We start from the raw sequence: 144,179 nt of genomic DNA on the forward strand, positions 1-144,179 counted from the left end.
AGCTAAACCTTGAGTCTAGCCGTCCATGTGGGACCCCAGAGAAGTCCCTGTCTCCTCAAAGCAGGAATTTGTACCTAATAGCTTCTTGGGCTTTTGGTGATGATTGGCTGGAGACTGGGGAAGCTACATCATGAGAAAGGGGCTTTTCCCAGCCGTATTGGGTATCAGAGGCTGATAGCTCTTTTGCTACTTTGCAAAGAGTTAGGTGCTAACATGCAAGGGTACAAACGAAAGGAGCCCACTGCAAAAGAAGGCCACAGGGCTTCACGCAAGGAAGCAAGTCAGCATGGCCCCCTAATCCTACTTATCCTGCCCCACAACCATGTGAAAGAAGAAAGGAGCAAAAAACAGGAACATGTAGATATACCTTTTTATTAAAAGGTGCTCAGCATAACTTACAATTAAATAAATGGAAATTCCAACAATGAGACAATAAAAGTGTAAAAATCAGTAATTCACACCGTAAGCACATAGGAAACGTGCTGCTGATGAGAGGAGAGTGGCTGTGATTTCTTTCAGGGGACTCGTGGCATTAACTCTCCAAAATAAAAATGCACGCACCTGTGGATCCAGCAGTTATTCCTCTACTAAGGATTTACCCTACAGATATCCTTGAGGGCAAAATTTGATGAACGTTACTAAAGTATTGTTTAGAATAGCATGAGACTAGGACCAGGTGCAGTGGCTCACACCTGTAATCCCAGCACTTTGGGAGGCCAAGATGGGAGGATTGCTTGAGGCAAGGAGTTCGAGACCAGCCTGGGCAACAGAGCAAGACCCATCTCTTAAAAAAAAAAAAAAAAGCCTGAAATTAGAAACAATTCAAATAAACTTTCAACAAGAGACTGGCCAAGTATGTTCCAGAATGGGGATTAATATACTTTTTCTTGATGGGCCAATAATAAGTATTTTAGGTTTTGTGGCCAAGAAACAAGATAAAGGTTACATAGGTACTGCTTAAAATGTAACACTTTAAAAATTATAAAACCACTTTCAGCTGAGGTACAAAAACAGGAAATGGGCCAGCTTTGTTCTGTGGGCTGTAGAATGAAGACCAATCTAGAACATCCACATAATAGAGTGCTATCCAGGGCACAATGAAGTATCTCAAAATATTGATTGTAAGGGAAAATCCCAATATATACGTTTTTAAAAGCAAAGGATAGAGCAGGATACAAAATCAACATGCACAAATCAGTTGTGTTTCTATACATTAACAATGAAAAAGTGTCAGAACACAGTGGCTCACACCTGTAATTCCAGCACTTTGGGAGGCCGAGGCAGGTGGATTGAGGTCAGGACTTCAAGACCAGCCTGGCCAACATGGTGAAACCTCGTCTTTATTAAAGATACAAAAAAAAGTTAGCCAGGCGTGGTGGTGCATGCCTGTAGTCTCAGCTTGGGACTACTCGAGAGCTAAGTAGTAGCTTCAGGGGGCTGAGGCATGAGAATCGCTTAAACGTAAGAGGCAGAGGTTGCAGTAAGCCCAGATCGTGCCACTGCGCTCCAGCCTGTGCAACAGAATGAGAATTTGTCTCAAAGGAAAAACAAAACAAAACAAAACAAAAACCCAAAAAACCAACAATCTGAAAAGGAAATTTAGAAAACAATTTCATTTATAGCAGTATCAAAAAATAATAATAAAATGCTTAGGAATTAACCTAATACAGGAGGTGAAAGACTGGTACAATGAAGACTACAAAATATTGTTGGAAGAAATTAAAGAAGACATAAATCAATAGAAAGACAACCCAGCTTCATAGACTGGAAAATTTAATATTGTGAAGACATCAGTACTTCCAAAAGCAGTCTACAGATTCAATGCAATCCCTGTTGAAATCCCAATGATAGTTTTTTGCAGAAATAGAAAAACTCCATCTTTAATTCATATGGAATTTCAAGGGATGTCTAATAGCCAAAATAATCTTCAAAAAAAAAGGATGAAAGCTGGTTTTAAAACTTACTACAAAGCTATAGTAGTGTGAACAGTATGGTACCAGCATGAAGACAGATATACAAACCTATAAACCAATGGACTGGAAAGCCCAGATTTAAACCCTCACATATATGGTCAAACAATTTTTCACATGGATGCCAAGGGCATTCAATGGAGAGATGCCAGGAAAACCAGATATCTACATGCAAAAGAATGAAATTAGATCTTTTTCTTACACCATATACAGGCATACCTCATTTTACTGCATTTCGCTTTACTGCACTTTGCATATATGGCATTCTTTGCAGACTGGAGATTTGTGGCAACTCTACATTGAGCAAATCTATCAGGGATGTGTTCCAACAGCATGGGTTCACTTCGTGTCTCTGTGTCACATTTTGGCAATTCTTGCAATATTTCAAACTTTTTCATTATTGTTATATCTGTTAATGGTGATTTATGATCAATGATGTTTGATGTTACCATTGTTAATTGTTTTGAGGCACCTGATTACTCACCCGATAGGCCATTTCCCATCCCTCTGTACTCACCTCAGGCTTCCTTATTCCCTAAGACACAACAATACTGAAATCAGGCCATTCTGGATGCCATTTAGAACATCTGTGATTCTGGCTGGGCACAGCGGCTCACGCCTGTAATCCCAGCATTTTGGGCAGCAAGGCGGGTGGATCACTCAATGTCAAGAGTTCGAGACCAGCTTGGCCAACATGGTGAAACCCCGTCTCTACTAAAAATACAAAAATTAGCCGGGTGTGGTGGTGGGTGCCTGTAATCCCAGCTATGAGGGAGGCTGAGGCATGAGAATCCCTTGAACCCAGAAGGCGGAGGCTGCAGTGAGCTGAGATTGCACCACTGCACTCCAGCCTAGGTGAGAGCGAGACTCAAAAAAAAAAAAAAAAAAAATCTGTGATTCATGGGAGGATGTCAAAATATCAACATTTACAGGAGTTTGGAAGAAGTTGATTCCAAGCATCGTGAATGATTTTGAGGGGTTCAAGGCTTCAGTGGAGGAAGCCACTGTGCATGTGGTGGAAACAGCAAGAGAACTAGAATTAGAAGAGGAGCCTGAAGATGTGACTGGGTTGCTGTAATTTCATGATAAAATTTGAATAAACGAAGAGTTGCTTCTTATGGATGAGCAAAGAAAGTGGTTTTTCTTGAGATAGGATCTACTCCTGGTGAAGATGCCATGAAAATTGTTGAAATAACAAAGGATTTGGAATCTTACATAAGCTTACTTGGCAAAACAGCAACAAGGTTTGAGAGGACTGATTCCAATGTCGAAAGAAGTTTTACTGTGGGTAAAATGTCGCCAAATGCATCGCATGCTACAGAGAAATCTTTTGTGAAAGCAAGAGCCAATCAATGTGGCAAACTTCACTGTTGTCTTATTTTAAGAGATTGCACAGACACCCCAGCCTTCAGCAACCACCACCCTAATCAGTCAGCAGCCATGAACATTGAAGCAAGACCACCAGCAAAAATAGTACAACTCACTGAAGGCCAAGACAATCATTAGCATTTTTTAGCAATAAGGTATTTTTTCATTAAGGTATTACATTTTCATTGTAATGCTATTGCACACTTAATAGACTACAGGGTAGTGTAAACATAACTTTTATATACACTGGGAAACCGAAAACTTTTTGTCCCTGGCTTTATTGTAATATTCGCTTTATTAGAGTGGTCTGGAACCAAATCTGCTATATCTCTGAGGTGTACCTGTACAAAAATTAAATCAAATTGATCAAAGGCCTGAATTTAAGAGCTAAAACTCTTAGAATAAAACATAGGGAGAAAGCTTGATGACATTAGATTTGGTAATTATTTAGTTGTTTGTGCTTCTGGACATGACATCAGGCTTGAGCCTGGGAGGCAGAAGTTGTAGTGAGCTGAGATCACACCACTGCACTCCAGCCTGGACAACAGAGTGAGACCCTTTCTGTCTCAAGAAAGAAAAAAAGGAAGGAAGGAAGGAGAAAGAAAGAAAGAAAAGAAATGGAAGCAAGAAAGAGAAAGAAAGGAAGGAAAGAAGGAAGGAAGGAAGAAAGGTAGGAAGGAAGGAAAGAAGGAAAAGAAAAAGCAGACAAAATTAAAAACTTCTTTTTTTATTTTTTTAAATTCTTTTTTATTTCTTTTTATAGAGATGGGCATCTTGCTATGTTGATCAAGCTGGTCTTGAACTCCTGACCTCCCATCTCAGCCACCTAAAGTGCTGGGATTACAGGCATAAGCCACTACACCTGGCCCAAAATTTAAAACTTCTGTGCATGAAAGTATACTATCAACAGAGTAAAAAGACAACTGACAGAATGGGAGAAAATATTTGTAAACCATATATCTGATACGGGATTCATATCCAGAATATATAATAGACTCCTAAAACTCAAAAGCCAACCCAAGTAAAAAATGGATAAAAGATTTTAGTAAACATGTCTCTGAAGAGGATACACAAATAGCCACAATTAATACCTGAAATGATGCTTGACATTGCTAATCATTAGAGAAATTCAAATAAAAACCACAAAGAAATATTACTTCACACCGATCAGGATGACTACTAACAAAAAACAAGTGTTGGTGAAGATGTGAGCAAATTAGATTTGTTCATTGTTGGTTGGTAGAAATGTAAAATGGTGCAGATGCTGTGGAAAACAGTATGGTGGCTCCTGAAAAAATTAAAGCTGGAATTACCATATGATTTCTGGATATGTACCCCAAAATTTGAAACCAGGAACTTGAATAGATATTCATACACCCCTGTTCACAGCACCATTATTCACAATAGCCACAAAGTATAAGCAGCTCAAGTGTTGATTGACAGGTGAATGGATAAGTGAAATGTGTTATATACATGCAATAGAATATTATTTAGCCTGAAAAAAAAAGAAATTCTGATACATCCCACAACATGAATGAACCTCGAAGACATTATGCTAAGTGAAATAAGACAGATACAAAAGGACAAATGTTGTGTGATTCTACTTATATGAGGTATGTAGTGGCAGAAAGTAAATTCTGCTACTAATTCATAAAGACAGAAAGAAAAACAGTGGTGGATGGAGTGGAGGGATTAGGAGTTATTGTTTAATGGGTACAGAGTTTCAGTTTGGAATGAAGGAGTTCTGGAGATAGACAGTGAGGAGAGTTTCACAAATGATGTAAATGTCCTTAATGCTATTGCACTGTACACTTTAAAAATTGTTAAAATGTTGCATTTTATGTTATGTATATTTTACCACAATAATAAAAACTTGAAGTTTTAAAAAAAAAAGGGATAAAATAGCAAACTTCCATTTGCATAAATGAATATGTGTGTGGCTGTGGCTGTGTGTGTGTACACAAATATATATTTGTATGTATTCAGGAAATTTCTGAAGAATATGTGAGTAGTGACAGTAGGCTTCTGGGATGGCAGAGAGTATGAATTTTTCCATGAAAACACTAGATTTAGAAAGGAATATTTTTCATAATATGGTAAAGAATTTCAAATAGATCACCACAATGTCTTTTGCTGCACTGAACTTGTATCTCTCTCTCAATTTGCTGATCCAGTCCATTACACATACACTACACCTACGAGTAGAGCTAACACTCAGTCAGCACCTTTGTGTAACTAGAAAAAGACATACATTCCTCTGGGTAGTTACAGCCCCACAGGCATGCAGTGTGGGGAGCAGAGAGGAAGACAGATGTCAGCCCCTACTTGTCCCTCAGCTGGGTGCATTTTGCAGTATGCACAAGTGTCGATGGTGACCCTGGCTGGAGCCACATTTTCCCTATACAATAAGGGTTATTATTCATAGACCAAGAAAGAACACATAGCACATGTTGTTAAAAATACAGCATTCTTTTTCTTCTTTTTTTTCTTTTTGAGACAGAGTGTCACTCCATCACCCAGGCTGGAGTGCAGTAGCACGATCTTGGCTCACTGCAACCTCCGCCTCCTTGGTTCGAGTGATTCTCATGCCTCAGCCTTCCAAGTAGCTGGGATTCCAAGCATGCACCACCACGCCCAGCTAATTTTTGTATTTTTAAGTAGAGACAGGGTTTCACCATGTTGGCCAGGTTGGTCTTGAACGCCTGGTCTCAAGTGATCTGCCTGCCTCGGCCTCCCAAAGTGCTAGGATTACAAACATGAGCCACTGTGCCTGGTTAAGAAATATAGCAATTTTTTTTTTTTTTTTTTTTGAGACAGAGTCTCGCTCTGTCACCCAGGCTAGAGTGCAGTGGTGCAATCTCAGATCACTGCAACCTCCACCTCCCGGGTTCAAGTGATTCTCCTGCCTCAGCTTCCCTAATAGCTAGGACTACAGGCACATGCCACCACACCTGGCTAATTTTTGTATTTTTAGTAGAGATGGGGTTTCACCATGTTAGCTAGGATGGTCTTGAACTCTTGACCTTGGCTTCCCAAAGTGCTGGGATTACAGGCATGAGCCACTGCGCCTGGCCAGAAATACAGCATTCTTAAAAATAAAGGTTTATTTGAACTGTGGTATATATATGTGATGGAATTACTACTCAGCCATAAAAAGGAATGAATTAATGGCATTCCCGGCAACTTTGATGGGATTGGAGACTATTATTCTAAGTGAAGTAACTCAGGAATGGAAAACCAAACATCGTATGTTCTCACTCATAAATGGGAGCTAAGCTATGAGGATGCAAATGCATAATAAGATACAATAGACAGTGGGGACTCCGGGGGGAAAGAGTGGGAAAGGGGTGAGGGATAAAAGACTACAAATTGGGTTCCGTGTACACTGCTCGGGTGGTGGGTGCACCAAAATCTCAGAAATCACCATGAAAGAACTTACTCATGGAACCAAACACCACCTGTTCCCCCCCCAAAAAAACCTATGGAAATACAAAATTTAAAAAAAAAAAAAAAAAAGACTAAAAGGCCGGGCATGGTGGCACGCACTTGTAGTCCCAGCTACTCGGGAGGCTGAAGCAGGGAGAATCACTTGAACTCAAGAGGCAGAGCTTGTAGTGAGCCAAGATTGTGTCACTGCACTCCAGCCTGGGCGACAGAGCAAGACACAGTCTCCAAAGAAAAAAAAACAACTGAGAAAAAGGTTTCTTTGAGAAGTACGCAGACAGTAGAAGTAGGAAATGTTTAACTCTTTTCAGTAGTTACATGGATACAATAGAAATGGCATCATCTACATTTCTGCTTAACCGTTGGTTGCTGTGATTTTCATAATCACAGTGACCTTTCTGGTTACCTGAGATTTGATCCTTTCTCTCAGAAGGTCCTAAGAGTTTATTTAGTAGAAAGAAATCTCTTGTTTCTTTTTTATTCCCACCAATTTGGTGCCAGTAATGAAAGCCTAGTATTATGGGAAGTGGCCTCTCTGGACCTGGTCTGAGGACATCAATACGTCAATGTTAGGCCAGAAGAAGTTATGTGATCAACATGACATCTGATTTGAGGTAAACAAAATTCACACCAACTGACTGGTTTTTGTATTACTTTGTTTTTCAGAACAAAATACTGTATAAGCCACATTACCCCCATACAAAGAACTGTAATCATTTGTAATACTTATGAACTAGGTATTCATTTGTGCAAATCTGGAAAGCCAAGATGACCTGGTAATGCTGAGTCAGAAAGGGGCAAAGCAAGGACAAAGGCTCAGTTACCTTGACAGCCAGTTTAGCCTTCCACAGACACATGGGTTTACTCTCTTAAATACACCAAGTTCGTGATAAACACATGGTTTATAAAACCAGATCATTCTGAATCTTTATTTTTTATTTTTTTTCCTGAGACAGAGTCTCTCTCTGTCGCCCAGGCTGGAGTGCAATGGCGCGATCTCTGCTCACTGCAACCTCCGCCTCCCAGGTTCAAGTGATTATCCTGCCTCAGCCTTCCAAGTAGCTGAGATTACAGGTGTGTGCCACCATGCCTGGCTAATTTTTGTATTTTCAGTAGAGACGAGGTTTCACTATGTTAGCCAGGCTGGTCTCGAACTCCTGACCTCAGGTATCTGCCACCTCGGCCTCCCGAAATGCTGGGATTACAGGTGTGAGCTACCATGCCCAGCCCATTCTGAATCTTTTTTTTTTTTGAAGCGGAGTCTCGCTCTGTCGCCCAGGCTGGAGTGCAGTGGTGCGATCTCCGCTCACTGAAAGCTCCGCCTCCCGCGTTCAAGCCATTCTCCTGCCTCAGCCTCCTGAGTAGCTGGAACTACAGGCGCCCACCACTGCGCCCGGCTAATTTTTTATATTTTTAGTAGAGACGGGGTTTCACCGTGCTAGCCAGGATGGTCTCAATCTCCTGACCTCGTGATCCACCCGCCTCGGCCTCCCAAAGTGCTGGGATTATAGGAGTGAGCCACCGCGCCTGGCCATTCTGAATCTTTATTTTTTTTTTGAGACGGAGTCTCGCTCAGTCGCCCAGGCTGGAGTGCAGTGGCACAATCTCTGCTCACTGCAACCTCCGCCTCCTGGGTTCACGCCATTCTCCTGCCTCAGTCTCCCGAGTAGCTGGGACTACAGGCACCCGCCACCACACCCGGCTAATTTTTTGTACTATTAGTAGAGATGAGGTTTCACCATGTTAGCCAGGATGGTCTCAATCTCCTGACCTCGTGATCTACCCACCTCGGCCTCCCAAAGTGCTGAGATTACAGGTGTGAGCCACCACGCCTGGCCATTCTGAATCTTTAAAGGTAAATCTTTTTCTATGGAATCTAAAATAGACCTGATTTCAAATGTATTCTCTTTTTTGGCGGGGGACGGAGTCTCACTGTGTCGCCCAGGCTGGAGTGCAGTATGCCACTGCACTGGCTTTCCAGATTTGTACAAATGAATACCTAGTTCACGAGTATTACAAATAATTACAGTTCTTTGTATGGGGTAATGTGGCTTATACGGTATTTTGTTCTGAAAAAACAAAGTTAAGTGCACAGTGCACAGTGATCTCGGCTCACTGCAACCTCCGTCTCCTGGGTTCAAGGGATTCCCTGCCTCAGTCTCCAGAGTAGCTAGGACTACAGGTGCCTGCCACCATGTCCAGCTGGTTTTTATATTTTTAGTAGAGACAGGGTTTCATTATGTTGGCTAGGCTCCTGACCTTAGGTGATCTGCCTCCCTCGGCCTCCCAAACTGCTGGGATTACAGGTGTGAGACACTGCACTGAGCGTCAAATGTATTCTTGCTTTTAAAAAGAACAGTTTTAGGCTCACAGAAAAGTTGCAAAGATAGTAGAGTTCTCCTTTACCCCCAATATCAACATTTGGCATAACCACATGAAAATTAAGAAATGTACATTCTTGTTTGATTATTTACTATTGAGCTATAAAAAATTTTTTTCTAGGCCAGGCGCAGTGGCTCACGCCTGTAATCCCAGCACTTTTGGAGACCAAGGCAGGCGGATCACGAGGTCAGGAGATCCAGACCATCCTGGCTAACACAGTGAAACCCTGTCTCTACTAAAAATACAAAAAAATTAGCCAGGCGTGGTGGCGGGTGCCTGTAGTCCCGGCTGATGGGGTGCGGGGCAGGGGCTATGGAAGGAGAATGGCGTGAACCTGGGAGGCGGTGCTTGCAGTGAGCCGAGATGGCCCCACTGCACTCCAGCCTGGGCGACAGAGAGAGGCTTAAGTCTCAAAAAAAAAAAAAAAAAAAATTTCTAAATGGGCATAGGTACTATACTATTAACATAGCTGCAGACTTTATTTGGGCTTCAACAGTTTTCCCACTATTACATATAGATGTCATGTCTTCTTAATCTCCTACAACCCGTGACAGTCCCCCCGTCTTTCCTTGTCATTCATGACTTTGCCACTATTGAAAAGTACTGGTCACTGATTTCGTAGAATATCCCTCAATGTGGTTTGTCTCGGGGTTAGATGGAGGCTATTCATTCTGGGCAGGAAACCACAGGTGGCATTGTTCCTTCTTCCTGCATCCTACTGAGGGTACATCGTGTTGATGTGTCTTCTTACTGGTGATGGTATTGTGTCCGGAATTGGTGGGTTCTTGGTCTCACTGACTTCAAGAATGAAGCCGCGGACCCTGGCGGTGAGTGTTACAGTTCTTTTTTTTTTTTTTGAGACGGAGTCTTTCTCTGTCCCCCAGGCTGGAGTGCAGTGGCGCGATCTCGGCTCACCGCAACCTCCACCTCCTGGGTTCACGCCATTCTCCTGCCTCAGCCTCCCGAGTAGCTGGGAATACAGGCGCCCACCAACACGCCCAGCTAATTTTTTGTGTTTTTAGTAGAGACGGGGTTTCACCGTGTTAGCCAGGATGGTCTCGATCTCCTGACCTCGTGATCCGCCCGCCTCAGCCTCCCAAAGTGCTGGGATTACAGGCTTGAGCCACCGCGCCCGGCTGAGTGTTACAGTTCTTAAAGGCAGCATGTCCGGAGTTTGTTCCTTCTGATGTTCAGATGTGTTCGTAGTTTCTTCCTTCTGGTAGGTTCGTGGTCTCGCTGGCTCAGGAGTGAACCTGCAGACCTTCGCGGTGAGTGTTACAGCTCTTAAGGTCTCGCGTCTGTAGTTGTTCGTCCCCCCAGTGGGTTTGCGGTCTCACTGGCTTCAGGAGTGAAGCTGCAGACCTTCCCGGCGACTGTTACAGCTCATAAAGGCATTGTGGACCCAAAGAGTGAGCAGCAGCTGGATTTGCAAAGAGCGAAAGAACAAAGATTCCACAGTGTGGAAGGGGACCCGAGCAGATTGCCACTGCTAGCTCTGGCAGCCTGCTTTTATTCTCTTATCTGGCCCCACCCACATCCTGCTGATTGGTCCGTTTTACAGAGAGCTGAGTGGTCTGTTTTGACAGGGTGCTGATTGGTGCGTTTACAATCCCTGAGCTAGTCATAAAGGTTCTCCACATCCCGACTAGATTAGGTAGATACAGAGTGTCCATACAAAGGTTCTCCAAGTCCCCACCAGAGTAGCTAGATACAGAGTGTCGATTGGTGCATTCACAAACCCTGAGCTAGACACAGGGTGCTGATTGGTGCATTCACAAACCTTGAGCTAGATACAGAGTGCTGATTGAGCTAAATACAGAGTATTTACAATCCCTTAGCTAGACATTAAGGTTCTCGAAGTTCCCACCAGACTCAGGAGCCCAGCTGGCTTCACCCAGTGGATCTTGCACTGGGGCTGCAGGTGGAGCTGCCTGCCAGTCCTGCGCCATGCGCCCGCACTCCTCAGCCCTTGGGTGGTTGATGGGACTGGGCGCCATAGAGCAGGGGGCGGCGCTCGTCGGGGAGGCTTGGGCCGCACAGGAGCCCACGGAGGAGGGGGAGGCTCAGGCATGGCAGGCTGCAGGTCCCGAGCCCTCCCCATGGGGAGGCAGCTAAGGCCCCGGGAGAAATTGAGCGCAGCGCCGGTGGGCCAGCACTGCTGAGGGACCCAGCACACCCTCTGCAGCTGCTGGCCCGGGTGCTAAGCCCCTCATTGCCCCGGCCAGCAGGGCCGGCCAGCCGCTCCGAGTGCGGCCCGCCAAGCCCACACCCACCCGGAACTCCAGCTGGCCTGCAAGCGTGGAGCGCAGCCCGGGTTCCAGCTCGCGTCTCTCCCTCCACACCTCCCTACAAGCTGACGGAGCCGGCTCCAGCCTTGGCCAGCCCAGAAAGGGGCTCCCACAGTGCAGCCACGGGCTGAAGGGCTCCTCAAGCACGGCCAGAGTGGGCACCAAGGCCGAGGAGGCGCCCAGAGCGAGCGAGGGCTGTAAGGGCTGCCAGCACGCTGTCACCTCCCAGTATCTTTGATCACCTAGTTAAGGTGGTATCTCTTGAATTTGCCTGCTCTGAAATTACTATATTTCTCTTTGTAATTAACAAACATTTTGAGGGACATACTTGAGTCTGCAAATATCCTGTTTGTCCTCAAACTTTTGCTGAATACTTTTAGAATTCGTTGGTGAGTCCAACAATTATTATTGTGCTTTTCTCAGTGATTTTCTATTTTCCTCATTCCTTCTACACATATTAATTATAATTCTTCCATAAGCAAAAGCTGCTCTTTCTTCCTTATTTATTTATTTATTGATTTTTAAAAACTTACTGGTATCAGTATGGACTCATGGATGTTTATTTTATTCTATGGGTTATAATCCAAAATTACTTTTTTTAAGTCTTAAATTGCTTCAGCTTTGGCCATTAGGAGCTCTTTCAGGTTGATTCCTGTGCCCTTTGACTGTCCTCACCCTTTTTTTCCTGGCACTTCCCTCCTTACTGGCACCATAAGATGCTTCAGCTCTGGAACAGAAGCATCAATGATATTGCTGTTTAATTAATCATGAACAAAACAAATTATCACTATTGATCTCTACATGACAGAGCTAAAATAATGTCCCAGGCCTCTATGTCACCAACATTTAGAAACTCTGTAATTAGTTTAGATACTATGGTTTTATTTTGCTCTTTTGTCCATTTAAGTAACACCTAGAACAGTACATCACACGTGCTCAATACATATTTGTGAAATGAATGACTGCTTTGTGCCAAACACTGTCTGAGCCCAGTACAGGAAAAGCCCAGCACAGAGCTTGGCAAAGGAAAAACACCCTTCTGAGAATGCATGTTTCCTTCTGAAAATGCATAATCCATGCGAGCATTTTTCTTTCTTGGCCAGAGAAGAATTATCCATGTTTCTCTTCTTTTAGGATACTGGAGAAAACAGTTGGAGTACACACCTGCTAACGTCAGGTCCTACGTTTATAGCAGCTCTCAATTCCAGACCTTAGTGCAGACCCCAGAACGGGAAAGGTAAGTAAAAGAATGGCAGGACATGGGGGATTATGCTGAGAGTCAAATGTCACCACCTCTGAAGAGCTGCTGTGCCTGCTGGCCTAGCCAGAGCACCTTGCCTGCTGATTTTCCAGATGGCGGTTGCTGCTGTTTGTCCCTAGATCTACTCAGTCTTAGCCTTGGCACTCTTTAAATCTTGATGAAAAAGACAGCAAGAAAACAAACTTAGGGCTTTCTTCTTTCCCCCCGCCCCCAACCAGTGTTCCCTGGATAGTTTGGCCCTGGCATTCAGCCAAGAAAAACATATATGATTCAAGAATCATGACACAGCCAGGACCTGCCACCCTGCAGCTCAGAGGCTTTCTTTTCTTGCAGACAAGGGTGAAGAAGTTAGAGGTCAGTATACTCTCAGTCCTCAGGGTCTCCAGCCTGCAGCTCTGTATTGTCAGCTCGTCAGAGATGTGGGACAGGGCACTGCCAGTCACACTCCCTGTGGGAGCCGGCAGGAAAACCAGGCTGTGCTCAACAACAAGAGAAACAAAGAAAGCATGAGAGCTGAACTGAGAGAACCCTGCCATGAGTCAGCCTGGGGCTCTGAGGGGGCATAAGGCCAGGCTGATACACAGACACCGCCTACCCTCTGAGTCCCTGAAATGGATTTTTTTTGGTCCTATTAGCCAATAGGAAGTTGCATACCAAGAACAAAAATTCCTGGGATCACCCACCAAATCAAGTCAAGCCTGGGCTTTTGGTATACTGTCTTCCCAGCCACTGAGAGAGATTTCTGTAAAGAAAGCATTGTTTTGTTGTTTTGCTTATTTATTTAGAGACATGGTCTCTGGTGGGCAGCTGCTATGGGTTGAATTGTATTCCTCAAAAAACATATGTTGAAATCCTATCTCTAGTATCTCAGATTGTGAGCTTACTTGGAAATAGAATCTTTGCAGATTTAGCTAAGTTAAGATGGGGTCAGGCCGGGCGCGGTGGCTCACGCTTGTAATCCCAGCACTTTGGGAGGCGGAGGCGGGCGGATCATGAGGTCAGGAGATCGAGACCACGGTGAAACCCCGTCTCTACTAAAAATACAAAAAATTAGCCGGGCGTGGTGGCGGGCGCCTGTAGTCCCAGCTACTCGGAGAGGCTGAGGCAGGAGAATGGCGTGAACCCGGGAGGCGGAGCTTGCAGTGAGCCGAGATTGCGCCACTGCACTCCAGCCTGGGCGACAGAGCAAGACTCCGTCTCAAAAAAAAAAAAAAAGATGGGGTCACTGGTGCCCTTATAAAAAAGGCAAATTTGAACATACATGCAGAGGGCAATGGTGTGTAGACACAGGGAGAACACAGTGTGATTACAGAGGATCGCGTGAAGCAGCTACTTCCCCAGAAAGACTAAGGCTTCCAGAAGCCGGGAGAGAGGCCTGGAACAGTTCCTTCCCTAGCACCCTCAGAGGGAGCACAGCTGCACCAACACCTTGGGTTTTGGACTCCTGGCCTCCAGAACTGTGAGACAACAAATTTCCATTGTTTTAGGCCACCCAGTTTGTTGTTTGATATTTTGTTATGGCAGCTCTAGAAAATGAATACAGCAGCAATGGACATAGGTTCACTATAGTTTGTTGTAAAATTATATTGAGAAGACAATTTTCAGGGTCTCTGAGGGTTTCATAAAGGTTTTCTATTTCCCAAGCAAGTCCTCAGGAAACAGCCAGGGAGCCAGACACATGTGTGTACAAATCTCAGCTTCACCATTTATTATCTACTTGACTTTGGGCAAGAACCTAAGTCTCTCTAGAGCATTCTTCATCCTTCAGCGAAGGCTATGAAACTCTTCCTAAGGCCGTCTGAAGAGTGAATGAGGTCGTGTTTTCTAAATTGTTTATTGTGTGGCCTCACACATGGCGGCCTGTCAAGATGTTAGATTTCTTTCTTAACAAACATGAAGGAAGACCCTGCCCTGTAGCAGGCAAGCTGGGTGTTAGCTGACAGTCTCCAGCCTAACGTCTATTCAGCATAATAAATATTAATAAGTGCAGTAGACACTGCCAGGGCTCTGGCCAGCCCGCTGCAGATCCCTTTAACTGTTTTGTCTGTACTCCCTTGAGTGTGCACCCCACGACTCACACCAGAGACTCTTCTTGGAGGTCTTTTCTCAGGCTACTGGAGCCACTTTTTCCACACTCAGGTTGCTAGAAGTGCCTGTGAGTTTATATCTTCCATCTGGGGCAGTCCACGGCCAAGGTCTGAAGGATGCAGGAGTGTGACAGCCCAGTTCCTTTGCCTGGAGTCTGGGAAACTCTGAGGCATAACTCACACTCCTGAGTTCCCCTGTAGGATCACGCTGGAGCCACAGGACTTTGCCTGAAAGCATACATTTGCTTTGCCCATCCCTACTTCCACATCAGCCTTCCTGTGAGCATGTCCTTAATGAGGTGCTTACATTCAACTCCTCAATTAAGAGTCTGCTTCTGGGGCACCTGACCCAAGGCAATAAGCTACTGAACATCTGCTGAGATGTCACATGACATTGAAGTTCTGATAATTAAAGCTAAAAAAAAACCTGACCAGGTTGTGCATTCCAATCATTCACTATTTTAACAGCCATAATAATCATACTAGTAACCTCTCATTCATGTGTCCAATACGTGCATTATGTTCAATTCTAATCCTCATAACCAATGTATACATAGGTAGTTTTATCCTTGTAACAGTTTTTTTCAGTGGCCACAAATTTTTTGGTTCTCCTCCCATGAAGAGGTAAAGTGTAGGTCCCCTTCCCTTGAATCCCTTTACTTTTACAGAAATCTGCTCAATTTTGATAATGTGTCCCTTAGTTCCCAAGATATGGCCATTCTAGGATATTCTTTCCCAAGTAACGACATTCAGCCGTGTGGGTTGGTTAACCTTAAATTGCATCTCTAATAGACAGTATATAGTTGGCTCTTACTTTTATAACTAGTTTGATAATCTCTGCCTTTTGACTATTTAGTCCATTTATATTTGATGTGATTATTAATACAGCTTGAGTTGCTGCTATTTTGCTATTTGCTTTTTTTTGTTTCATTTGATTTTTGCTCCTCAGTATCCCCTTTTTTTGCATTCTTATGGTTTCATAAAATATTTGATTAAATTTAGAATTTAGAATCTCAGATTTTCTAGGCAATTGCTCAGGTCAGTGAGCTCCAAACCCAGGATTGTGAAAACGCTTTAATTTCTGTAATAGCGTGTTTTCTCTACTATCCAGGATGATGTTTATGAAGTCAATATCAGGCTGAATTATATTCAATTGTCAGGTAAATAAGATCTTTAGAAGTTATTAATTTGGAGTTTACTGAAACAGGAATTTATGATTCTTCACTGTATAGAGATGTCTCCATATAATCTAGGTAAAGGAGAAGTTACACAGCATAAAATAAAACATTGGCTAAACCTTAGAGAAGCCAGCCTGCAGGCAAGAAGAAATTCAGTAAGAATGGGAATTATCACTCACCTCACTGGTATACTATATTTTTTGGGCTTATAAGTGTCCCCTACAATCAGATGGCACATCTGTGAAACATCTGATTTGGGGAAAAACAGATAAAAATGTTTGCTGATATTTCTTTAACCTATTTGTTTTTTATAAAATAAACTAAACTTTGTAGCCATGTCTCCCTGATCTGCTCTATTATATGGTGGCTGGGGCATTGCAAACCTGTAAGTGTCTAACAAATATTAATTGATTTATATTTACAGCCTTTGTTTCATCGCACAAAGTATCACAGGCAAAAGTTTAATTAATGTAGCTTGGCAATTGAAGACATGGGAAAGAAGACAAGAAAAATAAGAGTAATTAACATTTATTTTTTCCTGGCTATGTTCCCAGCAAGGTCCAATGAATGTCTATGAGATGGGGATAGATACATGGGGCCTCACAGGGAGGTTGAGAATATCAAATGGGAAAGTGCATATGAAAACTTTTTGAAAACTCTGAGTGGGGTAAATGCTCTGTCTTCAGTGGGGCCACCCAGAGCAGAGCCTGTCAAATAAATCAGATGCACAGGATAGACTGAGGAGATGCATTCAGGAGAAACAGGAGGAGGGATGTTCTGTGTCTTCATTTCCTAACTTGCATTTTGAGGGAAAGTATCAAAAGTTATTATGCATTCAACAAACATTTTTTTTGTTTTGTTTTGGCTTTTGAGGTTTTTTTTTTTACACAGAGTCTCTCTCTGTCATTCAGGCTGGAATGCAGTGGTGCATTCACAGCTCACTGCAGCTTTGAATTCCTGGGCTCAAGCCATCCTCCCACCTTAGCCTCCTGAGTACGTGGGAGTACAGATGCACACCACTACTACACCTGGCTAATTTTATTTATTTTTTTAACCACAAATACATTTATTCCCCTAAAAACAGTATACCATCTTTCCAATTTCAAAATGTTATTATCAATTGCCTGCAGATTACTTACTCTCATTAAGCTGATTTTTTTAAAACCCAGAGCAGAGCAATTTACCAGCACCATCAGAGCAATTTACCAGTAGCATCATTAAGCAAGCTGCAAATCTATCCTTTGCCAGAGCAAGGAAACACTGAAGATCAGCTCAAGAGAATAATAGCTTCAAGTGTTTACCGAAGGGGTACTCACATGCATTTGTCACACATTCCAGGGCCTCATCACCCTCTTTTTTTGTTTTTGTTTTTGTTCTTTTGTCTTTTGTTTTTTGTTTTTGAGACAGAGTCTTACTCTGCCGCACAGGCTGGAGTGCAGTAGTACCATCTCGGCTCACTGCAACCTCTGCCTCAAGCGATTTTCCTGCTTCAGCCTCCTGAGTAGCTGGGATTACAGGCATGTGCCACCACACCCGACTAATTTTTGTATTTTTTGTAGAGATGGAGTTTCACCATGTTGGCCAGGTTGGTCTCGAACTGCTAACCTCAAGTGATCCACCCACCTCAGCCTCCCAAAGTGCTGGGTAATCACCCTCTTTTATAACATTGCCTAACTCCTAAACCAGTTTCTTTTTATAGTCTGAAAACAAGAATCACCCACGTGCGATATTTCTTCAGAGCACTGTTGAAGATGGATCAAACATGGAGATCCTCCAGATCCCTGTTTTCAAGTGGTATTTTATATTAGTACATAGAATATCCTTAGATATATTCTGTTATGTTCTAATGAGTTTGTGATTCCTTTTTGATGATGTCTTCAATTTCTTCTGAGACCTTTCCTGTACAGTCATTTGGTCCCACGGCTTTTAACTTCTTTTTGTACTCCAGTGGCAAACCATTTTCTTTTGCACCTATGCAAATAACCTTTTTATACTGTGGGGATGGGAACCACTCTTGTAATTTGTCATCAGATAACGTCGACAGGTTATTTCTCTTCCTTCTTGAGTTGAAACATTAACTTCCATGACAACATAAATTCCAGCACTTCTTGCCTGCAGGCGGGCCATGCAGAAGAACGCCACCGAGGGCTTTTGGAGGTGGATCTCTCAGTCAGCAGGTTGCAGTCATAGGGGAAGCACAGAAAACTCTCCTCACCTGGGCCCAGATGTCCTTGCAGCCTGAGTTTGCCATGTCCCACTAGACACTTGCACGGGAGTCTGGAGCAGGGCTGTGAGGAGCCACCACAGAGCGCAGTGCTGTGCCCGTGATCCTGGCCAGTGACTGCCATGCCACCGCCTCGGTGTTAGGGCAATTTTAAACTTTTTGTAGAGATGGGGTTCCACTATGTTGCCCACACTGGTCTCAAACTCCTGGCCTCAAGTGATCCTCCCACCTTGACCTCTCAAAGTGGGGGGATTACAGGCATGAGCCACTGTGCTCAGCCTCAACAACAATCATTTTTTTGAGACAGGTCTCTCATTCTGTGGCCCAGGCTGGAGTGCGATGGGTCAATCTGGGTTCACTGGAACCTCTGCCTCCCAGGTTCAAGCAATTATCATGCCTCAGCCTCCGGAGTAGCTGGGACTATAGGTGTACACCATCACGCTTGGCTAATTTTCGTATTTTTAGTAGAGATGGGGTTTCACCATGTTGGACAGGCTGGTGTCGAACTCCTGACCTGAGGTGATCTACCCTCCTTGGCCTCCCAAAGTGCTGGGATTACAGATGTGAGCCACCTGCCCAGCCTCAGCAATCATTTTTTAACACAATACATGTCAAGCATGGTGCTAGGTGCTGGGGATAAAACCAACATAGGCCTCCCTGCCTGCGTGGAGCTGACATTCTTGTGGATTCTATTACTTCAGTGTCCTTTTCCATACCTTCTGGGGGTTTGCTGGTTAAAGTACCTTGTTCTAAGGCACTCACCCTAGAGTGGGGAGAAGACAGGGACATGGCGTGGACCAAACATCTGAGAGACCCGGAGTCTCTGCCTGACCTATGTCATTCTCATGGCTTCCCAGGGAGCCAGGGAGAGGGCAGGTACTATTCCACTTTACAAACAGAAATGGTGGTCCTATGTCCACCCCACAGTCATCCTAGCATCCAGGAGCAGAAACATACTAAAAGTAATGTTTCCTGTTTTCTGGACAGCTTCCTTCAGTCTTCCAGCAACCAGCATTTGAAATAAAGAAGAATTTAGATTTAATGTAAAGATTGGCTCGTCAAAATTCTTCTATGACACTTCAGATCCCAGTGTAATCCTTGTAGAAATATAACCGTGAAATATACTGTCCCAGTCTTGGTGAAGCCACCAATTCTATCTTGTCTTATCACTCCTTGTGGGCCCTATCCGGGGCTGGGGTCAAGCTAGCCCCTTAGAGAGTCAGAGGAGCACACAGAGAGGGTGATGGAGAGTGACAGGCTGACACACGTGGCTACAGCACTCTGTGTGCCCCCTAAACTTTTTGTTTGGTCTAGAAATCAGCTACCTGATGTAATGATTTTTTTTTTTTTTTTTTTTGAGATAGTCTTGCTCTGTTGCCCAGGCTGGAGTGCAGTGGTGCGATCACAGCTCACTGCAGGCTTGATCTCCTGGGCTCAAGAGAGCCTCCTGCCTCGGCCTCCTGAGTAGCTGGGACTACAGGTGCATGCCATCACATCTGGCTAATTATTTTTTACTTTTAGTAGAGATGATGTCTCACTATCTTGTGCAGGCTGATCTCCAATGCCTGAGTTCAAGCAATGCCCCACAAAGTGCTGGGATTACAAGTGTGAGCCACCTCACCAGGCCATGATGTATCAGTTTTTTATTTTTTTTTATTTTATTTTTTTTTTTTGAGACGGAGTCTCGCTCTGTCACCCAGGCTGGAGTGCGGTGGCGCGATCTCGGCTCACTGCAAGCTCCGCCTCCCGGGTTCACGCCATTCTCCGGCCTCAGCCTCTCCGAGTAGCTGGGACTACAGGCGCCCTCCACCACGCCCGGCTAATTTTTTGTATTTTTAGTAGAGACGGGGTTTCACCGTGGTCTCGATCTCCTGACCTCGTGATCCACCTGCCTCGGCCTCCCAAAGTGCTGGGATTACAAGTGTGAGCCACCGCACCCGGCCAGTTTTTTAAAGCTCCATTAGGAATTGCAATTGAGCTACTGAAACAAAACATGTAGTATATACATTACATGATAATTATCTGAAACCCAGTCTTTCTTATGATCAGAAAGAACAGTTTATGGCATCATTTGGCCGATACTGTTTCTGTAATTCTGATGGCTTGATAGCTAAATCCCTGGACAAATTACCACTTGTCAAATTTCAAAAAGTTAGTGGTAGTTGGCTCCTCAAGTATAGGAAGAACTTGGACGAGCTTTTCCTTCTGAACAAAAAGTTGGGTTTAGAGGTTCACTTGCTCTTCAGCATAACCAAGCTGACATGTGGACCCATAGGTTGATATTGAATGCATTATATGAATTATAAGAAGTGTGCAAAATAAGTTGTAGAACTGAGTGCTTTGCCTACAAATATTCATGACACTACTGTGGGGTTTGAGCTTTCAGATATTTCTGGATTTTTCTAAGGTTGCATTGCATCCCTGTCGTTAATAATGTAAAACAACGTCAGTATGGTGACTTCCCCAGGTCAGGGCTTTGGAGACCAGCAAGATTTACATTCGATGTGAATGTTTGTGCTGCAAACTGTTGGAGACCACACACATGTGCACATACACACTCCCATGCACACATGTGCACACATACACACACTCACATTCGCCTGCCCGTGGCTCAGAATTTACCCAGAGAGGACGCATTTGCTTTATGTGAATATTTTAAGGCGGGGGTAATGACCACATTCCGTAGCCCTGCAGCCTGAAAACAGACTCCTGCTGAGGGAAGTTGGACTGCCAGGGGCAGGGAGTCTCTGTGATTGAGCAGCTGCTGGATGAAATAAGTGTAACCAAAAGAGCAAGTCTCTCTGAGGAGCTCAGCCAGGTGCTTTGCCTCGGTCTCTTTCTGGTGAAAGTTTTGTTCAATGCTGTGAAAATTACACTGCCCTTGAATGAAAAACTGTTTGGGAATGGAGTGAATGGCTAGTCAAAGGCTCCCTATTACCCGAGTGGGTCGGGGTGGTCATGAGGAGTGACTGTGAATCTGCTAGTGGTTCATGGAGGGAAGAAAATGTTCTGAAATTGAATGACGGTGATGGTTGCATGACTCCATAAATACACTTGAAACCATTGACTTCTACACTTAAAATGGGTAAACTTTGTGGCTCGTAAATTGTATCTCAGTAAAGCTATTGGGAAAAAAGCTTTATGTTGATTGCCACAAATTGCTACTTTTCATAGCAGGAACAATAGGCAGAGAAGTGCACATGAGCCAAGTAACATGACTTAACCACTTGGGCCCATTTCAATTTTAAAAAGAGGCTTCTAATTTCTGAATCTGGATTAAAAAAACAAAACCAAAAAAATACGGTTGCTGTGCCTAGTTTAGAGCTTTTATAAATGATGATATTTTGTTAACTCAGGGCTTTACACTGTTGTGGGCCTCCCAAATCCATAGGCCTTGGGATGATAAGAAATGTTTTAATCATGATCTGAATGGTTAAGATCAGTACTAAGGAAGAGGAGCCCCAGTGTAATCCTTGTAGAAATATAACCATGAAATATCCTGTACCAGTCTTGGTCCCCTCCTGCCCCATGAGCTTCTCTCCCAGCCTTATGATTCCACTGTTCTCTTGGATTTTACTCTGAAAATCTAGGGTGGAATGTTCTGGAGTATGAGTTGTTCATGTTAACTGCTGTATTAGTCCTTTCTCACACTGCTGATAAAGACATACTCGAGCCCAGGTAATTTATAAAGGAAAGAAGTTTAACTGACTCACAGTTCCACATGGGTGGGGAGGCTTTACAATCATGGCAGAAGATGAAGGAGGAGCAAAGTCACGTCTTACATGGAGGCAGGCAAAGAGAGAGCTTGTGTAAGGGAACTCCTCTTTATAAAACCATCAGATCTCGTGAGACTTATTCACTATCACAAGAACAGCATGGGAAAGACCTGCCCTCGTGATTTAATTACCTCCCACCAGGTCCCTTCCATGACACATGGGAATTGTCAGAGCTACAATTCAAAATGAGATTTGGGTGGAGATATGGCCAAAGCACCTCAACAGCTTATATCCTACTGACTACGTTGTTGAAATTGAAGTTTCTAGTGATATCTACCACGGGTACGTAACTCTACTGCTTCCTGAATTCTTACCAAGACAGACACATACGAGGTCTCCACTACAAGATGGACACAGAGAGGTAATGTTTGCTTGTGGAAAAGAGCTGCCCTTCCTTACTTCACTGGCAGTTTCAAATGTCAGATGAGGAAAATGCAACCCTCAGTCTACCTCTTGGAGGCTCAGCTGTGGATCTTCTTTTTTTTTTTTTTTTAGACAGAGTCTCACTCTGTCACCAGGCTGGGCTACAGTGGCATGATCTCGGCTCAGTGCAACCTGCGCCTCCCGGATTCAAGCAATTCTCCTGCCTCAGCCTCCCCAGTAGCTGGGACTACAGGCACACGCCACTACACCCTCTAATATTTGTATTTTTAGTAGAGACGTGGTTTCACCATGTTGGCCAGGGTGGTCTTGATCTCCTGACCTCGTGATCCACCCACCCTGGCCTCCCAAAGTGCTGGGATTATAGGTGTGAGTCACCACAGCTGGCTTCTCTGGATTATTTTATTAGGTAACTCAAGGTGTACTAGGAGAGAATGTACCTTAATCTACCATGATGCTTAGCTCTGAACAGGCAGTCTGGGCCGTTTCTACATCTACCAGGAATCTTCCAAATTCAAGAATCATGCAAGACCAGAGTGTGGCCACTGTACAAAGCTTGCTTTGGAAAGCCCAATTACAAGCCTGCTCAAATAAACAACTTCAGGTGTGACAATTCTGGTCTGGAGGCACAAGTGTTCTTCTGGGAAACTGTTTCACCTCGTGCCACATCATAGTTGGGTGAGGTCATCTAAGGAGCCCAGTATGCCCTTGGATGTTTAGGGAAACCTGATGTCACAAATAAAAGTCCTTACAGAAATCAAGTCATTGAGGAAATCAGTTGAGACCATTAAGTTTGAAGAGTGGAGGCTCTGCTTGAGGAGTAGGGAGGGATGGGGAAGGGACAGTCTTTGGCCTCAGGCTATCTTCTCATCAGGAGAAGGGGCAGTCTCTGGTCTCAGGCTGTCTCTTCACAAGGAGAAGGGACAGTGTGTTAATTCCTTAGGACAATTTTCTCTGGGAGAGATGAACAGAAGTGATCGGAAGTTATCAGGAGAAAGGTGACTTCTGAAGATGATCATTTGAATTTTTGCCAAAAGAAGGGGGAAGAGACTCTTATGTGGCAACAGGGAACAATTTGGAGGCAGGAGAAAGAAAAATTTGGCGGAAATAATCATGCCTTTATTTTCATACTGATTAAAGAGTGTGGGGTATTCTTTTAATGCACCTAGGCAAGGAAGATGGGCTGGATCAGTGTTTCTCAGAGTTTAGTGTGCACATGAATCACTACATCTTATTAAAGTACAGATTCTGATTCAGAAGGACTGGAGTAGGGCTGATACCCTGCATATCTAAAAAGCCCTCAGGCTATGACCACACTTTGAATAGTGAAGATCTGGAGATTGGCCTTACTGCATATTGAGCTTTAAAAGAAAACTCAACATGGCCCTTGGTAAGGAGCAGCCTCCTAATGCTATTGGACAAGGAGGATTTTTCCCCGTACTTGGCAAGTCAGTTATTAAAATAACAGTAAGGGCTTATTAAAATAACAGTGAGGGCTTATGCCTGTAATCCCAGCAGTTTGGGAGGCCAAGGCAGGCGGATCAAGAGATCAGAAGTTTGAGAGCAGCCTGGCCAATATGGTGAAACCCCGTCTCTACTAAAAGTACAAAAATTACCCAGGTGTGGTGGCATGGGCCTGCAGTCCCAGATACTCAGGAGACTGAGGCAGGAGAATCGCTTGAATCCAGGAGGCAGAGGTCACAGTGAACTGAGACCATGCCACTGCACTCCAGACTGGGCAACAGAGAGAAACTCCGTCTCAACAAAAACAAACAAAATAACAGTAAGGCTGATTGCCTAGAGATTAGCTGCTTGAGGAGAACCTCCTGCTACATATATATATATATGTCAGGCCTCTGAGCCCAAGCTAAGCCATCATATCCCCAGTGACCTACACGTATACATCCAGATGGCCTGAAGCAACTGAAGATCCACAGAAGTGAAAATAGCCTTAACTGATGACATTCCACCATTGTGATTTGTTTCTGCCCCACCCTAACTGATTAATGTTCTTTATAATCACCCCCACCCTTAAGAAGTTTCTTTGTAATTCTCCCCACCCTTGAGAATGTACTTTGTGAGAGCCACCCTCTCCCCCAAAACATTGCCTGTAAGAACCAATGATAATCCCACCACCCTTTGCTGACTCTTTTCGGACTCAGCCCGCCTGCACCCAGGTGAAATAAACAGCCGTGTTGCTCACACAAAGCTTGTTTGGTGGTCTCTTCACATGGGCATGCGTGAGACTATATATATACATATGCTTCCTACTGCTACTGTGATAAATTGCCACAAACCTAAAGGCTTGACATAACACAAATTCATTATCTCACAGTCTGGAGGCCTGAAGTCTGAAATGGGGCTGAGTGAGCTCAAATCAAGGTGTGGTCAGGAAGGCTGCGCTCCTTCTGGAGACTGCAGGAAGGAACTTCCCTTTCCAGCCTCTGGAGGCTGCCTGCATTCCTCAGCTCTTGGCTGTCATCCTCCATCTTCAAAGCCAGCAATGGCGGGTGGAATCTTTCTGGGGCTGCCTCCCTCTTTCACTCTATAATGGGCCTTCTGATAACCCCAGCTAACCTCTGCATCTCAAGTCAGCTAACAAACTTAATACCTACTTGCCATCCATATAATGTAACAGCCACAGGTGCTGGGGATCATGGGGGGCATTATTCGCATGTATAATAAAATATATAATATAATATAATACCCCTGCCCTCTTTTAACATAAATGGTAGCAAACCACACACTGTTCTGAATCTTGTTCTTTTGGCTTAATACATGGTATAGGTGGTTCCAATTAAGTACATAAATACTGAGCTTTTTCCCCTTTACATTGAACTCATCAATACTACTCTTTTTTTTGAGATGGAGTCTCGCTCTGTCGCCCAGGCTGGAGTGCAGTGGCGCAATCTCTCTCTGCTCACTGCAAGCTCCACCTCCTGGGTTCATGCCATTCTCTTGCCTCAGCCTCCCAAGTAGCTGGGACTACAGGCACCCGCCACCACGCCAGGCTAATTTTTATATTTTTAGTAGAGACGGGGTTTCACCGTGTTAGCCAGGATGGTCTTCATCTCCTGACCTCGTGATCCGCCCACCTCAGCCTCCCAAAGTGCTGGGATTACAGGCGTGAGCCATCGCTCCTGGCCAAACTCATCAATACTTCTATTTGTTATGGTCTATTTCCCAGTAAACCTCAGCCTGCTAAGACCAGCTCTAGATTTAAATAATAATTGGATCTCATCATCGTGTCTCTGGCGCCTTCCTGAGAAATCTTCAACAGCAAGCTTGGTGAAAAGTGCTAGATGAAATGGCAGGCTTACCGGGGCCTGGCCCTGAGGCCAATACTTAGTAAACCACTTCAAACAGGACTGTTTTGTGACCGTGCCCAGCTGCGTGGCAGGGAGGGATCAGGCATCAGGCAGCTTCTCTCTGTGTGGGCCTTGAATTCCCAGAGGGCCTGTCTGCTCTCGTCTTACCTGTCCCTGCTGTTAAAGATCAGAAGCTCAAACCCATGCCGCCTCCTCCAAGCAAAGGACAACCAAAGACTGGGCCCACAGGGATCACCGTGAAGGCCAAGGAAATCTATGGGAGTCAAGGGTGTTTTCACACAGAGAGGAGACTAGTCCAGGCATTTAAACACACAACATCCACAGAGACCATTTTTCCCCAGGTCAGGGCAGTTTGCATTAAAGGTACAGCATAGCCATGTGGATAGAGGCTTTAGAGAACTCAGGGCAGGGCAGGGGGCAGCACATGTATTCTAGAAAGGGCCAGACAGGGAATATTTTAGGCTTTGCGGGCCATGTGGTCACTATTGCTACTACTCAACTCTGTCACTGTAGCATGAAAGGAATCATAGATGATACGTACACCAATGGATGTGGCTGTGTCCCAATAAAACTTTATTTACAAAAATAGGAGGCAGCAAAGTAAATTACAAAAATGGCCACAGAGTTTTTCTCTTCTTTTTTTTGAGACAGAGTCTTGCCCTGTCACCCAGGCTGGAGTGCACTGGCACCCTCTTGGCTCACTGCAACCTCCACCTCCCAGGTTCAAGAGGTTCTTGTACTTCAGCCTCCCAAGTAGTTGGGATTACAGGCACCCGCCACCATGCCTGGCTAAATTGTGTATTTTTAGTAGAGACGGGGTTTCACCGTCTTGGCCAGGCTGGTCCCGAACTTGAGACCTCAGGCGATCTGCCCTCCTCAGCCTCCCAAAGTGCTGGGATTACAGGCGTGAGCCAGAGCACCCGACCACTTTCCTTTGTATTCATGCCCTTTGCAGTGTGACTTTTCAGCTCCTCTCAAGATGTGGGCTCTTTTTTCCTACTCCTTAAATCTGGGCTGACCTTCTGACTTGTTCTGGCCAAAAGAATGTGGCAAAGTAATATTGTGCCAGTTTTGAGGCAGACCTCCACAAGCCTTGGCCTTTCTATTGCCTTTCTCTCTGTTCCACCTGTCTCCCACTCTCAACACCACCTCCATCCTCCTACATGTAAATAAGCCCAGGCTAGCCTGTTGGAGGCTGAGAGACCACATAGATCAAAAATTCCCGGCCGGGCGCGGTGGCTCACGCTTGTAATCCCAGCACTTTGGGAGGCTGAGGCGGGCGGATCACGAGGTCAGGAGATCGAGACCACAGTGAAACCCCGTCTCTACTAAAAATACAAAAAAATTAGCCGGGCGTGGTGGCGGGCGCCTGTAGTCCCAGCTACTCGGAGAGGCTGAGGCAGGAGAACGGCGTGAACCTGGGAGGCGGAGCTTGCAGTGAGCCGAGACTGCGCCACTGCACTCCAGCCTGGGCGACAGAGTGAGACTCCGTCTCAAAAAAAAAAAAAAAAAAAAATTCCCATCTCCCTAGCCAACAGCCAGCCAACTCCCAGAAGCCAAGGTGCCTCGCTGACCTGTAGCTGGCCACAGACACAAGAGGAAGAAGCCCAGCAGAAACCAGAAGGACTGCCCAGTTGAGTCCAGCCTCAGTTACTCACAGAACCACAAGCAAATAATATAGGTGGTGATTTTGAACCACTAGATTTTAGGGTGTTTTTATACAGAATTATTGTGGTAATAGAAAAGTGATACGATGGGGTAATACAACTCTTATACTTCACAGAGTTGTGGAGGAAATTAAATGAGATGGTCTTTGTAAAACTGGGTTCCTGAATGAGGCAGCTTTCCAAAAATGTTCATTATTATTCTTGGCCTGAGGCAGTGTGCCCCATGTGAAAATCAAAACCATGATCTCAGCCACATTAATTGTGCTGGAAATGGACTCCACTTGAGCATCCAGTCAGCTACTTGTGGACCACATGTGGCCCCCCCTCTACAGAAGCCTGGGCCCTGCCTAAAATTTCTAACAAAACTTTTTTTTTTTTTTTTTTTTTTTTTTGACAGAGCCTCACTCTGTTGCCCAGGCTGGAGTGCAGTGGCACTATCTGGGCTCACTGTAACCTCCGCCTCCCAGGTTCAAGTGATTCTCTTGCCTCAGCCTCCCGAGTAGCTGGGACTACAGGCACCCGCCACCATGCCCAGCGAATTTTTGTATTTCTAGTAGAGATGGGGTTTCACCGTGTTGGCCAGGCTGGTTTTTGAACTCCTGACCTCAGATAATTCGCCCACCTCAGTCTCCCAAAGTGCAGGGATTACACACATGAGCCACCACGCCCAGCCCTAACAAAACCTTTTTAAAGTTATATAATTACCAGACACTCATGAGTGAGATGAGAAGGGCTCTGTGAAGTTTGGTGAACATATACTAATACTGGACTCACCTGCCAAATATGAGGGATCTACCAAAAGATAGCAGACAGGTTTCAATAGTCTCTTCACGTTCAAGGAGAAACTCAGTGTGCCCAGCTTCCTAGAAGATCTGCTGGCCCTCCAGAAAAATGCCAAGTTTGCATGCACTAGACATAAGGTGTGAACAGCTGGAGACCAGCCTTAACAGCCACTGTGGAAGAGTGTTCAGCAGAATGGATCTTGGAGGATCTGTGGTGCTACTTGACTCTGATTAAAATTATAATTTCAGAAGTGATTCATGGATTTGGCACCAATACAACAGGTTATATGTGCAAGCATACTGTTTGCTGCTTTGTTTGTAGGCAAAAAACTGGAAACTGCCAGAATATCAACCAATAAGAGATGGTTGAAGAAACTGTGATACTTACACACATATAGAATACTATGCAGCTCTATTTAAAAGTAAATTAAATCTATGTCTTTTGGCCTGAAGGGATGTCTATGATGTATTGTGAAGAGAAAAATCAGCCAGATGCGGTGGCTCATGCCTGTAATCCCAGCACTTTGGGAGGCCAAGGTGGGCGGATTGCTTGAGGCCAGGAGTTCAAGACCAGCCTGGCCAACACGGTGAAATCCTGTGTCTACTAAAAATACAAAAATTAGACAGGCATTGTGGTACAACCCTGTGATCCTAGCTACTCAGGAGGCTGAGGCAGGAGAATCACTTGAACCCAGGAGGTGGAGGTTGCAGTGAGCTGAGATCATGCCACTGCACTCCAGCCTGGATGACGGAGCAAGATTTAAAAAAAAAGGAGAAAAATCAAGCTGCACAATAATTAATGCACAGAGAATGACTCCATTTTAATAAAACAACAAAATCCCATTTTAAGTGTATAAGAATGCGTCCAGGTTTGTGTGGATGTGGAGAAGGTGTGGAAGGAATTCGTCCAGGTTTGTGTGGGTGTGGAGAAGGTGTGGAAGGAATTCACATAGGTTTGTGTGGGTGTGGAGAAGGTGTGGAAGGAATTCGTCTCCATTTGTGTGGGTGTGGAGAAGGTGTGGAAGGAATTGTCTAGGTTTGTGTGGGTGTGGAGAAGGTGTGGAAGGAATTCACATCTAGGTTTGTGTGGGTGTGGAGAAGGTGTGGAAGGAATTCACATAGGTTTGTGTGGGTGTGGAGAAGGTGTGGAAGGAATCGTCAAGGTTTATGCGGGTGTGGAGAAGGTGTGGAAGGAATTCACATAGGTTTGTGTGGGTGTGGAAGCAATTCGTCTAGGTTTGTGCGGGTGTGGAGAAGGTGTGGAAGGACACATCCCTGGAGGACTGGAGTAGGGGGAGATGATTAGCTTTTCCTTTCTGCTTATTTTTTATTTGGAAATAACTGCAAACACAGAAAAGTTGCAAAAATAAAAACAGTACGAAGAATACCTATAAACCCTTTACTCAGATTGCTGTGCATTCCTTTCCTACCTACTACTCTCCTCCTTCCCCCACTCCTTCCTCCATCCCTGTCTCTTTCACTCATAATTTCTGCCCCGTGTGTGCGCATACACACACACACTCACACACACACACACACTCACGTGTGGGACAATGTCCCAGTTCCTGACCAAGGCCTTGTGTTTTTTCCACTGTCTTGTGCCTCTACTATTGCTGCGGGAAAGCATTCTCCTGGGGCCTGTTGTAGTGCTGCCATGAGACCAGAAGGAACATGTGTGAGGCAAACCTGAGCCCATCAGCACAAGAGCTAAACCCGGCAGCACCCAGATTGTGAGCCTTTTTTGTTTTTCTGTTTTCTTTTTTTAAGGCAGGTTCTGTCTCTGCCACTCAGGCTGGAGTGCAGTGGCGTGATCACAGCTCACTGCAGCCTTGACCTCCTGGGCTCATGTGATCCTCCCACCTTAGCCTCTCAAGTAGCTGGGACTACAGGCACACACCACCATGCCAGGCTTTTTTTTTTTTTTTTTTTTTTTTGTAGCGATGGGTTTTCACCATGTTACCCAGGCTGGTCTCCAACTCCTGGGCTCAAGCAATCCACCCACCTCAGCCTCCCCAAATGCTGAGATTACAGGCATAAGCCACCATGCCTAGCCACACACAGATTGAATTAGAGTGGCCCAACCAAATCCTGCCAACCTGTAGACACATGAGAAGGAAATGCCAATTGTTGTAGACTGAGATGTTTGCATTTGTTTGTTATGGAGCAATGACTGAACAATACAGTTGCAAACACTTACAAAACACTTACTGTATGCTATAGAGTGCTGTAAGAATTTTGCTTATATTATCTAATTTAATACGCAACAATCCTTCTCACAGATGAGGAAATTGAGGCTAAGTCACTTGTGCAAGGCCACACAGCTAATAAGCTAACCAGCTATGTGACTATGGGACACACTGCCTCTGGACATATGCTAGGTGAGACAATAATTGATGGTGGTTTAAGCCAGTTTGAGTTGGCATTTCTATTACTTGCAGCCTAAAGCATCCTACCTAATTCGGCTGTATAGCCTTCTTCCTGCCTCACCCCTCCTTTCCTTATCTCTAGCCCTGGGGATTTTGATTACCCTGGGGAGAAGCCTTGCTTTGCCCAAACATTAATTTACACCTGGGATCCTACATGTAAACTCCAGTGGTTTAGATTTTTAGTGCACAAAAGCCAATGAGTCTGGTCTTCTGGGAGGAAGAGGATAAGCACCAATATGATACCAAAGAAAAAGCGATTGTGAGAAAAAATGTAATCCAACACGGAGTCAGCTTCCACCTAAAAAAGACAAAGTGAGTCCTGCTTCATTCTGAGTAGGTCAGTTACCAAACGTTCAGACAGGCCTCTGGGCTTGGAGAAAGAAATGCACTTCAGAAAGTGAAATGAGGGCCTGTCCAGCATTGGAGGCACAGTGTGCCTGGGGGCTGAAGACCAGGGCTAAGCAAAGACATAGGATCTAGGGGGTGAGGCGGGTTAGATAAAGTGCACAAAGAGATTTCCATCCTTGATTAGTCCCGCACACCTATGGTTCTCAGTCTCGGCCATCTGTCAGGATCATCTGGACTGTGAAGCTTTTAAAAACCTCTGTGCCAGCGCTACACCCCAGACCAACTACATGAGATTCTCTGAGGAAGGAACCCAGGAACCTGGTGCTTTGTGCAGTCAATGTTAAGAATTACACAGTTCCAGCTCCACACTGTTTGGGGTACTCTCTACTCCTGAGGATAACCACCATTGTTGTGTGCCCGCCAGCTACAAGGCGCCATGTATGTACTTCACATACCCCTCACGACAAAAGAAATATTTTTAACAAGTGGGGAAACTGAACCACAGGTAGCAAATAGTAGGTACAGGATTCAAGCCCAAATAATCCAAAGGCCAAGTTTTTTACAGCCACACCTGTGGCTGTAATGCAAATAACCTGAGAATTAGAAGAGAAAATAGAAATGTATATAAGATTCAAAAGGGAGCAGAGCTAAGTGGGAAGAAAGAGCAATCTGGTGTTGCTGACTGGAGGGAGCCCAGAGAAGGAAGCCACGTTCCTGGGATGGTGACACCAGGCCTTCGTTGACTAACGGGAGCAGATGGAAGAGCGAATCAGGCTGTGCAACTGGAACAAAGGGCCTCCAGAGAAAGAGAACAGGTGACCAGTTTTCTCCTTACAGTCCCTCCTCCTAGCGCTCAGAGATGAGGACTGGGGGTTGGTTGAGGTCCAGCCGAGGGACTAGAAGGTGCAACAAGACCTGCCTTTGGGTTGTTTTTTCTTGGTCTTGATCTATTCCTTCTCTTTCCCTCCCTCCCTCAACCTCCCCCCTCACTCTAATAATTCATGAAATAAGCTTCCGAGGCTTCCCCACAAATTCTCCAGATGCAATCAGTCCCCTCAGACTCATGTGAGGATTACCACCGAAACTGTGGCAACAACTTATTTAAGTAAATGAGAAACACCGAGATTCCCCTAAAATGTTCTAAAAGGTATGTAGTTGGATCTTACTGTTTCAATGTGCAATTCCTTAATGATGTGCTGTTGAGCATCTTTTCATATGCTTATTTGCCACATATATCTTCTTTGTTAAGTTTTAAGGTTATTTGTATATTTTAAATAAGTCTATTACAATTATATCTTTTAGTCTGTGGCTTGCCTTCTCATTTGTAATGAGAAGGCAAAATTTTTAATCTTAATGAAGTCCAATTATTTCTTTCATTAATCATACTTTTGGTGTTATATCTAAAAAGTCATCATCATACCCAATGTCATCTAGATTTTGTCCTATGTAATCTTCTAGGACTTTCATAACTGTGCATTTTACATTTAGATCTCTGATCCATTTTGAGTTAAATGTTATGAAAAGTATAGGACCTCAAGTTCTTCTAGCATCTTTTGTTGAAAAGACTATCTTTGCTCCGTTGTATTGCCTTTGCTCCTTTGTCAAAGATCAGCTGACTATATTTATGTGGGTCTATTTCTGGGCTCACTATTCTGTTTCGTTAATCTATTTCTTTACTCTTTCGTCAATACCACTGCTTTGATTATTGTAACTTTATAGTAACTTTTCAAGTTGGGTAGTGTCAGTCTTCTGGCTTTGTTCTTCTTCAAAACTAGCTATTCTGGGTTTTTTGCATCTCCATGTAAGTTTTAGAACCAATTTGGCAATATAATACAAAATAGCTTGCTGGAATCTTTACTGAAACTGCATTGATTCTGTACATCAAGTTGAGGAGAGGTGACATCTTTACAGTATTCATGAACATGGAATAGCTCCCCATTTATTTAGTAACTTGATTTCGTTCATTAGACTTTTATAGTTTTCCTCACATAGATCTTGTACATGTTTTGTTAGATTTGTACCTATTTCTTTTTTAGTACTAGTGTTAATGGTATTGTGTTTTTTGTTTTTTGGTTTTTTTTATTATTATTATACTTTAAGTTTTAGGGTACATGTGCACAACGTGCAGGTTTGTTACATATGTATACATGTGCCATGTTGGTGTGCTGCACCCATTAAATTGTAGTTTAGCATTAGGTATATCTCCTAATGCTATCCCTCCCCCCTCTCCCCACGCCACAACAGTCCCCAGTGTGTGATGTTCCCCTTCCTGTGTCCATGTGTTCTCATTGTTCAATTCCCACCTATGAGTGAGAACATGCAGTGTTTGGTTTTTTGTCCTTGCGATAGTTTACTGAGAATGATGGTTTCCAGTTTCATCCATGTCCCTACAAAGGACATGAACTCATCATTTGTTATGGCTGCATAGTATTCCATGGTGTATATGTGCCACATTTTCTTAATCCAGTCTATCGTTGTTGGACATTAAGGTTGGTTCCAACTCTTTGCTATTGTGAATAGTGCCGCAATAAACATACGTGTGCCTGTGTCTTTATAGCAGCACGATTTGTAATCCTTTGGGTATATACCCAGTAATGGGATGGCTGGGTCAAATGGTATTTCTAGTTCTAGATCCCTGAGGAATCACCACACTGACTTCCACAATGGTTGAACTAGTTTACAGTCCCACCAACAGTGTAAAAGTTTTCCTATTTCTCCACATCCTCTCCAGCACCTGTTGTGTCCTGACTTTTTAATGATGGCCATTCTAACTGGTGTGAGATAGTATCTCATTGTGGTTTTGATTTGCATTTCTCTGATGGCCAGTGATGATGGGCATTTTTTCATGTGTTTTTTGGCTGCATAACTGTCTTCTTTTGAGAAGTGTCTGTTCATATCCTTCATATTCTTTTGAGAAGTGTCTGTTCATATCCTTTGCCCACTTTTTGATGGGGTTGTTTGTTTTTTTCTTGTAAATTTGTTTGAGTTCATTGTAGATTCTGGATATTAGCCTTTTATCAGATGAGTAGGTTGCAAAAATTTTCTCCCATTCTGTAGGTTGCCTGTTCACTCTGATGGTAGTTTCTTTTGCTGTGCAGAAGCTCTTTAGTTTAATTAGATCCCATTTGTCAATTTTGGCTTTTGTTGCCATTGCTTTTGGTGTTTTAGACATGAAGTCCTTGCCCACGCCTATGTCCTGAATGGTATTGCCTAGGTTTTCTTCTAGGGTTTTTATGGTTTTAGGTCTAACATGTAAGTCTTTAATCCATCTTGAATTAATTTTTGTATAAGGTGTAAGGAAGGGATCCAGTTTCAGCTTTCTACATATGGCTAGCCAGTTTTCCCAGCACCATTTATTAAATAGGGAATCCTTTCCCCATTTCTTGTTTTTGTCAGGTTTGTCAAAGATCAGATAGTTGTAGATATGTGGCATTATTTCTGAGGGCTCTGTTCTGTTCCATTGGTCTTTATCTCTGTTTTGATACCAGTACCATGCTGTTTTGGTTACTGTAGCCTTATAGTATAGTTTGAAGTCAGGTAGCGTGATGCCTCCAGCTTTGTTCTTTTGGCTTAGGATTGACTTGGCAATGTGGGCTCTTTTTTGATTCCATATGAACGTTAAAGTAGTTTTTTCCAATTCTGTGAAGAAAGTCATTGGTAGCTTGATAGGGATGGCATTGAATCTATAAATTACCTTGGGCAATATGGCCATTTTCACGATATTGATTCTTCCTACCCATGAGCATGGAATGTTCTTCCATTTGTTTGTGTCCTCTTTTATTTCATTGAGCAGTGGTTTGTAGTTCTCCTTGAAGAGGTCTTTCACATCCCTTATAAGTTGGATTCCTAGGTATTTTATTCTCTTTGAAGCAATTGTGAATGGGAGTTCACTCATAATTTAGCTCTCTGTTTGCCTGTTATTGGTGTATAAGAATGCTGTGATTTTTGTACATTGATTTTGTATCCTGAGACTTTGCTGAAGTTGCTTATCAGCTTGAGGAGATTTTGGGCTGAGACGATGGAGTTTTCTAGATATACAATCATGTCATCTGCAAACAGGGACAATTTGACTTCCTCTTTTCCTAATTGAATACCCTTTATTTCCTTCTCCTGCCTGATTGCCCTGGCCAGAACTTCCAATACTATGTTGAATAGGAGTGGTGAGAGAGGACATTATCACCTGAGCTCCACCTCCAGTCAGATCAGCAGTGGCATTACATTCTCACAGGAATGTGAACCCTATTGTGGACTGCATATTTAAGGGATATAGGTTGTGCACTCCTTATGAGAATTTAATGCCCTATGATCTGCCACTGTCTCCCATCACCCCCAGATGGGACCATCTAGCTGCAAACAAACAAGCTTAGGGCTCCCACTGATTCTACATTATGCTGACTTTTATAATTATTTCATTATATATTTCAATGTAATAATAATAGAAATAAAGTGCACAATAAATGTAATGTGCTTGAATCATCCTGAAACCATTCCCCCCTCAACCCCAGTCCATGGAAAAATTGTATTCCACAAAACTGGTCTCTGGTGCCAAAAAGGTTGGGGACCACTGCTTTAAGCCATAGAATGTGTTCAGTAGAGTGGTCTCCCTGCAGCCAGCTTGGAAGATACAAAAGCCACAGACAATCCAATGTGTGTGAGGCTGCAACCTGGGCCTCCCAGGGCCTCCAGAAAGCCTCCCTGACCTTCTTAGTCCGCCCCCACCAGCTACTCCTGGCAGCACAGGAACTCCTCGGGAGGCAGCTCCATCCTTGCCCAGGCTGACACTGTGGGCCGCATGTGGTGAGCTCCAGGAGCTGTTCACGTCTGCTGCTTGTGGGACCACCAGGCAAGCCATCAGACTCCATTCTGCCCAGCCCTGAGGTGGCTGCATGCAGGAGCTGGTGGTTAGATTTCCAAAGTCATTATTAAAAGTTAAATTATATACATTAATTAAATGAATCATATTTAAAATCAATACTCAAAACATACTAAATGTCGGCCAGGTGTAGTGGCTCATGCCTGTAATCCTAGCAATTTGTGAGGCTGAGGTGGGAGTACTGCTTGAGGCCAGGAGTTCAAGACCACCCTGGCCAACATAGCAAGACCCTATCTCTGTAAGATACAAACAAACAAAACAACTTACCACATGACAATTATCTGACTGCTTGTTACTATTACCTGTGCTTCTGAGGTAACTTCCATCTATTGTTTCTGTGTGACAGAAATACAATATAATGGCAGCTGCTGTACATGTCTTTCTACCTCTGGGTTTAGTGACATCACACTGGTAGCTTGAAAATTGGCCATGGTGCCAGGTGCGGTGGCTCACGCCTGTAATCCCAGCACTTGGGAAGGCCAAGGTGGGCGGATCACCTGAGGTCAGGAGTTCGAGACCAGTCTGGCCAACATGGTGAAATCCCATCTCTACTACAAATACAAAAATTAGGCCGGGCGCAGTGGCTCACACCGGTAATCTCAGCACTTTGGGAGGCCGAGGCAGGTGGATCATGAGGTCAGGAGATTGAGGCCATCCTGGCTAACACGGTGAAACCCGTCTCTACTAAAAATACAAAAAATCAGCCGGGCATGGTGGTGGGCGCCTGTAGTCCCAGCTACTCAGGAGATTGAGGCAGGGTAATGGCATGAACCCGGGAAGCGGAGCTTGCAGTGAACCGAGATTGCGCCACTACACTCCAGCCTGGGCGGCAGTGCGAGAATCTGTCTCAAAAAAAAAAAAAAAAAAATACAAAAATTAGCTGGGCGTGGTGGTCGTGGTGGCACACGCTTGTAATCCCAGCTACTTGGGAGGCTGAGGCAGGAGAATCACTTGAACCCAGGAGGCGGAGGTTGCAGTGAGCAGAGATTGTGCCATTGCACTCCACTCTGGGTGACAAGAGCAAAACTCTGTCTCAAAAAAGAAAAAGAAAAATTGGCCATAGTAACAGTATTTCACCATGGAAATCAGCAAACACTACAAATCAGGGGCTTGGTTTACTGCTCCCCCTCTCCCCCGCCTCACCTCCAGTCTGTGGTCATTTATCAGCACATTACTGACTGCACCCAGTGGGGACAAACTCCTAGGAGCTCTGGCTGTCCCAAGGGCTGAGGGGATTCACATGTGATGCACCTGGAATCTGCTCTGCTGGACAGAATGTTTGTTGGGTCTTCTGAGTTTCCAGGTGGACTTGGTCACCATGCTTGGGCCAGTGGCCTTCCAGATCTATGCTCTGAGGTCACTTGCAATAAAATTCCACCTTATATGAGCAGCAAGGCTACAGGGGCAGGCTGAGCTGCCCTTCACACATGTGGGCTTGCCTGGAGCCATTCCATCTGTGACAGCACAAACTGTCCACCTTCCAGCCTCTTAACCTGAGCAGCCATCAGTCTTTTCCTTTAGCTCATAAAACTGAAATTTTACTACAGTCTTTGGTTACTTTTGTAGAGATTCTTCTGGCATGGGGTAACCTGAATATAATGTTGTAAGGTTCTAAGAGGCTAAGAGTTGCCTTTACCTATCCAGGCAAAGAGAAGGGGCTGGGTGCAATGAGAAACACTTATGATTTGTGATAAACAGAAAGATTCCATGCCTATAATATTTAAAAAGTGAAAAAAACAAGAGGCATTACTGAGGTCTCTCATCACATTGAACTCCTGGTACACACTTTCCTGGTGTGAACTCCTGGTACACATTTTCTCCCTCCTTCATTCAATGTGTGGAGTACTGGCTCTGCGCTGGGCACCACTCCAGGCACTGGGGGCAGTACTGAGCCAGACACACACAGACCCCCTAAACTATTCCCCACACCTCCCCAAGGCTTAGCCACAGCGGTGAAGGCTGCAGGCTGTGGTGCCAGACTGCCTGGCTTTGAATTCAGGGACCTCCATTTATGATTTTCTTGACCTTGTTGTACCTATCACTACAAATGTGTGAGGTGGGTCTCATCAACCCTGTTTTACAGATGAGGAAGCTGAAGCATGACATTCACTAAGACTGTGAACATGTTTCTCATAAATAACTGTAATACATTTCTCAGAGTCAAGTATGTCCTAACAAACTCACAAGTATGTGAGTTAGGTATGTACTAATGAAGAGTCTCATGACCCCATGGCCATTCCCAGTTCTGAGGTACATTATGTTTTTACTGCAACTTCCTGCTGTTAGATACCTGGAGGATATCCTTAACCACACTGTGTAATGCAGCCCCACGTTGTGGGGTCACCCTGGATGCTTCTCCTCAGGGCTGTAGTGAAGACACCAAGCCACTTGCAGGAGACAGTTCCAGGAGAGGTCCCAAGGCAGTGTGGCTTTTAGGTGATGAAAACTTTATGTAAAATATGTTAACTGCCTTTAGAAAATTTAAAATTATGTTTCTGGTTCTTAAACATCCTGCTGTAAATAGAGCTCAATCTCCCTAGAACAAGACTGGGTAAATATGGACAATAATTAATCAGAATTCCTACACCCCCCTAGGGATCCCAAAGGCCCACCTGGCTACCCCAGGCCACCTCCCAAGGGGACAATCCAGACTCTGTCACGAACACGCAACTGAAGGCAGAGTTCTTCAGCTTGTCAGAACTCATTCTCACTTTTGTGGCATGAAAAAACAAGCCTTCCTCCTTACTTGATATTCTGAAACTTCATAGTAAATTTTGACTTTAATCCACCAAAACATGGCCCTTCCGCAACCCAGCCCCAAGCCTGGCACTGTGGAGATTCACTTCTAGAGGACTAGCTAAGGGTTTACTACAGGGCTAGCTCAGAAGGGCCAGAGAGAAAGGCAGATCAAAACCGACAGCTGCCCCACACACAGGGGCCACCAAGCCCACCCCTGGGAAATGGCCCTGCCCCAACACCCAAGCAGGGAATGGAGTGGGGCAGGGAGTCAGCTGTCCCCACCCTCCGCTAAAGAGACAAGCACAGGTCCACTCCTCACCTTGTCCAGTCAGTCCCACCCCATGAAGGACACAACAAGGATGCAACAGACAACCCACATGTGGGACACGCCATGGGACAACTGATGTTGTCAGTGGCAGCGCAGTAATAGGGTGGAGGCACTCTGGATGAACAGGCGGTGGAGACAGGACAGTAAGTCACTTATGTGGACCCTGCTTGGCCGCTGATCCAACAAACCAACTGTAAAAGGAATTTCTGAGACAATTCGAAAGGTGTGACTACAGGTTGACTACTAGATAATTCCAAACGTGTTCATCTTGTTAGTGAACTGATAATGAACATTGAGATTATATAATATCATTATTTTTTAGAAATACCTATTTGAGTAAGTAGTGGTAAAATTATATGATATCTAGAATTTACCTTCAGATAGTTTAGCAAAAAAAAACAAAAGGATAAATGAAGCAAATGAGATAGAATTTTAACAATTGTTGAATATGGGTGATGGGGTTTGTGGCATCATTCTCTTTGTGTGTGATTAAAATTTCTCAAAGGCTGGGTGTGGTGGCTCATGCCTGTAATCCCAGCAATTTGGGAGACCAAGATCACTTGAGCTCAGGAGTTCAAGACCACCCTGGAAAACATGGTGAAACCCCATCTCTACCAAAAACACAAAAAATTAGCCAGGCGTGGTGGCATGTTCCTGTGGTCCCAGCTATTCAGGAGGCTAAGGCAGGAGAATCACTTGAACCTGGGAGGCGGAAGTTGCAGTGAGCTGAGATTGAGCCAGTGCCACTTCACTGCAGCCTGGGCGACAAAGTGAGACCCTGTCTCAAAATTAAAAAAGGAAATGAAAAGGGTTTTTAAAATTTCTCAAAATTAAAAAAAAAAAAGTGAAACAGAGTCAGTAAAAGCAATCACAGCTTTCCTCGGCTCCTTGAAGTTACAGAGACAATTATTTGAGCCCCCGCTTTGCAACAAATGCCTGACATTCACATACAACAATCATGAGCTGGTTTACAGATGTGGAAATGTCGTCTCCTCAATTTTACTTCGTGGTATTACAATCCATTCTGTCAACAAAAAACTTTCAAAGAGGCACAAAACTCTTGGGAGGCAGGGTGGGAGGGAAAGAAAAGGAAAGAAATAGATAAGACAGTGCGGCTACAGTTCCTCTCACAAATGAAATGGAGCCTCAACTGTTTCCCCAGATGACTGAACAGCTTCCAGATTGGCTTAATGTGGAAGCTCAACACATTCTCTCTCACACAAAGGAATATGAGCTGGCTGCAAGTACAGCTTCTAGAACAGATGTTCTTAATTTGTGGTCGACAGATCCCTGATGCAAAATTTTAAATGTGCATGACAGTTTTCTAGAGAGTATTCAGCTTTCTTTGTATTCTCAAAGTGATCCATGTCCCAAAAAGTTAAGAACCACTGATATTAATTAAAGAGGGTTTGAAAGCAAACTGACTAGATTGAAGCTCTGGCCATGGGTTGTGCAAAGAAAGCTTTTTATTTGAGAACACCTAGATACTTTTGGAAATGTTCTTGTTGGATCACAAACAACCTGATTGACAGTCTATCTCCAACAGCCACAAACACAGCAAACAGTCCTGTCCTGCAGACCATACAGGGTACATCTAGAGGGTTCTACTTGCATCACCCACACTTCCACTCCTGTGAAACAACTGTCTTGGGCATGAGAAGGGCCAGGATAGGCCAGGTGAATGTCAGGCTGCCCAACAACCCCAATCCCAAATCAACCTCCCAGGCCATGGGCCCAAGTCCCTGCAGGAAAATGCTAATAGGTAGAACATGTAGACACAAACATCTAGTTTATTTTTTCTGACGGTAACCAAAGTCAGCAAAAGAAACAACAAAACTTCAGTGCCCTAGAAATCCTCCTGGATTCAATGACAACACATCAATGGCCGGGCACAGGGTTGGATTCCTTTTATGAAATCACCTCATAATCTCTCATCATCCCAGGACAGGACAGTGCCTTTTGGGACTGCCTGAATCTTTAATAGCTACACCACATTTTCTCATCCTTTAAGTCATGACAGACAGGTTATCTCTCTCCAAGAGCATCAGGTTAGATGCTCTTTCCCTCTTACAAACTGTCAGATGGAGGGAGAATCACGACATCGTTCATTTAACTGTGGAGTCTGGGATGCCGGCTGAAGGCATCTCCAGGAAGGACTGGAGGGTGATTGTGCTAAAGGGCTGCTCACTGCTCATTTCACTGCATGCCGCTTTTCTCACTTTGGTTGGGAGTTTGAAGGACCATGTAATCACAGAGAAGATTAGAGCTCCCTGTGAAATCAATCACTGCCTTTAGATCTCCACAAAGACCTGTTCTCCAATAGCGCATGCGTTTCTCTGTGAGCTGTATTCACATCAGCGCCGGAGCCTCAGAAAGAATGCGTGTTTACACTCTGTACTCTCCAATGGGTAATATTTATCATAGAAATCTAATACATATTCTTCAGTCTTGAATCCAAACTTCTGGTACAGTAGCATAGCGGGGTTGCTTGCTGAGACGTGAAGGGTTACGTCCTTGCCCATGCAGGTCTGCCAAAAGAGTGGAAAAATACAAGATAAAAATGGAAAGTCCTGAGGGAAAATGAGTAGGTAAAGAAACGCTTTTAAGTGTAGGCAGTTAGTTATGGAAACTGGAGAAATCAGAGACTGAGGCTGAGACATTGCAACACCTAGCAACAGCTGGAAACAGAATGACATTTTGCTGCTGATCAAAACATTCACAAGACCAAGGAAACTGATAGTATTCTGGGTGTTTTTTATTTTTCTTTGAAGCAAAGGGTCAATGGAGATATTGTTATTGTCAGCTTTATTATTTACAACTCAATTACCTTTAAATACGTCAAACATTTCAATACCCAACACTATGATAACCTTGAATAAATACAGAACAAAATAAGTTTTGCTTTTTAAAACTAGATGTTATCTTGTACCTCCCCAAAACCTGTAAAAATTCCTTTACTAGGCCTGCTAAATTACATGCACAAACATGAAATATTAAGAATGTAATTATAAAACCCGAGGCCCTTGTATAGACCTTCTGAATCCCAAAGTCCACCTTCTGTCTCTCTAAAACGGACAGAATTAGCTTCTTAGAACTGAGATTTCTACATTCAGCTTTGACCTAATCTTAGGGGAAAAGAGTAACAATCATTCTATCAACACAAAGCAAGTCCTTAGATTCTTTAATCAGCTACACAGAGTAAGGTGTCCCAAAAGTCATACCATTTAAGAACTTACTTTTTAATAAAGAAGGCACTGAAATACTGAAGTTGATAGAGTCCTTGAGATTTATAACCCATGGTTCTCTCAGGCCTCTAAGAACTCCTCTGTTGACAGTCATCTGATAGCTACCTGCTTTCTCTGCTTAACTTCCATGTGTATCCATACGTATTTTTAGGACAAGAGAACACTTACCAGTATGCCAGGGACAAGAGCACCTTGTGAGTTTTTAAAGCAAATTTTGTGGGGTCATGTTAGTGTTTGCTGGATTGCAAATATACGTGATCTCACCATGGCCATCATTGAGTGCCAGCGACTGTGCGCCACCTATGTTTGGGCCCTCAGGTGTATGGTCTGGCTGGAGGGGAAGTTGTCCACCTGCAAAGATGAACCACTCCCCCAGTGGCCTCGCAAACACTCAGCAGGGACTGACTCTGTACCAGCCCTCATGTTGGGCACCAAGGACACACACACACAAGGACAGAGTACTATTCCTGCCCTGTCTTCAGGCCCTTACCAGTGACAGATAAGGCAGCAAATCCTCTAAGTGCTCTCCTAGGTTAAAAAGATGCATACTGAGAGATCAACTCTTGTGCATGAGAATGGGGCAGAGAAAGGGAGTGCTGTAGAAATAACTGAGAAACTCTCAAGAGAAAACCACCACCCAAAGTAGCACATATTAATTACTCAGTGAGTGATTTACATAGTCACTGCCTAAGGAGAGAAGGAAAGCAATTTCTAGGAAAATGGTTCTCAAGGTTCCTGCCAACATTTGGGAATTATTAAGCAAGTTTCATTAAAAATTGGAGAAACAACTTTTATCATCTTCATCTCCTTTTTAAAAGGAATCTTGCCTGCATAACATATAATCCTCCATACCAAATGGTTTCTAAGTAAAAGTTGACTAAAAAAAATTCTAGGGGAAAAAAATCCTTGCATGTTTTTTGATGTTGGTGTATGGTGTATTTTCTTCAAAGGTGATACAAATATATCAAAGGATGAATTATAATTCAATACTAGAATCAAATCTTAGAAGGTTCATATCAGCCTTATACAGTGATAGTAAAATTAAAAACTATCAGCAAAAATAAAATATGTAGCTAGGCACAGTGGCTCATGACCATAATCCCAGCACTTGGGAGGCTGAGGTGGGAGGATTGCTTGAACCCAGGAGTTCAAGCACAGACCAGGCAACACAGTGAGACCCTGTCCCTACAAAAAATAAGCCAGGCATGGCAGTGTGCACCTGTGGTCCTGGCTACCCAGAAGGCTGAGGTGGGAAAATCACTTGAGCCCAGGAAGTTGAGGCTGCAGTGAGCTATGATTGTGCAACTCCAGCCTGGGTGACAGAATGAGACCCTGTCTCAAAAAATATACATACATTCTAACTGATACAATTGTGCTAAAATGTTTACAAATATTTAAAAAAATAAAAATAATAGTCCTACCCTCACTTCTCTGAGCTGCGAAGGTGATGATCCTAAGAGCAGTAGCTATTACTAACATGAAGAGTCCACCCTAAAGCTCTTGCTTTTGGTATTTTCTCATTTTATTTACTACACATGTTCACAAACTGGTATCTATGAAACCTGAGTCTGAATAATAATCTTATTTTAGAGGGTCGGAGATTTTTGTCTGTGTGCTTTGGTAACCTCATGAATGCTGATGACTGGCTTTCTTCACTTGGTTTCCAAGGAAACCATTCCATTGGGCCATGCTGGGAAGGGCTAGCTCAGCTTCATTCCTCCTCCAGGTTGTTCAGGGGAGCCCAGACGCAGGTGATAAATCATAAACACAGACAACTTACCTGAATCAGATGATAGATCATGAAAGTTGCAATCCCTGCTCTTCTCCATTCAGGGTGGACAAACAGAAATGAAATGTAAGCTTCATTGTATTTCACATCGGGAACCATGAAGCCAAAGGCAATGATGACTTTTTTATAAAGAACAACAACACTGAAGTCTGGGTACTGCAGACACTCAGACAGGTCAATGCCTAAAGAAAAGAAACCGTCGGAGACTCAAACCACGTGCCTTTGAGACTTACGGAACACCAAGCTGTTCAGCATGTACATATGGCTACACCTGCATGCTAAAAAAAAAAAACCACCAAAACTGGAGGTAACATAGAGACCACACATCCAGATCATAAAAATAAGAGTGAATTTTAGAAAATATTGAAATTACATAGTATTTTCTAAAAGAAGAGTGGCAGAATAGGGTAGGTAGCAGTGCACAGGTTCAGAATTGGACACAGCTGGCTTTGAACTCAGCCTCCTCTACCATGTGTGGCTTGGCACATTTCAAACTGTCTCACAGACTCTGTTTCTGCAATGTGTAAGATGAAGAGCATACCTAGACCTGACAGGGTTGAGTAAAGATCCCCCGAGCGTGTTCTATCACATCCGTTACCCCACACACATATAATTTATAAGCTCTTTTGTACAAATGCTACCTTTCACAATAAATAAGTAAAATACGGTTCTGTGCATAATGTATGGAAGGCACCCAACATAAGGGCAGGAAGCAGGAGATGCTCCCAGAATGTTACTTTTGGCTCAATATGACTCCCAAAAGAATGAGTGCAGCTCTGCCACCACATTCACGGTTATGGGACTTTGTGACAATAAAGACGACACAGCTCTATCTTGATGAAATCGTATCTAACATCTGAAAGACATGTATTATTTCCTTTAGGTTTCAAGCCAGCGTGGGAAAGCAGATCAACAAAGAACAGTTTATATTTAGCAATGAAAATGTGTTCCTTTAACTAATGACTTTGATCTTCAGAGGCAATTTTGTTAAGGCTGATAAAATGACAAATTATATTGGGTTTACCCTTATTCTCACAGTCTGTGATCAGGTTATTTAGCTTTTAAAAAACACCTTCTGGCTGTACTAATACTCTCTAAGGAACAGCTAAATAAACAAAACAAAGAATTATTAAGTCAAAAACAAAAGTGTCCAAACACGCCCAAGCTACCAGTCTGTGTATCTTTGATAGACATTACCTGGTATCTAAATATATGCAGAAGCAAAACAGGATGAATCTTTTACTCTGGAAGCAGAGACAAACAGGGAAGAGAAACAAACAAAAACACTGTTTATTGCTGGCTTCTTCTAGATTTTAGGAAAGCAAGAGGTATTTGTATTTTAATATTTCCATGTTAGCAGAGACAAACTAAATGAAATCATAAATAAAAATCTTAAGGATATCACATAAACTAATTTTAAAAATTGCTAGAATGGACCGTACAGAAAAATGACCTGCCTGGTTTGGGAGGGGGAACATACCAGGCCAAAAAAACTCCTGACACATGGAGTTGATCGTTGGGATGTGATTTGGCCGCACATAACAGTAATCGAGAGGTGCGTCGGGCTCCGGTGTCCAGTGAGGGTCGCTCCTGTGCAGGTGGGAACGAATCTGTGACAGGAGCTGCAGTTTGGGTGGCTTTGTTTCATAATCACGCCTCCGGTACCACAGAAGATAAACAAATTCAAGTCAAGAAAAATACCTGGTATTATTCCTAGCTTTTTGACTCATATAAACTCTTTGATCTGCTTGAAACTTTAAAGTAACCTACACTGTTTTACACGAAGCTGGCTTGATTATAGCTATACTTTTATGTATGAAATCTAAAATTCACTCTGAACATTCATCAGGCCAAAGCCCTCTGTACCCACCAGGGACTGGGCTAGGTGCCTTCATAAACAAAGTGCGGAAACAGATACAGCATCAGATTCACCCCGAGGAGTCAGACATGAGGATGCATCTCCAGTGCCTTGGAGGCCAGAAGAGGGAACACTCAACTTCGTGGGGCATTTGGGGAACACCAGAGACAAAGTGAGCTTGGAGCAGGCTCACAAACTGCTTCTCACTGTGCCTGCCCAGGAATGTGGTGCTGGCATGGAGGGTCAGGGTGATCATGGAGCTGCAGGGCAATTGTAGTGCAATGAGTGCAATAATGTGCTCTCATTTACAGTGCCAGACACTGCTGGGACCTCTCTAGCAAGCTCAGCTTCCATTTCATTGCCTGGACAATGACATTCATTATTGGAAACTGTTTCATATACATCCAGTTCAGATGGAGGCTCAACTGAGATGTCTTTCACATTTTTTCATTTCACACTACTAAAAATATACAACTTTAGTATTTAAAATAACATAACGAGGGCCAGGCCCAGTGGCTCATGCCTGTAATCCCAGCACTTTGGGAGGCCAAGCTGGGTGGATCACTTGAGGTCAGGAGTTCAAGACCAGCTTGGCCAACATGGTGAAACTCTGTCTCTGCTAAAAATACAAAAATTAGCTGGGCTTGGTGGTGCATGCCTATAATCCCAGCTACTTGAGAGGCTGAGGCAAGAGAATTCCCTGAACCCCGGAGGCGAAGGTTACAGTGAGCCAAGATTGCACCACTGCACCCCAGCCTGGGTGACAGGGCGAAGAGTCTGTCTCAAAAAATAATAATAATAATAAATAAAATAATGATTATGATCATCACAAAGCAATCTTTCAGCTAATTTATTTTTGCTTTTTAAGTTTCTTTCAAAGGACCATGTTCTCTGCAAAAAAGTAGAGTTGAAACAAGCAAAGGACAAAACTGGAGGTGAAGCACAGAACTCAGTCCTTGCCAATGTTGCTCACAGTTTGTGATCTTTATTCTCTCCAACAGGAGAACAGGGCACAGAAACCACAATCATTATCCCTCATGACACACCTGACATCACACCTCTAGTTCTCCATATACCTGATATAAGGTTTCAAGATCCGAGAGGTATAAGGGCTGACAATACTCTGGTCCACAGCCATATCTTCTGATCCCACCAAGCGATACAAAAACTTGGTGGTCTGGTGTCGAAATCCCTTCCTGGACGGCAAGGAAGTCTATGAGAAAGAAACACTGGTTATATAGAAATACTCAGGCTGGGCACAGTGGCTCATGCCTGTAATCCCAACACTTTGGGAGGCTGAGGCGGGAGGATCATAAGGTCAGAAGATCGAGACCATCCTGGCTAACACGGTAAAACCCCGTCTCTACTAAAAATACAAAAATTAGCCGGCCGTGGTGGCAGGTGTGCCTGTAGTCCCAGCTACTTGGGAGGCTGGGGCAGGAGAATGGCGTTAACCCAGGAGGCGGAGCTTGCAGTGAGCCGAGATCGCACCACTGCACTCCAGCCTGGGCGACAAAGCAAGACTCCGTCTCAAAAAAAAAAAAAAAAAGAAAGAAAGAAAGAAAAAGAAAAAAAAAAGAAATAAAATTACTCTGAGGATTGGTTAATTTCCATATATAATTAGTATATTTTTATGTGTCAAAAAGTAGGTCTTTTTGTATTACTTATTTGGAAAGCTCAAACTTCAATACAAAGTTTGTAGACACCTTTGCATAAAACTAGACACAAAAAACCCCAGCTGTTTAAAATCAAAATAATAATTTTAAAATTTTGAAGCCATTTAAATTTTTTTTTAACTCATTAGAGTGAGTGAGAAGCAGGATTGAACACTGGATTTGCAGCTTCTCTAGGCTTCACTTTGTCTGTATTATGCCTTCAACCCATTCACTAAATATTAACCAGCACTAGTATCAAGTAGGTAACACACACATGAGTCATATTATATGATCGCTCTGTTATCCAAAGAGCCACTGGGGCCAACTACTACTGTATATAGAATTTTTGAAATACATCTCTGATATGGTTTGGCTCTGTGTTCCCAGACAAATCTCATCTGGAATTGTATTCCCTTAATTCCTCTGTGCTATGGGAGGGACCTCGTGGGAGATAATTTGAATCATGGGGGCAGTTTCCACCATACTGTTCTCATAATAGTGAATAAGTCTCACAAGATCTGATGTTTTTTTTTTTTTAATCAGGGGTTTCTGCTTTTGCATCTTCCTCATTTGTTTCTTGCCACTGCCCACTAAGAAGTGTCTTTTGCCTCCTGCCATGATTCTGAGGCCTACCCAGCCATGTGGAACTGTAAGTCCAATTCAACCTCTTTTTCTTCCCAGTCTTGGGTATGTCTTTATTAGCAGCATGAAAATGGGCTAATATAATAAATTGGTACCAGGAGTGGGGTGTTGCTGAAAAGATATCTGAAAATGTGGAAATGACTTTGGAACTGGGTATTAGGCAGAGGCTGAAACAGTTTGTAGGGCTCATAAGAAGACAGGAAAATGTGGGAAAGTTTGGAACTTCCTAGAGATTTGTTGAATGGCTTTGACAAAAATGCTGATAGTGATATGAACAATAAGGTCCAGGCTGAGGTGGTCTCAGATGGAGATGAGGAACTTGTTGGGAATTGGAGAAAAGGTAACTCTTACTATGTTTTATCAAAGAGACTGGCGGCATTTTGCCCCTGCCCTAGAGATCTGTGAACTCTGAATTTGAGAGAGATGATTTAGGGTATCTGGTGGAAGAAATTTCTAAGTAGCAGAGCATTCAAGAGCGGACTTGAAGGCCAGGCATGGTGGCTCATGCCTGTAATCCTAGCACTATGGGAGACTGAGGTGGGCGGATCACCTGAGGTTAGGAGTTCAAGACCAGCCTGGCCCAACATGGTGAAACCCTGTCTCTACTAAAAATACAAAAATTAGCCAGGCATAGTGGCACACACCTGTAATCCCAGCTACTTGGGAGGCTGAGGCAGGAGAATCACTTGAACCTGGGAGGCAGAGGTTGCAGTGAGCCGAGATCACAACACTGCACTCCAGCCTGGACAACAGAGCAAGACTCTGTCTCAAAAAAAAAAAAAAGTGACTTGGGTGCTATTAAAAGGATTCCATTTTAAAAGGGAAACAGAATATAAAAGTTCAGAAAATTTGCAGCCTGACAATGCAGCAGAAAAGAAAAACCTATTTTTTGAGGAGAAATTCAAGCTGGCTGCAGAAATTTACATAAGTAACAAGGAGCCGAATGTTAATCCCCAAGACAATCTCCAGGGCATGCTATAGGTATTCATGGCAGCCCCTCCCATCACAGACCTGGAAGCCTAGAAGGCAGCCTGGGGACTTGCTGCCCTGTGCCCCAGCCGCTCCAGTCATTGTTAAAAGGGGCCAAGGTACAGCTCGGCCCATGGTTTCAGAGGGTGCAAGCCCCAAACCTTGGCAGCTTCCACTTTGTGTTAAGCCTGAGGGTGCATAGAAGTCCAGAACTGAGGTTTGGGAACCTCCACCTAGATTTCAGAAGACGTATGGAAACACCTGGATGCCCAGGCAAAAGTTTGCTGTCAGGGCAGGGCCCTCATGGAAAATCTCTGCTAGGGCAGTGCAGAGGGGAAATGTGGGGTTGGAGCCCCCACACAGAGTCCCTACTGGGGCACTGCCTAGTGGAGCTGTGAGAAGAGGGCCACCGTCCTCCAGACCCCAGAATGGCAGATCCACCAATAGCTTGCACTGTGCAACTGGAAAAGTTGGACACTCAATGCCAGCCCATGAAAGCAGCCAGGAGGGGGGCTATACCCTGCAAAGCCACAGGGGTGGAGCTGCCTAAGACTTTGGGAACCTACCTCTTGCATCAGTGTGACCTGGATAAGATAAGGAGTCAAACAAATTAGTTTGTTTTCAGCAGCATGAAAACAAACTAATACAATCTCTTTTCCAGTGAATAAATTTGACAAAAATGGGAGTGATGTAGAATATCATCCCTAAAATAAATCTCAGTAGCAGAGGTCTTATCAGGGGTTCAATAAGGAAGAGGCCTCTGTTCCCTAGGAAGGTATCCTAACAGACTTGGTAGATTTTATATGTTTCATTTCAAACCCCAAGAGCTGGCCTGGAAATACGTTGTTCTTCAATGACTGCCGCTCCAGGGCTCTCAGTCATGTACTAACAGAACATGTGCAATTAGGGCTTTATAGCAAAGAAATCAGATGGAAGATTAAAAGGCACATTTATAAAGTTGTTTGCAAAGGGTTGGATGAAGTTTAAAAACTTGTTTTTGTAGAATCAGTTTGCTCTTAACCTAGAAAATAACTTTGTTAAAAGGAAAGAGCAAGATTCCTTCCATTATAATTTGCTTTCATACCTTCCCAAACTGGATACCAAAATTTTCAAAGGCCAACTTTGAATTCTTCCAAGGCTTAAAGTCAGTTTCAAGGTAAAACTGAAAAGTGTGGTATGTAATTTCTAAATACAGCCACTAACAATTCCTCCACCCCTACTAAGTGGCTCCTCATACCAAAAGGCAGGATAAACTTCCCCACCCCATGAAGCTGGGTGGACCTTGTGAATGGCTCTGACCAATCAGAAAGTAGCAGAAATAACTTCCTGGGACTTTTGAGTCTAGGTCTTAAGACAACTGGTGGCTTGCTTCCCCTTTCTCCCTCTTGGAGTCCAGCTAGACCAGTTAATAACTAGAGGCCACAGGGAGATTGACTCTGGAGGAAGAGAGGCTCTCCTGGTCATTCCAATCCCAAACTAGCTCCCAGGTTAATGCAGTACATGAGCGACCCCAGCCTTCAGCCCACTAAGTAAAGAACCACCCAGCAGTGCCCAGTCAATCCACAGAATCAGAAAAAAGATACAGGGATCAAAAGCTACTAACTTTTGGAGTGGTTTATAATGCAGCAACAAATAACTGAAACACCAGCCACTGAACTACTTACTGCACACAGAATACTCTCTCATTATCTGGTTAATGTCTCAAGGTAAGTTCTGGGAAGCTCCATCAAAGTTATACAGCTCCCTAACTTCTTCCCACTCTAGTGTAAACCACTCCCAATGCTGCCTGGATCCACTACCTCCCACTGGTCTCTCTGCTCCCACTCTTACACCCATACTATCCACTCTCGACACAGAAGCCAGAGTCTTCTAAAAACATAAATTCACTTCTCTTGATCAAAACTCTGACATGGCTTCCTGCCATATGTTCAGAATGCAGTTCAAACTCCTTACTTACGACCTGCAGGATCCTGCAGGATCTGGCCCCTGTCACCCCAGCAGCCTCATTAGCCACCAACCCGTTCCCTCTGCCATCACTAGGTTCCAGCCACATACACCAACCCAACTCCTGCCTTAGGGCCTGTGCCCTAAGGGGCCTTCCACCCTGGCCCTTCATCACCCTGGCTCCTGTTGTGGACTTAGTTCAAGTGCTGCCTCCTCAGAGAGGCCATCCTGAACCCCATAGAGCAGTGCTCCCGCCCACTACTCCTCCACTGTCCCCGCGTTCACTCTGCATGACGTAATCTTATTTGCCTGGTGAGCTAGTTAATGTCAGCTCCCTGCTCAAGGATGTCCCCTGCCTAAGGACAGGGACCTACTCTGTCTTAGTTCACAGCAGATCCCCTGCTAGAATAGCGCTTGGCACTCTTTTTTTTTTTTTTTTTTGAGACAAAGTCTCACTCTGTTGCCCAAGCTGGAATGCAGAGGTGTGATCTCAGCTCACTGCAACCTCCACCTCCCGGATTCAAGCGATTCTCCTGCCTCAGCCTCCTGAGCAGCTGGGACTACAGGCACGCGCCACCATGCCTGGCTAATTTTTGTATTTTTTTGGTAGAGATGAGGTTTCCTCATGTTGCCCAGGCTGGTCTCAAACTCCTGAGCTCAAGTGATCTGCCTGCCTTGGCCTCCCAAAGTACTGGGATTACAGGTTTGAGCCATGTTATGGCTCTTGGTGTATGTTATGTACTTGACTTACATTTGCTGAATGGTAAAGTGTGGAAAAAAAAGCATCCCAAGGTCAAATAAGTGAGAAAAAAATGTTAAATGAGTTTCTTTAAACTTCTAGTTCTAAACAAAATGGAGAGCTAGGTGGGCTGCTTGGTCCCTTTCCAAGCCCATCTGAAAGATGCTACAGACAGGAGAGGGAAGGCAAAACACAAGGCTGGGAGAAAGCCCGGGGAAGCGACGGGTGGCTGGGTACGAGTGAGGCAGCAGAGTAGAGAGGGCAGAAAAAGGCTCTGCCCCGCAGATGGGTCAGGGGCTGCTTGGTTAAGCCATCTCCTCCCCCGAGCACTTCTCTGGGAGAGGTAGATCGCTGCCAATCAACTCTGCCAGCCACGTATTGGCTGGAAGGTAACACCAGAGCGGCACTAGAACCTTCCTGGGTGAGGGTGGACACCACTCTGGGCAGCCCCTGAGCATCCCACAGTCCTAGGAAGCAACACCAGAGGGAGATCAAAAGCAGCACCTGGGCGAGAGGTCCTGGGAGGTTCCCTGAGAGAAGAGGGTGGCTGATTGTGGGAAAAAGAAAGGATGAGAAATGGTTTTGCCCAGAATCTCCCATTTTGCTAAACTTGCTGACAGGATCAAAAGCTAGGAACCAGGCTTTTGCTCTCTCCCCCAGGTGTAAACTTCCAGCAAAGGTAGCTGAAAACACTACGGGGGTATGAGCTCACAGGGGAAAAAAAAAAATCAACACTCGTAAATAAAAAGTGCAAGAAAATCGTCGGGCACGGTGGCTCATGCCTGTAATCCCAACACTCTGGGAGGCCAAGGTTGCTGGATCACCTGAGGTCAGGAGTTCGAGACCAGCCTGGCCAACATGATGAAACCCCCATCTCTAATAAAAATACAAAAATTAGCTGGGTGTGGTGGCGGGCGCCTGTAATCCCAGCTACTTGGGTGGCTGAGGCAGGAGAACTGCTTGAACCCACGAGGCAGAGGTTGCAGTGAGCCGAGATCGCATCACTATACTCCAGCCTGGGTGACAACAGTAAAAATCCACCTCAAAAAAAAAAAAAAAAAATTCAAGAAAACAAAAGGATAACAAACTAAACAAGCTATTACAGGAAAAGGCATACTTAATTTACCAAACAGACAAGAATTTTAAAGTATAATAGTCATCAAAGAAATGCAAATCAAAACTACAATGAGATACTACACTTCATACTCACTAGGAGACAGACAACAACAATATGGCAAGGATGTGTGGAGAAGTCAGAATCTTCATACCCTGCTTGGTGGGAATGTAAAATGGCACAGCCACTTTGGAAGACAGTCTAGCAATTCTTCAAAAAGTTAAACATAGAGTTACATTTGACCCAGCAATTCCACTCCTAGATCTACACCCAGAGAAATAAAAACGTGTCCACACAAAAACTTGTATACATATGTTCAAAGCAGTATTTATGTTCATAGTCGAAAGGTAGAAACAACCCAAAAGTCCATCAACTGATGAATGGATAAACCAAATGTGGTCTATCCATACAACGGAATATTAAGCCATATTTAGGAATACTAATATATGTTACAATATGGATGAATCTTGAAAACATTATGCTAAGTGAAAAAAAGTGTTCACCAAAGGCCACATATTATATGACTCCATTTATGTGAAATGTCCAGAGTACATAAATCTACAGAGGCAGAAAGTCAATTGATGGGCAGTAGGAATAGGGAGTTTTGGGTAGTAACAGCTAAAGGATTCAGGGCTTCTTTCTGGGTTAACAAAATGTTCTAAAATTGATTATGGTTCAACTTTGTGAATATATTAGGAACCCGTCAACTGTACACTTTAAATAGGTGAATTGTAAGGTATATGAACTGTATATTAATAAAGCTGTTATGGAAGAAAAAGCGTAAGAAATAGCCTCCAAGGTAATGGAGGAGCCTGGAAGCAGGAATGAGTAGTTATGAAGCATCTCTTATTCATTACCAGATATTAAACACATGATCACTGAGATAAAGCACTCAACAAATGATGTCAGGGACTGGCTAAGGATTTTGTTTAAAAAGCAAAAGAAAAGACAAAAAAAAAAAAAAAAGAAGTAATGGTGTTAACATCCATATTCAGAGTCCAGAAGAGGAAAAGATAAAGGAGGAACATATTTAAAGAACCAATAATGGGGAATTCCTAGATCACAGCAGCATATCCAAGGACTTCTGGTTTCCAGTCTGGCAGGCAAGAAGCTTAGAAGTCATTCCTCCAGTCTAACAAGTAAACCACTGAACAAAGGGAAAAATCAAGAACTCTTGTAGATCTGTAAAAGACATGAGATAACAAGGCAAACCACTGCCCTCAAATCTGGAGAGAAAGAGAATCACAGCACACGGGAGCCAGCATCAGGGCGGGAAACCAGCATCAGCATCAGGGCGGGAAAGCCCTGAAGAACTGAAAATTGCTGAAGGCTCAATGCGGACAAGTCTAAGGATAAAAACTCCACTCCACAAGGTTTACCTCCAGAAGTTGGACCAAGTTCTCACAGTGAATATCAAAGAAAACTCCCCTCTTGATTCCAGATGGAGAAGGGGAAAAGGAACCATCTTAAAATAAAACACAGCATTGTATTCTTAGTAACACCTGCCCTCAGGAGAAGTTATTTTTATCAGAGCCTAACCTATTGGGATTTAATCAGAGCCTAACTCACCTGGGGGAAGAGAAATACGTAACTTCACACCCTCTAGCCATCCTGTCCCAGCTGACCGGACAGAAAACTGAGAAGCACTTTTAGTCCACAGCCCAGAGCACAGGCTCAAAAAAGACTGAGAACTCCTCACAGAGCTATAGAGGGCTTTCCCTGCCCACACCTCCCACATTTCCAACAGCCTACTTATCACAGCTCCTCTTACCCAGAACATCATCTTTGGCTTTCAACAAAAATTACAAGGTATAAAGGCAAAAAAACACAGCTTGAAGAAACAGAACAAACATCAGAACCAGACTGAGATATGGCAAAGATGTTACAACTACTGGACTGGGAATTTAAAATATAGGCACGCCTCAGAGACGTTGCAGGATCAGTGCCAGACCACTGCAATAAAGTGAATGTCATAATAAAGCACGCTGCACAAGTTTTTGGTGTCCCAGTGCATATAAAAATTATGTTTAAGGCCGGGTGTGGTGGCTCATGCCTGTAATACCAGCACATTGGGAGGCTGAAGTGGGAGGACTGCATGAGCCCAGGAAGTCAACTGACAGCCACAGTGAGCCATGATTGTGCCACTACACTCCAGTCTGGGTGACAGCGAGACACTGTCTCAAAAAAAAAAAAAAAGGGGGGGGGGGCCAGGTGTAGTGGCTCACACCTGTAATCCCAGCACTTTGGGAGGCCGAGGCGGGCGGATCACGAGGTCAGGAGTTCAAGACCAGCCTGGCCAATGTGGTGAAATCCCATCTCTACTAAAAATACAAAAATTAGCTGGGCATGGTGGCGTGCACCTTTAGTCCCAGCTACTCAGGAGGCTGAGGCAGAAGAATCGCTTGAACCCAGGAGGCGGAGGCTGCAGTGAGCCGAGATCACACCACTGCACTCCAGCCTGGGTGACAGAGTGAGACTCTATCTCAAATAAAAAAAAAAAAAAAGTTGACACTATATCGTTGTTGTGTGCAATAACAGCATTATGTCTAAGAAAAAAATGTATGACTTAATTTTAAATACTTTATTGTTAAAAAATGCCAATTATCATCTGAGCCTTCAGTGAGTCAATCATTTTATTGGTAGAGGCTCTTGCCTCAATATTGATGGTTGCCAACTGATCAGGGTGGTGGTGGCTGCTGAAGGTTGGGATGGCTGGGGTAATTTCTTAAAATAAGACAACAATGAAGTATGCCACATTGACCTGCTCTTCCTTTCACAAAAGATATTGGTTGTTTTTGAGACAGAGTCTTGCCCTGTTGCCTAGGCTGGAGTGCAGGAGTATGATCTCAGCTAACTGAAACCTCCACCTCCCAGGTTCAAGCGATTCTCCTGCCTCAGCCTCCCAAGTAGCTGGGACTACAGGTGTACACCACCATGTCTGGCTAATTTTTGTATTTTCAGTAGAGACAGGGTTTCACTATGTTGGCCAGGCTGGTCTCAAACTCCTGACCTCAGGTGATCCGCCCGCCTCGGCCTCCCAAAGTGCTGGGATTACAAGCGTGAGCCACTGTGCCTGGCCATGTGATACTGTTTGATAGCATTTCACCCACAACATAACTTCTTTCAAAATCTGAGTCAAACTGTGCCACTAACTTATCAACTAAGTTTATGCAATATTCTAAATCTTTTGTTGTGAAATTTCAACAATTTTCATAGCATCTTTAGCAGGAGTAGATAGCATCTCAAAAAACCACTTTCTTTGCCCATCCATAAGAAGCAACCCTTATCCATTCAAGTTTTATCATGACATTTATCGGCCACATCTTCAGGCTCCACTTCTAATTCTAGTTCTCTTGCTCTTTCCACATCCACAGTGACTTCTTCCACTGAAGTCTTGAACCCCTCAAAAGTCATCCATGAGGCTTGGAATCAACTTCTTCCAAACTCCTGTAAATGTTGAAATTTTGATTCCTCCCATGAATCACAAATGTTCTTAATGCATCTAGAATGGTGAATCCTTTCCAGAAGGTTTTCAATGTCTTTGCCCAGATCCATCAGAGGAATCACTATCTAAAATAGCAATAGCCTTACAAAAAGTCTTTTTAGATGGAGTCTCTCTCTGTTGCCCAGGCTGGAGTGCAGTGGTGCAATCTCGGCTCACGGCAGCCTCCGCCTCCCAGGTTCAAGCAATTCTCCTGCCTCAGCCTCCTTAGTAGCTGGGATTACAGGAGCGTGCCACCACCACAAAAAGTCTTAAGTGGTAAGACTTGAAAGTCAAAATTACTCCTTGATCCATGGGTTACAGAATGGATGTTGTTTTAGCAGGCATGAAAATAATACTAATCTTATACCTCTCCATCAGAACTCTTGGGTGACCAGGTACATTGTCAATGAGCAGTAATTGTTTGAAAATAATCTTTCTCAGGCCGGGCGCAGTGGCTCACGCCTGTAATCCTAGCACTTTGGGAGGCCGAGGCGGGTGGATCACGAGGTCAGGAGATCGAGGCCCTCCTGGCTAACACAGTGAAACCCTGTCTCTACTAAAAAAAATACAAAAAATAAGCTGGGCGTGGTGGTGGGCGCCTGTAGTCCCAGCTACTCGGGAGGCTGAGGCAGGAGAATGGCGTGAACCCGGGAGGTAGAGCTTGCAGTGAGCCAAGATTGCACCACTGCACTCTAGCCGGGGCAAAAAAGCAAGGCCCCGTCTCTGCGGACACTTGGATAAAAAAAAAAGAAAATAATCTTTTTCTCTGAGTAGTAGCTTTCAATAGTGGGCTTAGAATATTCAGTAAACCATGCTGTAAACAGATATGCTATCATCCAAGCTTTGCTGCTATATTTATAGAGCACAGCCAGGGCAGATTCAGGGTAATTTATAAGGGCCCTAAGATTTTTGGAAGAGTAAATAATCATTGGCTCCAACTGAAAGTCACCAGTTGCATTAGCCCCTAACAAGACAGTTGGCTTGCCCTTTGAAGCTCTGAAGCTAGGCACTGACTTCTCTCTAACTATGAAAGTCCTAGGTGGCATCTTCTTCAAATAGAAGGCTGTTTGTTTCATCTACAGTGAACATCTTGCTTAGTGTAGCCACTTCCATCAATGATCTTAGCTAGGTCTTCTAGATAACGTGTTGCTGCTTCTACATTAGCAAATGCTGCTTTAACTTGCACTCTTTTGTGTTATAGAGCCAACTTCTTTCCTAAACCTCATGAACCAACCTCTGCTAGCTTCCAACTTTTCTTCCGTAGCTTCCTCCCTTCTCCAAGCCTTTACAGAATTCAAGAGTTAAGGCCTTACTCTGGATTAGGCTTTGGCTTAAGGGAATACTGTGGCTGGTTTGATCTTCTATCCAGACCACTCAAACTTTCTCCATATCAGCAATAAGGCTACTTCGATTTTTTTATCAGTCGTGCACTCACTGGAGTAGCACATTTAATGACCTTCAAGAACTTTTCCTTTGCATTCACACCTTGGCTAACTGTTTGGCACAAGAGGCCTAGCTTTCGGCCTATCTCTGCTTTTGAAATGCTTTCCTCACTAAACTTAATCATTTCTAGTTTTTTATTTAAAGTGAGAGAAGTATAACTCTTCCTTTTACTTGAACACTTAAAGGCCATTATAGGGTTAACTGACCTAATTCCAATATTGTTGTCTCAGGGAACAGGGAGCCCCAAGGAGAGGGAGAAACATGGGGAACAGCTGGTTAGTGCAATAGTCAGAAAACACACATTTACCATTAAGTTCATTGTCTCATACGGGTGTGATTCATGGTGCTCCAAAACAATTACAATAGTAACATCAAAGTTCACTGATCGCAGATCACCATAAGATATAATAATAATGAAAAAGTTGGAAGTAATGCAAAAACTACCAAAACGTGAGACACAGAGACAGAAAGTAAGCACACACTACTAGAAAAATGGTGCCAACAGACTTGCTTGACATAAGATTGTCACAAAACTTCCATTTGTACAAAATGCAGTATCTGTGAAGTGCAATACAGCAATGTGAATAAAACAAGGTATGCCTATAATATGTTTAATATGTTAAGGGCTTAATGGACAAAGTACACAATATGCAAGAACAGATGGGCAATTAAAGAGATGAAAACTCTGAAAATGAATCAAAAAGAAATGCTGAAGATAAAAAACACTGTAACCAATATAAAGGTTGCCTTTGATGATGGGCTTATTTGTAGACTGGACACGGCTGAGTAAAGAATCTCTGAACTTGAGGATTTGTCAGTAAAAACTTCCAAAACTGAAAAGCAAAGACAAAAAAGATGAAAAAAAGAACAAAACAGACTATCCAAGAACTGTGGAAAACTACAAAAGGTGTAATAAACACACAATGGGAATACCAGAAGACAGAAAGGAATAGAAGAAATATTTGAAGCAATAATGACTGAGAATATCCCCAATTTAATGTCAGACACCAAACCACACATTCAGGAAGCTCAGTGAACACCAAGCAGAATAAATGCCAAGAAGCATATAAAATACCTCTGACCAAAAGAACAAGAGTTGTGAAGTAAGACAAATGAGAACAAACACAATTTCTGTGTTTTGGATGTGCTGGAAAATAAAAAAATAGAAAAAAGAAAACAAAGCTTTAAAAAGAGAAAATAAAAGACAGTTAACATGCACTAATTAAAGATAAAAAACAAAGAGAAAATTCTGAAAGTTTTAGGAGATGGGAGAATAAAACAAGGAGGCCACTTAATTGATGAGAGACAAAATTTTTTTTTTTTTTTTGAGAGAGAGTCTCGCCCAATCACCCAGGCTGGAGTGCAGTGGCATGATCTCAGCTCACTGTAACCTCTGCCTCCCTGATTCAAGTGATTCTCAAGCCTCAGCCTCCCAAGCAGCTGGGATTATAGGCATGTGCCACCAGGCCTGGCTAATTTTTTTATTTTTAGTAGAGACTGGGTTTCACCATATTGTCCAGGCTGGTCTCAAATTCCTGGCCTCAAGTGATCTGCCTGCCTCGGCCTCCCAAAGTGCTTACAGGCATAAGCCACTGTGCCCAGTCAAAAATTTCTATTTCTTATCAATACCGGGGTTCTCAGGAGTGACACCGTATGTAAGATGATAATGAAGTCATAATTTCAAAATATCAACGGAAAAAACAAAATAACAATTTTATATGACTGCTATCATTCAAATGAAAAAGTGAAATGAAGATATTCTTAGTCGTATAAGTTTTCAAAATTAACCTCAAAAAGCCCATATTTTTAAAGAACTGTTAGACAAAGCAGTCCAGCAAGAAATTAACCTAGAAAGAAACAATAGGACGAGTGAATAATTTAGTAAAGATTTATGTCATTTAAATAAGCAATGCAAAAGAAAAAAGAGATGAGTGCATGAAAATGTACTTTTTTGTTTGGGGGGACAACCACATGATATTAAAAAAAGAATAAGGAAAAATAAATGTATCAAGTTAGGACTTGTAAAAAGAATAAAAATAGAATGTATAACTTTATGGTACAGAATCAACATCACATAGACTATTTTGTCTAATCATAATACAACATTAGAAATCACATCAATTACCAAAACATAGCTTAAAATTCTCATATATCTGAAAACTAAAAAACAGAACTAAATAACCTTTGGGTTAAAGAGGAAATAATGAGAAAAATAACAAAATGCCAAGTACTGATTGGAAATAAAATCACATCATTTCAAAATCAAGAATCACAGCTAAAGCAGCACTTATTGAGAAATTTATAGCTACGAATACATTCAAAGAATATAAAACAAGAATATGGATTGAATAAATGCATTTACAGCCACTCCCTGTGTAAATACATTAAAATTTATACTAAAATTCCAAGCTTAGACCGGGTTAAAACACAAGCATATAAAGCTTTACTACTTTCCGAAATCCCACTAAAACTACAGAAGCTGACTTAATTAGAACAGTAACTGGTAAACAGATGGACAAATAGTAATTGATTTAACACCAAAATCCCAAAGTGGCTTTGGGTAGGCTAAATGAGAACTAACCCAATCTATACTGCAGAACCCGCTAAAATCCAGGCAGCAGCAGCAGATTCCTCTGGAACTGGGACCAAATGGGACAATAAAATAAGGAGCAGGCAAACACCATGTGGAAAGCAGTATAATCCCCAGATCCTTCCACTCCCTCTTGCCGGGTGGCTGCCCTCCCCCAGAAGCCAGGAGGTCTGATCTCTAGAGAAGTAACAGGGGATCCAGATGGAGGGCTGAGGTGTGAGTGCCTGACAAGCTGAATGCTAAGGTCCCTCTTCCCCAACTTGGCAACCAGCATCCTGAGCCCAGAAGATTATTCTCCGGGGACTCTGACTAGCTTCAAAGAAAAGACCTAAAGGAAGTGCAGTGGTCCTCAACAGAGGTCTCACCTAGACAATGTGGCTGTGTATGGAATTCCAGGTTCAACCTCACTTAATCAGGGTCTTTTCAGTATGTTGGTCTCAAATTTTACTTCCCATGCAGCTTTTCTCAGGAAGCCATTAAGAACAAGGGAATAAACCTATAACAAGGTAAAGATGGGCCACAGGAAACAGGAGATCAAATACAGAGGAGGGCAAAAGAATCTCCGGTGAGGGGAGATCCCAGCACCTCTGCTGAGTTTCACAACAAAGGGTGAACAAGTGTGACCCATGGGGCAGACATACTGTAGAAAGTAGAAAGTTTCCTCTTCGAAGTTTTCCTTCTTGTTAAAGAATAAATCATAAGTGCTAAAAATAATAGTTTCTTTTAAAGACTAACTTTCTTCAAGCCTCCTTGCCTTGTGCTAATAACTCTTTGTTAAGCCCTATCCTATGTAACCGTTGGACATGCTCACAGGCACATTCCAGCCCACAGTCTATGCCCCTTCCTTATTTGGAAATGTTATTGCTTCCTTAAACCTTTTGTAAGCAACTTCTTTGTTCTTCCCTGCACTTACCTATTTAGGAAAGTTTTAGGCTGTTAGCAAATCGGGTATCAGTTTAAGATTGTGAGGTCCCGCTCCAGCCAATGGATGCAGGACACAGCAGTAAGGGATAAATATGTCTGCTTTTCCTTTGTTCAAGTGTGCTCTCGCCTTTGTTCCATCTGTGATTGAGCACCCTTTCTACAGAAAGTAAAGATGGCCTTGCTGAGATACCTTTTGTCTCTGTGCTGACTTTTCTTCGCAGCACCAATTATCTATTTCTAACAATTTTGGTATTTCTAACACATACTGAGGCTATCATCCTTAAGTCCTTGCTGCCACTGACCATCTTTTAAACCTAGGGCGTCGTGGCCCAGAATCTTATCTATGCTCAGCTTGTCTTTACCACGTATGGGTGAGCCTCCTGTACACCACCCATGCCCACCCCAAGGACCAGCTGATGATGCTCACTCCACAAATAACTGCTTTGACCTTCTGCAAGCTGGAAGAAAGCTGTCAGCTCAGGCAGGAAATACAGAGGATCCCACTTCCTCTGCCCAGATTCTGCCGCATCTCTGGTATACATCACAGCCCTGGCTGATGCATACACTATGGTGAGCCTCATGTTTCCCAGGATTCCCTAGTGACTTTGGCCAGTGACTTCGGCCAGTGACTTCCCCAGAAGGGGTTCATGGAAGCTGAAGCCAGAACATCACTGTAAGTATTAGTTTCCCAGGGCTGTAGGAACAAAGCACCACAAACTGGGTGGCTTAAAACAACAGGAATTTATTGTCTCACAGTTCTAGAGGCCAAATGTCAGAAGTCACAGTGTGGGCAGGGCTATGCTCTCTCGGGTACGCACTAGGAAAGAATTTCTTCTGTGCCCTTCTCTTAGCTCCTGGTGCTGCCGACAATCCTTGGTGGTCCTGGCTAATTATTATCTGTAAAGGGCCTATTTCCAGATAAGGTTGCATTCATAGGTGCCAGGGTTGGGACTTCAACATATGCTTTAGGGGGACATAATTCAGTCCACAACAATGACCCAGAATAACTATTTAGCTTATCTTCTCCAGGAAACCTCATCTAATAGTGGCAGTTTCCTTACACAGCTAGATTTATGCTTGCTACTCAGTATTTTTTTAAACTGAAAGTATATCGTTTAGAGACATATACATTTAAAAAGCAAATGAATAATTAACACTATAAGTCAAAGTGGCTTCCTCTGGGGGAACAGAAAGTATACAAGAGACTTCTAAGGTGTTTACAATACTCTTTATCCAGGAGATGAATACATGGGCATTTATTTTATTAATATCTAAACTATACCATATTTCTATGCTGCCTTCTATCTGTATGACACATCTTACAATTTGAAAAATTAAGTATAGGCACTAAACAGACAGGCCCACAAGAATAAGAACAAAGAACAGGTGAATATTGGCCAGGTGCAGGGGCTCATGCCTGTAATCCCAGCACTTTGGGAGGCTGAGGCGATCACTTGAGCCCAGGAGTTCGAGACCAGTCTGGGCAAGATAGTAAGACCCTGTCTCTACTAAAAATAAAAATTCAAAAAAAAAAAAAAATTAGCCGAGTGTGGTAGTGTGTGCCTACAGTACCAGCTACTTGGGAAGCTGAGGTGGGAGAATTGCTTGAGCCTGAGAGTTCGGGCTGCAATGAGCTGTGGTTGTGCCACTACATGCCAACCTGCGTGACAGAGACAGACCATGTCTCAAAAAAAAAAAAAAAAAAAGTGAATAGATGACTAACAAAAGCATATGAACAAGCAGCAAATGACTTAACAGACCAAAGAAAGCCAATACCTAAGCCAGTGGTGAAGCTAAGCAGCGTGATTTACAAAACACAGCCTCAGGGAAGTGCAGTCACCTAAGGCATCAGGCTTAGAGCCTGGGGGGTATGACTAGGGATTGAGAGGCTCTTTAAGAGGTTAAAGCCTCCAATTATACCCCTATAGTAATTATATTGCCCACATCTAGGAAATGATCTTTCCCTTCACAGGCAGAAGACTGGAGAGGCTCAAGAGGGAGATTCTGGACACAGGAAGCCAAGGGTGGGAGTACTGTACCGAAGACAGGGAGAGTCAGTTTACCTCCTAAACGATGGGCTCCTGGGCCCTCCAGACTTGGCTCCTGGTATGCAGGCCAGTTAATACTGTGCTTCCCAGGAAAGATGGGAATTAGGAGAAAAAAGAAAAGAGGATCTATCTGGAGTAGGGATCTTGGTAAACTATAGCCCCCAGGCTAAATCCAGCCCACTGCCCATTTCAGTAGATAAAGTTTTACTGGAACACAGCCACACTCATTCACTATGGCTCTCCAATCACAACAGCAGAGTTGAGGAGTTCCGAATGAGATTTTGTGGCCGGCAAAGCCTAAAATAATTACTATCTGGCAGAAATAGCTATTTCTTTACAGACAAAGTTTGCCAACTTTTTATCTACAGGGTCCAATATCCAAATAACGGGGAGTTCTAAAATGAGAGAACAGAAAAAATAGAAGATAGGAAATCAAGACTTTTCCATACTCAGGAAAGAAAGTTTCAAATTGAAAGGGCCCACACACCACATGTCCAGCACAAGGAAAGACATAAGCCCTACATATGGCACATCACTGAATAATACCAGAACACCAGCAATGAAGAGCAGATCCCACTAGCTTCCAGAGAAGAAGAGAGAAAAACATGCAGACTCCAAACAGGCAATTCACAAAGAAACAACCAGGAAATTTAACCTCACCTGTAACCAAAGAAATGTAAATAAAAAACAAGATTTCACTTTACAGCCAGCCAATTAGCAAAACTTAAAGGCTGGTTAGTGTGAAGTGCTAGCAAAGATATAGGGAAATAAGGCCTCTTGTTCCTCCCAGTGGGAGAGTATATGCAGGTAGTTCTAAGTGGAATTAATTGTTCCCAGAAGCATCCACAAAATTTGAGTTCCACCGACATCCTTTGAGCAACACTGATACCACGCTGATACCACACTGATCCCTTGGCTGCTATTTCTTCATTTTGTCCTATGCAGATGTCTACACACCTTCAGATCCTGTGCAGCACAGTGTCCGAGACACTGTCATGGCCTCAACCAATTTGTCAAAGCTATGACACAAACCATGTATAGCTATCCTCAGAGAGAGAGAGAGAGAGAGGGACGGATGAAGAAAACTTATAGGTTATGTTTGAATGCCCAAAGGAAAAGAAAAACTCAGATGTATTCAGGTGTACTTATAATGAACAATTCTGAAAAATAAAGCCCAGGGATTTTTGTATTTTTTTCCCTTGCACTTTACTTTTCTCTTCCCAAATGACTCAGGATTTAAAAGGTCACAGCATAACCATGTCTAATGCCTGGTGCTGCCTGCCCCACCTTCACTCCTGCCTCCCACTGGCTTTACAGCAAGTGCTTGCACTCACCTGGTATCGGTCAAGGATTCTGAAGTCCTGACAGGTAGTTCTGTATGTGGCTTGTCCAGCTGGAAGTCTGGAAACTCCTCCTTCTTTGGCTCCATAAATCCCATCAACTAACAGAAGAGCAGCATTAACAACTTGATCCAAGTCAAAAAGTGGTAATCCCCTATCCCTTTTCGCTTGTCTGACAATCAGTTTGCGTTTCAGTCTCCGAGCTTCCGGAGTCATGGCAACAGCACCGGGACAAGCTTCCAGCCTCTTGAGCAGCAGCTTTTCCTCGTAGATGCTCACGGGAGTATACTTGGGCTCTTTCAGCTTTGTGTCCTTCTCCAGCTGAGGCTTCCTCTTTTCTCTAGCCCTTGTTTGCAAAGACGTGTTTGAATCTGTGTCTTCACTGTCAATATCCATCCTGTCGGGTTTTTCCTCCTCACTCTCTACCTCCTGCTTTATCTGTTCAGGGCCTCTGACCTTCTTTCTGCCCCCAATCACTGGCCCAGAAGCTACTGACCCAGGAGGGGGTGGGACGTACTCCATCCCTGGGTCTATGACTCCATCGCCTTCCATCTCATCATCATCTGTGCAGAGTACAAAACAGTGTCATCAAGACATAGGAAGGAAGAAATGCAGAGCACACAGCCCACGGGGTGAAAACTTGTACATTTATACCATGGCCCATAAAAATAAAAGAGCAAAGCAAACAAAGTCTTACCATGAAACAAGGCTTGTGGGGGCATCACATCTGGAATCAGATCTGCTTCTGAAAGCAAGCTAGGTGTGGCAGAATGAGAGGCAGGTGTCCCAGGGGCAGAGAAATCCAGAGAAGGAGAAGGAGATGGGCTTGTCAGCGGGGTGCGGTCAGAGGAGCTCAAGGAGGAAAAGTCAATCACTTCGCCTTTTTCCAGAATCACATCTGGCCTGCGGCCTCGGCTTATGAATTTTACAGGGGTAGAAGATGTGCTCCTGTCAAGAAAGCCAGCGGCCTCCTTCTGGGCTCTTCTAATGTCTTTTGCTTCCTGAGTTCGAGACCTTTTCTCTTTTAATTCCATGGCAGATTCCACAGGATTCCGACTTGCTCGTTTTCTAAGTCCCTCAACAGTAATGATGGGATCTAAAGTTGGTTTTGAGGCTGCTAAGAAAGAATAAATACAGGCTGAGTATCCCTCATCTGAAATGCTTGGGCACAAGCATGTTTTGGATTTCAGATGTTTTCGGCTTTTGGAATATTTGCATTATACTTATTGGCTGAGTATCCCAAACCCAGAGATCCAAAATCTGAAATGCTGCAAACGAGCATTTCCTTTGAGCGTTATGTTGGTGCTCAAAAAGTTTCAGATTTTGGAGTGTTTTTGATTTTGGATTTTCAGATTTGGACTGCTCAACCCATATCTACATTTTAAAATAACTACTCAACTTTAGTTTCTTTTGCTAATTTATTATTATGAATAATATCATGTTCAATAAAGAGAAATGTTCAATGAATGCCCTAAACTAAAAAAGACTTAGATATCTCTTGAGAAAAAATAAGTTATACTGCAAATTTAAACAAATAAATACTATCTTTCACCTACTGGAACTGGCAAACATTAAAAGTTTAGGCAGGCGTGGTGGTGCACGCCTCTTAATCCCAGCACTTTGGGAGGATGAGGTGGGCGGATTTTGAGCCTGGGAGGTGGTGGCTGCAGTGAGCCAAAAAAAGTTTGATAAAGCTCAGTAAATGTATGGGGAAATGGGCATTTTCATGGGCATTTCAATGGGCACTTTTTTTTTTTTTTCGAGACAGGGTCTTGCTCTGTCACCCAGGCTGGAATGTAGTGGTGTGATCTCGGCTCACTGCAACCTCCGCCTCCCGGGTTCAAGCAATTCTCCTGCCTCAGCCTCCTGAGAAGCTGGGATTACAGGCATGCGCCATCACGCCCGGCTGATTTTTGTATTTTTGTACAGATGGGGTTTCATCACGTTGGCCGGGCTGGTCTCGAACTCCTGACCTCAGACGATCCACCTGCCTCGGCTTCCCAAAGTACTGGGATTATAGGCATGAGCGACCATGCCTGGCCTTATTACAGTTTCTTGGAGGATAATTTGGCAATCCTGACTAAAATTTTGAATGAATATGCCTTTTGATGTAGAAACTCCAGGAATTTATCACATTTTCACATGTACACAAATTTGTAGAATTGTAGCACTGTTTAAAGTAACAAAAGGTCAGGCATGATGGCTCACGCCTGTAATCCCAGCACTTTTCGAGGCAGAGGCTGGAGGATCACTTGAGCCCAACAGTTCAAGACCAGCCCAGGAAACACAGTGAGACCCTATCTCTATTACTTTTTTTAAATGTTTTAATTAAAAAATAAATAAATAACAACAAAAAGGTAGAAACAACCAAAATGTCCATCAACAGGAGAATGGTTTAACAAATTATCACATAATTACATAATGGATGTAATGAAATAAAATAGGGTAAATCTACATGTACTGTCATGGAAAGATGTCCAAGACATACTGGTAAGTGTGGCAAAAATGGAAAACTCGTAATAGTACGAGTCCATTTTACTTTTTTAAAAAAGTAGGAAAATGCTTAAATCTGCAGAGATCATTTCTGAAAGTATTCACAAAAGACAACAGTGGTTACTCTGGGAAGTGAAATTGCAGGCAATAGGCAGGAGGGGGAACTTTCATACTTTACACCCTTAAGTACTATTTGATTTTCTTCCCAATTATATTTTAAAAATTTTAAAAGCTCATCAGCCTGGTCTGGTGGCTCACCCTATAATCCCAGCACTTTGTGAGGCCAAGGCAGATGGATCGCCTGAGGTCAGGAGTTCGAGACCAGCCTGGCCAACATGGCAAAACCCCGTCTCTAATAAAAATACAAAAATACTAGCTGGGCATGGTGGCATGTTATTTGGGAGGCTGAGGCATGAGAATCATTTGAACCTAGGAGGCAGAGGTTGCAGTGAGCCAAGATTGCACCACTGCACTCCAGCCTGGGCAACAAAGCGAGACTGTACCTCAAATAAATAAACAAACAAACAAGCAAACAAATAAATATAAAAATTTAAAAGCTCATTAAAAGCTTTTTAGATTATAAAACCAGATCAATATGTGATAGTAAGAAGTCACTGTTAACATCTTTTTAAATATGAAAATGGCATTATGGTCAGGCTGCAAAAAGGAAAGAATCCTGATCTCTTAGAGATACATACTAAGATACTTAGGAATGAAATGTTGATTCCTGCAATTTGTTTCTAAATAATCCAATTGTAAGAATGGGGAAGGTTGGGGAAAAGTACTGAGGATTTAGATAAAATGAGACTGTCAGGAGTTAATGTCAAAGTGAGGTGGAAGGTACATGGGAATTCATCATGTTATTTATTATGGGAATTTTAAAACATCTCTTCACCTTTGTGAGAAGTTTAAAAACAAAAACCAGATGGAAAACATTGAACCTTTCAGATATCCTGGGAAATCTGTAAAACTGATAGCTTGATTAGGAAGTGATAAAATGTTTTTACGTGGCATTTATCTCTAGCACACACACAAGTGTCATCACAGAAGTGTTAAACAGAGTAGCTTCAAAGAGGCCTGAGAGCCATGCCCAGTGGAAGCAGGAGCATCTCCTGGACTCACACCACTTTGGCTCTGGTCTGACTAGCATCTTTTGTACTGTTCTCACAACAGTACCTTTTATTTTCAAAGTAGAGGCAGACAACTTCTCTCCTTCAGGTTTCATCGTTGGGGGCTTGTTATGAACAAGTTTCCACCATCCCGGCTCTCCAAATTCCTGAGCACCTGAACGGAAGTACATGGGACTTCCCACGCTGAGGCAGCCTGCCACGGTGCTCCACCAGGTAGACGTCTTTTTCCTAAAGAGTCCAAGAATTTAAAAATGATTGGCACTTCAATTTGCTCATTATATAGAAAAGACAGTCTGTGTATACTGTGACTCCTGGCCTGCAACATGCAATGGCACCTCCGGCTACTGAAGGAGCAGAGCACGAGAGGCAGGAGAGAGGCTCTGGAGTCCGCCTGCTTCAAACCCTGGCGCTACCAACTTCTAGTAGCCTCGGTTTGTTCATCTGTAAAATCAGGATTATAGAACTTACCTCACAGGGTTGCTGTGAGGATTAAATGAAATAATTCAAACAAAGCACGTAAAATACTTCTCATCACAATCATCACGATTATGGAATTCTACAGGCTAATTTTAATTAAGTTGCTTTGTTATGTGAATTAAGCACAGCTCCCAAGAATAAAGCATACAAAAAGCGTAACTGCCAGGCTGGGCATTTTGTGATAGAATTAATAACTGGCTCCAGTAAATAGCTCATTTTACCTGAGGAGTCGCACACATCTCTCAATCTGATCCTATCTGCCTTGATGCACTAGAGTGGTAACAAAACTATGTGATATACTCCACAAACACAGAGAGCACCTACTGCACAACAAAATAACAAAACATGCAAAATGTCAACTATCCGGGTTCCCTATTGAAAATTCTTTAAGGCGACTGTTCTATTTCCACCTTGAAAACATAAATCAATTGCCGGAAATCCTAAAAGACAGTCTTTCACAAGAAGACCAGTCTAACAGTTGGAAGGTATTGCTGGGAAGGCAAAGGAAAAGCATTCTGAGGAACAGAGATGTAATATTAATAGAAAACTCAGAAAATAAAACAAATAAGCTAAGCTATAGTAGGCATAAGCACTCTGAGGCTGGGTGCAGTGGCTCACGCCTGTAATCCCAGCACTTTGGGAGGCCGAGGCGGTGGATCACCTGAGGTCAGGAGTTTGAGACCAGCTTGGCTGACATGGTGAAACCCCGTCTCTACTAAAAATACAAAATTAGCTGGGTGTGGTGGCACATGCCTGTAATCCTAGCTACTCGGGAGGGTGAGGCAGGAGAATCTTTGAACCCGAGAGGCGGAGGTTGCGGTGAGCCAAGACTGCGCCATTGCACTCCAGCCTGGGCGACAAGAATGAAACTGGGCCTCAAAAAAAGCACTATCTGAGATGGAGAGAATGAAACCCCCAAGCTTTTGGTCCCAAAGTACCTCTCCTACATTCTTATCTTTTTCTAATCTTTCCAAACCCTCTCTAATACAAAATGTAGCATAAACACATACAATAGAATATTATTCAGTCTTAAAAATAAAGGAAATCCTATCATATACTGCAATGTGGATAACACTTGAGGACATTATGCTAAGTGAAATAAGCCAGTTCCAAAAAGACAAATACTGTATGGCTCTACATATATGAAGTGTTTAGAGTAGTCAAATTCATAGACACAGAAAGTAGAATGGTGACTGCCTAGAGCTGTGGGGAGGGGAGAATGGAGAGTTATTTAACAGGGATAGAGTTTCAGATCTGCAAGTTGAGAAGAGTTCTGGCCATCTGTGAATCTATATTCAAATATGTGAACATACTTAACACCACTGAACTGTACACTTAGAACTGGTTAAGATGGTAAATTTTCACTGTTTTTACTGCAATAAACAGAAGTCTGGGCAACATAGTGAGGCCTCATTTTTACAAAAAAATAAAAATAAAAAATTAGCTGGGTGTGATGGCACGTGCCTGTGGTCCCAGCTACTTGGGAGGCTGAGGTGGGAGGATCACTGGTGCCTGGGAGGTCGAGGCTGCAGTAAGCCATGATTGTGCTACTGCACTCTAGCCTGGGTGACAGGGTGAAACCCTATCTCAAACGAACAAAAACAGTAAAAAAGACTGACAAAGACTCAAAAGATTTTAAAAACCAATGTGTTATTTAGTGTGTGGAAAACGAGTGCGTACTTGTACATTGGCAGTGGGACTATAAACGGGCATATACTTTCTGGAGGTTACTTTCATAATGTACAGCAAAATTGTGTGTATCCTCTGACTTCACAAATCTACTCCTAATCACAAAAACACAAAGGATAGATATACAAGAATATGCCCTACAAGGATAACTTAAACACAGAAAAACTGGAAATAACATAAATGTTTATAAAATTATCGGCCAGTGTTACAGATTTCATCGTGTCCTCCCAAAAGATGTTGAAGTTCCAGTACTTGTGAATGTGACCTTATGTGCAAACAGTGATCATGAGGTCATTAAGTTGAACACTAATCCAATATGACTGGTGTCCTTACACAAAGGGGAAACTTGGACACAGAGACAGACGTGTAGAGAGGGAAGATGCATGAAGACACAGGGAGAACATCATCTACAAGCCAAGGAAGGCCTGTGGCTAACAGAAGCTAGGGGAGAGGCATGGAATACTCTCCCCCTCACAGCCTTCAAAAGCAACCAACCCTATCAACACCTGGATTTCAGATTTCCAGCCTCTAGAACTAGAATACATTTCTGTTGTTTAAGCCATCCAGTTTGTGTTACAGCATCATTAGCAAACTAATATAGCCAGCTAAATCACAGCACAACAGATTATGAGATATTTGTATGAAATGGAATAAATTTGTTGTCAGGACATATACAAACACAGTATTTATGAATGGCCTCAATAGTTTTCCCCCAAAACTATTATTGTGGTAAAATATACATAACATTTACTATCTTAACAATTTTTAAGACTAGAGTTCAGTGGTATTAAGTACATTTATATGGTACAATCACCACCACCATCCACCTTCAGAACACTTTTCACGGGCAAAACTGAAGCTCTATATCCGTTAAACAACTCCCAATTCCACCTCCCCGCCAAGTGCTGACAACCACCGTTCTACGTTCGGTATCTGTGATTTTCACTACCCTAAGTATCTCAGATAAGTAGAACCACACAGTATTTGTTTTCTTGTGATTGGTTTGTTTCACACAGCATAATGTCCTCAAGGTTCATCTACACTGCAGCATGTACCAGAATGTCCTTCCTTTTTAAGATTGAATGATACCCACTGCATGTATATGCCACATTTTGCTTATCCATTTATCTACTGATGGACACTTCAGTTGCTTCCACATCTCAGTTATTGTGAATAATGCTGCTAAAAACATGGATATACAAGTATCTCTGAGACCCTGCTTTCAATCCTTTTGAGTATATACCCAGAAGTGAAATTGCCAGATCATATGATCATTATATTTTTAACTATTTGAGGAAACACCACACCATTTTCCGCAATGATTGCACAATTTTACATTCCCACCAACACTGCAAAAGGGTTCTCATTTCTCCACATTCTTGCCCACAGTTGTTGTTTTGTTTCTTTGATAATTGTCATCCTAAGAGGTGTGAGGTGGTATCGTGTTATAGATTTGATTTTTATTTCCCTAATGATTAGTGATGTTGAGCATCTTTTGATGTGCTTATTGGCCATTTTAATATCTTTGAAGAAATGTCTATTAAATTCCTTTACCCATTTTTGCAATGGGGGGAGCTATAACAACAATGGCTGCCATCTCTTTTCACCTCTATGATTAGAAGCAACAATCAGTGATCAGAGCACAAATACCCAGTATTTTGAAAACAGGCTTATTTTTGCCCACCCTGGATGCTACAAGCTGTGTGTAAGCCACTCCAGAACACACACACAGCTTTCTTCCTAGTGGCTGGAGAAGGGGGATGGGTAGCTGCTACTGCATTAAGAACTAAAATTGACCAGTATTAACCGCAATCTACTGTCTATGCCTTCCCTTGGAAACCACAAGCCTTTATTAGACTCCGGAGTTCCAAAATAGTTCCATCAGTCAGATTCTGCCAGTGCAACTGCTGTCCAGGCAGGAAGGCAAATGCTTCCTATCTGCCACCTTCCCAGAAACCTCCTTGTAAAGTTGATTGAAGTGTAGATACTACGAATGTGTACTATCATATTTCATCAATTCGAAGATCCATTAACTTTAAGATACACTATTTTATGTACAAATAAGAGCTAACTACCAATTAAATTGACATATCATTAACTATAAGATGCATCTAGCTGTCAGAGATGTCAAAATTTGCAAAATTATGTATCTTAAAGTCAGTAAAATATGGTAATAGAAGAAAATATTCAAGCTATTCTTCACTAATTGAAACTATACCTTCTGGAAGAATTCAAGGTCAGGACTGTAAAAGCAGATTAAATGAACAAATACTAGGCAATTATTCAGTAATAACTAAGTTTTCATATACTTTTTAACTTGTTTCTACAATGGTACATAAAATTATTTAGGTTAGCACTAAAAAAAAACCACCTTTCTACATTTAAACTTTAATAACATATTAAAGGCATAAAAGAAAAACCTGTAAACATCTGAAAGAAAATTCAGAACTTCATTACACTGTATAGTATTCTCTTAGATCTTGTGACAAATGAGAAATGGTTACCATTTTTAAGAATTTAAAGTATGTCCTGGCCAGGTGCAGTGGTTCACGCCTATAATCTCGGCATTTTGGGAGGCCAGGCGGGTGGATCACCTGAGGTCAGGAGTTCAAGACCAGCCTGACCAATAAGGTGATACCCTGTCCCTACTAAAAATACAAAAATTAGTCGTGCATGGTGGGGTGTGCCTGTAGTCCCAGCTACTCCGCAGGCTGAGACGGGAGAATTGCTTGAACCTGGGAGGCGGAGGTTGCAGTGAGCTGAGATCGCGCCGCTGCACTCCAGCCTGGACGACAGAGCAGGACTCTGTCTCAAAAAAATAAGTAAGTAAGTAAATCAATAATGTACGTCCTATGGATAGCAGAATGAAAATCTTTAGTAGCTATGAAAAAAGTGTACCTTAAATATAAATGCTCTTTACAGACAGCTTCTCTGGGGTATGGTAATCTTGTTAACATTCACACACAGAAATGTCTGAGCAAGTGGTAACTACCCAGGGGTAGTGGTTTCAGGGGACTTCTCCAGTCACTGATGTTTCAAGTGGAGTTCGCAAAGTGAAGAGCAGCACTGTAGCATGAAACCGGGTGGCAAGAATCATAGAGTGATTTCTAATTCTCTTTTGCTTCTTCTGGTTAGATCAAGAGAAAGTTTACTGCTTTACATTCTCGTTAACAACACTTGTAGCAGCCTCCCTTTTTGACTGGAAAAGAAAGTCATGGCTTGCCATTATATGCCATGGGATCCAGCTACAATTTAATAGCATTGTTTTATTTTTATTGTTACATTCTATTTATGACAATTTATATAGGTTTCCCCACTTACTATGGTGATGTTGTTTCTTTTTAAAATTAAGTGACTTGATTTAAATAAGAAGATCAAATAAATAATAATTCCAGTAATATACCAATATGACCAACACACTAAATAAACTACACAGAAACTGGAGAGTAATTAATGCCTTTCATTGGTATGTTAAAAAGAAATAAGGCTCAGCTGATTCCTCTCAGAACATGCTCTAGAAATGAACAAATGAAGCAATTAAACAACTTCTGTTAAAATCCAGCAATATTCTTAAAAACAGGCAATCTAAATCTAATTTCTTCCAGGAAATAACCCACTAAATAGAACAGCACTCAAAGATCATGAAAACATTCCAAGATCCAATTTTATCAGTTTTTTCCCTTTCTTATCCCTTATAAATGGGGTACATTAAGGTCCATAAATAGTGCTAAATCATTAAACTAAACAACAGATTTCTTTTCCTTATGAGAAAGAACGAGTTATAGTGTCGATTCTTTTCTTAGCACCAATAAATAGCTCAAGAACTAAAATAACCCCTTTTGCAAAAATGTAGGGAGTCTATTCCATTTTCTCACAGCAGCCTGCCGGTCACCCTCCTTCTGACTGCCCTCCCGCACTCTCAGTAATACGAGCAAAGCTGTGATTCCTCAGCGTCTGAAGAAACAGAGGCTGCAGTGAACCCCAAGTGAGGAAAGACATGAACTCCCTGCCCTGACTTGAAGTGATCAAAGACTTTGTCATGTCTAAACTAACCTCATTATGTAAGATTCATGAATCTCACACAGGACTTCGGACAGCAACTAACAATCAGAATCTCAAACAAAAATTCACCAATGTGGTAGCAAACTCACAAGTACCCAAGAGCAATAAAAGTCTTGACAGATCCACGTGGACATTTAGTGAAAATATATGGTCGCAAGGTCTGTGCATCGGCATCCCTGAGTCTAATGAACCAAAGCAGCCACTGGGGAGAGCACACAGCAGCAAACTCAAAGCGCAATGATAAACACAGTGACCAATGAACAAGCCATATGCAGATGTGCCCAGACTTTGCTAAGCACTATGAAAAACAGTTAAAAATATAAAAGAGTGTCTACTTTACAGAGTTAAAAACAAATACTAGTAATACAAAACTATTAACTAAGGGCAACCTAAATAGATGCAGTCAGTAACTGCCATTATTTTTCCTCTCTTGTCCTCCTAGAAGGCACTGCTCTGTTCGGTTTTTTTTTTTTTTTTGGTTGGTTGGTTGTTTGAGATGGAGTCTTGCTCAGTCACCCAGGCTGGAGTGAAGTGGCACCATCTCAGCTCACTGTAACCTCCGCCTCCCAGGTTCAAGCGATTCTCCTGCTTCAGCCTCCCGAGTAGCTGGGATTATGGGCACCCGCCACCAAGCCCAGCTAATTTCTGTATTTTTAGTAGAGATGGGGTTTCACCATGTTGGCCAGGCTGGTCTCGAATTCCTGACCTCAGGTGATCCGCCCGCCTCGGCCTCCCAAAATGCTGGGATTACAGGCCTGAGCTACCAGGCCCGGCCTGGTTGGTGTTTTCTAAGAGATGGGGGTCTCACTATACTGTCCAGGCTGGCCTCAAACTCCTGGGCTCAAGTGATCCTCCAACCTTGGTCTCCTGAGTAGCTGGGACAACAGGCATGCCCCACCACACACAGCTTAAAAGAATATAATAACCCTATCTCCTCAAGTGAAATATTGACTTATCCAACTCTTGAACAGTCTCATGTAATACAACTCTTATTTTTTAACATTCTAAGAATTTCTTCAAAAAACATCATGTTCAGTTGAAATAAACATCTTTTTTTTGTTTGGTTTTTTTTTGAGACAGAGTCTCCCTCTGTTGCCCAGGCTGGAGTGCAATGGCGCAATCTTGACTCACTGCAACCTCCACCTCCTGGGTTCAAGCAATTCTCCTGCCTCAGCCTCCTGAGTAGCTGGGATTATAGTTGCCTGCCACCATGCCCAGCTAATTTTTGTATTTTAGTAGAGATGGGGTTTCACCATGTTGGCGAGGCTGGTCTTGAACTCCTGAACTCAGGTGATCCACCCGCCTTGGCCTCCCAAAGTGCTGGGATTACAGGCGTGAGCCACTGCGCCTGGCCAAGTTTTTTTTTTCGGTCAAGTTTTTTTTTTAATCTTAAAAAAGTAAAAACATTCTCTGGAATTCAAAAATTTTTGTAATTGCCACAAGTAAACACTCTAAATCTCTAACAAGGTAAGGAACGGTGGCTCACACCCATAATCCCAGCACTTTGGAAGGCTGAGGCAGGAGAGCTGTTTGAGCCTAGGAGTTTGAGACCAGCCTGAGACAACACGAGACCCCAGTCTCTACAAAAAAATAAAAAAATAAGGCCAGGCGCAGTGGCTCACGTCTGTAATCCCAGCACTTTGGGAGGCTGAGGCAGATGCATCACTTGTGGTCAGGAGTTCAAGACCAGCCTGGCCAACATGGTGAAACCCTGTCTCTGCTAAAAACACAAAAATTAGCTGGGCATGGTGGCAGGTGCCTGTAATCCCAGCTACTCAGGAGGCTAAGGCAGGAGAATCGCTTGAACCCGGGAGGTGGAGGTTGCAGTGTGCCGAGATCACGCCACTGCACTCCAGCCTAGGGGATAGAGCAAGACTCTGCCTCCAAAAAATAAATAAATAAATAAGCCAGGCATGTTGGTGCACACCTGTAATCCCAGCTACTCAGGAGGCTGATGCAGGAGGACTACTTGAGCCCAGGAAGTTGAGGATGCAGTGAGCTATGGTCATGCCACTGCACTCAAAAAAATTAAAATAAATCTCTAACAAGTCTACATTAGGCTGTCTCAAATCTTGTATACTTCATTCTTTACATATTCCTTCAAGTATAAGATTTTTTAAAAACACATTACCTATTCCCTAGTAAAAAAGTCCAATGTTTCTCAATAAAAGCACAGATATCTTCTTTCCACCTGAAATAACCTTGACGTCCACTTCCTTCCAGAGACAAGTTGTACATTGCCAACATGACGACCTGAAACACAATTGAAACAAGAGGTGGGAGAACAGCACAGTTAGGGATGTTAATCTTGAGGGGGGAAAAGTTTCTTCTGTTTTATATTCTGAGTAGGAATGGTGGGGAACAGAGGGAACAAAGGAAGGACGGTATCTTGGAATATTCCCAGGGTAGAATTTACTTCCTTTTTTACTTTCAAGATATCACTAATCCACTTAATTATGTGCAGAAACTAAGCATCTAATCCTTAGATGCCACACATGCAGGGCTAATATTGTGGCTGAACTGATGGCTACAACAAAGCTGTCCCTGAATCAGTTGATAAACAGGCATTGTCCCAAGGATCCCGCACCCTACACAGTGTAGTCCTAAATCAAGGGCTACCTTCTGGCCAGCAGGAGGCCTCCAGGTGCCTACTCCAGCCAGCATTTTCTGACCAACGGCACTACCTTTTATCAAATATCTTGAAAATCACCCTTGTATATACTTCTCTAAGCTCTTAGATGGCAAAAACAAGACTCAGAATTTCAGAAGTAAAAATAATGCTACATGCCATCTACTCGGTGACTTAGCCGTTTTTACCTGTCAAACTCCTCCTTCAAATGAAATCAGCATTAGAAAAGAAACAGGGAACTGAAAGGCCTGGCCACTCAGCCCATTCTCAGAGGGCTCCAAGACACCTCCAGAGCTCAGGATGCAAACTCCTAATCTAGTCTACTCTTATTTTGCAGATGAGGAATTCATGGCCCCAAATGGGGAGGTATTTTCCAGAAATATAAGTAACACATGCTCATTATAAAACACTCAGTAATACAGTAATACAGAATGTATTACTGCATTCAGTAATACAGAAAAGAGCAAAGGAGGAAGTAAAAATCACTTGAAATCCACCATCAGGAAATAATCCCATCCTTTCAGACATTTTTCTTTGAATCTATACTCAGATACTCATATAGATGTTTTTTTGTGTTTGTTTGTTTGGTTTTTTTGAGACAAGAGTCCCACTGTGATACCCAGGCTGGAATGTGATGGTGTGATCTCGGCTCACTGCAACCTCCGATTCCTGGGTTCAAGCAATTTTCCTGCCTCAGCCTCCCAAGTAGCTGGGACCTCAGATGCGCACCACCACTCCCAGCTAATTTTTGTATTTTCAGTAGAGACAGGGTTTCAAACTCCTGACCTCAAGTGACCTGCCCGCCTCAGCCTCCAAAAGTGCTGGGATTACAGATGTGAGCCACTGCGCCCAGCCTAATCCTTATTTCTATAAAGAGCATCCTGTGGCTGTAAGGAGTGTAGTAAATTGCAGTTAATGTCCCCAACATCTGTATTCACAGCATTAAATCCCCAACAGTCTTACGGAAAGACCAATATCTACACCACTCAAAGGGGCCCAGTAATTCTGACCCTTCACTAACCAAGTTTCAATTTCCCCCATTCTTAAACTTGCAATACTTGCAGACAGTCTAAAAACAATTAACCCCATGAACAGATTTTTTTTTTTTTTTTTTTTTTTTTGAGACGGAGTCTTGCTCTGTCACCCAGGCTGGAGTGCAGTGGCGCAATCTCGGCTCACTGCAAGCTCCGCCTCCCGGGTTCACGCCATTCTCCTACCTCAGCCTCTCCGAGTAGCTGGGACTACAGGCGCCCGCCACCAAGCCCGGCTAATTTTTTTTTTATATTTTTTAGTAGAGACAGGGTTTCACCGTGGTCTCAATCTCTTGACCTCGTGATCCGCCCGCCTCGGCCTCCCAAAGTGCTGGGATTACAAGCGTGAGCCACCGCGCCCGGCCCATGAACAGATTTTTTAAAATGTCTTCCAGTTATATCTGCATCTGGTCTACATCAGCCAACAAATATCTTCCTTTAAACAATCAATATTTATGGGAAGTTAGTGTTTAATGGGCACGGAGTTTCATTTTGTAAAGATAAATTCTGGAGGTAGATGGAGGTGGTGATTACACAGCAGTGTGAATGTACTTAATTCCACTGAACTGTACACTAAAAAATGGTAAACTATATGTTATGCATATTTCATCACAATTTTAAAAAATAATTATTGCTCAATAAATAATTTAAGAAAATCATAGAACAAGCTTTGCCCACTCTAAGAGTATCTCAGAACTATGTATTTGCTGATAATCTCAGTGATAAAGTATTTCTATGACTTTTTTGTATAATTGAGACATTTTATGACCCTAAAAAGTTAAAGTTTACATATTTACTTGAAAATAACTTTTTCTCTTATCACTTAATCTTTACTGGGCAAACTATAAACTAATATATAAAGGACCTGTTTTTCCTTCTCTCCTGGAATTTATGATCTAAAAGAATGAATCCCAGGCCGGGCATGGTGGCTCACGCCTGTAATCCCAGCACTTTGGGAGGCTGAGGTGGGTGAATCACCTGAGGTCAGAGTTCAAGACCAGCCTGGCCAACATGGTGAAACCCCGTCTCTACTAAAAATACAAAAATTAGCCAGGCATGGTGGCACACACCTGTAGTTCCAGCTACTCGGGAGGCTGAGGCAGGAGAATCATTTGAACGTGGGAGGCGGAGGTTGCAGTGAGCTGAGATCACGCCATTGCACTCCAGCCTGGGCAACAAGAGTGAAACTCCATCTCAAAAAAAAAACCACAAAAAAATGAACCCCAGTTTAGTTTTCCGCTCTCATGTTACCAGACCAAGCTCATCAGTAATGAAGCTGATCTTGTGGACCAATGTATCCACAGGGCCTAGCTCAGAGCTGGCAGGTACTCAGTATATGCTGAAGAACACTAGAAAAATAACGAGCAAAGATCGATCATGGTATCTTTACTTGTGCCATAAGAATGAGTCTCCAGGAAAAGAATGCAAAAACTTCCCTATCCTTCCCAATGTTTGATAAAGTTTCTCCTATGTATGGAACTGCTATTCACAGGAGTCACCAAGGAAGAGGAAAGGACACAGAAAGGGAGTGTGGCAGGAAGGGGCTTTTTAATCAGGAGATCAGACCTCTTTACTGTAAGTATTTTATAATACAAACAAAATGCTGTTCGTGTTACAAGCATTTCTACATATTTCTTTGGTAAATCTTTCAAAGTTTAAGATTTAAAGACAGAAAACCCACATTTCAATATACTAAGAATGTGGCTACATCGATGGAGTCTATTCAAGACCAACTGATTCTCTTTCAGGTCTTCAATGAGAGATGGGCTTTTTCAGATGCAACTAGAAATACTGGTCAGTTGTTTGCTAAGAACCAGATATGTGCAACCTAAGTTATCACTTCACCCTATCAGGTTAGTATCCACCATCAATACGTCTTTTGGAAGTGAAAAATTAATCTGCAAGTTATGTTAGTCTAATTAAATATGCAAAGTGGCCAGGCACGGTGGCTCACGCCTGTAATCCCAGCACTTTGGGAGGCCGAGGTGGGTGGATCACCTGAGGTCAGGAGTTCGAGACCAGCCTGGCCAACATGGCAAAACCCCATCTCTACTAAAAATACAAAAAATTAGCCAGGCATGGTGGCGCGTGCCTGTAATCCCAGCTACTAGAGGGGCTGAGGCAGGAGGATTGCTTGAACCTGGGAGGCGGAGGTTGCAGTGAGCCAAGATCATGCCACCGTACTCCAGCGTGAGCAACAGAGTGAGACTGTGCCTCAAAAAGATTTAAAAATTTTTTTAAAAAAAGAATAAATATGCAAAGTGAGCCAATATTACATATTCTGAGCAAAATAAGCAAAAGCCAGCTTTTCTTTTAAAAAGAACCACTACGAAAAACTCACATTTTTGAAAATAACAAATTACATATATTTGCTCTTCTTCCATTTTACAGCTTTTGAGAAACCACTGCAGGACAAATACAAATTTACCTGTGTGCACATATCACAATAATCTATTAATAAGATCTTGCCTACACACAGTATCCCATGTACACTTGAGAAAAATGTCCCAATTATAATATTCATAAAGCTCTATCCTCAATACAAACTTCTCTTCATTTTCTACTTACATTTTTTTCAGGCAAGTCAAAGAAAAGACTTCCTAATTCAACACTGACAGACTTCATCAGATGTCCTAATAAAGCACTGATAATTAAGATAATAGACGAAGGCTATTAAGGCAACTACAATTTACAAGGAAAACCGTAAGTGGCTAAAATGGTGTAATTTAAAATCTTTCTCATCACTCTATTTCCTTCAAAGTAAAAAGTGCTGTGGGTAATTATCTTGTTGATCTGTTTATTATCAAAATTAAGTATAGAACGTCAGCTGTCTTGGGGCAGAGGCCTTAGCTGTCTCGTTCACCACAGTAGTCTCAGGTCTAGAACAGCACCTAGTTCATAATAGGTACTCAGTATCTGTTGAATGAATGAATGAACATAAAAACTAAGTAATATATGATTTTTTTTTTTTTTTTTGAGATGGGGTCTCACTCTGTCACCACCCAGGCTGGAGTACAGTGGCTCGATCACAGCTCATTGCAGCCTCAACCTCACAGGCTCAAGCAACCCTCCCACCTCAGTCTCCTGAGAAGCTGGGACCACAAGAGTGCACCACCACCACACTTAGCTAATTTTTGTATTGTTTTGTTTTGGTTTTTGGTTTTTTTTGAGATGGACTTTCACTCTTGTTGCCCAGGCTGTAGTGCAGTGGCGCAATCTCGGCTCACTGCAAACTCCGCCTCCTGGGTTCAAGTGATTCTCCTGCCTCAGCCTCCCAAGTAGCTGGGATTACAGGCATGCGCCACCGCGCCCAGCTAATTTTGTATTTTTAGTAGAGACGGTGTTTCTCCATGTTGGCCAGGCTGGTCTCGAACTCCCAACCTCAGGTGATCTGCCTCCCTCAGCCTCCCAGAGTGCTGGGATTACAGGCATGAGCCACTGCGCCTGGCCTGTTTTTTATAGAGACAGGGTTTCATCATGTTGCCCAGGCTTGTCTCCTGAGCTCAGGCGATCTGGCCGCCTCCACCTCCCAAAGTGCTGGGATTACAGATGTGAGCCACCATGTCTGGCTTCATTTGGTTTTTGAACTAAAAAGTATACACTGATGCCTTATTATTATTCATATTATACATTAACATATTGATATAGAAACAAAACCAAAACAATTTAATACAACCTGGAGATCAGTAAAAAGCTATTGTTTAGGATACAGCTGGCTTAGATTAGGGTGTTGGTGTTAGAGACGGTTAAAAATGAACAAGTATTTCAGCAAACAAAAATTCAAACATCTCCGAGTTCAAATGCAGAAAAGCTGGGTTATGTCGGTTTTTGCAATCAGTCACCTTCCTTCTTCCAAATCTATTTTCAACATAGCCATCTTTCCACTTTAAAAAAATAGTTTTATTGTTCTTAAAATGGCTGCCAGGAAAATGAGAATTTCATTTTCAATTATAATCAGAGCTTGGTATCACATATAAATGAAATCATGAGATTCTCAAGCCTCTCAAGCCCAATTCATCAAGTCAGCAGTGAATATTTTTCTTTTTTTTTTTTTTTTTTTGAAAAGGAGTCACACTTTGTCGCCCAAGCTGGAGTAGGAGTACAGTGGCGCGGTGTGGGCTCACTGCAGCCTCCGCCTCCCAGGTTCAAGCGATTCTCCTGCCTTAGTCTCCCAGGTAGCTGGGATTACAGGGGCCCACCACCATAGCCAGCTAATTTTTGTATTTTCAATAGAGATGGGGTTTCACCATGCTGGCCAGGCTGGTCTCGAAGTCCTGACCTCAGGTGATCTGCCTGCCTTGGCCTCCGAAAGTGCTGGCATTACAGCGAGTATTTTTCACTCCCTTCTCCACATATTTGGTATCTAATTTCATTGCGAAATAAAAAGTGCCCCTCCAAACAACTCAAAAGCTCATCCCTACGTTTCTAGATATTCGTTCCAACAAACTCCTGGGGGAACCACCCTCATGGACTTGGGGAAGGGCTTTTTACTCACTTGCTGCCATGTCAGCTTCAGCCTTTCATACTGCTCCTTGCCATCTGCTGAGCAATCCGAACAAGTAAACCTAAAAAAATTATCACCCTTAAGGTAACTGAGCTGTTCCCTCAGCTGACCTAGGAGAAAAACAAAAAGTCACATCATGGGTTTATCTAGAGCAGCGGTAACCTAAAGGCTTAATCAGTTTATCACCCAGATTTTCCTTTCCCATGTTGTCTTCTTTTCTTCAGCCAACCCACAATTGCAAGATGGGGAAAAGGAAGGGAATAAGAAAGATTTCTATTCTTCTAACACCAAGTATACGCCCACTAAGATCTGCAGGATCCAGTAACTTTTAGGAGAAAGGTACTGGAAAAGCAGGTATTGTTGATGGATTTCCCAACTGTCACATTCCTGACTCCCAGAGGCAGGTCTCTTCACACATTCTTTCAAAAAATATGAGCTCCTGCTGCATACCAGGCACTGGGCTAGGAACTGGGAATACAAAGTCCAAGACAGATAATGGTGCCTGCTGTCACAGGTTTGCACTTCCCTGAGGGCTGCATATAAAATAGGTGATCACAACAGCACAGTGGTTCTCCACGCTCACAGTGCATTGGAATCACCCAAGTTGTTCTTGGTTTTCTAAATATGCTTGGTTCTAGCCCAGATAAAATGAATCAATTTCTGAAGCAGAGCCTAGGAGTTACATTTCTTAGTCCCTCAGGTGATGCTGATGCTCTGTGACACATAAGGAATGGAATGTGATGTGTACTACAGGGCAGTGTGAGGGTAAATAAAAGGGGAGCCCAACCTATATTAGGGGGAGGCGTAGGATTAGAAATTGGCCAGGTGAAAAGGGGTGTCTTTGCATATAGGGAGAATGGAGGCTGTGGAGATGCACATTCCAGAGGAAAAAAACTGTGCAAAGCCCTAAGGATAAGAATTGATTGTGAAGAGTAAGTTCACCCTAACTGCAAAGTTGTGTGGGGATCAAAGAAGCTACAGTTAGCAGGGTCCTGACCACAAAGGGCAACAGGACAAAGGGAAAGCCACTGAGAATTCAGGCAGAACCTGAAATTAATAAGCAGAGACTGCTCAGAAGCAAAAACCAGCTAACTAGTAAATTCTACGTTTCCTGTGAAAATGTTACTATTAATTTGTTAACAGTGACTAAATTTGAAGTTGAACCCATTTTAAGAAAACCATTTCCACATGCCAGAAAATGACCCTCTTCACAATTATATATGTATTTCTCTGACTTGGTTACAAATTATATTACACAAAGGCATTCCTCAAGTACCTATGTCTTTACTAGTCTCTTGCCTAATGGGAAAATCCTGTTTCGGTATGAACCATATGATGGCTGGCAAGCCACGCTCCTCAGGTGCCAGGAAGCTGGCCACTGAAAATCTCAAGATCAGGGCCAAGCACAGTGGCACATGCGTGTAATCTCAGCACTTTGGGAGGCTGAGGCGGGCGGATCACCTGAGGTCAGGAGTTCGAGACCAGCCTGACCAACATGGAGAAACCTCATCTCTACCAAAAACACAAAATTGGCCAGGCATGGGGGCACATGCCTGTAATCCCAGCTACTCGGGAGCCCGAGGCCAGAGAATCACTTGAACCTGGGAGATGGAGGCTGCAGTGAGCCAAGATCGTGCCATTGCACTCCAGCCTGGGCAACAAGAGGAAAACTCCGTCTGCAAAAAAAAAAAATTAGCCAGGTGTGCTGGCAAACGCTATAATCCCAGCTACTTGGGAGGCTGAGGCAGGAGAATCGCTTGAACCCAGGAGCCGAGATCATGCCACTGCACTGTAGCCTGGGCAACAAAAGCAAAACTCCATCTCAAAAAAAAAAAAAAAAAAAAAAGAAAGAAAAGAAAATCTCAAGATTGAGGCAATCAGGGAGTGTGTATGAGGTATCTCTTGCCAGCAGAAAAAAAGGAAAATGGAAAAAAAGACTGGTCCTAGAAAAACGGCAAAAAACATCTTCAATCTGCTAATTCTAACCTCTTTTCAGTATACAACAGCAGGAGTTCTCCACGTAAGTTAAATATTAACAAAGTAATTTTTATAAACTTGAACATGAATTCAACACTGGGACTGGAATTTGGCCCTAAATCTCTATGATCTTGTTAGAAAAATATGGCTAATTCTTTAAGTAACACAGGATTTCCAATTTTCTCAATTTTATTGAGTTACCACCAAAAGTGTTAATTTAACAATGTGATAGAGGTTGACAGTAAGTTTCATTAGTACAAACATGCCTGTTTTATATAAATTTATAGCTGATGAACTAGAGAATAAATATAATTATCCTTTTATTTAGATCTCTTTTACATTCATGTTTCTTTCACAGGTTGGAAAAACAAACCTTCACACAGGAATTGACAAATCAAAGGAATTGAGAAGCTCCTTACTGGCTGGTATCCATTTTTGGCACTTGTCACAGAAGTAGGACAGCTGCTCCTCTATCCACGACACATCTCCTTCATCACTGTTGAGGGAATCCCCACTCTGGTCGTGCGATAAGTCCACTGATGCCTGATCCTCGGATTCCACAATCAGGAGCGTCTCTCCCTCCACTTCACCTTCCTCCAGTCCTTCTGAGGTCGATGTTCTCGTGGCTTCGTCATCATGCCGACTGATCAGACTACTCAGGTGGATGCTACTATCCATCCCTTCCTTCTCTCCCTTCTCACAAGCTCAGCAGTGCTTCTCAGTAACAACCCTAAGCTCTGGACAGTGACCCTAATGGGGCTTCTACCAGGAACACCCAGACAGAGACTCTTCCAAAGAGTGTCTGCCCACACTCCTTTATTCAGATATAAGGGACGCTGAAAGCAGTAATTTACAATATATGACCCACTGTCCTTTATTTGATCAAGTTTAAAAGGACAGTGACCAAAAAAAAGATGAAGATACTACTAAGCTACTCTCCATCAACACACACACAAACTCGTGTTGTCTGTCCAACAGATATTTCACATTCAAGTCATGATTTTTGAGATCCTTTTGCCAATAACATCTTCTCTCTTTCTGCTTCGAGTTGCTCAGTCAAAATAATCTGTTCTCCCAAAAGACGAATGTTTTCTTTTTTCCGAATTTGCCTCTCAATGTCTCTGATAACTCCGTCACGAAGCCTCTAAAAACGTAAGAAACAGATTTCAGTAACATCCCGAACAGGTGGTCTCCATCCTTGTGCCATTCAAATCCAAATAACAGTGTTACCAAAATACACTTAAAACTTTCGGATTCCAAATATCCAGTTACTATTTTAATTTTCTGTACAAATGTAAAATGTAATAAATGATCAAATAAATTTGGTAGTGTGCTAAATGTTATTACTGAAATGATTTCTTATCATATTTTAAGAAATTCCTGAGTGTTTAGCACAGAAAATTTAATGGGAAATAACAGAAAAAAAAAAAAAACTGGCACTATGTTAAATTTTTTTTTTAATTTATTTTTTGAGACAAGAGTCTCACTGTGTTGCCCAGGCTGGAGTGCAGTAGCATGACCTCAGCTCACCGCAACCTCCACCTCCTGGGTTCAAGTGATTCTCTGGCCTCAGCCTCTCGAGTAGCTGAGACTACAGGCGCGCACCACCATGCCCAGCTAATTTTTGTATTTTTAGTAGAGACAGGGTTTCACCATGTCATCCAAGCTGGTCTCGAACTCCTGATCTCAAGTAATCCACCTGCCTCGGCCTCCCAAAGTGCTGGATTACAGGTGTGAGCCACTGCACCCGGCCAATGTTAAATTTTTAAAGTTTAATTGATATGTAATGCTTTAAAAACTTGGCGAGTTACTACAGTAACAGTCTAAACTACTCTTCTGTTAGCAGTTATCCTAGCTGAACAGTAAACATCAAGAGAAAAAAATGCAGATTACTAAATTCTGAACTTGGCTTCTAGCATGTAAAGTTAAAAATGTAAAAATCATGCAGAATTATTATTAATTATATAACAGAGAAAGAAGAAAAAGAAGAATGCTACTACCAGAGGAAAAAATAAATGCTCATCAATGGTAGTGACCTTAGTAAGCACTAAAAAACCACAGCATTTCAGAACATGGACCTGGCACCCAAGACAAGACTTTTAAAAACATCAATTCAGTCATTACTAATAACTTTTTATAGTTTATTGCTCACAAAATACTCTAAAGGTTTTAGGCCAGGCGTGGTGGCTCACTCCTGTAATCTCAGCACTCCAGTAATCTTAGGCCAAGGCAGGCAGACTGCTTGAGCTCAGAAGTTCTAGACCAGCCTGGGCAACATGGCAAAATCCCATCTCTAGCAAAAATACAAAAAAAAAAAAAAAAAAAAAAATTGCAGGGAGTGGTGGCATGTGCCTGTGGTCCCAGCTACTCCGGAGGCTGAGGTGATAGGATCACCTGAGCCTGGGAGGCACAGGCTGCAGTGAGCTGAGATTGTGCCACTTCACTCCCACCTGGGTGACAGAATGAGCCCCCATCTCAAAATAAATAAATAGGATTTTTTGTTTTTTTTTGTTTTTTTTGAGAAGGAGTCTCGTTCTGTCGCCTAGGCTGGAGATCTTGGCTCCATGGCATGATCTTGGCTCACTGCAATCTCCACCTTCTGAGTTAAAGCGATTCTTGTGCCTCAGCCTCCCCAGTAGCTGAGATTACAGGTATGCGCCACCAGGCCTGGCTAATTTTTTTGTATTTTTAGTAGAGATGGGGTTTCACCACGTTGGCCAGGCTGGTCTCGAACTCCTGACCTCAAATGATCTGCCTGCCTCAGCCCTCCAATCCCTCATGCCTGCTGGGATTACAGGCATGAGCTACCGTGCCTGGCCAATAAATAGTTTTTAATAGTGGCTATATAGAGTAGAATTAATGGGAGTGGGGCCCAGGGCTTGCGTATGTCTGTGGGGTTTTTTCCAAATTATTTTACCTATTTTTAAAACTCACCTAATATAATACCTACTTGCTGGACCTCCTCCAGGCCTACAGCTTCATTATGAGGGATTTGAAGGAGTCCCGGGATTGATATAACTCAACTGAAACACAACTGTCTTGAACCATGCACCCTTGGCAAGATCTCCACTGAGACAAAAACAGAGGTGCTTATTCCACTCCCCCAACCGCAGGTCTTCCTGTCCTGTGCTTCTTACACCATGACACACCGATACCCACCCTCCCAAGCCCACACCATTCACCAGCATCATTCCTTCCACACCTGCCTCCCAGATCCTACCCTTCCTTCTCAGAGATGTCATGTGTGCTTACGATCTGGCTCTCCATCCCATCATTTGCTATCTTCCTCTAGGTTTCAAGGTCTATGCTGATTGCCTCACACATCCTTCCTGTGACCCTTACTGAACTACCTTTCTAACCACTTTCCTTACTAACCACTAAAGACCTCTTTATTCTTCCAACCCTAACACCTAGAACTCTGGCTCCTTATGTAGCACTGCTTAATTTTTGCTAGGTTACTGTGAGGATTACAGATGATATACGTAAAGTGCTTAATACACTGCCTGGTATGTGGTAGATGGTCAGGAAACAATATTCATTATTTAATTTCTTGCTTCCTTGAACCTTCCGACACATCCACTGTGCTAATCATTTGTCCTAGTCTTTCCCACTGCTATTAATACAATGTAAGCCCCTAATGAAGAACCGGACGTAAAAGGAAAAAAAAGAAACACACACACACACGTTATTCTGGTCAACCTTTTCTTTATCTCTAACTTCCAAATAACCACTTTTCCACTCTGTAACACAATGGTGCTTAGCCCTGTGTTAAAATTCTCTGGGTTACTTGCTGAACCAAGTTCCCATCCCCAGGAGATTCTGGTTTAAATGGTTTGGGGTGGGGACCAAGCCTTAGTCACGTTGTAAAAACTTTCCGGGGAACATTTCATGTTCAGCTAGGGTCCACAGCCAAGCTCTAATCCATCCCTACCCAAACCCTTCAAACATCACTTCACTGACGTCAGAACAACATCTGTCATACTAAATTTTACTCCATCTCAAGTTTTCCCAGGATCAACATCTTTTACTTTTCCTTCTAAGAGGCGGGAGTCTGCTGCCTGTATTCCAAAAGCTAGCCCCTTAGGACCACATTTTAATCCCAAATCTCTGATCTCTCCTGTGCCCTTTCATTGTTAAGTCATCTCATCCCCCTGTCAAAATTCTTGTACCATCACATGCTTCCTCTCTTCTAATTTCCACAGTCTGTGAACACCAAGAACAAAGACCTCATCCACTTCATCTCTGTATATCAAGCACATAGCACAGTCCAAAGCTCTGGGTAGGCAAATCAAGAAAAGACTGTTTACTCTTGATTCATCCAGTCCATTATTTTCACCCTTGGTGAACTAGGTTCAACCCCAATCACTGCCAAGTTGTTTTCTGAAAATTCACCAACGACCCAATTCCCTGTTCTCAGCACGGTCGTGAATCACTGATAGACTCTGGAAGAGCGGAGTTTCCTTATCTTTGTATTCCCAAGGTGCTTAGTGAGGTAGCTTCCACACAGTTATTAGCCATTAAAGGTCTGTCAACTTGAATAAGAAAGAAAATATGAACTGAGAGGAAAGAATAGATAGTCACTGCTGATCAGCAGGTCACGGATATTTCCTGAAATAAAAGTACCAAAAAGAAAATCTGGAAGCTGTTATCTCTATCGTTCCCAGATTCTAGTTTCCATAGCAAACTGTTCATTTAAACGAGAAGTGCAAATATCTCACCAAATTATCTTGGTCAAAGGCATGGAGAGTGAGTATGGGGAGGGGGGCTCCCTTACCATGGGATAAAATCAATAGCACTTAAAACACATTAGGCTTTAACCCCAACCTTGGGCCAGGAGGGAGGCTGGTAGCTTGCAGAATGCACCCCAAGAAATTCCTTCCCCGCCTTCTATTTTCTAGCGGCCCAAGTGAGATGTGGAAAGGTCCGCACCCTGGGGGCCGGCTGTGACTTGAAAACAGAGCCGCTGCGCACCCCAAAAGCGTGCGTGCCGTGCCTGTGCGGAGCAAGGCCCCTTCAGCGCGGAGCTCCCAAGGAGGCGCTAAGCCTGGCAGCCGGGTCGTCCTGAACCTGCGGGCTGCACACGCCCGCCGGGGGCTGCACACGCCCGCCGGGAGCTGCAGCGCCCGGAGCCCAGTAGGGCGGCCGCCGGCCGCAGCCGCAAACGCGTGGGGTACAGGGCCGCGCCACCGCGGGGGAAAGACACCAGGAGGAGCTGAGGAACCGAACGGGCAGAGACCACGAGAGGCCCCAGGTCACCGCCGCGCGCGGGCCCGGAAGAAACGGTCACGTGACACCGACCTGCTGGTCCCACTGCTGCTTCACATGTACGCCGGCCACTGTGGCCGCCGTCAGCAGCACCGAGAGGCCCAGCACCACCTTCGAGCTCCTCGACATCCCCACGCTGGCCGCCGCGGCCTCTCTCTCCCGCCCGCCCGAGGCGCAGAGGCCGCCGCAGAGTGCGCACCGCGGCCTGTTCGGCCCAGGCTCGACCCCTCGAGCGCAGAGCCCCAGCCGTCGCCTGCTCCGCCCGCCGCTGCCAGGCGCGAGCAATCGAGAGCCGAGCATAGAGCGGCGCCCCGGTTCTGCGAACTCTTGGCTTCGCTAGGGGCCTCCTGCACACCCCGCAGGCGACAGCGTTAGACCACCCCCGATTCAAATTCTAGGAGTCCCGGCCCAAACTGGCCCCGGCACCTTACCAGGGTGGAGGGTAGGGGTTCCATGCCTCAGTCAGTTCAGTACCAACCTCACCCCGGGTGGGGTCTGGCTACCGTACTGACCCCTCTCCCACAGACGTCCCTTCTGAGCCTCTGACTGATCCAGAAGCTTTGCCCAATACCGGCTTCGCCTAAACGCAGCCCCTCATTGCTCCTTTGGCAGGGCAGGCGCCACCAGGAGACCGCCTCGTTGGGCAGCTTCAGAGGCGCGGGGTTCCTATCCATGGAGTTTTTGTCTGAGGACCCATTATTAAACGCTGTAGTCGCGGTCACCTGGTTTCACCTTGACGCTGTGGGGCAACTGGTCAGGCTCGGATTTTTATTATTATTATTATTATTTTGATACAGAGTCTCTGTCTATCGCCCAGGCTGGAGTGCAGTGGCGCGATCTCGGCTCACTGCAACCTTATCAGATTCAAGCGATTCTCCTGCCTCAGCCTCCTGAGAGGATTACAGGCGTGAGCCACCGCTCCTGGCCCCATGTAATCTTTGTGATCACTTTTACACCCAAGTTTCTGGGCCAGTAATACAGGATTCCTTCTGCCCACATTACTAGGGAAATAAATGATAGAATGAAGTCTTGCGTTGGGAATAGTTAAGCAATTGTGCAAGACGCATTTTCACTTCTTCCTTGGGTAAAAAAGGCAAGACCTCCCAGAAACTGTAAGTATCTGATAGAGCAGCCAGTGAAGACGTGTTCATCATTCAGTCATTCTTTCCCACTAGAATTCACAGAGAACCAGCTTCTTCCGGTGGACACGGCTATAGGCAGTATTGATTAAGCCTCACCAGGGACTTTTACAACATTCATCACCGTTCATAGTGCTTTGTTATTCCAGTCTCTTATGTGAGCATAAATGGCATAAGGGGACCATTGCTCTTAAAGATATCTTTAAAGATACCTTTTTCAAATGTCATTTTGTCCACTGCATTTTTTGCAGCCTAGAGAGAATGTATCACTGAATTAGAAAATGGAGTTCTTGCCGTAATGAACTTTGGAGTGAGAAGAAATTCAATTCATGGTGTATTTGCATATTTCTCTTTAAAAATTATATTAGACTTCTTTTTATTCGTGGTATATCCTAGATATTTTCCCCTTTAAATCAGTGAGCCTTCAACAGAGCTGTATGTCTTTAGAATGTACATCAGGGAATTAGATCAATCACCTTTCATTTTATTGTGACTAATTTTTCAACTTGTTTTCTCGAAATGTACTCTTTTCTTTATTTTCAGGATACCAGAAGCAAAAAAAAAAAATTCTACTTTTAAGAAATCATTTATTATTAACTGTGTCAAATAAAAAAGTGGGTTGGGGGACTGAGGGAGGTCTTACAAAAAAAAAAGTATGTTTATCTGTTTAAATATTTATAAACCTAAGCAGTATATGTTCCATGATTATTGTCGCATAAATTACTGATTTGTGAGAGTGACTGCATATCATCAAACTGAGAAGCAACTGTTTTTTTCTTTTCTTTTCTTTTTTTCTTTTTAATTGAGACAGGGTCTCGCTCTGTCACCCAGGCTGGAGTGCTGTGGTGTGATCTCACTGCAACCTTTGCCTCCCAGATTCAAGTGATTGTTGTGTCTCAGCCTCTGGAGTAGTTGGGGTTACAGGCCTGAGCCACCAGGCTGCGCTAATTTTTGTATTTTTAGTAGAGATGGGGTTTCACCATGTTGGCTAGGCTGATCTAGAACTCCTGGCCTCAAGTGATCCACCTGCCTCAGCCTCCCGAAGAGCTGACATTATAGGTGTGAGCCACCTTCCTGGCCATGAATACATTTTCAAAAAGAAAAGTTCAGATTTGCTGATCACCTCTTTTCTGGTGTTGATTACATTCATTCTTTCAACAAATCTTGAATGTGTCAGAACAATGTATTCAAGGTACCCCTCCTGCCATCCCTCAAGCATGTCAATGCCTGGAAGGAAAAGAGACTGGTATACAAAATTATCACAGCAAAAAAGGAGAGATAGTTGACAAGAAGTAAATGTTACATTTGTGTCCCCTTAAATTCCTATGTTGAAACCCTAACCCCCAAGGGAATCTATTAGGAGGTGGGGTGTTTGGGAAGTAATTAGGGTTAGATGAGGTCATGAAGGTGGAGACCTTGTGATGGGATTAGTGCCCTTATAAGAGAAAGAGGCTAGTGCTCACTCTCCACCATGTGAGGACACAGCTGGAAAATGGTTGTCTGCAAACCAGGAAGAGGGCCCTCACCAGAACCCAATCATGCCAGTACTGTGATCTTGAACTTTCCAGCCTCCAAAACCGTGAGAAATAAGTTGTTGTTTAAACCATGTAGTCTATGGTATTTTTGTTACAGCAGCCCAAACTGACTAAAACAGCAATTAACTGTTTCCCAAAGTTAAGTGTGGGTGTGGGCCTACCCCAACCGTGGAGAAGATTCCAGACTCAGTTCTCTGTCAGAAACTTCCAGCAACTCTCCTTCAGAAACTGAGTCCTGGTTGTCTTGAACTCCTCCCTCACTTCCTCTCTGTGCTGAATCATCACTAATGCCCAGTAAATGAAAAAGTCTTGCTTTGCCATTGATGACTCCTGGTGACAGGGACACCTGAAAAAATCCCAGAGGTAAGTATAGGTAAGACTTCCAGTCCAAGGTAGAAGACAAAATTGAGGCCCTCTCCCACACAGGCAGGGTAAAAACATCACTTCATGTTAGCAAACAGCACACTGAGGTGCAGGGCACATTTTAAACTGTTTATTATACCAAATTATTTCATCTTTGAGATGACCCTATGACGTAGGTGCTGTTATTATCTCCATTTTACAGGTGTGGAAGTGGAAGCATGTTTTGTAATGTGTCCACAGCTAGGAAGTTAGAGAGCTGGACAACTTAACTGGCTTTTAGGTTTGTTTTCAAAAGATTAAATTCACTTGGTTTAATAAAAGTTTAAGACACGTAACATGTCTTTAGTCAATAAATACAAGGGGAATGTGTATATATCTAGAATGTTCCAATTCCATATTTTCGCTACTTAGAAAAATATGAGGAGATAGGGGAAGAAGGAAGAGACGTGACTAGACACACAGGGCAGGGGGATAAATAAAACAGAAACCCACAGAGGCAGCTGCCAGGTATGTTATCAGGTAGTAGTGTTCACCTTTGTGAACATTTGAACTTGAAAAAGGATTTCAAAGAGCTTTGAAATCCTTTTTCAAGTTTTCCATTCCTCCCTTTGAGCAGAGGAGCCGCTGTCACCCTCGAGCAACATGTTACTGGAAGCTGGCCTCTGTGAGCAAAGTTCTGCAGCAGAAAGTGGTGGGAAGTAAGGCTCTGCCTTCATGCAGCAGCTCATTTGCTGCGTGACTTGGGGACAGTCTCTTACTTTGCTGGGCCTCAGTTGCCTCCTCTGTACTATTGAGATAATAACATGTCTTCTACCTCATTGGTGTACTATTTGAGAGGATTAGTTAATAGTATGGCTTTGCCAAAGTCAGCTGTGTGGCAATCATGCGTGCTGGAGCATTCCACCCAGTGACCTCCAGTGGTCCCCTGTGAGTCCTAAGACTCAGACACTCTCGGTGGCCCTGAGGGGTGGGAAGGGAAGAAGACGGGGAGGTGCAGAATCCTTGTCTTTAAATATTTGGAAAATGTCTGTTTGCAGCTGAGTGGGCCTTCTGGTGACATCCCAGCTGACAGCAGCACTTCTAACAGTGCTTGCCCAAGCTGTGAATTAGAGCTTCATTGTTTCACAATACTTGGTGTGACTAAGTTATTTAGATTCAGGATTCACTTACATTATCAGGAGGAAAAAAATGTCAATACTGTATTGCCATTATGAATAGAAGAAAAGAGCCGTCAGATCTTTTGAATACTATTTCAGCTGCTACAAATGTATGAATCACTGTTTTTTGTTTTTTTAATGGCTTTAACTGACAATACCATGTGTTGGCAAAGATGTGGAACAGCTCTGCACTCCTGGTAGGAGCGTCAGCTGGAATCATCTGTACCCCAACGACCTGGCAACTTCACCCCCATATGCATATCCAGCAGAACCGTATGCATATGTGCACAAAGAAACATACGGAAGAGTGTTCACAGCCACACAACCACAACAGAAAAACTGGAAACTACCCAAAGGTCCATCAGCAGGAGTGTGGACAGTAAATTCTGATATTTTCGTACAATAAAATCCTATGCAGTCTTGAGAATGAGCGAACTGTTGTCACACTAAGTGATGTGTGGATGAATCTCACAAACATAACATTGAAAGAAAGAAGCCAGGCGCGAAACAAATTATTCATATAAATTCCACTTACAGAAGTCAGTATGGTAGTTACCTTATTGGAAGAGAAGGAGTATTTGCTGGGAGAGGCATGAATGGGGCTTCTGGGATGCTGGTACCATTCTGTTTCTTGATCTGGGTGCTGGTACCGGGTGTTTGTGAAAATTGGTCCAGTGGCACACCAAGGCTGTGTGGTCACACATACATGCATGATACATTTCTATACAAAATCTTACATAACTATAGGAACAGAAAAAAAATGGCTCTTTTTTGTTTCTTTTATTGTCTTTATTTCCTTTTGATTTTTTATTTTATTTTTTTCCATTGGTTCATAGCCGATGGCTTTACGTTTTTATCATCACTTCTTGTATCAAATAGCTTTTTGGCTGGGAACGGTGGTTCATACCTGTAATCCAGGCACTTTGGGAGGCCAAGGCAGGTGGATCAGTTGAGGTCAGGAGTTCAAGACGAGCCTGGTCAACATGGTGAAACCCCATCTCTACTGAAAATGCAAAAATTCGCCAAATGTGGCAGCGCATGCCTGTAATCCCAGCTACTTGGGAGGCTGAGGCAGGAGAATCACTTGAACCCGAGAGGCGGAGGTTGCAGTGAGCCACTGCACTCCAGCCTCAGTGACAGAGTGAGACTCCAACAAAAAAAAAAAAAAAAAAAAAAAGTTTTTTCTCCATAGTAACTATCAAAAATTAAAGAGATGATCATTTAAAAACATTTTGATGAGCTGGACTTGGTGGCTCACACCTTTAATCCTAGCACTTTGGGAAGCCAAGGAGGGTGGATCACTTGAGGTCAGGGGTTCAAGACCAGCCTGGCCAACATGGTGAAACTCCGTCTCTACTAAAAATACAAAAATTAGCCAAGTGTGGTGGTGGATGCCTGTAATCCCAGCTACTTGGGAGACTGAGGCAAGAGAATCACTTGAGCCCAGGAGGTGGAGGTTGCAGTGAGCCGAGATCGCACCACTGCACTCCAGCCTGGGTGACAGAGTGAGACTCCATCTCAAAAAAAAAAAGAAAAAAAAATCTTGATCAAGAACTATGTGCAGGAACAATGATCAGGAACTATTTTTAACACAAAACTTGAATTTAAAAGAGACTCCAAGAAGAATGTAATCAGGAAATTTTACCCAAAGTTGATATTTAAATCTACCCCAAGATTTGCTTTTATTTTTCTTCTCATAATTATATGTCATTTATTTTTTTGTTTTTTTTTCTTTTTTATAAGAGTACCATATAAAGGAAATGTAAATAATTATTATCCATGAAGCTCCTTTTAGAATTATCCAAGCTCACTCAAGTTGATCCCAGTGAGTTATACAAATATCCTTATTTTTTATGTTTACCAAGGTGGGACGAAGCTTAGGAAGCATGGCTGATTTAATACAATTTGCTTATAAGGCCAGAACATCTGAACCTTGTGTATCTGGCTATATTCAGTGTCTCGGCATCCTAACATCACATCAGTTCCTGCCCCTCTCTGCTTTGGATTGACTTAGATGTGCCCAGAATGGCCACTGCTTTCCTGGAGAGGACAGTGGGTGCCTTGCCCTGCCATTGGCTGGCCTTCAGAGTGAACTTACCTCCAAAGACAAAAAATATGAAGCTGACCACCTTAAAAACCTCTCAGTGGCTCCCCATGCCTAAGGATAAAGTACCATACTCTTTAGAACAGCATACTACCCTGTCCTTCCCTTCAGAATCCTCTAAGCAAGAGGCAGCATCAAAAAAGAAGTACGGTTGGAAGTCAGGGCTTGGAGAAGAATCAACAAATGAAAACTAAGGGGAGGGAATGCAGTCATTTTCCTGTGTTTGAACAACGTGGTCACACAATCTTTGTTCCATCTTCACTTACACAAGGGTGGGGACTTGAAAAAAATGCCTTCCCCACTGAGTGTGTAATTTGGCTTATGTTATTTGGGCTTGAATCATGGCCAGGTCCTGGCAGCTATCCTGGGAGAGCTGGGTTTCGGGTCACTTCTGTCTTAAAGAATAGTAAATCACTAGTACCCTAGCAGGAGGTATCAGTAGGAGGCACGGGTTTAAACTGGACTTGATGGTGGGCATGAATGTAATAGGTCAAAGCAGAGGCTTCAGGCAATGATCAGAAGCTTGTAATCACTGGGGCTGAGAGAGAAAGAGGAGGTGGGGAGGAGGAGGTTTGTTTGGGAAGAAGGTGGAGGGTGTCAGCTGAACTGGCACCAGTGACTGATAAATTTATCAGTCTCAGCACTAAATGATTACAGAAACATCACACCACATGACACCACGTAAAGCACCATTATGACTATTTTAAATGCAAGCAAGAAGGCTTGCCTTGTGTATGGCCCTGTAGTGGGCTCTATAGGCAGACAAGGCAATGAATCCCACCTTCTTCAGGCTGAGGCTCTGAAATCAGCATATAAGGAAAAAATCAAAAACAGTTAAAACTACCCTTGAAAAACGTCTTAGGAAGGTGACATGTTGAAGAAAATAGATATTTTCTCAGAAACTGCAAAACATCCAGTTTTTCTTCTAGCACTGGAATTAATCACCATGAATTCAATGCAGTATCTATATAACTAATCTGAAATTCTGCACAGGTTTGTCTCTTCTCTCCCATTTAGTAACTGATTCAATCATTTGTTTATATCAGTGTGGACTGGTGGTATTTTGTACTTTGGGTTATAATCTAATATTACTTTATTTTGTTGCTCAGATGGCTTCAGCTTTGGCCATTGGGAGATCTTTCAGCTCCTCTGCTTCTCTGACAGACCCTCATCAATGTGAGTTTCCCTTGTTTAACACTTGTCTATTTTCTGACACTGCACAATATTCCGAGCTAATCTTGTATATTTCCTGCCCAAGTCTCAGAATCCGCCATTTCTCCAAGAAGCCAAGGTTCTTTTTATTGTAGAATAATATTGGAATCCAAGATATAGGTCCTGGCATGCTTATTGCTACTGGAGCTTTGTTTCTTTTGGGCACTCTCAGCTGACAAAGCACATAAATATGTGTGTGTATACTTATCTGTATATGTTACATATCTGCAAATATTTCTATATGTAATCACCTGAATCTATATTGACTAAAATGTGAGATATTGCTGATGTCTCCAACACTAGTCCATTACCACATGGATTGTTCTAACCTCCTTTGTTTATTGGTAAATTCCTACTCCATCAGTGAGAACTCAGGCTCCCATTTTCCGCCATCCACTTATGCAATTGTTTGATTCCAGTGTACATGTATAGCGGTCTCAGGATTGCTTACCTCACAATTATATGTCATTTATTTTTTTGTGGGAAACAACTTTACCTACTAGAGTACCATGATTTTTTGCAGTTCCTATTGCTTTTGGCTTTATAGATCTCATTTATTCCAAAGTTACCAAATCAGCACCTTTGCCCTCCACCCCTTCAGTGATACCATTTCATATGTTTGCAATACAGTTAGATGCTCTTGTCATGGTTTGCACTTTTTCCTAGGATCTTCCTGAGAGTATTTTTTAACTCCTTTCTTTCTTTCCTTTCTTTTCTTTCCTTCCTTCCTTCTTTTCTTTTCTTTCTTTTTTGCGACAGGATCTCACTCATCCAGGCTGGAGTGCAGTAGCACGATCTTGGCTCACTGCAACTTCTGCCTCCTGGGTTCAAGTGATTATCTCACCTCAACCTCCCGAGTAGCTGGGAGTGCAGGTGCATGCCACCATGCCCGGCTAATTTTTGTATTTTTAGCAGAGACACGGTTTCACCATGTTGACCAGGCTGGTCTTGAACTCCTCACCTCAAGTGATCCACCTGCCTCAGCCTCCCAAAGAGCATGGATTACATGTGCGAGCCACTGCGCCTGGCCTTTTTTACTCCTTTCCATAAACATGATGGAATCAGCATATATCCTTTCTTCATACCACCCAACTTAGGGATTATATTGTTTTTAAGCTTTACCTTTATGCCTTTAAAAATATTTAGACCTCTGTGCTTGATTTACCAGCTTTTTTTTTTTTTTTGAGACGGAGTCTCGCTCTGTCGCCCGGGCTGGAGTGCAGTGGCTCAATCTCGGCTCACTGCAAGCCCCGCCTCCCGAGTTCACGCCATTCTCCTGCCTCAGCCTCTACCAGCTTTAAATAATATATTCTGGCCACCAGCTCTAAACATTCAGGAAACCAGCTGTATTAGTTTGTTCTGACATTGCTATAAAGAACTACCTGAGCCGCTTCCTTCCTTCCTTCCTTCCTTCCTTCCTTCCTTCCTTCCTTCCTTCTTCCTTCCTTCCTTCCTTCCTTCCCTCCCTCCCTCCCTCCCTCTCTCCCTCCCTCTCTCTCTCTCTCTTTCTTTCTTTCTTTCTTTCCCTCTGTGGCCCGGGCAGCAATCTCCTCGTCTCGCTGCTGCCCCGCGCCGCGGACTGCCTGGGACTGCCGGCGCGCACCACCGCTGCCTGTTTTTTCTCCTTTGCCTGCCGGCGCGCGTTCGCCATCTTGGCCACGCTAGTCGCCAGCTCCTGACCCCGAACGCTCTGCCCGCCTCGGCCTCCCAGGGTGCTAGGACTACAGACGGAGTCTCGCTCACCCGGTGCTCGGTGTTGCCTGGGCTGGAGTGCGGTGGCGTGGTCTGGGCTCGCGCGGTGGCGTGGTCTGGGCTCGCGGCAGCCTCCGCCTCCCAGCCGCCTGCCTTGGCCTACCAGGGTGATGGGATTGCAGCCCCTGCCCGGCCGCCGCCCCGTCTGGGAGGTAGGGAGCGTCTCTGCCCGGCTGCCCCTCTGCCCGGCCTCCCCATCTGGGAAGTGAGGAGCACTTCTGCCCGGCCACCCATCGTCTGGGAGGTGAGGAGCGCCTCTGCCCGGCCACCCATCGTCTAGGAGGTGAGGAGCGCTTCTGCCTGGCCACCCATCGACTGGGAAGTGAGGAGCGCCTCTGCCCGGCCGCCCCATCTGGGAAGTGAGGAGCGCCTCTGCCCGGCCGCCCCGTCCGGGAAGAAGTGAGGAGCGCCTCTGCCCGGCCGCCCGTCCGGGAAAAGAGAGGAGCGCCTCTGCCCGGCCGCCCCGTCCGGGAAGAAGTGAGGAGCGCCTCTGCCCGGCCGCCCCGTCCGGGAAGAAGTGAGGAGCGCCTCTGCCCGGGCGCCCCGTCCGGGAAGAAGTGAGGAGCGCCTCTGCCCGGCCACCCATCGTCTGGGAAGTGAGGAGCGCCTCTGCCCGACCGCCCCGTCTGGGAAGTGAGGAGCGCCTCTACCCGGCCGCCCATCGTCTGGGAGGTGAGGAGCGCCTCTGCCCAGCCACCTATCATCTGGGAAGAAGTGAGGAGCGTCTCTGCCTGGCCACCCCGTCTGGGAAGTGAGGAGCACCTCTGCCCGGCCGCTCCGTCTCGGAGGTCTACCACGGAGGCCAGAAGCAATGTGGGGGCTGGACGTGGTGGCCCACGCCTGTGGTCCCGGCACTCTGGGGGGCGAGGTGGGTTGATCACTTCGGGCTAGGAGTTCGAGACCAGTCTGGCCAACATGGCGAAACATGAAAAATACAACAGACAAACTAACCAACCAACTCAGTGACAACAAAACAGGTCTACCCTGGAGTCATACTCTAATTTTTTCTATTTTCCTCCCTTTCTGATCCTTTATCCCACTTTGTTTTTCTTCCTCTTCCTTCTCCCTCTTCTTTGTCAAATAGAGGATTGAGTTATTATCACTGATCCATATAAAGTCCCTCTCTCATTTATTTTAACTCCCACCCCCCATTTCTATTCCCCGACTTCCCATGTGCAACCTTCCTAATATGTTTGATACGCATCTTTTTGTTTGTATGTATTATTAGAAAATGTTTATTGTTTTTGTGTGCAAAAAAAATTAAAAAAAAAAAAAAAAAAAAAAGAACTACCTGAGCCTAGGTAGTTTACAAAGAAAAGAGGTTTAACTGACTTACAGTTCCACAGGCTGTACAGGAAGCTTGGTTGGGGAGGCCTCAGGAAACTTACAGTCATGGCAGAAGGTGAAGGAGAAGCAAGTACATCTTCACATGGCTGGCAGCAGAGAGAGAGAGAAAGGTGAGGTGTTACACACTTTCAAACAACCAGATCTTGTGAGAACTCTACTATGAGGCAGCACGTGGGGGGTGGTGCTAAACCATTAGAAACCACCCCCATGATCAAATTACCTCTCACGAGGCTCCACCTCCAACACTGGGGACTACAATTCAACATGATATTTGGGTGGGGACACACAGCCAAACTATATCACCAGCATACTTGACCTATTTCCTATCTTCTGCTCTTTCTCATTCAACTTTTGTTGGTTATATCACTCCTTCACTGTCAGAGTTTATAATATATATATTTTTCTCGTTTTTTTTTTTTTTTGAGACATGGTCTCACTCTGTCACCCAGGCTGGAGTGCAGTGGCTCAATCTCGACTTACCGCAAACTCCATCTCCCAGGTTCAAATGATTCTCCTGCCTCAGCCTCCCAAGTAGCTGGGATTACAGGCATGCCACCATGCCCAGCTAATTTTTGTATTTTTAGTAGAGATGGGCTTTCTCCATGTTGGCCAGGCTGGTCTCGAACTCCTGACCTCATGTGATCCACCTGCCTCAGCCTCCCAAAGTGCTGGGATTACAGGTGTGAGCCACCATGCCTGGCCTACATTTTGTTCTTTAACCATAATTGCCATGTTTGTTTTCATCTTAGTTGCATCTTTAAATGGATTTGATGGTCATCACCAGTCCCTTCTGTGTCTTTTCTCCATTTACCCTCTATTAGAATCTTTTAAAAAGTGTTGTAGAAACTATATTTCCTGAATTCTTGCACATTAAAAAACATGTTTGTGTTGCCTTTGTCCCTGAAGTACAGTTCAGCTGAGTAAAAATTTCTTGGGTCACACTTTCTTTGCATGAAGACTATATAGACTTTACCCATCTGTCCTCAAATATCAAATATAGCTGTGGCGACTTGGAGGCCAGTCTAATTTTCTCCTTTTAGTTAATTACTTTGCATAGTTGCTTAAAGCATACTTTCTTTATCTTTGAAGTCCAATAACTTTACAAGAATATATTTTTGAGTCTATTTTCCTTGGACATGAAGTACCCATTCAATTTTTAGATTCATACTTTTAACTCTGGAAAATTTTTAAAATTACATCTGTAAATACATTTTCTGTTCTATTCAAATTTCTCCTTCAGGGACATGAATTATGTGCCTATTGGATCTCCTGTGCCTGCCTGTTACATTTATTACTTTCTGTCTAATCCTTTTTAAACTCTGGTCATTTTAATTTCATTTGCCTTCCTATCTCTATTCTAATTGATGGGTCTCTCTTACTTCAATGGTATCTAGTCTACTCTGGAAAAGTACACTTGGAAATAATTTTTTAAATGCTTTTTTGAAATTCTACTTATTTACCCAATGCTTTTAACTCATAGTTTATCTTTTTAAAATTGTGTAAAATACACATAGCATAAAATTTACTATGTTAACCATGTTTAAGTGTACAACTCAGGGGTATTAAGTACACTCACACTGTTGTGCAACCAGCACCACTATTCATCTCCATAACTTTTTCACCTATCCAAACAGAAACTGTGTCCATTAAAACTAACTCCCTATTTCCCCTCCCTCTAGCCCCTGGTAAGTGCTATTCTACTTTCTGCTTCTATGAATTTGCCTATGTTAGGTATAAGTGGAATTATGCAATATTTGTCCTTTTGTGTGTGACTTATTTCACTTAGCAATAATGCCTTTGAGGTTCATTCATGTTGTAGCACATATCAGAACTTCCTTCCTCTTTAAGGCTTAATAATATTCCATTGTAAGTATATACAACATTTTGTTCATCCATTCATCTGCTGATAGACATTTGAGATGTTTCTACCTTTTGGCAATTGTGAATAATGCTGCTGTGAATCTTGGTGTGCCAGATTCTGATCCTTGCTTTCAATTTTTTCAGATATACAGATAGTTCCAGAGTTATGACGGCTTGACTTATGATTTTTCCACTTTACAATGGTGCGGAAGTGATAGACATTCAGTATGCTTCTCAACTTATGATGGTGTTGTGTCCAGATAAATCCATCATAAGTTGGAAGTATCAAAAGTCAAAAACTCTGGCGGGGCACGGTGGCTCATGCCTGTAATTCTAACACTTTGGGAGGCTGAGGCAGGCAGATCACCTGAGGTCAGGAGTTCGAGACCAGCCTGGCCAACATGGTGAAACCCTGTCTCTATTAAAAATACAAAAATTAGCCAGGCATGATGGAGCGTGCCTGTAATCTCAGCTACCCGGGAGGCTGAGGTAGGAGAATCCCTGGAATCTGGGAGGTGGATGTTGCAGTGAGCCGAGATCGTGCCACTGCACTCCAGCCTGGGTGACAGAACAAGACTCTGTCTCAGAAAAACAAAACAAATTCCGGGCGCAGTGGCTCATGCCTGCAATCCCAGAACCTTGGGAGCCAGAGGCGGGCAGATCACTTGAGGTCAGGGGTTTGAGACCAGCCTGGCCAACATGGTGAAACGCTGTCTCTATTAAAAATACAAAAATTAGCCAGGCACGGTGGCACACACTTGTAATTCCAGCTACTTAGGAGCCTGAGGCAGGAGAATCGCTTGAACCCGGGAGGCGGAGGTTGCAGTGAGCCGAGATAACACCACTGCACTCCAGCCTGGGCGAAAGAGTGAGACTCTGTCTCAAAAAAAAAAAAAGTCAAAAACTCATTTTCAATTTATGATATTGTCAACTTTTTTTCCCCTATGGGTTCACTGGGATGTAAACTGGGGAGTGGAATTGCTAGATCATAAGGAAATTCCCTGTCTAACTTTTTAAGGAACTGCCATCCTGTTTTCCACAGAGGGTGTATCATTTTACATTCCCACCAGCAAGGCACAAGGGTTTAATTTCTAGATATCCTTGCTGATATGGTTTAGGTCTGTGTCCCTGCCCAAATCTCATGTCTAATTGTAATCTCCAGTGTTGGAGGTGGGGCTTGGTGGGAGGTGACTGGATTATTGGGGTGGAGTTCTCATGAATGGCTCAGCACCATCCCCACTTGGTACTGTATAGTGAGTAAGTTATTATGAGATCTGGTTGTTTAAAAGTGTGTAGCACCACCCCACTTCCTCTCTTCCTCCTGCTCCCGCCATGAAAGACATGCTTGCTTCCCCTTCCCCTTCTGTCATGATTGTGAGTTTCCTGAGGCCTCCCCAGAAGCAGATGCTGCTATGCTTCCTGTACAGCCTGCAGAACTATGAGCCAATTAAACCTCTTTTCTTCATAAATTACCCTGTCTCCGGTATTTATTTATAGCAGTGCAAGAACGGACTAATACACTTGCCAACGCTATTTTCTTTTTCTTTCATCTTCTTTTTTGTATAAAAGTAGTTATCCCAACAAGTGTGAAATGGTATCACATTGAGGTTTTTATTTGCATTTCCCTAATGATTAGTGGATGTTGAACATCTTTTCATTTGCTTATTGGCCATTCATATATCTTATTTAGAGAATGTTTGAGTCTTTTGCTTTTTTTTTTTTTTTTTGAGGCGGAATTTTGTTCTTGTTGCCCAGGCTGGAGTGCAATGGCACAATCTTGGCTCACTGCAACCTCCGTTTCCTGGGGTTCAAGCGATTCTCCTGCCTCAGCCTCCCAAGTAGCTGGGATTACAGGCATGTGCCACCACACCCAGCTAATTTTGTGTTTTTAGTAGAGACCAGGTTTCTCCATGTTGGTCAGCCTGGTCTCAAACTCCCGACCTCAGGTGATCTGCCCACCTCGGCCTCCCAAAGTCTTGGGATTACAGGTGTGAGCCACCGCACCTGGCCTTTTGTTTTTTAAATTGAATTGCTTGATTTTTTGTTGTTGAGTTGTAGGCATTCTTTATATATTCTGGATATTAACCTCTTATCAAATATATGACTTGCAAATATGTTTTCCCATCCCATAGGTTGCATTTTCACTCTACTGATAGAGTCCTTATGTATACAAAAGGTTTTAATTTTGATAAAGTCCAATTTATTTGTTTTTTCCTTTTATTGTCTGTGCTTTTGGCGTCATACTGAAGAAATTATTGTGTTTTTTTTTATTTTACTTTAAGTTCTAGGGTACATGTGCACAACGTGCAGGTTTGTTACATATGTATACATGTGCCATGTTGGTGTGCCGCACCCCTTAACTCATCATTTACGTTAGGTATATCTCCTAATGCCATCCCTCCCCAGTCCCCCCACCCCACGACAGGCCCCAGTGTGTGATGTTCCCCACCCTGTGTCCAAGTGTTCTCATTGTTCAATTCCCACCTACAAGAGAACATGTGGTGTTTGGTTTTCCATCCTTGTGATAGTTTGCTCAGAATGATGGTTTCTAGCTTCATCCATGTCTCTACAAAGGACATGAACTCATCCTTTTTCATGGCTGCATAGTATTCCATGGTGTATATGTGCCACATTTTCTTAATCCAGTCTGTCATTGATGGACATTTGGGTTGGTTCCAAGTATTTGCTATTGTGAATAGTGCCACTATAAACATACGTGTGCATATGTCTTTATAGCAGCATAGCAGCATGATTTATAATCCTTTGGGTATATGCCCAGTAATGGGATGGCTGGGTCAAATGGTATTTCTAGTTCTAGATCCTTGAGGAATCACTACGCTGTCTTCCACAATGGTTGAACTAGTTTACAGTCCCACCAACAGTGTAAAAGTGTTTCTATTTCTCCACATACTCTCCAGCACTGTTGTTTCCTGACTTTTTAATGATTGCCATTCTAACTGGTGTGAGATGGTATCTCATTGTGGTTTTGATTTGCATTTCTCTGATGGCCAGTGATGATGAGCATTTTTTCATGTGTCTGTTGGCTGCATAAATGTCTTCTTTTGAGAAGTGTCTGTTCATATCCTTTGCCCACTTTTTGATGAGGTTGTTTGATTTTTTTTCTTGTAAATTTGTTTAAGTTCTTTGTAGATTCTGGATATTAGCCCTTTGTCAGATGGGTAAATTGTAAAAATTTTCTCCCATTCTGTAGGTTGCCTGTTCACTCTGATGGTAGTTTCTTTTGCTGTGCAGAAGCTCTTTAGTTTAATTCGATCCCATTTGTCAATTTTGGCTTTTGTTGCCATTGCTTTTGGTGTTTTAGTCATGAAGTCCTTGCCCATGCCTATGTCCTGAATGGTATTGCCTAGGTTTTCTTCTAGGGTTTTTATGGTTTTAGGTCTAACATTTAAGTCTTTAATCCATCTTGAATTAACTTTTGCATAAGGTGTAAGGAAGGGATCCAGTTTCAGCTTTCTAAGTATGGCTAGCCAGTTTTCCCAGCACCATTTATTAAATAGGGAAACTTTTCCCCATTTCTTGTTTTTGTCAGGTTTGTCAAAGATCAGATGGTTGTAGATGTGTGGTACTATTTCCGAGGGCTCTATTCCATTCCATTGGTCTATATCTCTGTTTTGATACCAGTACCATGCTGTTTTGGTTATTGTAGCCTTGTAGTATAGTTTGAAGTCAGGTAGTGTGATGCCTCCAGCTTTGTTCTTTTGGCTTAAGATTGACTTGGCAATGCAGGCTCTTTTTTGGTTCCATATGGACTTTAAAGTAGTTTTTTCCAATTCTGTGAAGAAAGTCATTGGTAGCTTGATGGGGATGGCATTGAACCTATAAATTACTTTGGGCAGTATGGCCATTTTTGCAATATTGATTCTTCCTATCCATGAGCATGGAATGTTCTTCCATTTGCTTGTGTCCTCTTTTATTTCACTGAGCAGTAGTTTGTAGTTCTCCTTAAAGAGGTCCTTCACATCTCTTGTAAGTTGGATTCCTGGTATTTTATTCTCTTTGAAGCAATTGTGAATGGGAGTTCACTCATGATTTGGCTCTCTGTTTGCCTGTTATTGGTGTATAGGAATGCTTGTGATTTTTGCACATTGATTTTGTATCCTGAGACTTTGTTGAAGTTGCTTATCAGCTTAAGGAGATTTTGGGCTGAGACAATGGGGTTTTCTAAATATACAATCATGTCATCTGCAAACAGGGACAATTTGACTTCCTCTTTTCCTAATTGATACCTTTTATTTCCTTCTCCTGCCTGATTGTCCTGGCCAGAACTTCCAACACTATGTTGAATAGGAGTGGTGAGAGAGGGCATCCCTGTCTTGTGCCAGTTTTCAAAGGAAATGCTTCCAGTTTTTGCCCATTCAGTATGATATTGGCTGTGGGTTTGTCATAAATAGCTCTTATTATTTTGAGGTAAGTCCCATCAATACCTAGTTTATTGACAGTTTTAAGCATGAAGGGTTGTTGAATTTTGTCAAAGGCCTTTTCTGCATCTATTGAGATAATCATGTGGTTTTTGTCTTTGGTTCTGTTTATATGCTGGATTACATTTATTGGTTTGCATATATTGAACCAGCCTTGCATCCCAGGGATGAAGCCAACTTGAACATGGTGGATAAGCTTTTTGATGTGCTGCTGGATTCGGTTTGCCAGTATTTTATTGAGGATTTTTGCATCGATGTTCATCAGGGATATTGGTCTAAAATTCTCTTTTTTTGTTGTGTCTCTGCCAGGCTTTGGTATCAGGATGATGTTGGCCTCATAAAATGAATTAGGGAGGATTCCCTCTTTTTCTACTGATTGGAATAGTTTCAGAAGGAATGGAACCAGCTCCTCTTTGTACCTCTGGTAGAATTCGGCTGTGAAATAAAGATGTTCTTTGAAACCAATGAGAACAAAGACACAACATACCAGAATCTCTGGGACACATTTAAAGCAGTGTGTAGAGGGAAATTTATAGCACTAAATGCCCAGAAGAGAAAGCAGGAGAGATCTAAAATTGACACCCTAACATCACAATTAAAAGAACTAGAGAAGCAAGAGCAAACACATTCAAAAGCTAGCAGAAGGCAAAAAATAACTAAGATCAGAGCAGAACTGAAGGAGATAGAGACACAAAAAACCCTTCAAAAAGTCAATGAATCCAGGAGCTGGTTTTTTGAAAAGATCAACAAAATTGATAGACCACTAGCAAGACTAATAAAGAAGAAAAGAGAGAAGAATCAAATAGACGCATTAAAAAATGATAAAGGGGATACCACCACTGATCCCACAGAAATACAAACTACTATCAGAGAATACTATAAACACCTCTAAGAAAATAAACAGAAAATCTAGAAGAAATGGAGAAGTTCCTCGACACATACATCCTCAGGAAGAAGTTGAATCCCTGAACAAACCAATAACAGGTTCTGAAATTGAGGCAATAATTAATAGCTTACCAACCAAAAAAAGTCCAGGACCAGACAGATTCACAGCCAAATTCTACCAGAAATTATTGTTAAATTGAATGTCATGAGGCTTTTTCCCTGTGTTTTCTTCTGTTTTGTAACTTTAACTCTTTGTTTAGGTCTTTGATCCACTTTGAGTTAATTTGTGTGTATTCTGTAAGGTAAGGTCCAACTTCATTCCTTTGCATTTAGATATACAATTGTCCCCCTGAAAATTTGAAGACTGTCCTTTCCTAATTGAATGATCTTAGTACCCTTGTTGAAAATCAACTAATCATGTATAGGTTTATTTCTACACTTTATTGTCCTGTAGTGACCTATATGTCTGTCCTTATTGCCGGTCAGAACCACACTGTTTTGATTACTACAGCTTTGTAGTAAGTTTTGCAACAAAAAAGCATGAGTCCTCCAACTTTGTTCTTTTTAAGATTGTTTTGGAGGCTGGGTGTGATGGCTGACTCCTGTAATCCCAGCACTTTGGGAGGCTGAGGCAGGTGGACCACTTGAGGTCAAGAGTTCGAGACCAGCCTGACCAACGTGGTCTGTCTCTACTAAAACTGCAAAAATTAGCTGGGCATGGTGGTGCGTGCCTGTAGTCCCAGTTACCCAGGAGGCTGAGGCATGAGAATCACTTGAACCCAGGAGGCAGAGCTTGCAGTGAGCCAAGATTGCGCCACTGCACTCCAGCCTGGGTGACAGAGCGAGACTCTATCTCAAAAAAAAAAAAGATTGTTTTGGCAATTAAGGGTCACTTAATATTCCCTATCAATTTTATAATGGGTTTTCTTTTTATGAAAAACAATCATGTTGGATTTTGATGGAGATGGAGATTATGCAGAATGTAGATAGCTTTGGATGATATTGTCATGTTGTCAATATTAAGTCTTCCACTCTATGAATTAGAGATGACTTTACATTTAATAATGTCTGTTCAAATTTCTTTCAGAAACGTTGTATAGTTTTCTATGTAAAGTCTTTTTCTTCCTGTGGTAATTTCTAAATATTCTATTATTTTTGATGCTGTTGTAAGTAGAATTGTTTTTTTGAGACGGAGTCTCACTCTGTCACCCAGGCTGGAGTGCAGTGGCGAAATCTCGGCTCACTGCAACCTCTGCCTCCTGGGTTCAAGTGATTCTCCTGTCTCAGCATTCCAAGTAGCTGGGATTACAGGTGCCTGCCACCATATCTGGCTAATTTTTGTATTTTTAGTAGAGATGGGTTTTTGCCATATTGGCCAGGCTGGTCTTGAACTCCTGACCTCAGGTGATCCGCCCGCCTTGGCCTCCCAAAGTGCTAGTATTACAAGCATGAGCCACTGAGCCCGGCTTTTTTTTTTTTTTTTTTTTGAGATGGAGTATCACTCTGTCACCCAGGCTGGACTGCAGTGGCATGATCTCGGCTCACTGCAACCTCTGCCTCTCAGGTTCAAGGGATTCTCCTGCATCAGCCTCCCGAGTAGCTGGGATTACAGGCATGCACCACCATGCTTGGCTAATTTTTGTATTTTTAGTAGAGACAGGGTTTCACCATGTTGCCCAGGCTGGTCTCCACCTCCTGACCTCAAGTGATTCTCCTGCCTCGGCCTCCCAGAGTGTTGGGATTACAGGTGTGAGCCACCGTGCCCAGCCCTGAATGGATTGTTCAGCTCTAAAAGTTTCTTTGAATGAAACCAATCTTTAGAGTTTTCTACATATAAGATCAAGTAATCTTCAAACAGAAATGATTTCATTTCTTCCTTTCCAATTGGATGCCTCATTTTTTTTTTTTAATGGGGTCTTGCCCTGTTGCCCAGGCTGGAGTGCAATGGCGTGATCTTGGCTCACTGCAACCTCTGCCTCCTGAGTTCAAACAATTCTCCTGCTTCAGCTTCCAGAGTAGCTAGGATTACAGGTGCCCGTCACCATGCCCAACTAATTTTTGTTATTTTTAGTAGAGACGGGGTTTCTCCGTTTTGGCCAGGCTGGTTTCAAACTCCTGACCTCGTGATCCACCTGCCTCAGCCTCGCAAAGTGCTGGGATAACAGGAATGAGCCACTGAGCCCTGCTGGATGCCTCATTTATTTTCCTTGCCTAATTGCTCTGGCTAGACCTTTCAATACGATGTTAAATAGACATGGCAAGAGTGTGGCCGGGCATGGTGGCTTACGCCTCTAATCCCAGCACTTTGGGAGTCCAAGGCAGGTCGATCACTTGAGGTCAGGAGTTCGGGACCAGCCTGGCCAACATGGTGAAACCCCATCTCTACTGATAATACAAAAATTAGCTGGGAGTGGTGATGCAGCCTATGATCCCGGCTACTTGGGAGGCTGAGGCAGGAGAATCACTTGAACACGGGAAGCGGAGGTTGCAGTTCCAAGATTGCACCACTGCACTCTAGCCTGGGCAACAGCAGAGTTTGACTTTTAAGTCTCAAAAAAAAAAAAAAGTTGCCAAAAGTAGGTATCCTTGTTTCATTGCTGATCTTAGGGGGAAAGTTTTCAATCATTCTCCAATGATGTTAGTCATAGATTTTTCATATATGGCTGTCTTAGTCCATTTGTGCTGCTATAACCAAATACTTTAGACTGGGTACTTTATAAAGAATAGAGATTTATTTTTTACAGTTCTGGAGCTAGGAAGTCCAAGATCAAGGCACTACCACTGGTGTCTGGTGAGGGCTGCTCTCTCCAAGATAGCATCCTGTTGCTGTATCCTCACATCCTGGAAGGTGGAAAGGCAAGAGAGTGCTCCCTTCATACTTCAGCCCTTTTGTAAGGATGCCAGTCTCATTTATGTGGACAGAGCCCTAGTGATTTAGTCACCTTCAAAAAGCTACACCTCTTATAATTGCACTGGGGATTAAGTTTCAACATGAATTTGGGAAGGGACATCATCGTTAAAATCATAGGAATGGTTTTTATCATGTTGTGGTAGTTTCCTTCTATTCTTACTTTGTTAAATGGTTTTATCACAAAAGAGGATTGGATTTTGCCACATGCTTTTTCTGCATCAATTGAGATGACCATGTGTTTTTTTTTTTTTTTTGTCTATTAATGTGTATTCATTTCATCTTCATATATTGAATCATTCTTGTATTTTAGGAATACATTTTACTTGTAAAGGTATATAATCTTTTTTAAAATGCCACTGATTCCAGTTTGCTATTATTTTATTGAGGATTTGACATCAATATTGATAAGGAATACTTGTCTATTCCTTTTTTGTAGTGTGTTTTCTGGTTTTGGTATTAGGTTGATGCTGGCCTCATAGAGTGAGTTAGGAAGTACTCCATTCTCTTCAAATTTTTAGAACTGTTTGAGAAAGATCAGTGTTAATTCTCTTTAAAATATTTGGTAGAATCAGTCAGTAAAGAAATGTGGTCCAGGCATTTCTTTGTTTGGGAGATTTTGGATTACCAAATCAATCTCCTTATTAGTTACAGGTTTACTCAGATTTTCTATTTCTTCACGATTCAGTCTTTGTAGATTGTGTGTTTCTAGAGATGTGAGGATTTTGTCCACTTATTTAATTTCTTGACATACAAATGTTCATAGTATTCTCTTTTATTTCTTTAAATTGGTAGTAATGTATATACTTTTATTTCTGATTTTAGTAATTTGAGTCTTCTCTCTTTTTTTACCTCATCAATTTAGCTAATCATTTGTCAATTATATTGATCTTTTTGAAGAGCTAACTTTCAGTTTTGCTAATTTTCTCTTATTTTTCTACTTTTGATTTTATCTTTGTTCTGGTCTTTATTATTTCCTTTCTTCTGCTAGATTTGTGTTTTATTTGCTTTTTCTTAAAGTGTAAAATGCAGTTATTGATTTGAGATCTTTCTTCATTTTCAATCTGTGTAGGTTTTAGCTACAAATTTCTCTCTCAGCACTGCTTTCACTGTATTCTGTAAGTTTTGCTATGTTGTGCTTTTATTTTCATTTGCTTCTTGGCATTTTATAAGTTCCCTTGTGATTTCTTCCTTGACCTATTGTTTGTTTAAAATTGTATTGTTTAATTTTCATATATTTCTACATTTCCAGCTTTCCTTCTGTTATTGATTTCTAGCTTTATTCTATTGTGATCTGAAAATACATTTTGTATGACTTCAATCTTTTAAAATTCATTAAGAATTGCTTTGTGGTCTACACATTGTGTATCCTGGAGAAAGTTCCATGTACACTTGATAAAAAATTCTATTCCGCTGTTGTTGGGTGGAGTGTTTTGAATGTGACTTATTTGTTCTACTTGGCTTATTACTTGTTCAAGTCCTCTATTTTCTTATTAATATTCTCTCTGGTTGTTCTATCCATTATTGAAAGTGGTGTTGAAACCTCCAACTATTATTTTAGAACTGTTTCTCCCTTCACTTCTATCAATGTTTCCTTCAAATATTTTGCAGCTCTAATATTTGGTGCACATGTTTATCATTGTTTTATGCCTTGGTGAATTCACCCTATATCTTTATGTAATGTCCCCTTTGATCTCCTGTAGCAGTCGTTTCCTTAATTCTATTTGGTTATATTAGTATAGCCATTTCATCTCTCTTTTGGTTACTATTTGCATAGAATATCTTTTTCCATTACAGGCATACCACAGAGATATTGTGGATATGGTTCCAGACCACTGCAATAAAATGAATATCACAATTTAAAAAGTCACTTTTTTTTTTTGAGACGGAGTCTCACTATGTCCACATTTTTTTTAGTTTCCCAGTGCATATAAAACTTATGCTTTGGGCCAGGCGCAGTGGCTCACGTCTGTAATCCCAGCACTTTGGGAAGCCCGGGGGGTGGATTACCTGAGGTCAGGAGTTCAAAACCAGCCTGGCCAACATGGCAAAACCCCGTCTCTACTAAAAATACAAAAATTAGCTGGGCATGGTGGCGGGCGCTTGTAATCCCAGCTGCTCGGAAGGCTGAGACAGGAGAATCACTTGATCCCAGGAGGCGGAGGTTGCAGTAAGCCAAGATCGCGCCATTGCACTCCAGCCTGGGCAACAAGAGTGAAACTCTGTCTCAAAAAAAAAAAAAAGTTGTGCTTATACTATACTGTAGTCTTTTAAGTGTACAAAAGCATTATGTCTTTAAAAATGTACATATCTTAATTTAAAAGCAAGTTGTAATTTTTTGCCGGTGGGGAGTCCTGCCACAGCATTGATGGCTGCTTACTGACTAGGGTGGTAGTTCCTGAATGTTAGAGCTGCTGTGGCAATTGCTTGAAATAAAATAATAGTGAAGTTTGCTATATCAATTCTTTTTTTTTATTTTTTTTGAGATGGAGTCTCACTCTGTCGCCCAGGCTGGAGTGCTGTTGTGCAGTCTCGGCTCACTGCAACCTTCGCCTCCCGTGTTCAAGCAATTCTCCTGCCTCAGCCTCCCAAGTAGCTGGAATTACAGGCACGTGCCCCCATGCTCAGCTAATGTTTGTATTTTTGGTAGAGACGAGGTTTCACCATGTTGGTCAGGATGGTCTCGAACTCCTGACCTCAAGTGATCTGCCTGCCTCAGCCTCCCAAAGTGCTGGGATTACAGATGTGAGCCACCGTGCCCAGCCTGATTATTTTATGTATAAGAAATTGGATTTATTCATTTTGTAGGTTGGGGATGTTCTTTTAAATATCCCAGCGTAGGTAAAAGCTGAGCAAACTGAAACATCAACAACTCTTCTTAGATCTGTTAAAAAAAAAAAAAAGGGAGGTCACAAGGTAAAATGTTGCCCCCCACAACTGGAGAGACAAATAGGTAGGTGAATACAGAGAATCACAATATACTGGGGCAAAAACTTGCACTGGAACCAGTGCCAGGGAAGGAAATCCTGAACCGTAATTGATTATTTGCCAGAGGTTGATTGTGGAAAACTCTGAGAGTTAAAAACTCCAGAGTCGTGGGGAGGGGAGGGGGGTCCCCACACTTTTGTGAGTGTTACCTCTAGGAGCAGAACCAGGTTCTCACGGTAAATGTATATCAGAGAATATTAGTAAAGAAAACCCCTTCATGCTTCCTGCAGGGGTGGGGAGAAGGAACAATTTTGAAATTCCTCAGAGCACTCTGTTCTTCTTAACAAGATTTGCTCTCAGGAGAAGCTAGTTAACCAGAACAAAGACTGGAAAAAAGCAGAACAGCATATACAAGAACTGTGGAACAGTTATAAAAGATGTCACATACGCATACTGTGAACACTAGAAAGAAAAAAAGAAACAGAAGAAATATTTGAAACAATAATGACTGAGAATTTCCCCAAATCAATGTCAGACACCAAATCACAGATCTAGGAAACTTAGAGAACACCAAGCAGGATAAATCCCAAACAGAAAACAAAAAGACAGAAAAATCCACCAAAAGCCTATACTAGGCATATCATTTTTCAAGCTACAAAAAATAAAAGATAAGGAAAAAATTCTGAAAGAAGCCAGAGGGAAAAAACAACTATCTATAAGGGATCAAAGATAAGAATTACATCCAACTTCTACTCTGAACCCACACAAGCAAGAAGAAAGTAGAGTGAAATATTTAAAGTGAGAGGAAAATACCAACACGTAGAATCCTGCAAAATTGTCCTTTAAAAGTGAAGGAAAAAGACTTTCTCAGGCAAAGAAAAATTGGGGTAATTTGTTGTCAGTAGGTCTGCCTCGCAAGAAATAGTCTTTCCCTGTCTGCCTCCCTCCCTCCCTCTCTCTCTCTGTCTCTCTTTCTCTCCTTCTTTCTTTCTTTTGAGACAGAGTCTCTTGCTCTGTCACCCAGGCTGGAGTGCACTGGTGTGATCTCAGCTCACTGCAACTTCTGCTTCCCGGTTGCAAGTGATTCTTGTATCTCAGCCTCCCAAGTAGCTGGGATTGCAGGCATGCACCACCACACTTGGCTAATTTTTGTATTTTTATTACAGAAGGGGTTTCACCATGTTGGCCAGGCTGGGCTCGAACTCCTGGCCTCAAGCAATCTGGTCTGCTTCAGCCTCCTAAAGTACTGGGATTACAGGTGTTAGCCACCATACTAAAAAAGGTGTTTAGAGACAAAGAAAAAAATATAGGTCAGAAAATCAGCTCTACGTAAAGAAAGGAAGTAGTACATTGAACAAGGAATAAACAAAAGCAAAATGAAAACTTCTATTTTTCCTTTTTTTTTGAGATGGAGTCTCACTCTGTTGGCCAGGCTGGAGTGCAGTGGTATGATCTCGGCTCACTGCAACCTCGGCCTCCCGGGTTCAAGGAATTCGCCTGCCTCAGCCTCCTGAAGAGCTGGGACTATAGGCACCCGCCACCATGCCTGGCTAATTTTTTTGTATATTTAGTAGAGACGGGGTTTCACGATGTTGGCCAGGTTGGTCTCGAATGCCTGACCTCAGATGATCCACCCACCTCAGCTTCCCAAAGTGCTGAGATTACAGGCGTGAGCCACCACACCTGGCTGAAAACTTCTATTTTTCTTATTCTTGATTGTTCTATCAGATAACAGTTCATTCAAAATAATAGCAACAATTGTATTTGATCATGTAGATTTCTGTGTATACCTCGTGTGTGTGTATGTTTATATGTATTTATATAGAAGTATAACGAATGACAGCAATGATAGAAGGGACAGAAAGGAAGAATTAGGATACTTTGTGGTTTTTCTTTTTGAGACGGAGTCTCACTTTGCCACCCAGGCTGGAGTGCTGTGGCATGGGCTTGGCTCGCTGCAACCTCCACCTCTCAGGTTTAAGTGATTCTCTTCCCTCAGCCTCCCCAGTAGCTGGAATGACAGGTGCATGCCACCACACCTGGCTGATTTTTGTATTTTTAATAGAGATGGGGTTCTCCATGTTGGCCAGGCTTGTCTTGAACTCCTGACCTCAGGTGATCCACCCGCCTCAGCCTCTCAAAGGGCTGGGATTACAGGCATGAGCCAGAATTAGGATTATTTTATTACAAGGTACTCACACCACTGGTGAAGTGGTATAGTATTATTTAAAAGTAGGTTTTAATTAGTTGTAAATGTATATTGCCTTATACTGTCTCTTCTCAGACCACAATGGAATTTAACTAGAAATCAATAACAAAAAAATAACCAGAAAGTCTTCAAATATGTGGAGATTAACTGCTTCTACATAACACATGGCTCAAAGAAGAAATCTCAAAAGAAATTTACTAAATAAAAGTGAAAACATAGCATTAATATTTATGAGATGCAGTGAAAGTAGTACTTACAAGAAAATTTATAGCATTGAATGCATTCATTTGAAAAGAAGAAAGTTAAAAAATCAATCATCTAGGCTGGTCTGAAGGTAGTGAGTTATCTCAATTGATTGTTCACAGTCAGTTACAGATCAAACTCCTTGTTCTACTCTTTCTCCCCTTCTCACCACTGCACTTGACTAGTCTTATAGAAAAAAAAAACGGAATAGAAAAATCAACCATCTAAACTTCCACCTTAGGAAATTAGAAAAAGAAGAGCAAATTAAATTAAAGTAAACAGAGAGAAATAAACAATAAAAATTATAGCTGAGGCTGGGCACGGCAGCTCAGGCCTGTAATCTCACCACTTTGGGAGGCTGAGGTGAGTGGATCACCTAAGGTCAGGAGTTGGAGACCAGCCTGACTGACATAGTGAAACCCCATCTCTACAAAAAATACAAAATTAGCCAGCCGTGGTGGTGCATGCCTGTCATCTCAGCTACTTGGGAGGCTGAGGCAGGAGAATTGCTTGAACCTGGGAGACAGAGGTTGCAGTGAGCCAAGATTGCACCATTGCACTCCAGCCTGGGCAACAAGAGCAAAACTCCGTCTCAAAAAAAAAAAAAAAAAAAAAAAAAAATTACAGCCAAAGTCAAAGAAATTGAAAATAGGAAGTCAGCCAGGTGCAGTGGCTCAAACCTGTAATCCCAACACTTTGGGAGGCCAAAGCAGGTGCATCACCTGAGGTCAGGAGTTCAAGACCAGCTTGGCCAACATGGTGAAACCCTGCCTCTACTAAAAAATTAAAAAATTAGCCAGGTGTGATGGTGGGTGCCAGTAATCCCTTAAGCTACTTGGGAGGCTGAGGCAGAAGAATCGCTTGAACCCAGGAGGGGGAGGTCGCAGTGAGCCAAGATTGTGTCACTGCACTCCAACCTAGGCAACAGAGTGAGGCTCCATCTCAAAAAATTAAAAAATATATAAGAAAATAAGAAGTCAACAGAAAAAAAATCAATGAAACCAAAAGCTGGTTTTTGGAAAGATAAATAAAATGGGTAAGACTCTAACCAGGCTGACCACAGGGAAAAAAAAGAGAAAGAGGACACAAATTGCTAATATCATAATGAAAAAAGGATCATCACTACAGATCCCATAGATAGCAAAAGGATATAAAGGAATATTATGAAAAACTCTATGCCCACAAATCTGATAACTAGATGAAATGGACCAGTTCAATAAAATACACTTCTGCCAAAATTTCCACAAAAAGAAATAGGCAATCTGCACATATATATATATATATATATATGTTCAGATTATATATTCATTCATATATATTCATATATATAAATATATACATTCATTTATATATTCATATATATTCATATATATAAATATATACATTCATGTATATATTCATATATATAAATATATACATTCATGTATATATTCATTATATATAATATTAAACTGGATCAGTAATTAACAACTGTCCAAAATTGAAAACACCAGACCCAGATAAGTTGAATGATAGGCTCTACCAAACATTTAAGGGATAAATTTTTATTTTTTGAGACAGAGTCTCACTCTGTTGCCCAGGCTGGAGTGCAGTGGCTCGATCTCAGCTCACTGCAACCTCTGCCTCCTGAGTTCAAGTGATTCTCCTGTCCCAGCCTCCTGAGTAGCTGGGATTACAGGCACATGCCACCACACCTGGCTAATTTTTGTATTTTTAGTAGAGATGAGGTTTCACCATGTTGGCCAGTCTGGTCTTGAACTCCTGACCTCAGGTGATCTGCCCACCTTGGCTTCCCAAAGTCCTGAGATTACAGGAGTGAGCTGCTGTGCAGCCTTAAGGAAGAAATTATATCAATCCTTTATAATCTCTTTCAGAAGCTAGAAGCTGAGGGAATACGTTCTAACTCACCCTATGAGGCCAACATTACCATAATAACAAAACCAGACAAAGACATTATAAGGAAAAGAAACTGGTCGGGTGCGGAGGCTCACACCTGTAATCCCAGCACTTTGGGAGGCCGAGGTGGGCAGATCACTTGAGGTGAGGAGTTCAAGACCAGCCTGGCCAGCATGGGGAAACCCCATCTCTACCAAAAATATAAAAATTAGCTGGTTGTGGTGACACACATTTGTAATCCCAGCTACTTAGGAGGCCGAGGCATGAGAATCACTTGAACCCAGGAGGAGGAGGTTGCAGGGAGCCGAGATCACGCCACTTCATTCCAGCCTGGGTGACAGAATGAGACTCTGTCTGAAAAAAACAAACAACAACAAAAAAAAAAATAGGAAAGGAAATTATAGGCCAGTATCTATTATGACTGTAGACACAAAATACTCAACAAAATATTAACAAATCAATCAAATTCAATAATGTATAAAAAAATTATACATCACAATCAAGTGGGATTTATTCTAGGTATTTAAAGCTAGTCCAACATTTGAAAACCAGTTCACGTAATCAACTACATCAACATGCTAAGGAAGAAAAATCACATATCAATAGATGCAGAAAAAGCATTTGACAAAATTCAATATACCTAGTCATAATAATTACTCTCAGTAAACTAACAATAGAGAGAAATTCTTCAACTTTATAAAGAATATCAAGCTAACATTATACTTAATGGTGAGAAACTAGAAGCTTTCTCATTAGGAGCAGGAGCAAGGCAAAAGTGGCCCATTTTACCACTCCTTTTCAACATTGTACTGAAAGTCCTAGATAACACTACAAGGCAAGAGAAGAAAATAAAAAGTATACAGATTGTGGAGGAAAAAATAAATCTGTCTTTGTTCACAGACGGCATGATTGTTTATACAGAAAATCTGAAAGAATAGACAAAACCAAAACAAACAAACAAAAACAAAAACAACCCTCCTGGAACTAAGAAGCAATTTTAACAAGGTTGCAGGATGTAAGGTTAATATACAAAAGTCAATGCCATTCCTGTATACCAGCAAGGAACAAGCGAAATTTGAAATGAAAAACTCAATACCTTTTATATTAGCAGCCCCCAAAATGAATTAGGTACAAATCTAACAAACTATGTATAAGATCTATATAAGGAATATGACATAACTCTAATGAAATAAATCAAAGAACTAAATAAATAAAGAGAAATTCCATGTTCATTACTAGAAAGACTCAATATCACCAGGACGCCACTTCTTTGCTGTTTGGCCTATAGATTCAATGCAACCCCAGTCAAGCTCCCAGCAAGTTCTATTTTATAGATATTGATGGCTGGGCACAGTGGTGGCTCACACCTGTAATCCCAGCACTTTGGGAGGCCAAGGTGGGAGGATTGCTTAAGCCCAGGAGTTCAAGACCAACCAGCCTGGGCAACATAGTGAGACTTGTCTCTACAAAAAATAACTAAATAATTAGGTCGGGAGTGGTGGCTTATGCCTGTAATCCCAGCACTTTGGGAGGCCAAGGTGGGTGGATTGCTTGAGGTCAGGAGTTTGAGACCAGCCTGGGCAACATGGCAAAACCCCATCTCTACAAAAAAATACAAAAATTGGCCAGGCATAGTGGCATGCACCTGTAGTCCCAGCTACTCAGGAGGCTGAGGTGAGACAATGGTTTCAGCCCCAGAGGCAGAGATTGCAGTGAGTGACCTAAGATTGTGCCATTGCACTCCAGCCTGAGCAACACAGCCAGACCCTGTCAAAAAAAAAAAAAAAAATTAGCTAGGTGTGGTGTCATGCACCTGTAGTCCCAGCTACTTGAGAGGCTGAAGTGGGAGGATCACCTGAGCTTGGGAAGTCAAGGCTGCAGTAAGCCAAGATCGCACCACTGCACTCCAGCCTGGGAAGCAGAGCAAGACCCTGTCTCAAAAAAAAATTTTTTTTTTTTTTTACAAAAAGATATTGACAAACTGATTCTAAAGTTTACATGGTGAGGCAAAAGACCCAGGAAATCCAGCTTAATATTGAAGGAGAAAACGAAGTTGGAAGACTGACATGCCTGACTTCAAGACTTACTAAAAGGCTATGCAGTAATCAAGACAGTGTGATATTGGTGAAAGAATAAACAAGTAGATCAATGGGACAGAATAGTAAGCCCAGAAGTAGACCCACATAAACACAGTCAACTGAGCTTTGACAAAGGAGCAAAAATAGTCTCTACAGCAAATGGTGCTGGAACAATTGGACATCCACATGAAAAATAAAAAGAAGAATCTGGACAGACATTAAAAGTTAACTAAAATGCATCATAGACCTGCCAGGTAGGATGGCACCCGCCTGTTGTCCCAGCTGCTCAGGAGGCTGAGGTGGGAGGATCCCTTGAACCCAGGAGTTCAAGGTCAGCCTGGATAACACAGCAAGACCCTATCTCTTAAGAAAAGAAAAATCACAGACCTAAATGTAAAATGCAAAACTATAAAACTGCTAGACAATAATATAGAAAAAAATCTAGATGACCTTGGGTTTGGCAATGACTTTTTAGATACAACACTGAAGGTACAATCCATAAAAAAAGAATTGATACGCTGGACTTCATTAAAATTAAAAACTTCTGATCTGCAAAAGACACTACAAGAGAGTAAAAAGCCAAGTCACAGACTGGGAGAAAACACGTGCGAGAACATGCCTGGTAGAAGACTGGTATCCAAAATAGACAAAGAATTCTTAAAACTCAACAGTAAGAAAACAAACAATCCAATTTAAAAATGAGCAAAAGACCTTAACAGACACCTCACCAAAGAAGATATACAGATGGCAAATAAGCATATGAAAAGATGCTCCACATATGTCATCAGGGAAATGCAAATTGAAACAACAATTTACCACTACACATGTATTAGAATGGCCAAAATCCAGAACACTGACAATGCCAAATGCTAACAAGGATGTGGAGAAACAGGAACTCTCATTCATTGCTAGTGAGAATACAAAATCGTACAGCAACTTTGGAAGACAGTTTTACAGTTTCTTACACAGCTAAATATACTCTTACCATTCAATAGAGCAATCATCTTCCTTGGTATTTACCCAAAAGAGTTGAATACTTACATCCACACAAAAATCTGTTTAGTAGGTTTATTCATAATTGTCAAAACTTGGGAGCAACCAAGATATCCTTCAGCAGGTGAATGGATGAATAAACTGTGAGCTAAAAAGAAATGAGCTATCAAGCCATAAAAGATATGAAGGAAACATAAATGCATATTGCTAAGTAATAAGCCAATCAGAAAAGGCTGCTTACTCTATGATTCCAACTATATGACATTCTGGAAATGGCAAAACTGTGGCGACCGTAAAAAGATCAGTTGTTGCCTGGACTTAAGGGGAGAGAAGTATACATATGCAGAGCATAGAGGATTTTTGAAGCAGTGAAAATACTCTGCATAATTCTATAGTGGTGGATATATGTCATTGTGCATTTGTCCACATCCACAAAATGTTCAACATCAAGAGTGAATAGAGGCTGGGTGCAGTGGCTCACGCCTGTAATCCCAGCACTTTGGGAGGCCAAGGCGGGTGGATCACCTGAGGTCAGGAGTTCGAGACCAGCCTGACTGGTATGGTGAAATCCATCTCTACTAAAAGCACAAAAACTAGCTGGGCTTGGTGGCATGCGTCTGTAATCCCAGCTGCTTGGGAGGCTGAAGGCAGGAGAATTGCTTGAACCCAGGAGGCGGAGGTTGCAGTGAGCCAAGATCGCACCACTGTACTCCAGCCTGGGCAACAGAGTGAGACTTCGTCTCAAAAACAAAACAAAACAAAAAAAAGAGTGAATAAACTATGGACTTTGGGTGATGATGAGGTGTCAGTGTAGATCCATCAACTGCAACAAATGTACCACTTTGGTAGGGGCTGTTGATAAAGGGGAAGGCAATGTGTGTATATGGACAGGAAATATATAGGATAACTCTGTATCTTCCTCTCGAATTTTGCTGTGAACCTAACACTGCTCTAAAGAAAAACAGTCTTTTTTTATTTTAAGTAACAAACAAACAAAAACTGGTGTTGGAGCTGTGTGTGTGCTGTTTCGTGTGTGGTGGTGGCTGACTGGTGGGATTCCCTTTAGTGGACTGGGCAAGGATTGACTGTTTCTTTGGGGAACCCTGCATATTTATATGTGTAAGTCTTTTCTTTCTTTCTTTCTTTTTTTTTTTTTTTTTTTTTTTTTACATTTTCTGGAAGCCACATTAAGAAGGAAATAAACAGTCTGGGCATAGTAGCTCACACCTGTAATCCCAGCACTCTGGGAGACCGAGGTCAGGAGTTTGAGAACAGCCTGGCCAACATGGTGAAACCCTGTCTCTACTAAAAATATAAAAATTAGCCTGGTGTGGTGGCACACACCTGTAGTCCCAGCTACTGGGGAGGCTGAGGCAGGAGAATTACTTGAACCCAGGAGGCAGAGGTTGCAGTGAGCCGAGATGGTGCCACTGCACTCCAGCCTGGGGGACAGAGCTAGACTCTGTCTCAAAAAAAAAAAAAAAAAAAAAACATTTAAATTAAAAAAAGGTGAAATAATTTCCATATATTTATATGACCCAATATATCCAAAATATTATCCTTTCAGCATGTAATCAATATAAAAATATATTAATGAGGTGTTTTACCCCTTTTGTGTACTGTCTTTAGAATCTGGTGTGTAATTTACACTTACAGTACATTTCAATTCAGACTAGCCACACAGTTCACGTGCTCAGCAGCCACACGTCGTTAATGGCTGCCATGTCGGACATTCAGATAGAGAAAATAATTGTTATTGCCCTTGAAGGAACGAAGCTCCAGAAATTTTTTGCCTGTGTCCCTTCTGTTCCAAGTATCAGATTTTCAGGAGGGAGCATCTCGTTGGGTAGGCCCAGTTTTGCCTTGGGCCTGTCCTGGACCAAGGCCAGATGCCATCATATCATATTGAAGGGAGCCATCTTGGGTGTCTGAGAAGTTGGAGCTTTAAATCAGGCAGCCATCCCATGAAGGAGCACATAAATGCTCCTGTCAATATTTAATCACTTCACATGCAATATTATATCAATTGTGGTTTTTATTTTCTGTATTTCTTGATGCTTAAACATCCTGAGGGCCTTGCTGACTTGGAGATGCTGCCCCTCCTAGGGCTAGCCAATTCCTAAAGGTAGTAAGAGGCTCGTCTGCGAGTGCACCTTTCCAGTACAAACTAATCGATCTGAAGCCCATACCCCAACCACCTCCTTTATCAGCCTCTCATACCTGGCCCAGACTCTCACATTCCCCTGCCCTATTCACTCCAAGGCCAGGTACTGGGAAAGCAGGGACAGCTCCTGTAGCCTAGAGCCCACTGAGATTACTCAAAGTAGCCAATCTCAAGCCCACTTACCCTGCCTCACCCATTCCCTCCCATGGAATCCACAATAAAGACTTCTGCCCACACTCACTCCCTCTGCCTCCTGACCAACTCTGGTGCTGCCCTGCATGGCGCTGCATGGCGTGCTGTGCCTCCAGTTTCTGGTATCTGTGAACATAACAAACTTCTTCCTTCACGATAGTCATTTCCATGTCTGCAGGTCTTCCCATACCTGAATACAACAATGCTGGGTACCGTTTAAAACAGATATTAGACATTTCACAGGGTTTCCAAGGACACGATGGAACTTAGCAAAAACTCTCCTGTCCCTTTGCACAGTTCTTCTCCCATGCCCCATGGATAACCTCTGTCTTGGTTTTTCATGGATCTTTCCAGAGTTTCTTTAAGTGTATTTAGGCAAATACAAACCTTTTTACCAAAAAGGCAGTACAATATACCCACTGCGAATGCTTTTAATCATCTCATGGCCACCAGTATCACTTCTCTTATTCTTGGTGTCCTTGTAGTAATTTTTAAAAATTCTTTTTGTTTTGTTTTGTTTCTGTTTTTGTTTTGAAAAGGAGTCTCGCTCTTGTTGCCCAGGCTGGAGTGCAATGGCACCATCTCAGCTTACTGCAACCTCCGCCTCCTGGGTTCAAGCCATTCTCCTGCCTCAGTCTGCCAAGTAGCTGGGATTGCAGGTGCCCGCCACCATGCCCAACTAATTTTTGTATTTTCAGTAGACACGGGGTTTCACCATGTTGACCAGTCTAGTCTGGAACTCCTGACCTCAGGTGATCCACCTGCTTCAGCCTCCCAAAGTGCTGGGATTACAGACATGAGCCACCTTGCCTGGCCATTTTTACAAATTCTTATATGGTCATATGTGGTTTATATATTCTTGTATTGTTATTTGACAAAAGCTGTGTCTTATCTTTTACAGAGCTTCATCTACTACAGTGCTTCCCATGCTGTCAGTAAAAGTGAGCTAAATTGTAAAAGATAGTGAGCAGATCTTTGTGGAATAAATGAGTTAATATTGGGAAAGTATATGCAGCACCCATTCTTTTCCAATAGTAATTGATTTTATGACTACTGTGCTTCTTAAATCCTATTTTTAAAAAGTATAGTTGTCTCAGTTAATGTTTGGAATTCGTTTTGCATTTTAAGGAAAAGCAGATAGTATCTAGGAAGCTTGGAAAAAGGTAAGTGTAGAAATCATATCAGAACTTTATTCAAACCTAACATAGTAAATAACCTCCTCAAATAAATGAGTCAAGGTTCAGTATTTGTCTTACAAGGAATGGACTCAGGTTTTTAATTTGGCAACTCTGTCATGAGTTAAGCATAGGACAAAAGAAGCATAAATCAGACGAAAATGGAGACAAAAGAAGTACAGTATGTTCCCAGAAAGCTCTATTAGAAGTTAAATGGCACATAGAAAAAGCCCTGCTCCTCGAATCATTCTGGTATGGATTCTGATCCATGCTTTCTTACAGTTCAAAAGCAAGTATTTCCTTTATAAGGGGCCTGTAGTAAAATCTAAATCCTCTCCCAATCCCAAAGTGGTAATTTAGGCACTTATGATTATTATTATTATTTTTTTTTGAGACAGGGTCTGATTCCGTTGCGCAGGATGGAGTACAGTGGCACCATCTCAGCTCTCTGCAACCTCTGCGTCCCAGGCTCAAACTATCCTCCTACCTCAGCCTCCCGAGTAGCTGGGACCACAGGTGCATAGCACACGCCTGGCTAAGTTGCGTATTTTTGGTAGAGACAGGGATTTGCCATGTTACCCAGGCTGGTTTCGAACTCCTAGGCTCAAGCGATCCTCCTGCTTCAGCCTCCCAAAGTGCTGGAATTACAGGCATGAGCCACTGTACCCAGCCTAGTTTAGGCACTTTTTTTTTTTTTAAACGGAGTCTCTCTGTTGCCCAGGTTGGAGTGCAGTGGCACAATCTCGGCTCACTGCAACCTCTGCCTCCAAGGTTCAAACGATTCTCCTGCCTCAGCCTCCCAAGTAACTGGGATTACAGGTGCCCACCACCATGCCTGGCTAATTTTTGTATCTTTAGTAGAGGCAGGGTATAACACATTGGCCAGGCTAGTCTCGAACCCCTGACCTCACGTGATCCACCCACCTCAGCCTCCCAAAGTGCTGGGATTACAGGCATGAGCCACAGCACGCAGCCTAGTTTAGGCACTTTTAAAAAGTGTTCTCCTTTTGAGGAAAATGGTTATTTGTCCTCATATAGCTTCATTTTCACCCAGCAGGAGGAAACATAATCCTGAATTTGATGGATTCCAAATATCATCATCCCCTTTGTTATCGAAAGCAAATATTTATCAAGGGTAGGGATTGCTTCTTTGTTCTCCTGTGACCCTGGAGCCAGCACAGTGCCCTGTGTTTGCTGAGTTGAGATAAGGAGTCAGCTGTCAAAGAACTAACAATCGACAATAAATTTTGGCCCCTCGCATAACACCTATAACACCTAGACAGGTATAAATCAGTTGAAAATAATTTACATTTTTAAACACTGAGGTACTATTTTTAAAAGCAAAAGTACAAATCTTTTTTTTTTTTTTAAGTACAAATCTTAAGTGTATATGGCTGGGTGCAATGGCTCACGCCTGTAATCCCAGCACTTTGGGAGGCCGAGGCGAGTGGATCACTTGAGGCCAGGAGTTTGAGATTAGCCTGGCCAACAGGCAAAACTCCATCTCTACTAAAAATTTAAAAATTAGCTGAGCATGGTGGTGCACGCCTGTAATCCCAGCTACTCAGGAGGCTGAAGCATGAGAATTGCTTGAGCCCGAGAGGTGGAGGTTACAGTGAGCCAAGATCTCGCCACTGCATTCCAGCCTGGGTGACAGAATGAGACTCTGTCTCAAATAATTAATAATAATAATAATAATAATAATGAAATAAGTGTAGAGCATGACGAAGTTTAACAAATGAATACTTTCATGAAGTTGCCACCCAGATCACAATATATTTCTAGCACCCCCAGAAGGCTCCTTTATGTCCCCTTCCAGTCCTGTCCTGACTGTATCATCTCAATTTGGCCCATTTTGAACATTATGCAGATGGAATCATACAGTGTGCTCTCTTTTGTGTCTGTCCTCTTTCACTTAATATTACATCTGAGACTCATCCGTGCTATTGCATGTTCCAGTAGTTTGTTCTTTTCCAGTGCTGGGTAGTGTTCCCCAGTGCGAACCAACATACCACAATTTGCATGCCCGCTCTGCTCATAATGGACTTTTGGGAGGCTACCTGTTTAGGCTGTTATAAATACACCTCTATGAACATTCTTATGCATATTTTTTAAAATTATTTTTGTTCATTTGATTGACTTTTTGGTGTGCAGTTCTATGGATTTCAACATGTGTATAGATTTATATAACTACCACAATATCAAGATACAGTTGGTTCTATCACCCCAAAAACTCTCTCCTGCTGTCCCCTTAGAATCACAATCCCCTCCCCTTTCCCCAGTCCCTTACAGCTACTGATCTGTCTTCCATTACTATGGCTTTTGTCTTCTTGAAAATGCCATATAGATGGAATCATAGAGCATGTAACCGTTGGAGACTGGATTCCTTCACCAAGATAGTTCCTGTGGTATTCACCAATACAACAGGCGTGCACCACCGTAAGGTCGTCTCTGTCAACAACAGATCGCATATATGACGGTGGTCCCATAAGATTATAAAACCTTATTTTTCCTGTACCTTTTCTGGTTTAGGTATGTTTAGATATACACAAATACTTATTTATCAGAACCCATCCCTGTCACTACACAGCGCATGGCTGTACATTCCTTTTTATTGCTGACATTACTACAAGTCTTTGATGGACAAACTTCTACTGGTATAGTCATGGGAGTGGAATTGCTTGATCATAGGGTCTTCATATGTTTCACTTTAGCGGGTACAGCCAAATCGTCTTCCAAAATGGTTGAGCCTGCAACGTAAAAGAGTTCCAATTGCTCTCTGCCTTCTTCACCATTTAGGAAGTATTCTGGTCAGTGTGTAGGTAACATTTTAGCTATTTTTGTGTATGTGCATATAAATTATCTTTTAAGATTTGCCATAAATCACACAAAGAATTAGCCATCTTCTGCAGCAGATGCTGTTGGTGCCTGCGTGGACCCCCTGGGATCCTTTTTACTGCCCCCAGCTGCTGCAGATGCGATTGCTAAGGCTCACACCTTCAGCTTTATCCAGTGCTGCTCAGCAGTTGGGGCTGCCACACAATTTTCATCCTACCTCCCCATCTCCCAAACACACACACAAACACACACACACACACACACACACACACACACACACACACACACGAGGCAGACAGATTCACAATGTTGCAACTTATACTTCAGAGCTCCTGTGGGATCAGGCTGAGACAGGACTTCACCTGAATCCACATGCCTGTCTGGCTTTTCCTCCCGGCCCAGACTGCTTCCCTCACTCCCTTACAACACTTCCCTGTGAGTACTCTCCCAGTAAAGCCTTTGCACAAGCATCCCCGTTTTCAGCTCTGTTGCTAGGGAACCTGGCCCGGGACACCTTTGCAGCATCCATTTCTCCATCCTCCTTCTCCAAAGGCCCCATTTTCCACCTACAGACTGTCTAGTTAGAAAAACATTTGACTGCAACTAACAGAAAACCTGATAAGCAATAGCTTAAACAAACAACTGTTTGTTTTTTTTCCCCGCAAACAGCTATAGCCTCACCATGACAAGTGCCAATTCAGTTACAGGTTTCCAGGCAGAAGCATGAGATAAATGAAATCACTCTCGATCCTCCCTTTGCCCTTCCAGCCCCTGCCGCCCCTGTCAGTCCCTCCTAGTTTCTCCCTCTTCCCAGGCCCCCAGCCCTGAGGCCCAGTGACCTCTGAATGCTCACGCCAGTCATTTCCAAACAGTGTCCCCTGAGAATGTTCAGGTTCCTGGGATGCTTCAATGACTCAGCGTGCATAAATTAATATTTTATGCCAAATAGTAGAAAATTTTAAATCCTGACTAGTAATTTTTATCACTAGTCAAGTTAGTAACTGGGCAGTTAATTTCATTAAATTTTTCTTTTTTTTTCTTTTTTTTTTTTTTGAGACAGAGTTTCACTCTTGTTGCCCAGGCTGGAGTGCAATGGCGTGGTCTCGGCTCACTGCAACCTCCACCTCCCGGGTTCAAGCGATTCTCCTGCCTCAGCCTCCCGAGTAGCTGGGATTACAGGCATGCGCCACCATGCCCAGCTAATTTTGTATTTTTAGTAGTGATGAGGTTTTCCCATGTTGGTCAGGCTGGTCTCAAACTCCCAACCTCAGGTGATCGCCCACCCCAGCCTCCAAAGTGCTGGAATTACAGGCGTGAGCCACAGCGCCCGGCCTATTTTCATTAAATTTTTCAAGACATCTTTCTAGTTTTGTCTCCTCATAAGAAATGCTCAGGCCGGCACAATGGCTCTTACCTGTAATCCCAGCACTTTGGGATACCGAGGTGGGCAGATCACCTGAGGTCGGGAGTTTGAGACCAGCCTGGCCAACATGGTGAAACTCTGTTTCTACTAAAAATACAAAAATTAGCTGGGCGTGGTGGTGCACACCTGTAATCCCAGCTACTGAGGAGGTTGAGGCAGGAGAGTCACTTGAACCCCGGGGGCAGAGGTTACAGTGAGCCAAGATCGAGCCATTGCACTCCAGCCTGGGCAACAGAGTGAGGCTCCGTGTAAAAAAAAGAAAAGAAAAAGAAAAAGAAAAGAAATGCCCAGATAAACTCATTCATTCTCAGGTATTAATGACATTTACTAATTCTTTGGTTCAATTTGTGTTTATAGAGGGCATGACCTAGGATCTGAATCAGGTGTGGGGTTTACAAATATGGATAATATATTGGCCTCTTTTAAAAGGCCCTGTGTGCACATGTATACATGCATTTTCCACTCTTTATTGTAGCTGTCAATTTATTTTGTCCAGTAGATTGTAAGCTTCTTGAGGTCAAGAGCTATGTTTTATCTCTGTGCTACTAACTAGCATAGTGCTTGGAACATATCATACATGTTTCTGGAAAACAGCATAGCCAGGCAAGGTGGCTCATGCCTGTAATTCCAGCACTTTGGGAGGCCAAGGTGGGTGGATCACCTGAGGTCAGGAGTTCAAGACCAGCGTGACCAACGTAGTGAAATCTCATCTCTACTAAAAATACAAAATTAGCCGGGCGTGGTAGCACATGTCTGTAATCCCAGCTACTTGGTAGGCTGAGGCAGGAGAATCATTTGATCCCAGAGTGGGCGGAGGTTGCAGTCAGCAGGGATCAGGCCACTGTACTCCAGCCTGGGCAAAAAGAGTGAAACTGCGTCTCAAAAAAAAAACAAAAACAAAAAAAAAACAAACCCAGGATGGCAGGGAGGATAGACAGGCAGGAAGTGGAGAAGCTGTGGTAGATTAAAGATGGCCACCAAGGCTGGGCGTTGTGGTTCATGCCTGTAATCCCAGCACTTTGGGAGGCTGAAGTGGGGAGATCACCTGAGATCTGGAGTTCGAGACCAGACTGACCAACATGGGGAAACCCCGTCACTACTAAAAATACAAAAATTAGCTGGATGTGGTGGTGCACGCCTATAATCCCAGCTACTTGGGAGGCTGAGGCAGGAGAATCGCTTGAACCCAGGAGGCGGAAGTTACAGTGAGCCGAGATCACGCTATTGCACTCCAGCCTGGGAAACAGGAGTGAAACTCCGTCTCAAAAAAAAAAAAAGATGGCCACCAATTCCTTGTAGTTTTCTCCACTGAGAAGTGGAGGCTATCTTTGCTCACCTTGAATCTGGGCTTACCTTGTGACTTGCTTTGATAATGAAATACGGTGTGCATGATGATGTGCCAGCTCCAGACCTATGCCTGAAAAAGGTCTGGCAGCCTCAGGGAACTACCCTGAGACTACCATGCTGTGAGGAAGCCCCAGATAATAACCTCGTGGAGAAGCCATGTAGAGAGAACTGAGGAACCCAGACAATAGCAAGGGTGAGGCCTAGACATACCCTAGTAGAATTGTTCCAGCCAGACCTCGGCTATCTGAGCCATTCCAGCTGAGACCCCAGACATCATGGAACAGAGATGAGCTATTCCCACTGTGCTGTGGTCAAGTTACTGACCCACAAAATCATGTTCCAATAAAATGTTGTTTTAAGCCACTGAGTTTTGGGATGGTGTGTTCCACAGGAAAAAAGAAAATCTGAAATTGGAGATATTCACCATCAAAAGAACAACGTACTGTCTCATCATTTCCCGTAGTCTTTATTCTACTTGAGGTATGCCTGCAGGAAGAGAGCAATTCTTTTCCTTTCTTTCTTTCTTTTTTTTTTTTTAGATGAAGTTTCGCTCTTGTCACCCAGGCTGGAGTGAAGTGGCATGGCTCAGCTCAGTGCAACCTCCCCCTCCTGGGTTCAAGCGATTCTCCTGCCTCAACCTCCAGAGTAGCTGGGACTACAGGCATGCGCCACCACACCCGGCTAATTTTTGTATTTTTAGTAGAGATGAGGTTTCACCATGTTGGTCAGGATGTTCTCAATCTCCTGATCTCGTGATCTGACCGCCTCAGCCTCCCAAAGTGTTGGAATTACAGGCGTGAGCCATTGCACCCGGCCAAGAGCAATTCTTAATATAAAGAAAAAGTTGTACTAGTGGAGATATCTGGGGGCAGAGAAAATATTTCCAACACATTTCTCATATCCTACCAAGGGTTGGATATGAGAATATCTCCACTACCAACCCTTGGTAGGATATAAGAATTGTATTGGAAATATTTGCTTGGTTATGTTGGGCGTCTTGATCTGGGCTGAAGGAAGGCTGGAGTCCACCACAGGAAACTCAAGTATCTACTACGGTCTGGGAGCAAAGGTCAATGAGTGAAGTGGATCGGGAAATGGTGACAGTGGATGGACTGGCAGACACCAACACTCAACTCTGGCCATTTATGGTCATGAGGGAACTTGGGCCCTCTATTGCTGGATCCTTCATTTTTTTTTTTTTCAGAAGTAAAATAGCCAGATTTTTATATAAAATCTCCAGATTTTGCGGAGCTTGCAGTGAGCCGAGATCGCGCCACTGCACTCCAGCCTGGGCAACAGAGCGAGACTCCGTCTCAAAAAAAAAAAAAAAAAAGAAATAAAATCTCCAAATTTTATATCTGGACCATTGGGTTGCTCATTTGAGCTCCCTGGTCCAATGAGAGCACTGGGTGAGGTGTCGTACTCGTCACATATTGCATATGTGTCTCTCCAGGCAGCCTGTGGCTTTGCAAAATGAAAGTTGTCTATGTGCTTTCCGGCAGAGTCCAGCTGGATCAGATCCGGTGCGTGAAGTTCTAAGTGCTGGCAGGGATGTGCAGCAACTGGAACTCTCAGACATTGCTAATGAGCCTGTGAATTGGTACATTTTAGAGAAGTTTGGCAATAACTACTAAGGCTGAACATATACCTCCCCTAGCACTATGACCCAGTAGTGCCACTGCAAGGCTTGGTGAACACATAGCTGCAAGAGAAATGCAAATACATGTTCACCAAAAGACATCTATTAAAAAGTTCATAGAAACACTATTAGTACTAGTCAAATACTAGAAATAAATACATCCATCATCTGTAGAATGGATAAACAAAGCATCTATTTATGGAATATTACACAGCAATGCAAAAAAAAACCACAATAGAAATTTGTTGCATGTTTGCTGCATGCAACAACAGAGATAAAACTCACAAACAAACTGTTGAGTGAAAGAATCAGTTACAGGAGAGTCCCTACAGCACGATATATGGTGCGTGAAAGTTCTGGCTGCATCACATCTTTGTATACCGACGCTTAGTATATAAAGTTCAAAACAGGAAAACTCATCTGTGGCATGATGTTGGTTACCCTTTTTTTAATTTTTAAATTATTTTTTAATATTTTGAGACAGGGTCTCACTGTGTCACTCAGACTGGAGTGCAGTGGCAAGAGCATAGCTCTGTAACCTCAAACCCCTGGCCTCAAGTGATCCTCCAGCCTTGGTGTCCCAAAATGCTGAGATTACAGGTGTGAGCCACTGCACCTGGCCAACAGTAGTATTATAGGAAAGAGGTCGTCATCCAGACCCAAGAGAGGATTCTCAGATCTCATGCAAGAAAGAATTCAGGGAGAGTCTGCAATGCAAAGTGAAAGCAAGTTTATTAAGAAAGTAAAGGAATAAAAGAATGGTTATTCCATAGACAGGGCAGCCCTGAGGGCTGCTGGTTGCCCATTTTTGTGGTTAGTTCTTGATGATCTGCTAAACAAGGGGTGGATTATTCATGCCTCCCCTTTTTAGACCATATAAGGTAACTTCCTGACATTGCCATGGCATTTGTAAACTGTCATGGTGCCGGTGGGAGTGCAGCAGTGAGGACAACCAGAGGTCACTGTTGTCGCCATTTTGGTTTTGGTGGGTTATGGCCAGCTCCTTTACTGCAATCTGTTTTATCAGCAAGGTCTTTATGACCCATATTTTGTGCTGACCTCCTATCTCATCCTGTGACTTAGGATGCCTTAACCATCTGGGAATGCAGCCCAGTAGGTTTCAGCCTCATTTTACCCAGCTCCTATTTAAGATGGAGTTTTCTGGTTTACACACCTCTGACGGTAGCAACCCTTGAAAGTGAGATGGTGACTAGATGGGGGTGAGGGGACTTTTGGCGCAGTGGTCCTGTTCTGTTTCTTGTCTGTGCATTGGTTACATGGGTGTGTTCACTTTGTGAAAGCCACTGAGCTATACACTTTTGATTTCTGCACTTTTCTGTATACATGTTGTATTTCAATACAAAGGTTTTTTTGTTTTTGTTTTTTGTTTTTTTCTTTAGACGGACTCTCACTCTGTTGCCGAGGCTGTAGTGCAGTGGCATGTAGTGCATTGGTGTGATCTCGGCTCACTGCAACCTCCGCCTCCTGGGTTCAAGTGATCTCCTGCCTCAGCCTCCCAAGTAGCTGGGATTACAGGAGTGCACCACCACATCCAGCTAATTTTTGTATTTTTAGTAGAGACAGGGTTTTATCATGTTGGCCAGGCTGGTCTCAAACTCCTGACATCATGTGATCTGTCTGCCTCGACCTCCCAAAGTGCTGGGATAACAGGTATGAGCCACTGCACCCAGCCAATACAAAATTTTTAAAAGCAGCATTTGAAAAATGTAGCACTTGCTCCTTCAACCTGGGTTGTAAAGTGAGGACAAGAGCAACCTGGAACAAGCCTCTAGCCTCTAGCTTACCTAAGCTGAACATGTAGTAGGAGAGGGAACTAAGCCTTTATGTGTGTGTGTGTGTCTGTTTGTGTGTGTGTTTTAAGTCCCTAGAAAATAATGCAGCAATCTAGTCCTCCTAGTTGTCCTCTCACATCTATTTTCCATCTTCCTGGATACATGGCTGCCTAACCAGAGGCTACATTTCCCAGCCTCTAATATTGGGCTAATGAGAAGTAGGCAGGAGATAATGACCTGAGCCACTTCTGGCTATTTTGCTTTTGCCCTTTCTCAGGTGCGTCAATGTGGAGATGGCAAGGACAGCAGCAGCAACAGCACCTGGGAGCTCGTTAGAAAGGGAAATTAAGGTTACAGCTCTTTTAGAATTTGTCTAACAGGTTTTCCTGTCTTCACCGGAACTCGCCAACTCCCAACAAAAAAGAAATGGACATTCAGTTGACTCTTGAACAATGAGGGACGGGCTGGGGCACCACCACCCGCACAGTCCAAAATCTGAATTAACTTTTTTTTTTTTTTTTTTTTGAGACAGAGACTAGCTCTGTTGCCCAGGCTGGAGTGCAGTGGTGCGATCGTGGCTCACTGCAACCTTCACCTCCTAGGTTCAAGCGATCCTCCCATCTCAGCCTCCCAAGTAGCTAGGATTACAAGCACGCACCACCACACCTGGCTAATCCTTGTGTTTTTAGTACAGACAGGGTTTCACCATGTTGGCCAGGCTGGTCTCAAACTTCTGACCTCAAGTGATACACCTGCCTTGGCCTCCCAAAGTGCTCAAATAACAGGCATGAGCCACCGTGCCGGGCCTGCATTAACTTTTGATTCTCCAAATACTTAACTACTAATACCCTACTGTTGACTGGAAGCCTTACAGATAACACAGTTGATTAACACATATTTTGTATGTTATATAAATTATTACTATATTCTTACAATAAAGTTAGCTAGAGAAAACAAAATGTTATTAAGAAAATCAAAAGGAAGAGAAAATACATTTACTATTCATTAAGTGGAAGTGGATCACCACAAGGTCTTCATTCCTCACCACGTTCACATTGAGTAGGCCGAGGAGGAGGAGGAAGGGCTTGGTCTTGCTGGATCAAGGGTGATAGAGGCAAAAGAAATCTATGTATATGTGGATCCGCACAGTTCAAACCCGTGTTGTTCAAGGGTCAACTGTTCTTGGTTCCCACCTGAGACCTAATGAATCAGAGACCCTGCGATGGAGCTCAGCAATTTGTGTGTAAACAAGCCCTTGGGAGGATTCTAACACACTCAAGTTTGAGGACCACTGATTTAGAGGAGTCAACACACGTTTTCTGTAATGGGACAGAGAGCAAATATTTTAGATTGCAGGCCGTATAGTCTCCGAGGCAACTACTTACCTCTGCCATTGTAGTGCACAAGTAGCCAGAAGACAATCTGTAAATGAATGGGTTAGCCGGATTTGGCCTAAGGTGGGACTCAGAGAATCAGGTATATGCTTAGAGTACAAGTAAACGCCAGGCAAACCGTTTTCTTATCTTTGAGCAGAAGAATGTCCTCTGAGTCTCCCTCATGCCTTTTATCAGTCTTAACATCTACTCTGAGCATACTGGAGTGACCAGTGCTGAATCCTTTATCCTCTGTGGCTGAGCCCTCCCCTTCAGGTTCCTTACTTCTTGCACCCTGCAAAATCTGCTCTGTGAAATTCTATAATAACCCTGTGTAAGTATTAAAGTCTACTAATAGCCAATAACGCCACTTTGGTTGGAGGCATTGGCATTTTAATTTGGGGCAATCCTCGTTGGGCAGGGGGAGGATTGTGTCCCAATACTGTCATGGGCCAACTGGTGGATCTATGGAGTAGGAAGGGCCTCCAATTTCCCCAAAGTCGCTTTCAGGAGAGAGACTGCTTTCGTGTAATTCCTGATTTGTCTGTTTTGAGTTCAGATTTTTGCCGATTTTTTTTTTTCTAGACTGAGTCTCGCTCTACTGCCCAGGCTGGAGTGCAGTGGTGCGATCTCAGCTCAGTACAACCTCAGCCTCTAGGGCTCAAGCGATTCTCCTACCTCACCCTCCCAAGTAGCTGGAATTACAAGCATGTGCTTGTATTTTTAGTAGAGACGGGGTTTCACCATGTTGGCCAGGCTGGTCTCAAACTCCTGACCTCATGTGCTGTGCCCGCCTCGGCTTCCCAAAGTACTGGGATTACAGGCATGACCCACTGCGCTCGGCCAGATCTGCCAATTTTTAATCTCACCTGGGTTTAGAGTGAGTGCAGTGTTCGTACGGCGCTGTTTGCAGTTTATTCCGTTCTGGCTTCAGCATTCCTACAGGGAGCCACAGCTGAACATACCTCCAGTCCCTCCTTCCCCTGGGCCTGACCCCCTGGGCTGGGAATGCCTGGCACCCCCTAGGGACGGGAGCAGCCCAGATGGGTTTCCCTTCCTACGCAAGCAGAGATCACTTCCCACCACGTCTGTCTGAACTGCACCTGCTCGGCCACAGATCCAAGGCAGCAATCACCTCTCTCTGTTTCTCATAAGAGAGACCCAGGAGAAGGCCCTTTCTCTGTCTTGTATCCATTAGGTATCTTAGTCACAACTTAAAATGGGTTTAATAGAGAAGTTCCTGACTCGTTTCACTGAAAACTCTCGGGATAATTCTGGCGTGAAGCGCAGCTTGATTCAGGGGCTCAAACACTACCACAGGCCTGGTTTCTCACTCCGTCCAGCAGCCCTCCTTGTTGGCTCCATCTTCAGACAGGCTGGCAGGTGATGGCGGCGGATCGAGGCTTCATTCTTCCAGGTGCACAGGGAGCAGGGCGGGCCTCTCTACTGGCTAAAGGCTCCTCACACCTCATTGGCTCTGAACCGGTCACGAGCTGCCCCTAAGCCATTCTCTGTGGCTGGTAAAAGATCAATGCTGATTGGCTAGGTGGGATCCATGTGCCCTGCCCTGGGGTTGGGATGGAGCCACTGGAAGCACACAGAGGGAAAGTGAACGAGGGGTGTGTCAAGGAAATCAGAACCCAGCGGCCCTTACTGAGAGAGTGGGACTGGATGAACCTTAATGTGAGGTCTCCCAGACTCTGTAGTATTCAATTCCAAGTAGTTTGAGAGATGATTTCAGGGAGTAGAGAAGCAAAAAAGGAAGAGAGCCAATAAAGAAAGCTGCGTTATCGGCTGGGCGCGGTGGCTCACGCCTGTAATCCCAGCACTTTGGGAGGCCGAGGCGGGCGGATCATGAGGTCAGGAGATCGAGACCGTCCTGTCTAACACGGTGAAACCCCGTCTCTACTGAAAATACAAAAAATTAGCCGGGCGCGGTGGCGGGCGCCTGTAGTCCCAGCTACTCGGAAGCCTGAGGCAGGAGAATGGCGGGAACCCCGGAGGCGGAGCTTGCAGTGAGCCGAGATAGCGCCACTGCAGTCCAGCCTGGGCGACAGAACGAGACTCCGTCTCAAAAAAAAGAAAAAAGAAAAAAGAAAGCTGCGTTATCAAGCAAGTTATCTCTGCGGGCACCCGGAGCCCACTCCCCCTGGAGAGCTTCGGAGACGGTGTAGAGGATGCTTCAGAGTTCTCCCAACGGAGGGGCGAGAAAGCTGCAGTGCGAATCTGACAGCTCCTTATCTATCATTGATACAGAACTTTCAGCTTGCCGTATTTGCCAGCCTAGCTTGCTCTTAAGGAGGGGGATGGGGGGCAGGGAAGAGGAGGGGGTAGAGAGAGGGAGAGAGAGAACCTTCCGGCAGAGGAGGACTTGGAGGTGTTTGCAGTAGGCAGCCCTCATTGTGTAGGGGTGCATGCCACGGGGTTGTGCATGGCATATGGACGGTGTCTGCCGCAGGGTGCGGACAACAAACGTCCCGTTCCTTTCCCGCATTCCATCCACCAGGAGTCTTTTCCCATATCAAGGACTAGGGCCTTCTCTGGCCCATCTAGGCAAGACGCCATTCCTTCTTCTGATAAATGAAGGAGAATATCAAGCCCATAAACACGGAAATAAAACAGTACCCAAAGCTGTCCTTAACATTAAACATACCCTATTTCACAGGGACGGCTCCTGCAAAAGTAAGAAAGGTTTTGCAGGTGCAGAGTCCTGGGCCAGAGGCTAAAGCTCTTAAACGGCGTGGTTGACTCATTGGGCAGGAACAGATAAGCTGAATCCGAGACAACTCCACCCAGACCATGTGGAACAGGGTTGGGAAAGGGTAGATATCCAAACAGAACTCCGAGCTGTCACTGGGAGTGGAGTGGCTGGACGCTGCACCAAAATTCCCCACAGATGTTGGCTGCAATGGCAACTCTTTTATTTGTTGATGTACAAATATGCAACATCCATGAGTTCCCCGAGTATGACAATTTAACCTCTTTACATTCCCTACTTCTCTACTCTATTTCTCCCATTATTTTATTCTTAAATTCTATTAGTTACCTTTGTAACTTTAAAAAGAAGACCTTTATTTCTTTTTCTTGATGCATTAACCATATTTTTAAAAATATATTTTATTTTAAAAAGTATTTTATGGTCTATTTGCTTGGCTCTTGATGTCTGGCTCTTCTGATTTTGTTTTCTTTTTCTCTTTCTTTCCTTCTCTCCTTCCCTTCCTTCCTTCCTTCCTTCTTTCTTTCAGACACAATCTGACTCTGTTACCTGGGCTGGAGTGCAGTAGTGCAATTTTGGCTCACTGCAACCTCCGCCTCCCGGGTTCAAGCGATTCTCTTGCCTCAGCCTCCTGAGTAGCTGCAACTACAGGTGCGTGCCACCACACCCAGCTAATTTTTATATTTTTAGTAGAGACAGGGTTTTGCCATGTTGGCCAGGCTGGTCTGGAACTCCTGACCTCAAGTGATCCGCCCGCCTTGGCCTCCCAAAGTGCTGGGATTACAGCCATGAGCCACCGTGTCTGGCTTCTGATTTTGTTTTCTTTCAGAAAATATTTTGGCTGGGTGTGGTGGCTCACGCCTGTAATACTAGCACTTTGGGGAGGCTAAGGTGAGTAGATTGCTTGAGACCAGCCTGTACAACATAGTGAGACCCTGTCTCTACAAAAAATACAAAAATTACCCAGGCATGGTGGTGCACGCCTGTAGTCCCAGCTACTCGGGAAACTTAGGCTTGAGCCCAGGAGGTCGAGGCTGCAGTGAGCCATGATCACGCCTCTGCACTCCAGCTTGGGCAAAAGAGTGAGACCCCGCCTTTCTGTCTGGCAGCAGCCATCAAGTAAGCCACGGTGGGTGCATACAAGTACATCCAGGAGCTATGGAGGGAGGAGCAGTCTGATCTCATGTGCTTTCTTCTCAGGGTCCGCTGCTGGCAGTACTGCCAGCTCTCTGCTCTCCACAGGGCTCCCCAATCCACTCGGCCCCATAAAGTGCGCCGACTGAACTACAAGGCTACATTATATATAGGATTCGTGTGTGCGGTGATGGCCAAAAACACCCAGTTCCTAAGGGTGCAACTTATGGCAAGCCGGAACATCATGGTGTTAACCAGCTAAACTTTGCTTGAACCCTCAGTCCATTGCAGAGGAGCAAGCTGGACACCACTGTGGGGCTCTAAGAGTCCTGAATTCTTACTGAGTTGAAGATTCCACATACAAATTTTTTGAGGTTATCCTCATTGATGCATTCCATAAAGCTGTCAGAAGAAATCCTGACACCCAGTGGATCACCAATCAGTCTACAAGCCCAGGGAGACACGTGGGCTGACATCTGCAGGCCGAAAGAGCCATGGCCTTGGAAAGGGCCTTAAGTTCCACCACACTATTGGTGGGTCTCGTCATGCAGCTTGGAGAAAATGTGATACTCTCCAGTTCCACTGCTGCCACTGACATAAGTAAAGTTTGTAAAATTCATACCTAATAAACAATTCAGGACAGTCAAAAAATAAAAATAAAAAATAATGAGACCCTGTCTCAAACCAAACATGTTTTGAAAAAGTTTTTTATTCTTATTTTATACAGTCGAGATATACACTACATAATAATTAGCTGATCCTTAATAACTTGGACACTCGAAGGAGTTCACTGGTAAACTGGACCTAAATCCTTTTTTTCTGTCTTTTTAAAATTGATATATCATAGTTACACATATTTTGAGAGTACATATGATATTTTGATACATGCATACAATGTGTAATGATTAAGTTAGGGTAATGAGGATATCCATTACCTGAAACGTTGATCTTTTCTTCGTGTTGGGAATGTTGCAGTTATCGTCTAGCGATTTTGAGATATACACTAAATTATTGTTAACTATGATTTCCCTACTGTACTATTGGACTAGAACTTATTCCTTCTATCAAATTATATTTTTGTGCGTATTATCCAACTTCTCTTCATCCCTACTTCCCCGTCCTAAGTTATTCTTAGAAGGTAATTTTTCAAACTTTGTTTTCACTTTTGAGTTTTTTGTTTGTTTGTTTGTTTGTTTGAGACCGAGTCTCACTCTGTTGCCCAGGCTGGAATGCAGTGGTGTGATCTCAGCTGACTGCAACCTCCACCTCCCAGGTTCAAGCAATTCTCAGGCCTCAGCCTCCGGAGTAGCTAGGACTACAGGTATGAGGCACCATGCCTGGCCAATTTTTGTATTTTTATAGAAATGGGGTTTTTCCATGTTGGCCAGGCTAGTCTCAAACTCCCGACCTCAAGTGATCTACCTGTCTTGTCTTCCCAAAGTGTTGGGATTACAGGCATGAGCCATCGCGCCTGTACTGTTTGTTTTTAGATGAAGTTTTGCTCTTGTTGCCCAGGCTGGAGTGCAATGGCGTGATCTCAGCTCACTGCAACCTCCTCCTCCTGTTTAATCGATTCTCCTGCCTCAACCTCCCAAGTAGTTGGGATTACATGCACGTGCCACCATGCCAGGCTAATTTTTGTATTTTTAGTAGAGACAGGGTTTCACCGTGTTGGCCAGGCTGGTCTCGAACTCCTGTCCTCAAGTGATCCACCCGCTTTGGCCTCCCAAAGTGCTGAGATTACAGGTGTGAGCCACATCACCCAGCTAATCAACTGATTTTTAAAATAGGGAGATTATCCTGGAATATCCAGGCAGACCAAATGTGTTCATAAGGATTCTTAAAAGTGGAAGACAGCCTGGGCAACATGGCGAGACCCCGTCTCTACAAAAAAATACAAAAATCAGCCAGGGGTGGTGGTACCTGCCTGTAGTCCCAGCTACTTGGGTGGCTGGGGCAGGAGAATCACCTGAACCAGGAGACGGAGGTTGCGGTGAGCCAAGATTGCATCATTACACTCCAGCCTGGGCAACAGAGCAAGACCAAAGAAAGAAAGAAAGAGAGAGAGAGAGAAAGAAGGAAGGGAGGGAGGGAGGGAAGGAGGGAGGAAGGAAGGAAGGAAGGAAGGAAGGAAGGAAGGAAGGAAGGAAGGAAGGAAGGAGAGAGAGAGAAAGAAAGAAGGAAGAAAGAAAGAAAGAGAAAGAAGGAAAGAAAAGGGGAGGAGGAAGAAAAGACAAAACAAAACAAAGGGGTCAGTGGTCATGCCTGTAATCCTAGATGGAGCCCATGGGGGGGATAGACCAGCCTAGACAACATGGTGAAACCCCCTCTCTACTAAAAATACAAAAATTAGCCGGGCATGGTGGTGGGCACCTGTAATCCCAGCTACTCAGGAGGCTGAGGCAGGGAGAATTGCTTGAATCCAGAAGGCAGAGGTTGCAGTGAGCCAAAATTGTGCCACTGCACTCCAACCTGGGCGACAGAGTGAGATTTCGTCTCAAAAAAAAGAAAGAAAAGGTGAGAGAGGGAGGCAGAAGAGGAGGTTGGAGTGATGGACATGAGAATTCAACTTGCCATTGCCGACTTTGAAGATGGAAGGGAACGTGGGCTGAAGAAAGTAGGCGGCCTCTAAAATCTGGAAAAGAGAAGGGTATGGATCCTCCCTTAGAGCCTGCAGAGAGGAATATAGCCTGCTGACCCTTTGATTTTATCCCACTGAGGCACGTGTCAGACCTCTGACTCCAGAACTTTAAGATAAGAAGTTTGTATCGTGTTCAGCCGTGAAATCTGTGGTAATTTGTTACAGCAGCAATACAAATCTAATAGAAGCAGAGTATCTACATAATATTTTGGATTTCTTCTGCATGGGAAAGTTAGTTGTCTTTTCTCACTCATGTCTTCTGATCTTTAGGAAAGTTGGATTTTTGTTCTGGTGAATATATGTAAATGTATGCAATATACTTAGACTCAATTCTCGATTCCTTTAGACATTAGATTAGATGTTCGCTTCCTGCTATGAACAATGGTAAAATTAGTATGCTTTTCTTCCTTTCCTTTCCTCTATCATCTAATGCTAGCAATAAAATTATCTTTGCAAATCTTAATTTTATACTATAAAATATGCTGTATTGCATTCAACATACATACCTTCCCGACTTGACTGAGCTGTGTATTCCCAGGTCCCCTCCGAGCAACAGCCAGTGATTCTAGAAGTATTCTGGCCTTCCTTGGGCTTCCACCATGTAGTGGACCCCTGGGTCAGCAGCTGCCTCCTGGAAACTGGGTCAATGGTGGCCCCCCACCTTCACCATCAGCCTAGCTTTCCATCCGAGTTGAGCAAGCCCTACTTCTTTGGCCCCTCCCATTGTTAATGGGCTCAGCTGAAGCACAGCCTTGCAGGGCACAGGCTCTGACTTCTCCAGAAGATGCTAGGGGGAACCAAAGAGTGTAGTTAACACAAGGAAAGTTTACTACAAGTTCCTTGCAAGGGCTTTTGTTAATAAGCTGTCTTGAAGTCATGAAACTCCAGAGTCAAAACTGTATATGGACTCCCCAATGATTTCTCTAAATTGAAAAAGAAAATTAGTGTGAGTAAAGAGGTGTGTTATTAGACCAGAGGTAAGTATGAGATTGTATTAAGCCATCATGGTTCATAGTTATGGGCTAGTGGAAAAGATACTCAATTATAGCTAGGCGGTTTTGGGTCTTTAAAATTGTCTCCACTATGTAATTAGCACCTTTTAGTTAGCTCTCATGGACAATAATAGAAATTGCTGTATTCCTAAGTCCTTTCATATGTTATCGTTGGAAATCACTCAATAGAATTTTTTTTCCTAAGTGCTTTATTTTCCTCTGCTTTATTTGTTTGTTGATAGAGACAGAATACAAAAATAGCAAAACATACCTAAATAACTCGTGAGCCAAGGAAAGATTCACAACAGAAATGAAAACTGAATGACAATGAAGATATGACATAGCATAATGTGTGGAATATAGCTAACACAGTACTTACAGGGAAATTTATAGCTTAATAAATACATTAGAAAAGAAGAAATGGTTCTATCTCAAGAAGCTATAGGCCAGGCATGGTGGCTTATGCCTGTAATCCCAGCATTTGAGGAGGCTGAGGCAGCAGGATCATTTGAGGTCAAGTTCAAGAACAGCCTTGGCAACATAGTGAGATCCCATCACTATAAAAATTTTTTCAAAAACATTAACAGGCCAGGCATGGTGGCTCACACCTGTAATCCCAGCACTTTGGGAGGCCAAGGCAGGCAGATCACCTGAGGTCAGGAGTTCGAGATCTGCCTAGCCAACATGGTGAAATCCCGTCTCTACTAAGAATACAAAAATTAGCTGGGCCTGGTGGTGGGCACCTGTAATCCCAGCTACTTGGGATGCTAAGGCAGCAGAGGTACTCGAGCCCAGGAGTTACAGGCTGCAGTGACGTATGATGGTGTCACCGCACTCTAGCCTGAGCAACAGAGCAAGACCCTGCCTCTTAAAAAAAAAAAAAAAAAGGAAAAGAAAAGAAACTTTTTTTCTTTTTTCTGGTAAAAAGAATACCAGATAAAACCCAAAGAAAGCTGAAAAAAGGACATAATGAAGACAAGAGGCATGGCAGCTGCTGGGTTGAAACCAGCAGCTTGGGGTCCACATATCAAGAGAATCTGAAGAGGCTCTTCTAGATGTAGCCAATACACCTTTGTCTTAGTCATTCACGCTGCTGTAACAAAATGCCACAGACTAGGTAATTTTACAAGAACAGAAATTTATTTCTTTTGGTTCTGGAGGCTTGGGGGTCCAAGGTCTGGGTCAGCACTGGTGTCCAGTGGGGGCTGCTCTTTACTTCCAAGATGGTGCCTTGTTGCTGCATCCTCACCGGGTGGAACAGAGGGGTAAACTCTCTCCGAACCCTTGTTTATAAAGGGATTAATCCATTCATGACAGTGGAGCTCTCCTGACTTAATGACTTAATCATCTCCCAAAATGCCCACCTCTTAATCCCACCACAATGGGCATTATGTCTCAACATGAAATTTGGAGGGGACACCAGGACACCACATTTAAACCATAGCAACCTTGTTTCTTTTCTTTTGTTTTTTATTTTTTTTATTTTTTGAGACAGAGTCTCACTCTGTCACCCAGACTGGAGTGAAGTGGCGCGATCTCGGCTTACTGCAAACTCTACCTCCCAGGTTCAAGCGATTCTCCTGCCTCAGCCTCCTAAGTAGTTGGGACTACAGGCGTGCGCCATCACACCCTGCTAATTTTTGTATTTTTAGCAGAGACGGTGTTTCACCATGTTGAGCAGGCTGGTCTTGAACTCCTGACCTCAGGTGATCCGCCCGCATCGGCCTCCAAAAGTGCTGGGATTACAGGTGTGAGCCACTGTGCCCGGCCCTTGTTTCATCTTTTACCCTGTTTCAGAATTATCTTTCTATT

At 43.2% G+C, this 144,179-nt stretch overlaps 2 protein-coding genes, 2 long non-coding RNA genes, 1 other non-coding gene and 2 pseudogenes across 7 annotated transcripts; 4 read left to right on the forward strand and 3 right to left on the reverse strand.

The window, feature by feature from the left end:
* Positions 1-17,821: 17,821 nt before the first annotated feature.
* LOC116461229 (gamma-glutamylcyclotransferase-like) lies at positions 17,822-18,229 on the reverse strand (annotated as a pseudogene).
* Positions 18,230-40,149: 21,920 nt separating this feature from the next.
* On the reverse strand, positions 40,150-85,305 carry KAT14 (lysine acetyltransferase 14). Of its 3 annotated transcripts, none has more exons than XM_058433273.1 (10): positions 85,047-85,305; positions 82,642-82,760; positions 76,618-76,739; positions 68,305-68,486; positions 65,333-65,749; positions 64,630-65,198; positions 46,820-46,956; positions 45,366-45,541; positions 43,877-44,067; positions 40,150-41,379 (listed from the first exon to the last, which is right to left on the reverse strand). In XM_058433273.1, the coding sequence occupies exons 1-10, from the start codon at positions 85,303-85,305 to the stop codon at positions 41,206-41,208; spliced, it is 2,346 nt and encodes a 781-aa protein (XP_058289256.1). In that variant the 3' UTR covers positions 40,150-41,205. The 3 variants fall into 3 exon arrangements, with proteins under 3 accessions (XP_058289256.1, XP_031998305.1, XP_058289258.1); XM_032142414.2 differs by having other exon boundaries at positions 40,151-41,379; positions 65,333-65,752; XM_058433275.1 differs by lacking the exon at positions 40,150-41,379 and adding an exon at positions 45,083-45,129 and having other exon boundaries at positions 43,979-44,067; positions 65,333-65,752.
* LOC131382255 (uncharacterized) lies at positions 47,652-85,108 on the forward strand. The gene is made up of 5 exons (XR_009211556.1): positions 47,652-48,047; positions 79,639-79,721; positions 79,895-79,999; positions 80,726-80,849; positions 84,986-85,108. It is a non-coding gene; the product is annotated as an uncharacterized LOC131382255 (long non-coding RNA).
* A 316-nt stretch (positions 85,306-85,621) lies between the features above and the next one.
* LOC116461022 (protein PET117 homolog, mitochondrial) lies at positions 85,622-90,114 on the reverse strand. Its single transcript, XM_032142415.2, has 2 exons — positions 89,926-90,114; positions 85,622-85,771 (listed from the first exon to the last, which is right to left on the reverse strand). Exons 1-2 carry the CDS (start codon positions 90,019-90,021, stop codon positions 85,622-85,624), a joined length of 246 nt encoding a protein of 81 aa, XP_031998306.1. The 5' UTR covers positions 90,022-90,114.
* A 6,933-nt stretch (positions 90,115-97,047) lies between these two features.
* On the forward strand, positions 97,048-102,837 carry LOC131382256 (uncharacterized). The gene is made up of 4 exons (XR_009211557.1): positions 97,048-97,183; positions 97,300-97,366; positions 100,501-100,611; positions 102,506-102,837. It is a non-coding gene; the product is annotated as an uncharacterized LOC131382256 (long non-coding RNA).
* Positions 102,838-133,857: 31,020 nt separating this feature from the next.
* Positions 133,858-133,921, forward strand: LOC116461547 (U7 small nuclear RNA). The gene has a single exon (XR_004246086.1). It is a non-coding gene; the product is annotated as a U7 small nuclear RNA (small nuclear RNA).
* Positions 133,922-138,783: 4,862 nt separating this feature from the next.
* LOC116460984 (large ribosomal subunit protein eL15-like) lies at positions 138,784-139,367 on the forward strand (annotated as a pseudogene).
* The last annotated feature ends 4,812 nt before the right edge of the window (positions 139,368-144,179 follow it).

The sequence above is a fragment of the Hylobates moloch genome, unplaced genomic scaffold, assembly GCF_009828535.3.
Source record: "Hylobates moloch isolate HMO894 unplaced genomic scaffold, HMol_V3 SCAFFOLD_21, whole genome shotgun sequence".
Lineage (NCBI taxonomy): Eukaryota > Metazoa > Chordata > Mammalia > Primates > Hylobatidae > Hylobates > Hylobates moloch.

Coding starts and splice junctions, on each gene's coding strand:
- KAT14 (XM_032142414.2), bottom strand. CDS start 85,305: ATGGATAGTAGCATCCACCTGAGTAGTCTGATCAGTCGGCATGATGAC. Junction 76,740..82,641: donor TGAAGCTGACATGGCAGCAA/GTGAGTAAAAAG, acceptor ATTGTGTTTCAG/GTCGTCATGTTGGCAATGTA. Junction 45,542..46,819: donor ATCTTGAAACCTTATATCAG/GTATATGGAGAA, acceptor GTGGTACCGGAG/GCGTGATTATGAAACAAAGC.
- LOC116461022 (XM_032142415.2), bottom strand. CDS start 90,021: ATGTCGAGGAGCTCGAAGGTGGTGCTGGGCCTCTCGGTGCTGCTGACG. Junction 85,772..89,925: donor AGCAGCAGTGGGACCAGCAG/GTCGGTGTCACG, acceptor TTACGTTTTTAG/AGGCTTCGTGACGGAGTTAT.